The sequence below is a fragment of the Callithrix jacchus genome, chromosome 18, assembly GCF_049354715.1.
Source record: "Callithrix jacchus isolate 240 chromosome 18, calJac240_pri, whole genome shotgun sequence".
In the NCBI taxonomy this organism is placed as follows: Eukaryota; Metazoa; Chordata; class Mammalia; order Primates; family Cebidae; genus Callithrix; species Callithrix jacchus.
In genome coordinates, this window is record NC_133519.1 from 36,753,812 (window position 1) to 36,897,990 (window position 144,179).

At 40.7% G+C, this 144,179-nt stretch overlaps 1 long non-coding RNA gene, 1 other non-coding gene and 1 pseudogene across 2 annotated transcripts; 2 read left to right on the plus strand and 1 right to left on the minus strand.

Moving 5' to 3' along the window:
- Positions 1–27,906: 27,906 nt before the first annotated feature.
- LOC144580082 (uncharacterized) lies at positions 27,907–119,230 on the minus strand. Its single transcript, XR_013528957.1, has 3 exons — positions 119,108–119,230; positions 116,461–116,589; positions 27,907–33,759 (listed from the first exon to the last, which is right to left on the minus strand). It is a non-coding gene; the product is annotated as an uncharacterized LOC144580082 (long non-coding RNA).
- LOC118149324 (U6 spliceosomal RNA) lies at positions 57,633–57,735 on the plus strand. The gene has a single exon (XR_004736712.1). It is a non-coding gene; the product is annotated as a U6 spliceosomal RNA (small nuclear RNA).
- On the plus strand, positions 112,056–112,460 carry LOC108588960 (large ribosomal subunit protein eL33 pseudogene; annotated as a pseudogene).
- Positions 119,231–144,179: the final 24,949 nt, after the last annotated feature.

Genomic DNA, 144,179 nt, shown 5'->3' on the forward strand with positions numbered 1-144,179 from the left:
CAAGAAAAAAAAAAAAAGAAATGGAGGTGTGGAATGGGAAGCTAGATGATCTGACAAAAAGGCACTGGTGCAGGTGGACAAGTTGGACTTTGCAAGGGAATCTAAAAAATCGAGTGTGTGAGGTGGTCAAAGTGGGACCACAGAGGAAAACGTAAGGAGAGGTGATTGGAAAGCCTCTGTGTTTCTGTGCCAAGAGGCTGGAGGTAGTCTGGGCTGTTGCTGGACAATAGGACTGAGAGTTAAAAGAGCTAGACATGGGAAGAAGAAGAGTAAGGACAAGCTAGAGCGTGCTAGGCATCTCTGCTTGTTTGTTAATGTATCAAACTGCAAAAGTCTTCAGAGAGTAATGGTGCTTCCCTTCTAGTTCCCAAATCTCAAATCTCATGCAAATTCCTCTCTTAACAACTCTGGCTCACAGTGGTGCATAAGGGGACTCTGGGAAATTTAGTGCTCACAGTAGAACAAACCAGGGTGCATATCCTGAGTACCACTTACTTTTCTCTTCCAAAAATTATTTCTAAAATCAATAATGGTGATAGCAAACCTACTGGTATAGATCTCGATCATAATTTTTTATGTGTTAAGTAAACACTTCTGGATCATTCCAGGTGAATATTCAAATTAAATTATACAAACATCACATTGTCTATACTGAAGAATTTCAAAGTTTATTATCTCAAGACAGTATAATGTGCATACATATGCCAATCAGAACATGGTTGAAGATATGTAGATGTAAAACATACAGAGATGTCAATAAATATATTTACATACACACAAATACTCATCAATATATATAATACATAGGAAAGGTATTGAATGAGAGACAAAATTTTTGTAGTGATCATCCTAGAGTGGCACATTACATGCAATTTTACCTTTTGATTTTTTTTCAGTTATTTTATGTTGAATACATACTATTTTGTAATCAGAAATTTTATAAATAAAAACCAAATTAATACATCCTTTTTTCTTTATTTGGGACTAAACGTTAAATGGTATATTGCATACAGTCAGTAATAAATTGAATCAATCAAAACTTATGATCTGGAACTTCTAGTATACCAGGCATTACAGCTGAGTTCTTAGTATTGAATTCTACAAATAAAACAGTGACCATTTTTCTGTACTTCTTTTTTTCTAGACCTCTGCCTTTCATGATTTACAATGAAAAAGGCTTATTTATTTTCATTTCACTGCAATCCCTCCCCCCACCCGATTCTCCTTTACATAAGTGAAAACATCAACCTTCTCATTTAATGAAAAGCACTACCCCCACGCTTTGGCACTGAGTAAAGGCGCAGACAGCATTAGGAAGAGACAGGTTGGGATTGGCTGCCCCTGGCAGCACCTGTAGACTCTAAATCTTCACAAATCAGAGCGCGAGTGTCTGGCCTCATGAAATGTTATTTGAATTTGGCTACTGGGAAAGAAGGATAGAAATCTAACAACTGTGTCTTGGTTTCATCTTTGGGTTGGAGGCTAGGGATATGGGTTTCTGTGCCTCTTAGGGAACAAAGGAGCTGGGCTGGCATTTAATTTCATCATGGGAATCATCCACTATGACCACCCAGAGGCCCGTGCCCGCCAGTCCCATTCTTCTTACTATATTTAGTCCATTATGAATATGGAATAACACTGAAAATGATTCACATCGACATCTCTCTGTCTAGCCTAATAACGTCAAAGTCATTAACAACAAACATTAGGTTCACCCTGACAGTGTGATTTGGAAATCTCAGCCCTCCCTGGTGCCCTCCTCTGCCTGTCTTGATAGATAACCTGGGCACAGTACATGCATGCTTTTCCACTCCCCAATCACCTCCCCCTCCACAAGGGAAAAGATATGTGAAGACCAGTGAGAGCAAAGGTTGCTGTTGGCCGAATGGATGGTTGATGAAATGCCGAGCTAGTGAGAGTCAGGCTCTCCTCAAGGAGAGTGAGAGAGGAGGGGAAGGTGAGAGGCAGAGAGACCTCTTCTCTCCTTCTCTTGCTCTCTCTCTCTCCCTCCTCTCTCTGCACCTCTGCCTCTTTCTCTCTCTGCCTTTCATTCTCTCCAGTTGAATGGCTGATGCTCTACAACCTCAACAGCCCTTCTCTCTTCTGGCAAGTTTAATGTCTTCATCATTATTATTCCTACTCAAGCTTTTCCCACAGAGGGCCTCTCCACATATTACTGCAAGTTACTCCACTAAGAGGTGAGTCACCTGTTCTTTGCCTTTATAGAATTTATCAGAATTACTTATTTAAATAAACATCTGTTTTCCTCACTAGCCTATATGCTCTGTGAGGGCAAGGCCCATTTTATAGGACCTTAAGCAGTGACTTGCATTCATGGTATTAAAGAAATAGCAGTTTTAAATAAATAAATACAAAAAAGGAAGACAAAAGGAAGAGAGAGAGAGAGAAAGAACAGAATTCAATATTGCCTCTAATTTATACATGGAAGAACAGAGGTATGGAGCTGGTGAGCCATAGGCCCTTTGGTGAAACAATGAAAAAGTCTCTATGAGTTACTGCATTTTTTTTTTTTACATTCTGGCTTTGATGTTCCCACTCCTACCCCACTGTAAAACTGTTCCCCTAAAATTAACTCGTATTGTACATGCTGAACCCTGCTTTACCCCTCTCTGGTCTGTGACAGATATGGTAGGCAATTAAATCCAGGATAACTGACTGTGTGGTCAAGGTACAGTGCAACACAGGACAGAGTGACCTGAAACCGTCTCCCTTGCTTTGTTTTTAGTGTAGACCAGTCTTGGTGAACAGTTTATCTAACCACTCTACAACTATCTTCACAACCAAACTATCTAGTCCAGTGCTGGTAACCCAGGGCTAAAATCAGTCTCCTGTCTTCAGTTGTATTGCTTACTTAGCCCATGACAGAGGGAAAATCATAGTGCACCATCATCTACTTGCGTTTGTATTTTTCTCCTCTCAAACTTCTCTTCCTGCATCCCATCCAGTATTTGTGCGCTAGAGGAAGTCTACTCCCTGGGCTCCTTTGGCAGGGGCTGAGAGGAACTCTCCATCTTTTCAGTATCTTCACCTTTTCCATCTTTTTCAACAAGAAATGGCTCAAGGAGAGGTGAGATCCATTGGTCCAACAGTTGCCTGCCTTTCTGTGAAAGCGTAGGCACAGAATTTTCTCCAGCAGCCAAAGACTGAGGGAGACAGACTCCTGTAATTTCCATCTTCCTTGCTCCCAAATAAGGAAATGAAGCTGTGAGAAATTCCACCCTACTGCTTGGTTTTGAAGGGAAAGGAACTTGTCTGTACTTTCCTTCTACTTCATAAAGGTAAAGTGAAGAATGAATTAATGTTGTCAACTTAACTTACTAAGAGATATTCTGTTCAAAGTTAATTTGACAAATTGGATTATGAAACAAATGTGTTGTGAATGGTTGGATAAAAGTGTGCTGTTCCCTAGGAACTGGTATGGAATCAGCATGAAAAAGTCACGCCAGACCCTTCTTTTGGGAACTACATTGGAAGTGTAGGGAAATACCTTAGTCAGGATGTACATTCTTCTCATATATGCATTGTCATATGAAGCCCAGATAGAACAGCCAAGATGATGAATTAAAGAAATAAGACTGAAAATTATGTCAACAAATTCCAAGTTTTTTTTCTGTTCCTGCATTAATTTACATATATATATTTATATTTTTATTGTACTTTAGGTTCTAGGGTACATGTGCAGATCATGCAGGATTGTTGCATAGTTATATATATATGGCAATGTGGTTTGCTGCCTCCATCCCCCTGTCACCTATATCTGGCATTTCTCCCCATGTTATCCCTTCCCAACCTCCCTACCCCCCCACTGTCCCTCCCCTAGTCCCCCCCAACATACCAGAGTGTGTGATGCTCCCCTGCCTGTGTCCATATGTTCTCATTGTTCAACACCTGCCTACGAGTGAGAACATGAGGTGTTTTAGTTTCTTTATTATCAATAATGTTAACTAGTTTTTTGTTTCCAGGCCTGGTTCTCCATCCACATTTTCAATGTTGTCTTAAAAATCAACTTTGTTGGCTGGGCACCGTGGCTCACGCCTATAATCCCAGCACTTTGGGAGGCTGAGGCGGGTGGATCACAAGGTCAAAAGATCGAGACCATTCTGGTCCACAAGGTGAAACCCTGTCTCTCTACTAAAAATACAAAAATTAGCTGGGCATGGTGGTGCGCACCTGTAGTCCCAGCTACTCAGGAGGCTGAGGCAGGAGAATTGCTTGAACCCAGGAGGCGGTGGTTGTGGTGAGCTGAGATTGTGCCATTGCACTCCAGCCTGGGTAACAAGAGCAAAACTCCATCTCAAAAAAAAAAAAAAAATCAACTTTGTTGTGATGGCTCAGGCATGTAATCCCAGCATTTTGGTTGGCCAAGATGGGAGGATTGCTTGGGGCCAGGATTTCAAGACCAGCTTGCATAACATAGTGAGACCTCCATTTCTACTAAAAATTCAAGAAATTCACTGGGTGTGGTGGTGTGCCCCTGTAGTCTCATTTACTTGGGAGACTGAGTGGGAGAACTGCTTGAGCCTGGGAGGTCAACGCTGCAGTGAGCTGTGATTGTACCACTCATCACTACACTCCAGCTTGGGTGACAGAATGAGAGTGAGAGATACAATTCACATACAGCAAATGCTCTCATTTTAAGTTTGCAGTTTGTTGAGTTTTGACAAGTATTGTATATCTACCACCCCAGTCAAGGTATGGAACTTAAAGCTTTTTGATATTGTGATTTAAAATACTAACGTCAACTTCCTCCCTCTGCTAATAACTTCTACCATGGCTCACATACAGAAAGTAAATTACATACTTGAGGTGTTAATATTTTATGTCTATTTATTTATTTGTGTATGTTGAGACAAGGCCTCGCTCTGTCACCCAGGCTGGAGTGCAGTGGCACAATCACTGCTCACTGCAGCCTCAACCTCCCAGGCTTAAGTGATTCTCCCACCTCAGTCTCCCAAGCAGTCGAGACTACAGGGGTACACCACCATGCCCAGCTATTTTTCAACATTTTCAGTAGTGATAGGGTCTTTCTGTGTTGCCCAAGCTAGTCTCAAACTCAAGCATTCTTCCCACCTCAGCCTCCCAGAGTGCTGGAATTTTAGGTATGAGCCACTGTACCTGACCAAATATTTTATTTACATATTTATTTTTATTTTTAATTGTGGCAATATGTATAGATCATAAAATTTACCATCTTAACCATTTTAAAGTGTAGAGTTCAGTAATGTTAAGTATATTCACATTGTTGTGTAACAAATTGCCAGAACTTTTCTAGAGATGGAAATTAGTTTGAGTAAGTTTGATTCACGTTACCATATAAAATTGATTGGGCATTTCCGAAGCACTCCCAATAAACCCAGTCATCTAGGGAGCACTTTGTGTAGTGATTAAGAGCACAAACTCTGGAATCATGTCACCCAGCTTCAAATCGCAGCCCTATCACTTAACATATTTTATCTCTAAGACATCAATTATAAGATACACTATGATTCTATTGAACACTAACTAAGAAGGAAAACAGTGCCACTAATTACACGAGGAAGCAATGCCTTACGGTGTTTCTCTGTGATGCATGCATTAGTTGCAACAATCTCACATGGCTTTAAAATTTCCTTCTTCTTCTTCAAGGAATTTGGCCATTTATTACAGTGTCTTACTTGGCACGTGAAAGGCAATCCTTTTGCGCGTCTCTCAGGAATAAAGAGAAACAGCTTCAGCTGTTTGTATCATCCTTTCTTAGATATCATAAAGGATTCCATTATTGTTCTGCAAGAAAATATGAACTTGCTGTTATTCCTCCGGTGATAAATATTTGTTTCTCAAGTAAAAAATTTATGATCTGCTGCTCTATTTTGTCTCTTTGTGTACACAATAACTTTTAATTTTAATGCCAAGTCATAGTGTCCCTCTTTGAAGATATTTTAAACAGCAATTCAACCCAATGTTTATAATGTAATTGAAACAATAACAATATGAACAGCTATGACCAAGGCCACACATGTGCATGAAATGGCAATTATATCGAACTGCTGCCTGGTTGCCAGCAATTGTGGGACATTATTGATTATAAGGGGCGTTCTGATTTCAGAGATGTTAAGAATGAAAAACTGTGCATCTTACAACTTTTGAAGTACAGTGCAGGTTATGTGTCCTTAGATGGGATATTTAACTTCCTTGTGCCTCAGGCTTCTAATCTATAAAATGAAGCTAATAATAGTACATGCTTCATAGAATATGAGTGAAGATTAAATGAAACACTCAGCATAGTAACTCATGTACAATAAGCATCCAATAAATATTAACCATGGTTATTATTCATGCTCATCTTAGCTGTAGCCAAGTCCATCAGATGTCTATTGTTGCATAACAAATCACTTCAAACTTACTGGCTCGAAACAGTAAACATTTATTATCTCACAGTTTCTGCAAGTCAGGAATTTAGAAGTGGCTTGCCTGGGTGGTTCACACGTAGATGAGGTCAGGAGATAGGCAGGGACCACAGTCATTTGCAGACTTGACTGAGGTTGAGGATCCTCTTCCTAGATGATTAACTCATATGGTTATTGGCTGGGGCCTCAGTTCCTTGCCACGTGTACCTCTCCAGAGTTTCTTCCATGTCTTCATGATATGGTAACCGGCTTTCCCCAGAGCAGGTGATCCAAGAGAGGAAGGAAGAATTCACCGTACTTTTTATGACATAGTCTTTGAAATTGTATACTGTCACTTCCACTTTTATTCTATCCATTAGAGGCAAATCGCTAGGTCTTACCAACACTCAGGGATGGGGGATTAAGCTCCACTTCTTGAAGGAAAGAATACCATAGAGTTTGTAGACATATTTTAAAACCACCACACCACAATAACTTTAGGTCAAAATAACGATGATCAGTATCTCATCTTTTCAATTATCTGTTACCCAAAACCTATGCTCTCATTTTCCTTACCATTCATATTAGTTAAGTTCTCAATAAGAAATAGGTAGCACATTCAAATTAGGATACTTTGAGAAAGCCTTATTGCAAGTGAGTGGGCAGGTGGTAGGTAGTACAGGAACCTAGGGCAAGCAGCAACAGGGCAATTACCCCCAGAGATCTGAAGGAATAAAGGCAGAGAGTGAATCAGAACCAACAAGAAAAGAAAGTCTTACAGAGTAGGCTATATTGAGAGGAAGATCTTGGTCGGGGGACTCTGCCAGCTTTTGGCAACTTAATAGGGAGGAAGCCAGGGAAATAAGCATCCTGACCTCATTCTCCTCTACCTAAATGGGAAAAAACAGTTTTTCTCTCTACTCGCTCTACTCCTGCACTTACTCTCAATCTTCCACTTCTGACATCAAGCAATTCCTTACTTTTTGGTGGACACCAAGTGGGTGTCCTGAAATTTAACTCACTTCTGACTATATTTACCTGGTGATAGCATCAGTTCCCATGTGTCAAGGGCTCAGTCCTACAAGACTGTCCCCAGTTCAGATCCATGGCAAGTCCAGGTTGTCACCTGTGCTCTGACCAACAGCTATACATCACAGGTTCCCACAATTCCCTCCTTGGGTTTGATCACTTGCCAGAACAAATCACAGAACTCAGGAAAAGAGGGTTCTTTTTCTAGACTATGAACTTGTTATAAAAGAATACAACTCAGGAATAGTCAGATGGAAGAGATGCACAGGGCCGGATGTGGGGAAGGGACATGGGACTTCCATGGCCTCTCTAGGCATGCTGCCTTTATAGTAGATACATGTGCAGAAAATCTCTGAACTGTGTCCTTTTGAGTTTTTATAAGGCATGATTGATTAATCATTGGCCATTGGTGACATCAATTTCTAGCCCGTCTTCCTTTCCTGGAAGTAGGTGGATGGAGTGAGGCTGAAAGTTTTAACCCTCTTATCCCAAAGTTGGTTCCCTTGGCAACCAGCCCCCATCCTGTGGGCTTTACAAAAATCACCTAATTAACAGAACTCAGGATTGGTGAAAGGGGCTTATTATGAATAATAAAAGTTGCTCCATTCATCTTTATTTTACTTATAACCTACACAATTCCAAGAGTTTTAGGAACCCTGTTCCAGAAACAGAGACAAAGACCAAACATATATTTTTATTGCAAATCAAAATATCACACATCCTCTAATTATTTTTTGCTGGAGATCCCAAATTAGCTGAAGCCAAAGTCATGAAAGCCCTGTTGGAGGTGGGACACAGAGATCATGCTGCTGTGGGAGAGGGTAGGGTAGAGAAGGGGGAGTGCTCAATCTGGACAAGCAGAGAGATGATAACTAACACAATCTGTCCACTTTTCCCCTTAGAATCCTAAACAGAGGACTCAGAAAGTCTCATTAGCAGCTTTATCATCATGGGGAAATGTCAGAGTAGTCACCTTTCTCTTGATACCTGAAACGCTAGTCACTTTCTTCATTTGAGTTGGTAACAAAAAATGAGGAGAAAGAAAACTGTCTTAAGAAACATAAAGCACTGTAATAATCTGCCTCTGTAGCAATCTGAGGTTTAAGCAGGCATTGATAGCAGCCTTTTTCCATCACAGATTCCTTATTCCCTTTGACTTTTGCCAGCATCTCAGCTGAACGGGGTCCTTTACTTTGCAAGGATAATGAAACTTCAATTTCTGCAGAGTCGGAGTCCTTGGTGGTTAAGTCTTTATTTGGTCATCACAGATTTTCATTAACCAGGGTTATGGGTCAAAGGGGTATTAAGAGGCAATTCAGTAAATTCCTTCTATGGATAGAGGCAGACTTAGCACCCAGTTCATTTGGATGATGACTTACTGCCTTGATGGAAGTTTTCTTCATGGGACAGTAGAACCTCCAAATACATGTAAATCAAATTCAAAGGAAAAAGAAGAAAAAAATACTTCCAGTAGGTTATTAGAAAGCTAAGGGTTAGGGGGGCGTCTCCCGTGTCCAGCTTTTGACTCCTGAACCCAGCATCACCACAGGGAGGTGATGTTGATCTAAGGCAGGGCGTTGGCTCTCAAGTGGGATTATATCTGAACCTTTGGTGGGATGGGTCACTACTTTATTAAGCTAGCTACGTCTGAAAGTTGGGGCATCTGATAAAGTTACTGAATTCTGTGGTCATAAAAGATATTGTTCTTTCATAACATATGTCTACTGTTAAGACTTATTTTTATGTCTTAACAGTATTTTTATGTCTTAACTGTTGTGTGAGATACCACAGTGATAGATGAGGCGTTTTTAAGTCTACAAATAATGATGCTGAGTGAAACACCTCAGGTAAGAAAACAAATATGTGTTTCCCCCTGTGAGGACAAGATGCTGCCCACTTTAAGAAGCATGGCCCAGTGAAAGCCCCCTGCAAGCTGACAGAGCTCTCTGGGAAATGATGCCATATAGAGGGCTCAGCTTGGGCCTTTCCTATTGGCAATTCGCTCAGCTATCTTGGTAGTCAAACTTGCTTTGGTGGAGAAAGATCATGCTGTGAGTCTTCATCTGTGCCCCCATGGCCACTGTGTACGTGGGTACACTGAATAAGCACTGGGATGGCTGGGGAAAGAGGCTGTTTGGCATCTATAAGATGAATCATCTTATCCATTTGTTTATTTAGTTTTCTCAACCTTTAGTGGGCATTTATCAGAATAATTTCTTTAGTTTCAGAGCTCCACTGATGACTTGTTATCAATTTTCCAATTTTGTCCTTTCCAAATTCCTGATCAGCTGGTCAATCATTAGTCATTGCTCATAAATCAGAATACATAGGTAATTCAGGCAATCATACAAAGTGTGCAACAGAATAGGCTGCAGAAAAGTCTGCCTTATTGCAGGATTTTTTCTTACCATTGATAGTGCAGCATCTGCAGACATTTTGCTGAGTGGGGTATAGATCTATAAACGAGCCAGGCCAATGCTTTTCTTCTTCTAATTGGTCATAGAGATATCACATGAGGCCATATGTATAGGCTCAGGAAGAGGCAATGGAACACAGCATGGGCAGGTACTGTCATAATATGGTCTCTTTGTACAATTAACCTGTGCCTCCTTGACTGTTTCGGGTTTAGTCATTTTAATTCTATTTAATTTAATTTATTTTTGAGATAGGGTCTTGCTTTGTCACCCAGGCTGGAGTGCAGTGGTATGACCATGGCTCACTGAAACCTTGACCTCCCAGGCTCAAGCGATCCTCTCATCTCAGCCTCCCAAGTAGCTGGGACTACAGGTGCACACCACCATACCTGGCTAATTTTAAAATTTTTTGTGCAGACGAGATCTCCCTGTGTTGCCATGGCTGATCTCAAACTCCTGGGCTTAAGCAATCCCCCTGCCTCAGCCTTTCAAAGTGTTGGGATTACAGGCATGAGCCACCACCCCTGCTGGGTTCAGTCTTTTATATACCATTTTACTTTTATAAGGTTATGTTTCTCTGTATGTCCAATTTTATGGTTCTGTAGATAATACCTGGTTCATTATGGAAAGTTCAAGTCACATAGTAACTTGGTAACCCATTGTCAAGTACTCAGTTTCAACCAGTGTCAAGTCATAAGTTAGGCTGAAATGCAGGATAGACGTTGGCAGAAGATGCATTCATAGCCTTATCAACCCTAGCAAACTTATGGTATGGTTTTCCATAACTTCTGGAGGCTCTATACTGCACATGTGCCTAACATAAATGCTTTTCATATGAATGGATCTTTTGGGTCATAAAAGCCCAGGCAGAAGGGCATCTTGCATTGTAGCTTTCATCTGCCACAGATCTACTTGTTCTAGGCTTTATTAAAAACTGACAGACATGGGTTACTTGGTAAATGGGTCAGAATAAAATTCCAAAAAAATATTTTGGTCTTAATACACCAAAACAAACAAACAGTCTATGAAGCTGTGTGCTTTGGCTTCATGGTCGGTGATAGAAATATGGCAAATGAGTATGTTACTTTCTAAGGAATATCTAACGTAGTCTGGACCATTCCTGGAGCCTGAGAAATGCATCCAGTGTGCAGGAACTTGAACTTTTGCAGGGTTTCACTCCTATGCTCTGGAATGCCCATGTTTTACTAAGGCATCTAACAGGATTATTATTCCATGACAGCCAGGTCTAAATAGCATAATGTCATTAATTTACCAGTATGATGTTCCACTGGAGGACAATTGTGAGGATCAAGAAAGGTTTTATAGCTCTGAGAAAGACTGTAAAAGTGTATTGTTGAGACTGTCATGTAAAGGTAAATCTGCTACTGCTTTTTCTTACTGATTAAAATAGAAAAGACTCCACAAACAGAAGATCATAAAAATAAAATAAAAATAAAGTAGTAAAAAATAGAAAAGAAAGGAACCAAAGCATTTGCCAAGTCAGTAACTGTGTATCTGATGTCAGGGATAATGTTTATTTGCTGTAATAATTATACTTCATCTAAAGTTGTAGTTGTGATTATAATAAAGACATGGTTAAATTTTTAATAATTCACTATCATTCTTTACAACTCATATGGCTTTTGCACAAGACAAACAGGCAATTTATTGAGAGTTTAGAAAGAATTTCTATTTCTGCATCTCTCAAGTCTTTAATGGCCATCCTATTCTCTGCCATTTCTTAAGATTACAGTATTGATTTTGTTTTGCTGTCTTAGTGGATGTATAGAGAAGTAGGTTCCATGTTTTTTTTGTTTTGTTTTTGTTTTTTTAACAGAGTCTCACCCTGTTGCTAGGCTGGAGTTCAGTGGCACGATCTTGGCTCACTGCAACCTCCAGCTTGCTGGTTCTCCTGCCTCAGTCTCCTGATTAGCTGGGATTACAGGCACACGCTACCACGCCCAGCCAATTTTTGCATATTTAATAGAAATGGGTTTTCACCATGTTGTCCAGGATGGTTTCTATCTCCTGACCTCATGATCCGTGTGCCTCAGCCTCCCAAAGTGCAGGGATTACAGGTGTGAGCCACTATTTCTGGCCAGAGAAGTCAGTTTTAAAGACTTCCTCTTGTCTCTTCCTAACTTAATAGCCTTACTTCATGGAAAAGAAATAAAGAATCTGCCTTTTAACAAATACAGGCATACCGTATTTTATTGCATTTTGCTTCACTGCATTTCACAGATATTGCATCTATTACAAATTGAAGTCTTATGTCAAGCAAGACTATTGGCACCATCTTTTCCAACAGCATATGCTCATACTGTGTCTCTGTGTCACAGTTTGGTAATTATCACAATATTTCAAACTTTTTCATTATATTTGTTATGGTGATACATGATCAGTGATCTTTGATGTTGCCATTTTAATTATTTTGGGGTACAATTAATCATGCCCAAAGATAATAGTGAACTAAATTTATAAATCAAGGTCTATCTGTTGTGATTGCTCCACTGACCATCTATTCTCTTATCTCTTTCCCTGTCCTTAGATCTCCCTATTCCCTAAGATACAATATATATTAAAATTAGGTCAATTAATAACCTTACAATGGCCTCTAAGTGTTCAAGTGAAAGACTTACATTCTCTCAAATTAAGTAAAAAGCTAGAAGCAATATTAGTGAAGAAGGCATGTTGAAACCCAAGATAGGCTGGAAGCTAGGCCTCTTGTGCCAAACAATTAACCAAGTTGTGAATAGAAAGAAAAAGTTCATGAAAAAAATTAAAAGTGCTACTTCAGTGAACACAGAAGTCCTAAGAAAGTGGAACAGTCTTACTGTTGAAATGGAAAAAGCTTTAGTGATCTAAATAGAAGATAAAACCAGCCACAACTTTCCCTTAAGCCATGGACTAATCCAGAGCAAACCCTAACTCTCTTTAATTCTATAAAGGTTGAGAACAGTTAAGAAGCTGCAGAAGAAAACTTGAAGCTAGCAGAGGCTAGTTCATTGGGTTTAAGGTAAGAAGCTGTCTCCATAACATAAAAGTGCAAGGCAAAGGAGCAAGTGCTAATGTAGAATCTTTGCAAGTTCTGCAGAAGATATAGCTAAGATAATTAATCAAGGTAGCTACACTAAACAACAGCTCTTTAGTGTAAACAAAATAGCTTTATATTGGAAGAAGATGCCATCTAGAACTTTTATAGCTAGAAAGGAGTCAATGCCTGGCTTTAGAGCTTCAAAGGACAGGCTAACACTCTTGGTAGGGGCTCAGGTAGCTGGTGACTTTAAGTTGAAGCCAGTGTTCAAGATTCATGCAGAAAATCCAAGAGCCCTTTAGAATTATGCTAAATCCACTCTCCTTGTTCTCGATCACTGGCATAGCAAAGCCTTAATGACAGCACATCTGTTTACAGCGTGGTTTGCTGAATATTTTATTTCCGCAGTTGAAACCTATTGCTCAGAATAAAAGAGTCCTTTCAAAATATTATTGCTCATTGACAATGCACCTGGTCATCCAAGAGTTCTGCTGGAGATATACAAAGAAATGAATGCTGTGTGGTCTATAACTAAATTCACAGTATCTCTGAGGTATGTCTGCATTTCCAATTCTGTGATACCGTCAAGGACCAAGGAGTCTGCATTCGCCCATTTTAAGATAAGCTTGGGTCAAAACTTCATCTATTATCTGGTCTCCACTATAATATGGAGATTTTGGATCAAGACTCTACCTATTATCTCATCTCCATAGTCCCCTACTTGACAAGTAGACCACAGTGACATTTTGAGTCTCTAAGGGATCAGCATTAGTTCAAAACCAGTATCTGATAACCTCAGGGAAATATGATTATTTCTTCTTTTCCACAATCACTGTGGTAAGTGGCCTTAGATTCTTATGATGAGAGCTTTATAAAATTTCACGGTATAGAAACTTCATGGTAAATACTTATGGGTATATTGTGGGGTCTAAACTCAAAATAATTTGGCCTCCTCCTCAGTCAGAGGGCTCTTAGCCTGGGAACAGGCTTAATTCTTGGAACTGGTTAAGAGTATGAGAATGGTCATGGTAGCAATGTAAGTCAGGTTTCTGTACATCAAACCTAACATTTTTCATACACATGTCAAGCAACTTTAGTAGACAGTCTATATATTTCTAGGTATTCTGTGACTCATTAGTCATCAACACATATTAAAACACTCTTTCATTTTGTCATTGTGGCCTATGATAATAATTGTGCTCCTATTCTCTGATGGTTCAATGATACCACCTGGGCCCTACAAGAACCGAATCTTATTAGTGCAGTAGAGGTCAGGGAACCCCAATCTATGGCATCATCCCCACCATCCTCTATAACCTACAGAAGGTAACAAATGTAAGAGCCTTTAGCTGTGCTGGTGCCCAACTCATCAGTGCATTTCCTAATTTCCTGGTGAAGGGAGTGCGCCTTGGGTCTTCCTTTGGAAGGTGTATTTAGGGAGTATCTAAGTAGAGTGCTGTAATGGATCCCTTTCAGCATTCACATTTACTGATCCTTCAGACCTATTCTTACACAGAGTGTTGACGCAGTTCTGGCAGTTTGATGTCATTCATTCAAGGCCATCATTGATTATAGGTTTTGATTCACCAAAGCATTAAGCCCCAAATTTTGAGTTCGTGCATCCATGTCACTGAAATCAGCTTGAGTGTAATCCTTATCCTCCCTAGTCTAATACTCTTAAAATTCAGCCTCATGCTTCCCTTGCTCCTGTCTGGGGTGATCTTGTCATTCTCCTTGTGTATAGTCTGTCTTCTCATGAGCAGCGCTCATGTCTTTCTAACTGGGCTAATTCTTGTTATTGGCCTGGAGGCTAGGAGAGGTGGTGAGTACAGGGCCTGAGAACTGGTGTCAGCTTGTGAGGCGAATGCCCCCAGTATACTTCTGCCCTTTTGAAAGCCTTTTAAATTCAGATAAAGGTGAGTTGAGGGAGAAGATGAGGGGAGAGGGTAAGGAAAGAAGTTGCCTCCTCTGACAAATTCAGGGATTTTGGAGGTTCAAAGTTCTCAGCCTCATTTATGTCTGTGCAAAGATCCATATTCCACACCTCATGGCTTCCCTTCTTCCTCATAGGACTCTTAACATAAGAAGCACAGAGAACAATTAATTGGCACTGCAGTATTTACAACTCTGTAATACAGATTTGGGTCTTGGTACTCAGCCATACTTACCTCGCAACTATTGGCGATGAAGAGCCTCCAAAGCTGTCATGATTCCATACACTATTTTTTACTCCATATTCATAATTTTAATTGGTTTTCCTAAGATTTGTATTCTAGGGCATCACACAAGAAAATGTCAACTTGGCCCAAATAGAATTCTTTATTCCCTTCTTTAAACCATACATTTTCTCCAGCTTTCCCTATCTCATTAATTATTACTTGTGTCCACTTAATTGCTTAAACCTAAAGCTAGGATTTCTCTCCTTTCCTCACTCTGCATGTCCAATGTTTTAGAAAATACTGTGACTCCACCTATCTTTAAAATGTGCTCATATCAGTTAGAGGCCATTTTTCTAAGTGAAGTAACTCAAGAATGGAAAACCAAACGTCATACGTTCTCACTCATAAGTGGGAGCTAAGCTATGAGGGTGCAAAGGATGATACAATGGATGATAGATAAGAATAATACGATGGATTTTGGGAACTCAGGGGAAAGGGTGGAAGTGGGGTGAAGGATAAAAGAATACACATTGGGTACAGTGTACACTGTTCAAGTAATGGGTGCACTAAAATCTCAGGAATCACTGCTATAGAACATATTCATCTAACCAAACACCACCCGTTCCCCTAAAACCTATTGAAATTTAAAACAAAACTTTAATGTGCTCCTATTCACTTTGCATCAGTTGCTATAACTGCAGACTAAGCCAATCCCATCTCTTGCCAGTCTACTAATGGTCCTCTTGACACTCTACAATTTATTCTCCATCAGAATTTTGAGTGATCCTTAAAAAGCTAAAAAATTGCATCCCTTTGCTGTTTAAAAACACTTCGTGCCTTTCTATCATATTTAGAATTAAGAAAATAATGTTTCCATCTTGTTGAAAAGCCACACATCCTCTCATCCCTGCTTATTTCTCTGTTTTCCTCTCCTGCTGAGCTCCCCGGCTCACTCTGGTACAGTCACGCAGGCCTTTCAAGTCCTTGAGAATGCCAGCTTATTCCCATCTTTGGACTTTTGCCCTCTCTGGTCCGTCTACCTGGAATGTTCTTCCTTCCGATCTTTGATGAGCTGGCTCCTTGTCTTGCAGATTTCAGCAGAAATGTCATTCCTTAGAGACCTTAGCATAGCACTTTTCATTACTTAACTGGTCTTTTTTGGTTAGTTATCCCTTTATCTATTTGTCTGTCTATTTATTGTCTTTATCTCCCTTCAGAATATAAGCACAAATCTTTTTTTGCTTGTTCGCCGATACATCTCTACATCTAAAAAATAACACGTAATAGTTTCTCAGCAAGTGTTTATTGAATGAATAAATGAAGCCTCCAACTGTGAGGGAACTACTTTGGCTCACATGATGTCACTAAAGCAAAGCCAAGAAATAAATGAACCATTAACTAAATCGGGGGCAAAAAATAAATGAGAAGTCGGGAATAAGAAGACAGATTAAGTCCATTGAAACTGATATTTTTAAAATACACAGGTTGGCCTGGTGAGGTGGCTCACACCTGTAATCCCAGCACTTTGGGAAGCCAAGGCGGGTGGATCATGAGGTTAGGAGTTCGAGACTAGCCTGGCCAACATGGTGAAACCCCGTCTCTATTAAAAATACAAAAATTAGCTGGACATGGTAGCGGGCACCTGTAATTCCAGCTACGTGGGAGGCTGAGGCAGGAGAATCACTTAAAACCTGGGAGGCAGAGGTTGCAGTGAGCCAAGATCATACCACTGCACTCCGGCCTAGGCGACAAGAGCAAGACTCCATGTCAAACACACACACACACACACACACACACACACACACACACACACACACACACACACCAGGTTATTCATTAAAAAGGAAAACCAAAAGCAGACCTATAGGAAATTAACTGACAAGAGACTGGATATACAAATGGAAAATGACCAGACTGTCTGCAAAAACGGAACTTTAATTTACAATCTGCAGTAACTAGTCCAGGAAATCAACTTAGTATGTACAATAAACCAATACAGGAAACCAAACAATAAACCTTGTAGCAATTGGCCCCAAAGGGCCAGGACTTGATTAACAGCTTCCCTATTGTTTGCCTCCATTTCCAACTTGGGATCAACTGGAGAGCCAAATATGCAACCCTCTCCGATCACAGAAGGTGTCCTAATTTTAGTTAACCTGATTATAATTTTCCCAGGCCAATAGCCTCCAGTCAGGGCATACTTGAAGATCTTTCTTTCTTCCACTATAAAGCTTTCCCACTCTTCAGTCTAAGTTTGAATCTCTTTCTAATGTGTGTGATGGTGGCTGACTCCCTTGCTATAGCAAGCTCAGGATAAATAACCTTCGTTTTTTTCTCATTTGGGTGGTCTTTGTTTATTTCAACAAATTATACCAACATATCTAATACTTAGAGAATTCAGGATAATGAAGGCATTCAGCATGAATTTTCCAGATAATTGTGTATGTGAAGCAGACCTCTGGGATTTGAAATGGACTTGTGCAGTGAATTGCTGTGTATAAAGCCCCACGTAATGCTAGAATAGTCTAATGAGGTTGCATTGAATTGTGTGATATATATCCCCAGGAGTGTTGACTTGATAGATCATTATGCAGTCACATTTCCTTCTCTCTTTAAAAAAAGAACAGGAGAAATGGGGAAAACAGGTTGCATTTGAATATAGTATAAAGTTTCGTTTCTTTAAGAAATGTCTACCAAATTAAATATATATAATTATGTATGGTTATTTATCTTTAAAGGATGTTTCAGAGGCAGAATTATGAGGGAAACTACCTTTCTGTTGTGGTTGCCTGTTTAGTACTGTGAGCAAGAAAGAAATTGCTTTATTCAAACCATTAATGAAATGTCACTGTCAATCCACCTCTAACTGCATCATGTGCTTTTTATTCTTTGTGTTAAAAATAAAGAAATAAAGACAGAATATTTCCAGATACCATCTTTTGCCTGTAGAAGCAAGCTGTGTTTTAACCCCAAGCTTTATGCTGATTTCTTATTTATAAAGTTCACTATAAAAAATCAAACATCTACATTTAAGTGCATAAGAAAATATTACCATGAGGAAATCTTTTCGTTGTCAATCATTATTTCCAGTAACATCTTGATTTTCTCAATGATGTGTGAATGTTTTCTCTCCCTACCTCCTTTCTTAATCCTTCTGTTTTTACTTTTGTTATTACAAAGAGAGTTCCTGATAAAAGGATGAGCTAACCCCTCCTCTCTCTCTCTTTCCCCACTTCATGTGTGTGCACGTGAGCTTCCTTACCCTTTTACCTTCTGCCATAGGATGATGGAGCAAGAAGGCCCTCACAAGATGCCACTCTTTGGCCTTCCCACTCTGTTCATTATGAATTAGTCAGTCTCAGGTCTTCTATGACAGCAGCACAAACAGACTAAGACAGTAGATATGCCCTCACACATGTCTCAGTTCTTAGATTTTGGACCAAATTATATTTTTCTTCAAGATCAAATGATAAAAATGCCTGGCCTACTATTCACTTTATGTTCCTTACCTTTTCCCAATCCCCAATTCATTTTGCCTGATAATTTCTAACTGTACCGTCATGTGGTGATGCATTTGCTTCCATTTTTATTTATTTTCCTAATATATTATGTGCTGCCTGCTTCATGTTCACTCTTCACCAGCCCTTGTCTTCATAGCTCTTTATCCCCAATCCCAATTTTGGAATAATCATCTATAGCCATTAACTAACTTAACAAATCTTTCTGTCAGTAGGGTACTTTATGGAAATTGAAAAGTAATTAACGTTTATCTCAGCAGCTAATCACATAAAATCTACTGCCTTCCTATCTCAGGTTCTAAAACAATGATTGCCCATGAATTGAGCAAGGAAGATCTTGATAAGTCCTGACAGGACACAAGCTGAGATGAGAGGGAACGGTTAAGCTTCAGCCTCTTCTGCTAATGAGATCCACGGGGGTATAACAGCTGAAAATTTCTAAGAAAAGATGGCCTCACCACTTGACCAGTTAGTTACCAAGACACGAGGGCTATATCTACACACACAGACATACACACTCAAGAGAGAATTATTAGACACCAGAAAGCTGTTGGCTTCAGTGTTTAAAAATAGTCCTCTTGTTTAAAAAAAAAACCAAACTTAAGCATTTGTTTTATCATCTATTTATTCATTCATTCAGTAAACATTTATTTATTAATCATCATATGCAATTTTTGTTTGTTAGGTACTAGAGAAACTAAGGTGCCTAAGATGTGGTCCCCGTGTCATTTAATTTAAGGTATAAGCAATAAACACTCACTGGATGGGAAAAAAGGAAGATGTCCAGGAACATATCTGAAGCAGGAAAAGATTAATTGGCTGTAATACATAAACACAAAGAAGGAAATACACTTTTTTTTGGATTTGGGAAAATGTTGAGCCATGTTTTCTGAGTCTGCCAGATTTCCTTGCTGCAGGGCTTTTCAGAGACTTTGATGTGCTAATCTGTGCTGTTAATGTCCAAGAGGGAAATAGAATATGCTGCTTTTCTCAGACGTATGTGATGGCCTTGTACAGATGTGCATGTGCACGTGTGATATTTATCACATAGGATAAAAGTTCCCAGAATATATTTTGGGAAATTCTAGCCTTAAGTTCTTTAAGAAAAAAAAAAAAAAAAGAAGAAGAAATAAAGATTAGAAAATAGGTATGAAGAAATTTTCATGTGGTGGTTGGGTTGGGTTGGGAAGGATGCTCTGTGGAAAGGATAAGGATGTCAGCAGATGCCGAGCTGTCTTGGATATTGTGTGGCACAGGGGCTGAAATCACACAGCTGTCTCCAGTTGTAGGGTTGCAGCTGGACCATCAATGCCTTAGAGCAAATCTGAAACAGGCACCCGTTCCTCTTGGTGGATGCAGTCCTGTGGCAGGCATGTGGCAGATGAGTGAGGTCAGGGCTGGGTTAGCCCTCACTGCCTCCCAGCAGGTGCTCTTGGGCAGTACACAATGTACACAGCTGAGTGTGGCACCCTGCCCTGGAAATGAGTGCTCTCCTTGCTAACCTTTCTCAATGCAACACTTCAGTCTTCTAAACAGTAGATCAGCTAGTCACATGAAAATAAGCCAGGAAGTTGTTGAAAATACAGATTTCAGAGCTATCTCCAGGTCCGATTAATCGGAAACACCTACTGTATCCCAGAAAGTAGTATTTTTTCAAGCATTCCAAGTTATTTTGATGGGCCACCACTTTAGGGAACATATGTGAGAACTCCTCAATTACATATCGAAATGAGAGGGAAAATTTGACAATTTTGACTCGAAACCAAGGAATGTTTGTTTTTCCCCAATAACAAAAGGTAGATAGAAAGTGTGGATAAGAAATAAATAGAACCACTAAAATTAAAACTTATTATCTAAAATTAATTGAATTAAATATATTAATTAAACTCTGGACATATACATTCTCTATTAGAATTTAGTTTATCTCACAGGCATACCTTCTATTACAGTGTATATTAAAGAGATAAGAGCTTCTAAAAGATAATCTTAGGGGGCTTACCATGGTCTTGAGTTCAAGACTCAAGCAATTTCATTCCCCACATTGTTGTAGAAGAAAGGGCCAAAGACAGATGCAAATGAACTGAGTAGATTAACTCTAGCAGAGTGGGATGAAACCAACACAACTTGTAGAAACGCAAAACAAAGACTGATGTAAAAGAGTTACTTGACTTTATTTATTCAAAGGCAAATGCATTGAAATTTAACTTTTATTAATACTAAATCCATAAAGTCATGGTAATAATCTTAAAGCATATACAGTTAGCACTCTATAAATGTAAGCTTCTTGGGGATAAGAATGGTTTCTCATTTATTTTTGCATCTCCCAGAACCTGGTATTAATTGAAAAAAATGTGCTCCGATTGTCTATTACATGACACATAATAGGTGATTCATAAGTATTTGTTAAATTAATAAATGTTGTAGTTTAAATATTAAAACAAATTTTCAGCATTAAATTGGTTGATGTAAAAGCCCAGACATGCATAGGCATTGTAAGTTCTATTTGAAACAAGGTTTTGTTTAGTTATAGGGAACTTATGCAAGCCTAGCTGAAATAAACCCAGGGTGGCTTGATCGGGAAGCATGTTGGGATCTCAGGAGATCTGGACGCAGAAATTCCCCAGGTGCTCTGGTTTTCTTGCTTCTCTCCCTCTCTTTCCCTCTCTCTCTCCCTTGTGTCTCCATCTCTTTCCCTGGACATCTATATGTGCCTTGCTCTATGATCTTTTTTATATGTCCTCAGTTTAGTTAAAGACCATTGGAGCAAATAAGCGGCCTTGCCATTCCAACTCCAGATTCTCAGGGGAGAGAATCTGATCGGTTCATCTTCGATCAGTCCACTCACAGTCAAATCATCTTCCACTCATGGTCAAATCATCCATAGCTGCAGATGGGGAAAGAGCGGGTGTGTAGTTTAAACCTGACCAACTGGACTCACACCTGTTAGATGTATGACATTCTCAAAGAGGAGGCATAGAGCCTGGCGGAGCCCTGTAAATCTACTACAAGATCCCTCTACAATGTCCCTTGGAATTTGTACCTGTTGCCACCCTACTCCAACTTTACAGAATCTTCATGGCTTTCCCTTGTAGGGGATTTTGTTAGATACAATAATGTGAATTAAATTTTAGTAACTTGCACATGAGATTTGGATTCTGCAGGGAGGGACTTATTTAAAGGGTTGTGTGGTGAATACTTTGAATCTAAAAACAACATTCCTTTTTATGTTCTCTACGTGAAGGCTTTTTGCTGTTTAGATTTTCTTACAGCAAGACCACTAATACTGTTTCCATACCACTCCATTTTCTGCACCTTTTCCCCTGACATAAGCAAATACAGAATTTCAATGGATTACTTAGGAGAAATAACACTAGTGGTAGCTAGTGTTTCCACTCAATAGGAAATATTTTTACAAACTCATAGAGCCAGGTGAGACCTTATGGACCATGGAATTCCAAACCTTTCACTTTACACATGAAAAACAAGAGGGTTAGAACACAAAAATACTTTGCCCAAGATCACAAAGATACATAATGGGCCTTACTTAAAAGACACACATTTTTGTATGTGTTTTGATTATTTCTAAGTAATTTCTTTGTAACCTAAGGGGCATTTTTGTGATAAAAGTGTTAATGCAGAGAATTTTGTATAGCTTTTTTTTAAATAAAAAAAAAAAAAAGAAAAACATTATAATCCCAGGACTTGGAGACTGTTTTGCCTTAAGTTTCTCTCAGAAACAATGCATGTTGACAGTAATTCTTCCAGCAAAGAGGCAGGGAGAGCCAGCATCTGGTTTTAAATATTGTTAGCACAATGGAATGAAGGCCCTGGTGAATTTACCCTGACCTTCACTGTTACACAATCCAAAGGGGCCTTTGGAATATATATATTTTTTCCATTTCTTTTGGTGGCTGATCAAGAGACAGACATTTTCTAAGAAACCATCTTGGGTTTGAACAATGGTTTTTAAATTTGCAAGGAACTCAAAGGCTATTTGGCAAGGGAAATTCAGCTTTGGGCTGTCTGTGAAATTACTGATTGTTGTTTTTCATATTTTTGTGTGAATGTGATTCCTGAGTTCAACGTCTTTTTCCTTTTTTGGTCAGCAAATTTTACTTTCTTCCTCATGCTCTAGCAGAGTGTGCATTTCCAGATAATGTCAAGGAAAATGGCCAGAAAGCAAATATCACGAGTGTAACAACTTAGAGGTAGAAGTTTTATTACATTTTCCTTAACATGGCCCAGATGAAGAGCAACATCAAGATGCTTCAGATTTTCTTTGGCTCAAAATCCCTGTCTTCCTAGAATATAGCAGCAAAAAGAAGAATCATGGGCTCAGGTTATATGCAGAAAAATGTTTGATTCCCAGCCTACACTTAGCTTTGTTCGTCTGCACCTGCAGATGCTTTAGTTCTCTGACTCCTCCACCAACAGGAACCAATCTCCCACTTCTGCTGCCAGTGCTTAAAGCTGTCTGATGCTGCTGTCACCACCAGGACACTACTTGTCTGCTGATGGCGCTCCCGTAGCTGCCATTATTACTCTAGGAGCCATTTCTACAACAGACAGAGAATTTTCCTCTAAGGACATCTCCTCTCTCAGCTCCAACATCAACACTTTGTTTATTTGCTCATGTATAGGATGCTTCTTTCCTTCATCAATTAAAGCATAGTACTAAGTTTTCTTTTGTGGGGGGGATATACACCCTTGTCTCATTGTCTCACTCAACATATCTTTTTTTTTCAACTCCGAAGACGGAGTTTCGCTCTTGTTACCCAGGCTGAGTGCAATGGTGTGATCTCGGCTCACCGCAACCTCTGCCTCCTGGGTTCAAGCAATTCTCCTGCCTCAGCTTCCCGAGTAGCTGGGATTACAGGCGTGTGCCACCAAGCCCAGTTAATTTTATATTTTTAGTAGAGACGGGGTTTCATCTTGTTGACCAGGATGGTCTCCAACTCTTGACCTCGTGATCCACCCGCCTTGGCCTCCCAATCAACATATCTTTTAGTGACCTTGAATCAGCAGCCTGATTCATTTATCTTGCAACATTCTCATACCTCAGGGCTAATGCTTTGATTTCCAAGGCACCCTCCTCTTTCCACATCTGGCAATGAGGTAAGCATCACCTGCTCTCTTTTTGTTGAGAAGTCCTTAAGCCCAGATGTAATTTTTGTGTTTTTAGGTGGGCCAGGAAACCACACACATGCACGCGCGCGCGCACACACACACACGAACAAGACTTTGCTATTCTGGTGTGATACCTAAAACTTTCCATACTAGGTAAGCAGATTAGACCCTGTCCACACATTTCTGGAGGTTCTGTGACTTCAGTAGGTTTGGAAAGGCCATTGTAGAAGAGAGAGCTGTAGGATGTGGGTTATAAGAAGTTTACCATTCCTAACTCATTTTCCACTTTAAATTGAATGTAAACTAATTTTTATGTAAGCAATGTTTGCTTTGGGTACCTCCTGCCTCCTTTTTTTTGGATTTTGCCCATCTCCTGCTGTCCAATGTTTTGTTTAAATGATGCCAAACATTTGGATGGTTAGCTGGATTGTTCAGTTTTTTACCCAGATGTTTGCAATCCTGTGGACATTGTCAAAGATTTGTTTATTATCCTCCAGCATGTAATCACGCTGTGTCTGCATAATCTTCATCTTCCAGATGAAAACTGAAAAAGTCAGTCAGTCATCCAGATGTCTCCAAATGTCTGGGTGTTTGTCATTGCCAAAGAACATCTGGATGGCTGCTTTTTTAATAGTTTTTATTCATGTCTCTGGCATAGATACAGTCTTGGGTTGAGTTGCTCTGGATACAGCACAATAAATAGCAGGAATGGTGATGGGTAGATATTTAAGAGAGATACATTCGCAGGGTTCCAGTGGTTAAAATTCCAGTTATTGGCTTGTGCAATTGGAAAATCATCACCACCTGAGAAAGTCTCCAAGAGTAATGAGATGGTGACCCCTCAGGGCTCTCTGTAGAGGGCTGTCAGCATCAGGGGAGTTAGGAAGTTGTGTGCCGTCAACATTTATGTAGAGTGCCTCCGGGGCTGAAAATACAACTCAGAGAAAAAGAAGTAAAAACTCTTGGCACCATTTACAGCCTCAAACATAAAACATGAAAATAACTACCCATCATAAATATAAGCTGATATCTAAATAAATCTCAGGAAAATTATTTGTTGTTTTGGACAACTGTAAAATGAAAGAGCTGAATTGGATGATCACTAAGTTTTCTTCCAGTTTTGGTAGTTTGTCATTCTATAAAACCTACATGCCCATTCAACAAAGGAAGCAGAATGACCTGGTGGTTAAAAGCACACAGACTTCAGAGTCAGAAACACCTGCTTCACATCCTGGTGCTGTTCCTCACCAGCTCCATGAATCCAAGCAAGCTCCCAGCCTTTTTAAACCATGCTTTCCTTGCCTGAAAAGTGTAACGATTTGGATCATTTTGGTGAGGATTAAATGAGATAATGTATTTAAAGAATTTATACAAGATGTTTTATCAGGTGTCATTTGTGTTCTTTATAACAAAAGCTTTCTAGTGAACACACTTAAGATACTTCTATTTGTTCTATTATTAACAAAAACCGAGCAGCAACCTTCCCCTGTGGAAACATTGTCAACCAGATCCCTTATGACTTATTTTCAGACTGAAAGTGAATTCGAAAGCATCTGCTTTTGACAAATGAACAAAAATGAACAATTGCTTTAACGAAGTATTTGTCATTTTTGGAAGAGAGCTAAAATTTAAAGTGTATACGCACAACTGGGAAATAATTCTTTGTCTTTCAGAATTTATCTCTGCCTTTTTAGACAGAAGGTGAATCCAAACTATAGTTTTCACTTTATTTGGGGTGGGGATGGGACAAAAATAGGTCAAAAGCAAACTTTCTCCCAGTTTTAAAAAAAGATTTTAATATTTGTTGGAATAGTACATAGGAACAGAGAATGATGGATAAATTCTCATTTAGTCATCTCCCCTTCCCCATGATGTTTGCAGGGACAAGGGCTTTCAGACATTTTAGGGTTATGGGCCTGTAAAAACAGAGTTGCATTGACGTTTTCTCAAAGAAGTGTCTCTATTCAGCCTGGATATAGCTTTGATTTAATTTACCTTTCCAAGACTTGTGAAAGCTGAGCACTTCTGTTTGCAGCCACATAGAAGGCATAGATGCAGGTATCAACTGTGTCTAGTGAAGAGAATGTATGTGTGATAGCATGAGAGAGGTAGAAAGCTTTTCCAAAGAAAATTCATGTAAATAATTCAATAAGAAAATGAAAACAGAGTAAGAAATTCTATTTCATTCATACATCCATCATTATTCTAGCAATATACTGCTTTGATTACTGTAGCTTTGTAGTAAGTTTGAACTCAAAGAAAGTGTAAGTCATCTGTTTTTCTTTTCCAAGACTGTTTTGGTTATTTGAGGTCCCTTGAAATTCTGAATGAATTTTAAGATCTCCCCTCTTCCATTTGTGCAAAAAGGATCTTTGGAGTTGTAATAAGAGTTGCAGTGAATCGGCAATTTGGAAAGTATTGTCATTTTAATAATATTGTCATTTTAATAATATTAAGTTTTGCAATCCACAAACACAGAATGTTTTTAAATTTATTTAGATTTTCTTTGCCTTATTTCAATGATATTTTATAGTTTTCATTACACTTCTTTTGTTAAATGGATTTCTATAAATTTTATTATTTTTGATACTATTGTAAAGGTAATCGTTTTCTTTTTTCTTTTTGAGATGGAGTCTTGCTCTGTCACCCAGATTAGAGTGCAGTGGTGTGATCTCAGCTCTGCCTCCAGGGTTCAAGGAATTCACTTGCCACAGTGGCTGGGATTACAATCATGCACCATGCCGTCTGGCTAATTTTTCTATTTTTAGTAGAGATGGGGTTTCACCATGCTGGCCAGGCTGGTCTTGAACTCCTGACCTCAAGTGATCTGCCTGCCTTGGCCTCCTAAAGTGCTGGAATTACAGCCAGCCTTGTTTTCTTAATTCTATTTGTGAATTGTTCACTGTCATTGTATGGAAAAACAATAAATTTTCGTGTTTTAATCTTGTATCTTGCAATCTTCCTGAATTTGTTTACTAGCAATAATAATTTTTTTATGGATTCCTTACTATTTTCTATTTACAAAATTATGTCATTGCAAATAGAGAGTTTTACTTCTTCCCTTTCAATCAGTATGCCTTTTTTTTTTTTTAAATTTTCTTGCCTAATTGCTCTGGTTATAATATCCAGTGCAATGTTGAATGAAACTGTCAAGAGTAAACATCCTTATCTTGTTCCCAATCTTAGGGGGAAAACAGTCCATTTTTGCCATTACAGTACGATGCAAGTTGCATTTTTCATTGATGTCCATTATCAGATAATAAAGTTCTCTTCTATTCCTACTTTGAGTGTTTTTTAAATTATAAAGTGTGTTGAATTTTGTTAAGTACTTTTTCTGCATCAATTGATGTAATCATGTGATTTATGTTTCCTTATTTAGTAGTATGGTGCATTATTGGTTTCTGTATTTAAAACCTAACATTGCTAGAATAAATTCCACCTAGTCATCATGTGTAATTCCTTTAATATGCTGTCAGTTTTAGTTTGCTAATATTTAGTTAACTATTTTTATGTTTCTATTCATAAGGAATGTTGTTTTATAAGTTTTTTGTGATGGCCTGTTCTGATTTTGGCATCAGGACAATACTGCTCTGTAGAATAAGATGGAAAGTTTTTCCTTTTCTATTTTTTGGAAGGATAGATGTTAGCCTTTTTAAATGTTTGATCGAATTCACCAGTGAAGCCATCTTTCCTGAGACTCTTTTTCCTTTTCTTTTTAAAGATGAGATCTCACTACAGCCTGGCCTCAAACTCCTCGGACTCGGCAATTCTCCCATCTCAGCCTCCTGAGTAGCAGAGATTACAAGTGCATGCCACTATGCCCAGCTTTCGTCTTGGCTTTTCTTTGTGGTAAGTTATTGTTAAATTACTAATTGTAATTTCTTGTTATAAATCCATTTAGATTTTCTATTTCTTCTTGAGTTTGTTTTGGTAGTTTGTATGTTTCTAGGCTTGTATCCACTTCATCTGAGTTACCTATTTTGTTAGAGTGGGATTATCCATACTAGTCCCTTATAGTTATTTTTTGTTTCTGTATGATCAGTAGTAATGTCTCACCATTCTTGATTTTAGTAATTTGAATCTTCTTTTTCCCTGGTCAGGCTAGCTAAAAGATAGTTAATTTTCTTGGTATTTTTAAAGAACATTTTGAAATGTCTTGTTGATTTTCTCTTTTATTGGTTTTGTTGATTTTCTCTACTGTTTTTCGATTCTCTATTTCATTTATTTCTCCTCTGATTGTTATTTTTTTCCTTCTGTTTGCTTTGGATTTCATTTGTTCTCCTTTCACTTGTGTTTTATGGTGAAAGTTAGGTTATTGATTTGAGATCTTTCTTCTTTTAAATATAGGTGTTTACAGCTATAAATTTCCTTTTAAGCTGTATTTTAGCTGTGTTCTACAAGTTTTAGTATGTTGTTTCCATTTTCATTCATCTCAAAGCATTTTCTAGTTTTCTTTATAATTTCTTCTTTGATTATTTATATTATTACTGATTACTTAGAAATATTTTAATTTCCACATATCTGTGTATTACTCAAACTTCCTTTGGTTATTGATCTCTAATTTTATTCCATTGTGTTCAGTGAACTTACTTTGTATATTTCAGTGTTTTAAAACTTATTGAGACTTATTTTATGGGCCAAATCATATATTTTGGAGAGTGTTCCACAGGCACTTGAGAAGAATGTGTATTCTGCTGTTGTTGAGTGGGATATTTTATAGATGGCTGTTAGCTCTAGTTGGTTCATGGTATTGTTCAAGAATTCTATTTGTTATATCTATTATTGTTATTAATCTGTTTTTAATATTTGTTATATCTATTATTGAAAGTGGGGTACTGATGTCTCAAATCATTATGTTTGAATTGTCTATTTCTCCCTTCAAGTCTGTCAGTTTGCTTCAGGTATTTTTGATCTCCATTGCTAGGTGCTGTAAAATTTTAATTTCATGGTTCTAAAAAAGTTAATTCTGACAATCAATTGCCAGTGTTCTCATTGCTTTTATGGAGGACAGAATTTTCAGAGGTCCTTAGTTTCTATTTTTGCAGACATCATCCTTAGATCACAGGTTTTGCTGGTGAGTTACACATGGCCTGGGCAGGAAAGAGGGTAAGCAAAGATGCTGCCAAGATTTTTTTATCTGAACAATTATTAGTGTGAAGTTGACATTTTCTGATATGGAGAGAACTCCAGGAAGATCATGTTTTAAAGGGGGGAAATCAGTTTTAGGCATGTTGCCTTTAACTATTAGCTATTCAAGGGGAGATGCCAAGTCTCACTCAATGTACAAGTTTGGAACTGAGTGAAGTCCAGGCTGCAGGTGTAAATCACAGGCAAAGACCATAAGACTGCCTCTCTGGGCTTATCCCCATGATCCCACTTAACAGCCCTCTGGACTAGTAAAACTTTTCTAGGTACTATCCCTCAAACATGCCAAACACTGTCTTACTCCTCACTTTTGCTCACTTTGCTCTCTCTGCCTAACAGACTTTTTTATTCCTTGCTTAAAATTGACCCTTCTTTTAAAACCTACTTAGCTTTATCACGAGTCTTCTCACCAGCAGAGCCCTCTGCTGTCTGCTTCTCCTCTACCTGTTACTTACTGCTTGAGAAATTTCATTTAGTATACTTTTTACCGTGAATACGTTTGTTTTCTATAACATTCCTCACCTTGGCTATATTATAAAATTATTTGTTTCCATATCTGATGTCTCATGAAACTCTGAGATCCTTAAGACAAGGACTGCTGAAATGTATTCATTTTTATATTTCTAGGTTTTGGCACAGTGTTTAGCACATAGTAGGTGTTCAACAAGTATTTCTGAATGACTGTGGATATATTATGTGTTGGTTTCTGTGTTAGGCAATCTTCTGCTTCACCAAAACAGTGTATCCAAAACTGAATTTGTTTTTTAATTCTAACAAAATGCAGCCAGTGGCACTGTTATTTGCCCATTACCAAAAATCAAAACCTGGTACTCTCTTTTCGCTAGTGTTTCCCCCATCCCTACCCACCCATGTCTAGGCAGTATTAGGTCTTTTTAGTTCTTCATCACAAACCTTTCTTCAATTCACCTACTTCTCTCCTCCTCACTGTCACTTTCTTCTTCTAGACTATCATCTAACCTGAATTACTTTCAGAGACTTCCTGTGCTTCCTTGAAATCTCTCCACTCTGTTTCGTTTCCTTGATGATATTTCTGATGTTGGAACCATATTGTGATGTCTGCTGCATGATATCCTTTGCTGATCCCCAGGATCATAAGTTAAAATCCAAACTCTTACTATGGCTTCAAAAATAATTTTTATCTCCAGTATCAGCTCTTCTATCAGTCCATATATTTTACTATGTATCATCTCCTCTATTAATCTACATATTCCATCCGTCTATCTTCTCTATGATACTGAACTAGAACACTTTGCATTTGTCAAAGGCATTGCGCCCTTTCCTTCTACCAGGTCTTTGCACATGCTGCAAAAACAAAACTAAAAAATACAAAAATAATTACTCTATATATTCTATTCCTCTTTACCTAGACATGGTCTTCTCTTTATGTCTCATCTTAGATGTCAATTTCCTCTAAGAAGCCCTTCCCTGATCACGGAGAAGAGGTTAGGTGCCTCTTCTCTGTGTTCACAGAGCTCTTGGTGCTTAAACCTTGGTAGTACTCATTATACTGACGTAATTGCTTGAATTTTTTTTTTTAATGGTTCTTGTGGTTGTGGTTGTGATTGTGGATGTTTTACCCACTGGATTTTAAACTCCTTGAGAACAGAACTTCATCATCTGCATTTTCTAAACTTTGCATAGGATTTAGTGCAGGTAAGTTTTCAAGATTTATGCAAGAGTGTACTAGGTGCTTTACTTAATTGAATGAAATACACTTAATAGTCTTATGGGGTGGGTATTACTAACTTCCTATTATCAATGAGGAACTTGATGCTCAGTAAGCATAAGTTGATTTCTCAAGTTCGCAGACCCAGTAGGTGGTACAACTCAGTTTTTTACCAAATCTTTCTGACCTTAAATTTAGTGTTCTTTTTAATCAACCAGAGCTATCACCATTATGGCACTTAGCCTACGGATTATTGCATTGTTCTTCATCTCTTCCTACGATTAGTCTATAATGTCCTTAAGAGTATCATTGAAGCCTGAAATTTCTGTCTGCCTCCCTCTTTTCTGAGACCAAGCAATTGCACAACATGCATTGATTATTTCATGTGAAAATATTAATGAAATTTAATTAAGCTATAAATACTAGGGGCTACTTGTAGTTTTTATTAGCAGCCTTAACCCTCAGACCTTCTATCCAGAATTTCTCTTCTGCTGAAAACCAAGACCAGATAAGAGAGAAAATACATGGAATATTGATATACATACAAATTTAGACATGGAAAGAACTTCTGGAGACTCTATCAAGTCCTACATTCTCATTTTACAAATGTGAAAGCTGAAGCCTAAAAAGTTTTAGCAACTTATCACGTGCTACTGAAGAGATATTTAGCAGAACAGAGAGGGACACATTGATCTCCTTTTGGTATCACTAGCTGACCACACTGCTATATAGCGTCTTTGTGCCAGTCATGGGAACACTAGTCATCAAGGCAGACTAATGAGGTTGACCTACTGACTCACTGTTGAGGAACAAGACCTTGGGTGATTTGGGAGAATTGGAAAACTGAATTGTGTCTTTCTTTGTAGGTAACAATTTCTCCCCTGGGGAAGGCAATACTAGCATCCCCACTGCAGCATCCTGGTAAGCTATCTGGACTACCATAGAGGGTGTTCAGGAAGCACATGAGCCGGGCGTGCTCCAGGACATGCCCTAGATACTGTGCGTGGGGCTACATTTGCATTATCTTCAGGATTTTTCCAAAGCTGAGCTCTCTCTTCCATGAATTACAACAGAGGAGGTATATCAGGCTCTATACAAAATCAGATTATTGAAAAGAAATTATTGGAAATAGAAGCTCATTTTCAGGCATTTTGTGTATCCCAGGAGGTTGTTTTTCAAAGAAATTCTCCAGTACTTTATTTAGTGAATAAAAGTAGTGGTTAGACTAGAAGTCTTTTAATTTTTTTTCACCTCTGAGATTGTATGAGTATGTTGATAGCATAAATGATCAGACTTCAATTTCTCTGCTTTTAGTAAGCCTCAATTCTTGCTGGAAAATCTGGAAGGAAATGGGACCAGGATAAATGGAGCATTTGCTCTCTGCCAAGCATTTCCTGCGCATTAACTAGTTTAATCCCCCTCGTATTTTTTGTGAGATTCAAGCCTCAGTTTATAGATGAAGCTGCTGAGGTGCAGGGAGATTTTAAGTGGCTTCCGAGGCAGCAGTCAGGCTTGGAAAACCTTGAGTTTAAACCTTAGTCTGTGTGATGTCCAAGCACAGGAAGCTGACTTCGAGGTTCTTCAGCTCATTTTTATCTCCTTCATAGTTTACTCAAAACAAAATACAGTTCCACTTTACTGAGATCTATTGTCCTGGCACAAAAGTAGAGATGCTGTTATCCTGAATGGAAATTTAAGTAGAATTTTAAAAATCACGTTCGAGGGGCTCCTTTGTGCCTTTTAGAACAACTGCCTCTTGACCGTCAGTGTTGTTTTTACTTAGGACATCGTGTGGAGCTGCAGTAACTCACTTGCTCAGGTCTCTAACGCAAGGTTCCGAAGGTAAATAGGCTTACCTCAGCAATATTTACATAGATAGAGGGACAAATATAGACAGTTTCTTGAAGATGCCACCCAAGATTGAGAAGTGGACAAAGCCAGCCAATCAGCTGGCCACAAACGGATCCCTTTAAAAGCTTCCGTTCTCTCACTGACTTGGCTAATTACATTTTATGAGCTGGCCTGATTGTGAGCCTCCCAGATCAGCAGAGCCTTAGGAGCAGGCATGTGGGTTACTTCTCCAGAGTTATAGTCAGCCAGTTAGTCAACAAGAATCGATTGGGACTTATATATCAGACCTTGCTTTAGAGACTGGAGACAGAGCAATGACAAAATACCTGACAATGAATTGACATTCTAGAGGCTAAAGACAGACAACATGAACACATAATACTTTTGGATAGAGATAATTGTGAAGAAAAGAAATGGAACAAGGCAGCATGGAGTGACCAATGAGGAGGGAGGTGGGAAGGAAGGACTGTGTTACTTAGGGTGGCTGGGGATGTCCTCTTGGAGAAGATGATACTTGACTGAGGAGGAGGAGGCAGCTGTGCCAACATCTGTGGAAAAGCACTTCAAGGAGAAAAATAACTAGTGCAGAGGCCCTGAGAAGGATATAAGCGTGGCAAATTTGAGGGACATAAAGAGAATCAGTGTGATGGGAGGGTGGTGAATGAGGGAGCACAAGTAACAATGAGGTGGGAAAGTAAGCAGGTACTGTAGGCACAGAAAGTGGAACAAACACTGCTGTCTTTTTCCCCTCTTTCTGATCCCCTGCCCATTCAGAAATGAGACCACAACATCCTCTGGGAAGGAATACTTTTTCCCCTTCTCCAAGAAATGAACTGTGATTGGCTTGGACATTTCTCTTTAGCATTGATTAATTTAGGGCTAGCTAATGACTGTGACTCAGTTCTGGGATCTTAGGAAGAGTCTGCTTAGTACGTTTGAGAAAGATTCTCCTCCCCTCTAATAAAATGAAGCGCGTTCTTTCCTGCCTCCCTTTGGACATGTGGATGTAGTACTTGGAGCTGCAGCAGCCATCTTATACTCATGGGGTGCATCATCACTGCTGCACTGAAGATGATACATCAAACAGATCAAAGAGATTAGGTTTTCAATGATACTGTCAAGCTCTTGAACCAACATTAGAGCCACCACCTTTGGCATTATTGAGTTGTAAAATATAATCACTTTCTGCTGGGTATTTGTAACCTGCAGCCAGAAGTATTCTAATATAGCTAGAATAGTGGACTTCAATGCTATTACAATGGGAAGACATTGGAGGGTTTTAGGCAGAAGAGCACTATACTTTGATTTCTGGTTCAAACCATTTCTCTGGATGCTGTTTGAAGAATGGATCGGAGTGGAAGCAGGAACACGGTGAGAAACACCTTGCAGTGGTCCATGATTGAATAGGGCTGTAAAATGGAGACAAAATGAAATTTTCAGATTTCGGGTTTACTATGGAGATAATTTTCGTAAGACTTGCTGATAGATTGGTTTGGAAGTGGAGTATAAGGAAAAGCAAAGACTAGAGGATGCCTCCTGGATTTGTGGCCTGAGCAAATGGACTTGGAGAGGTGGGGTGTCGGATCCATGGTTCTATTTAATAAAGTTAATTTTGAGGTGTTTATTAGATATCTGAGTAGATATATCCAGTAGGCAAATGTATAGACCAGTCTCGAGCTCAGGCCAGAGGTTTAGATAGAGATACAGTATAAAGTTTGGAGTCATCAGTGTTATAACAGACTAGATAAAATCACCTGGGAAGAGGATAGATGAAGAAGAGGATGAAAGACAAAACCTGGAGCACTTGTAGAGGAGGCAGAGAGCGTAAAGGAGAAGGCAAGGAAAGGAATCTGAGGAGAGGCCAGTGAGGGAGGAAGTAAACCAGGAAAGGCTGATGGCACCAAAGCCCAGAACGAAATGTTGCACGAATGAAAGTGGTCAACCATGCCACGTGTGGCTAAGAACAATGAGGGAGGAAAATTGATCATTTGCTTTAGGAAGACCTAGTCAATGTTTCTTGATCTTTTTTTTTTTTTTTTGAGACAGTGTTTCACTCTTGTTACCCAGGGTGGAGTGCAATGGTGCGATCTTGGCTCACCGCAACCTCCACCTCCTGGGTTCAGGCAATTCTCCTGCCTCAGCCTCCTGAGTAGCTGGGACTACAGGCACGCACCACCATGCCCAGCTAATTTTTTGTATTTTTAGTAGAGACAGGGTTTCACCATGTTGACCAGGATGGTCTTGATCTCTTGACCTCGTGATCCACCCTCCTCGGCCTCCCAAAGTGCTGGGATTACAGGCTTGAGCCACCGTGTTTCTCAATCTTTAATAAGCATAGAGATCACCTGGGAATTATTAAAATCATATTCTGGAGCTGGGGCAGGGACTCTGCAATTCTCTACTCTTTATTATTTATTTATTTATTTTGAGACAGGCTCTCACTCTGTCACCCAGGCTGGAGTGCATTGGCATGATCTTGGCTCACTGCAGTCTTCACCTTGCAGGCTCAAGCCATCCTCTCACCTCAGCCTCCCAAGTAGCTGGGACAACAGGCATATACCACCACGCCTAGCTAGTTTATTATTTTTTTTTGGTAGAGATAGGGTCTCACCATGTTGCCCAGGCTGATCTTGAACACTTGAGCTCAAGCAATCTGCCTGTCTCGTCCTCCCAAAGTGTTTGGATTACAGGCATGAGCCACTGCACCCAGGCTTCTCTGCTTTTTTAACAAGCTGCCAGGTAATGCTGAAGCTACTGGCCCTTTGACCACACTTTGAATATCAAAGATCTAGCTTGTTGGTGCCCTTGACAAGAAGTCAAGTTCCAGTGGAGAAGTGAAGGATGAGTCACACTGGAGTGGGTTGGAGAGGGAATGAGAGTTTAGGGAGTGCAGACTGAAAATGAAAATGTGGACAGTTGTCGAGGGATCATAGTTTCTCTCTCTCCCCTGCCACTTTAATGTGCTTGTCGGATTTGCATCTATGTGTACCTGCACAAATTAATTCTCCTGGTCATGATCCCATGAGATGATTACCGTGATTCTTGAGAGAAGATCAGGTTTTCCCTGTGTACCCCAGTGCACCAGCCCTGGGGCTAAATCCTGGAGCAACCCTGGCATTAGAGAGGCAGAGCATAGAGCATATAACCTTCAACCTGCCGTGACTTTGTGTGTTTGTCACACAGCTGAAGGCATCACAGAGCCACTCAGTAGACTGCTAACGATGACATTCCTTTCCAGAGCCCCTCCAAGCACAGTTATTTTTTGTAATAGGATATTTTATGAAAAATGCTACATATAAATGTGATATGCACAAACTCTCTATTGTTTATAAGACTATCTTACAGACTTTTAAAACTAAAGCATATTATACCACTCACATTTCCTTGACCAAGACTCCGGTGTCAGACTGCTTCACTTAACAATCCAGCTCTAAATATTTATTAGCTGTGTAACCTTGAGCACATCGCTTAATTCTCCTAAATTTCAGTTTCATCACCTTCCAGGGATAAAAGTACATAATATCTTTGTTGGGAGGATTAAGCAAGCTAATAAATACAAATGCTTTGCACAGTAGCTGGCACATAGCAAAAGCTTTAATTATTTGTCTGTTATTACATAATCTAATGCATTAAGTATGAAACAGTCCAGGAATTGGACCTCTAATATGTTATCGAATTTGGTTGAATTTATAATGGTTTTATGGAATGATCAGAAAAGAAATGTTAGTGATGGATAAATCATCATTTTTAGCCACAAATTGGCAAATGTAAAAACCAAGTATAATGGCCAAAATAGCAAGATAATTTCCGGTGCTGCTTTGTTATGCTTTTCTAAAGGTGTTCATTCCTGCTTTTCGGCATCCAGAGTCAAGTTTCTCCCTTGGTCCCAACCTTTCCACCTCAGAATCATAAAACTTTAAAGACAAACGATCTTAGAGATCAACTTGTCTGACTACTGCTATATAAACATAGGACCAAGGCTGGTAAATTTGGGCTGCTCTCACAAGGTCATATTAGCCATAAAGAAACACAGGTTTGGAATTTAAATATAGGTCTCTGGATTCTTAACATTCCTGGATCATATGAGTGATGAGATTAGCAGGGGAAATGGTTTAGGTTAAATCATACAAAATGTCTTTGTGGCATCAGCCTGAGGTGTAAAGAGGCAGCTGGCCCCACAGCAAGTACACACAGAGCAGTGTGGGTGAGACTGCAAACTCTTGACATCTGACCTCCTCATCCTTGCCCACATTATGCTGTTCCTGTAGGTTCTGATCTGATGCCCTGCTTGTCTCTCCAAGTTTTGTGGTTCCTCCTCCTGGTTTACAAAACATCTCCTTTCAACCACAGTGATTACATGGGCTGGCTGCCTGCTTGTCTGTTGCTTTAGCATGATTTCAAGACTTTTTCTTTCTTCAAACTCTCTTTTTTTAATTTAAAAGTTTTATTAAATCATTTAGACTTGAAAGAAGTCACAATAGTTAACGTGCTTACGTGTGTTCTGTATACTACCAACCCAAATGGATTGATTTCACAATTTTTATTAATATAAACAGATTTATAGTGAAAAATAAAAACATGCTAGCAAGTTTGATAAACTGCTATCTATAATTAGTTTGGGGGAAGTGACAGTCTACAGAATTACATATAAGACATGATGTCATTAAGTTTAGAAAGTTCATAATTGGAAAACTTAGTTGTAATATATGTGATCCATTTCTTACTATGGGTTTTTTCCTCCCCAAACTAAAAGTTTTAAACAATTTATGCAAAAAGCTCCACTTTCCCTTTATTGGAGGTAAAAGTAGAAAAAGCTCTAAACTCTCCCTAGAACCTTCTAAGTAATAGAGCTATTTAATGCTACAAAAAGACTATAAAATTACAGAAATAAACCATTCTACAATTTGTGCTCCTTGTCCTCCAAAATAGTGAAGATTCCTAATGACACCTGCTCCATGGGGAGCAGAGTGGAGTGTCCAGGGTCCCACAAATGTTTTCTGACCTCAGAAGGTTGAGCCTGGACACATGTGACTCACTTAAACCTGTTAAAGACCAAATTACCTGGATAAAAATTGTTGAGTAAGTTCAACCTAGAACTGCTAGGTTGGGGTTCATTTGAGTATTTATACTGATAAACTTCAGCAGGCAGGGAAAATAGCTTTCATTTCATGTGCTAGCTCCAAATGATTGCTAGTGGCTGCCTAACCTATTCTGAGTAGGGTAGTGGTCTGCACTGCACCTTATCAGAAAGGAAAGAGCATAGAGGGAAAAAAGAGTGGATGCTGTTGAATTAAAAATGCCTACCACAGGCCACTAAGTAGGGAGTGGTGGCTCCTGATGGCTTACTTTTAATTTCTAAATGGCTAAATGGAGCATTTTCTGGGACTTGCTTTGTAGATGTGCTCTTGGAGAGCTGAATTTTTTTCCCTAATATCCAACTGATAAACTTTATACTTCTCTACCTTTAAGGAGATAAAACCATATTTAGAGAATTTGAGAAGATCCAAGGAAGAGAAGAGGAAGGATATTAAAATTGTTGAGGGCTTGCTGAGTCCTATATACTTTTTGTGCATATGATTTTTTTTAAGTATTAAAAGATGTCCAAACAGGAGAGAATGATTTGCCCTGACTCTGAAGCAGAGACTTTGGCAGGGGTCCAATGTCCCAGCTGTTGGAAGAAGATAAGCTAGGGGTCAGGGAGCCTGCAGGCACTGATATTTTTGGGTCACATTGTCACAGTTAAGTGTCAGAGAACCAGAAAGGCAACACTGAATAATGAGAGGAAATAGTGGGAAGCTTATTAACATATTTTATAAAAATTAATAACTAGGCCATTTCCCCAGTGTTGCACAGTGCCTCAAGATCTCAGGCTTTGCTTTGTGCAAAAAAAATGTTCCCCAAATCACCCAGCTCCTTGCTCTGGTGGACAACTCTGGAATCCCTATGAGTAGAGGCATCATCCCATGAGAGAACATTCGACAGTATTAAAACGCGGGGTCTAGGACTAGTGACTTGGGTGTAGCTTTTTGTTCTATAGCTTTCTGATTTTAAGATAACAGGTAAACTGTAAAACCTCTAACTCCATTTTGTTTTCTCAAAAATGAAAAACTCCATTATATACTTTACAGCTCCATTGCATAGTTTAAAGCTTGCAGTTACTCTGTACTAAAAGTGCTAAGAGCATCTTCAAAATATGCTTATGGCTGGAGGATGAAACTTAGCTTTACTGACCAGTTAACTCATGGCTTATTCTCTCGTGGATACCAATGAGGCTTTCAACTTTATAAATTTCACTGGCACCTGTTTGTGGAGGACTTTATGCAAAGTAACCACACAAGCATATACGCACATGCACGTGCACCCATGCACACACATACACATATTTCTGGCAGCCCCCTAGAGAGAGCTCACGTGGATCCAGGTGTAAATCCTTAGCTACTGTGTGGGGATCCTGGATATCGCCGTTCTCTCTGCCTCCAGCAAGTGTCACTGGCTTCCCCAGGCAGTGCTGATGTTCTCTCCACACCCAGAAATTGCTGCCACCTCTTCTGGCACTGCCGCCATCACCAGTGAGGCCACTGAATCCTTGCTGGATGCTACCATCTCTTGCCATTGATTCTGCTGTGTCCTAGAAGGTACTGCAAGCTCCTGCCAGCCACTGCTGTCTCCCATGTGTTACCACTGTGGTTTCTCCCGTCTCTAAAAAGACCCTGAAATCTGCTAGGAATGACAACTGAGCTCTTAAGATAACATATCTGCACTTTGTTTCTTGGTTAAACAGGGGATATTATCTCCCCACCTTTTTTTTGGCCTTCCAATATGTGAGAGGAACCCTAAAGTAGTTAGCTTATGCCCCCAAGACTTCCCACCATTTCATTAAACATGCTTGATCATTTGGTTTTTATTTATAGCACTCTCTCTGACTGGGTCCTAGACATGAGTCCACGTGGCTGGCCTAAGGATAAATTTGATTTACAGGGACCAGAATCACTCTTCTCCAACAACCTTTGCCTTGATACTGGGTTTAGTAGAAATTGCTAACAGTTCTCCAGAACTTATTACCTCTCTGTTTCCTCTAGTAACATATCCCCTCTTCCTGTGCCCAATAAGGTAGCTGGGCATATGTCATTCAGCTAGAAACTGCATTTCCTGAGCATTCTTGTAATGAAATTTGACAATATGACCGAGTTTAGGTCAAAGGTTTCAAGCAGGACTGAAATATATTTTAATGGTTCTGTTGAGGACCTAGGAGAAAGATCATCTCCTAAGGGAAGGGAGCTGCAGTGTTTTAGTTTAAATACAGACTGTGCTGATGTAACAAAGAGACTCAAAAATACGCTTATGTTGGCTTGAAATGGTGGCTGAATCCTAAAGAATTAGATGCGGGCTTCTCCATATTTTTTGCCCTTTGTGTAGGTTGGAGAAAAAACATGGCCGTTATCCTTTGACTATGCAAGCAAAGATAATACACTACAGGGTGGCAGAGATCCTCAATGGAAGAGAACTGGATGTTTCAGTGACCTCATGGAGCATGGCTACCTTGTTACCTTGGGACTGCTTCTCTTTAATTCACACTATTGTATTTCTTGTCTTTTTTTGTTACAGCAGCATAGCCTGTACTTTGGTTGGTCTTATGTGTGGTTCTTTACCTCCTTAGGATGAGCTTTCTTCTAGGAGGGTTCTTAGGAAACATGAAAATGATCTAATGGACCATTTTACTACCTCACTCAACATACCCAGGCATGTTTCTAAATGGAGCAGGGATTCCCTGCTCCATTTTTGGAGTAAACCTCTTCCAATTACTATCACACAATTTATTGTGGCTGCTGTTCACTAAGCTTGAGAAAAATTTCCTATCTATATTTGCAAATCTATTTTTCAAGAGACAGTAAAATATGTACCTTTAGGAATTACTTTATGTACTCTCTGACCTGTTGCTTAGGGCAGCAGTCAAGAAAATACTTGTATTTTACGGAAATTACAAAAAGGTGACTTTGTGCAGAGAATAACTGTGCTGCTTTTAAGGCAGGATCTTTTGGTGCCAGCTTTTACTGAAGGCACTAAGGCTATGAAATGCGCAAAAGAGCCTAGATGACCTCGTTCTCTGAGCTGCAGCCCTCCCAGGTGTTATGTAGGTGACTGCAGGGAAGGGGAGCCTTGTTGACGTGGAGAAAGATATAACACAATCCACCATGTTCAATCTGTGTATGCATGTTACTTAAGCAACTTCCAGCCCACATGTTCTGGAAAGCAGAACTTTCCATGAAATTCTCTGGGGGTGAGGCAGAAAAGACTACATATTGGGTAAAGTGTACACTACTCAGGTGACAGATACACCAAAATCTCAGAAGTCACCACTAAAAAACGTATTCTTGTAACCAAACATCACCTGCTCTCCCATAAACCTTTGGAATGAAATAAGAAAAAAATTTTAAGAAGACAAACCAAAATGACCATTAATATTTGAGTACAGCTTATTAGTTGATGAAATAATTTTATATTCCTCACTGATAAACCTTACTATGTTTTCACTGTCACCACGCTTTGAAGTATATACTATGATTGGCACCAACTTAAGGATGCAGAATCAAAAACACACAGGAGAGGTCATATACCTTTCCCAAGTCACAGACAGAGTATATGGCCTGAAAAAAAACCACATGCAAATTTCATTTCAAATTCTCTGCCCCTACCAGTACTCAACATGATCTCATTCTTGTTGCACCCAACTCATCTTCCTCCTTAATCTTAAAAATGATTTGAAATCAGTTTAATTTACAAAGTTTAATTTATAAGTTAGGTATGGCAAGATATTAATAACAACTAATAAAAACAACTAAGGAAAATCAGGGTTATTTGAACACAGCACTATGTACTGTGACAGTCAATCTACTGGCAGCTAGTAGTGATTGAGGGTAGCATAGACAGCATGGATGTGCTAGATTATTGCTGATGCTGAAAAAGAAAGCAACTGCAAATAAATGCTTTTAAGTTGTGTTATATAGAGAGTGGAAGAGTAAAATGTAGTGAGTTCATCTAAGGAAAAGGCAGCAGTTAAACAATTAATGCAGCAACATAGCAAGATCTGAACCATGCAGTTGCGTGAAAAAAAAATGAGAGACAAAAGGTGACTTCTATAGCATGATACCATATATAGAAGAAAACATGTACAAAAAACAATGTCTGTACCATATTCCTACTGGAGCATATCTAGATTAAGCATAATAGAGGAGGTACCTGGGGAGGGGAGCAGGAGGAGAATGGAGATGTTGACAAGTGTCTGTCATGAACTAATGAGTATGGCTAAATCTCTTTGCACTTCAAGTACTGAAGGGAAAAAATGCGTGACAACATTGTTTCGAGATCAAGGATGGATCAACAGAATAAGGGAGTCAGGAAGCCACTGACTTGGCCAGATAAACCTCAGAGTCCCTTTTAATGTTAACGTTTTGTGTCCAGTGATTTTAATTCACTAGTTCATCCAATATTTATGGAATGCTTACCATATACCTGGCAATATTCTTGGTGCCTGAGTACATAAAAAGCGTATCAGAATGAGCCCCTGCCATTGTGGAGATTATATTCTAGTAAGAGGATACAGGTAACAAGCAATAAACATAAAATTATGATATATGGAAAAAGGTGAGAGATACTAAAGGCAAAAAAACAACAACAACAAAAATCCAGGCAGAGGAAGATATCAGGAGTGCAGAGGAAGAGTGCCAGGGTGCAGTTTACAATGAGGTGCTCAGGAGAGGACTTATTTTTAAAGGTGATATTTGAGAAAATACTTGAAAAAGTAGGACACTCTATATGAATAATTGGGAGAATAATATTTCAGGAAGAGATGTCAGCCCATACAAAGTTCCAAGGCAAGGACATGCCTGATATGTTCAAGGTATATACTGATTGCCACCAACTTAAGGACACAGGATCAGAAACACACAGGAGCAAGTTCAAATACCTTTCCCAAGTCACAGAGCGAATATATGGCCTGAAGAAGCACCACATCTAAGTTTCATTTCAAAGCAGGTCTGGGAAGGGGATCTGGGAATTTGGGATTTTGTCTGTGTCAGTTATGAGCCATCAGAGGGTTTTGAACATGACATAATTTACATTTTAAAAGGATCATTCTGACTGCTGTATGAAACACAGACTGAAGGGAAGGCAGAAGTGAAAGCAGGAAGACCAGCAGGTGGCAACTGAAGTATCCAGGTGAGAGATGGTTTAGACAAGAGTAGCAGTGGAGATGTTAAAGGGTGGTTGAATTCTGAATAGTTTTTGAAGGTACAGTAGACCCCCCCCTTGTCCATGGGGATATATATTCAAGATCCCCTAGTTGATGGCAGAAACCACAGATAGCACTGAACCCTAGGTACACTATGTTTTTTCCCACTCATACATACCTATGGTAAAGTTTAACTTATAAGTTAGGTATGGCAAGATATTAATAATAACAACTAATAGTAAAATAGAACAACTAAGGAAAATCAGGGTTATTTGAACACAGCAGTTGATACTGTGATGGTTAATCTATTGGCAGCTACTAAGTGACTAAGGGTAGCATAGACAGCATGGATGTGCTGGACAAAGGGATGATTCAAGTCTCTGGTGGGGTAGAATGGGCTGGTGCAAGATTTCATTATACTCAGGATAGTCCACAAACAAAAACTTATGAATTGTTTATTTCTAAAATTTTTTATTTAATATTTTTGGGTCAAGGTTGACACAGGTAACTGAAACCACAGAAAACCAAACCATAGCTAAGAGGGGACTGTGGTAAAGACAACATGAGGTCCTGATGACTGGATGTGGGTGTCAGAGAAGAGAAGAGCCAGGAATGGTGTTTTCAGTTGAACAACTGTAAGGAGGGAGTTGCCATAAGAAGACTGCAGGTTGCATAGATTTGTCTGGGGAGTTGATAGGGGCTGGGGTGGAGCTCACAGGTTAAGCTTTGGATGTGTTAATTTGAGATGTCTGTTACACATTCAAGTAGAGATATCAAATAGGCAATAGATTTATGAATCTGGAGTTCAAGGAAGAGGTATGAAGAGAGTTTGAAGATAAAACATTTCCAAGTCTTGCTCTAAGAATGCCATTCATGATATATATTAAGGATTTTCTGTCTTATTCCTGAGGATTTTATATCTAGAGTGTGTACAGTCATCACTAATGTCATTGTCACCACCACGACTAAACCCCTGCTGTGTAAAGGTATTTTGGAAAGTTTTCAGAGCATTTGAGTGTATGTCTGTATTTTGGGCCTGCTCGGATGGACAACAGAGACCTATCTGGATTGCTCTCAGCAGACTGAGTAAGTTTGGGCAGCACGGATGATGGCTGTCCCAGTGGCCGTCACATACTGGCATTCCAAGAGAAAAAGAAAAGGTCATAGTAGGAAGTAATTTAAAGTCAATTCCTCAGGTGTGCAGAAGTACAATTCACATTTTGGAACATTCAGTTGTATTTTTAGCTCCCAATTCACCTGAGGCCTAAAAAGCAATCTCAGTCCATTTAGAGTTGATTTAGACACTTTTGGTTTAAAGTCAGTAAACTCCAGGCTCTCTCTTGTGCCTCCTCCTTTCTGGGGCAGCATATACGTTCTGGAGTGCAGTCACACTGGGGTGGAGACAAGTATCTGGCGTGGATCTGTAACTGTCCAAGTGCAGAGATGTGCATGGCTACATCTCCTTCTTGATTGTCATCATATTTTCTCATAGGCCCCTGCTGAGATCTCTGCATCCACACCTGGTCTTCTGTCCACAAGCTTTTCCACTGTGGGATTTTTTTTTGTCAAGACTGTGATACTCTTTCAGGTATGCTGGTTCTCTCTCTCCACCCCACCTCACTCCCTCCATCCCTCTCTTCTCTCTACTGGTTCCTCAACTCTTACCTCTTGGCTTATTTGGGGGTGATGAAGGGGAGTAGACAGAGGAAAGCTTCACTGCTCTTTCAGATACTCTTTTAGGGACCCAGGAAACATGTGGTGGGCTGTCCCCTTTTTCCCCAACTTCCTTTGTGGCCTGCTTGCTTTGTGTCTGCTGCTTGACACCTTGAAAGTGTAAGGAGCCACTGTGGGTGAGGCCCTACTCCTCCCTCCCTGCTTTATGGGAAGCAGACCATGGTTTCTATCATCTCCTTCAGTTTAACAGGGTATCATGCATTTCCCAGCAATGTCAATGCCCACGACATAATCCAAGATTAGTAGGTGGTATGGCCCATTCCCAGAAACTCAAACTAGAATCTTGGTTGTTTCCATTCCTATTGTCTTTCAACTTGTCAGTTCAGAGATTTTATTTTTCATTTACTTCTATATGGTGGGAAATGGGCTAGACAATTATTTTTCTAAACCTCTAATTTATGCCAGGACTGTAATGTCTTTTGTTTCTTTTCTTTCTTGCTGTGGCTATACTTCCTGGGTAGGGTAGAAACCATGGTGTAAATCAAATGGATAAGATAGAAAAGGGCAATACAAAGAAAAAGAAAGCAAAGAGATTTTGGAGACAAATTTATATATCTCCCCAACATCATTCAGCTACATAATCTCTGGAGATCTGTGCTAAAATTTCACCTTAACTGCTTTACTTCCAGGCTCCAGCTCGACCCTGCTCCAGACCTGGGCTTCTGATATAAGAGAAGCAAAGTACAAGATGCCTCAGACAGTGCACCCAGCTGCAGGTCATCACCAGTCCCCAGGGAACCCAGATAGAAAAACTAAAATTTTGAAGGAGGTGCCCTATTTGTCAGACAGGCATGTGTATCTCAAACATAAACACATATGTCAGGAGCGTGTGAGATGATGAGGCTGTGAGGAAGGAGGTGGTGATCAGAGATAATTAAAAGAGCTCTGGACTCCGAATCACAGGCTCTGAGTCCAAATCATGATGTATGACTTTTTTCCACTTAACCCTTCTTTTCCTTCAGTACCCTTTTCTGAATTATGAAGGGGAATAATAGGCTCACTTATTCACTTACTTGTTCAGTCATAAATTCAACATTTACTAGGCCTCCCCTGTATTCTATGCATTGTGCTAAGTGCTAAGTCACTATTGCAACTACTGCAATCTCTTATAGTATCACCTCTGACAACTGCAATGATGACCAACATGAACTGGGCTCCTACAGGATGCCAGGCACTGTGCTGAGTGCTTCATCTATGTTACGGCATCCAATCCTTGGGAAGAGGTTAATTCCATCTCTATTTAGCTGTTGAGAAAGAGAAAGTTTATGAGACTGAGGTACATATTCAAGGTTTTCCAAGTAGGAATAGGCATCAGTCAGGGTTTGGACTCCAGCCTCTCTGTTTCTGAAGCAAATGGATAAAAAAGATTAACTATCACAATATCATGTCCTTTGCAGCACCATGGGTGGAGCCGGAAGCCCTGATTCTAAGCAAATTAACACAGGAACCGAAAACCAAGTACCGCATGTTCTCACTTATAAGTGGGTGCTAAACACTGAGTACACATGGACACAAAAAAGGAAACAGGGAAGGATCCAAGATGGCCAATTAGGAGCAGCTCAGGATTGCAGCTCCCAGCGAAAGCACAGACGGTGAGTGGATGCTGCATTTCCAGATGGATTCTTTCTGCCCACAGACCAGGAGATTCCCAGGTGGAGGAGCCCCATGGGTCGCCAGTACAGCTGTTTTGGCCGGTGAGGCTGTTTGGCTGGCGCCCTGGCGCGGCGGTTCTTGGTACAAAATACATAGGTCCAGGTGCCATTTTAGCTGGCAATTAGAGCTCCTGGCAGACAGAGTTGCCCATTCAACTGATTGAAAAGGGGACTGAAACAGGGAGCCTGGCCAGGAGATTCCTGGGCAAAAAAGCACCACAAATCTCAGCCCGGCTGTTTCAGCTGGCGCAGTGGGTCGCCACACAGGAAATCACACAAATCCCGGCACCTTTTCAACAGGTGACCGGAACACCTGGGAGATAGAGTGGACAGTTCAAATGAAAAAAAAACAAAGGGCTCTGAGGCAGGGAGCCAGGTGATCAGGCTCAGCTGGTCCCACCCCCACACACACACACAAAAAAAGCAATCGGAAACATTCTGGATTGAGAGTTTCACAGCAAGCACAGCTGAACCCAGGACGGTCCAGCTCTGTGGGCGAGGGGTGTCCATCATTACCGAGGCAGTCCACCACTACAGAGGTAGTTTGCCATTGCTGAGGCAGCCCGCCACTGCTGAGGCAGCTCTAACTATACCCGTATAAACAGGACTGCAGGGAAGTTCACACGGCAGCTGGGTGGAGCCCAAAGCAGCTCAGCAAAGCCTCTGCAGGCAGTGACTAGGCTGCCTCCTCACTGAGCAGGGCAGCCCTGAAAAAAGGCAAGAGCACAACAGAAACTCATAAATAAAGCCCTAACTCTCTGGGACAGAGCACCTGGGGGGAAAAAGGTGGAGGGTTATGAGTTCTGCTGCAACAGACTTAAACGTACCTGCCCAGCAGCTCTGAATGAACAATGGAGTTCACAGCTCAGCACTTGAGCTTCTATAAAGGACAGACTGTCTCCTCAAGCAGGTCCCTGACCCATGTATATCCAAAGAGTCACCTCATAAAGGAGAGCTCAGACATCTGGCGGGTATCCTTCTGGGACAAAGATAACAAGAAGAAGAAACTGGGAGTAGCCCTTACTGTTCTGCAGCTGCTGCAGGTAATCCCCAGGCAAGCAGGGCCTGGAGTGTACCTCAGCAGTCCTACAGCAGAGGGCCCAGACTGTTCGAAGGAAAACTAAGAAACAGAAAGAAATAACTTCATCATCAACAAACAGGTTGTCCACAGAGAGACCCAATCTGAAAGTCAACAACTACAAAGATGACAGGTGGATAAATCCACAAAGATGGGAAGAAACCAGTGCAAAATGGATGAAAACACCCGAAACCAGAACACCTCTCCTCCTACAAGGGATCACAACTCCTCACCAGCAAGGAAACAAGGCTGGATGGAGAATGAGTGTGATGAATTGACAGAATCAGGCTTCAGAAGGTGGGTAATAAGAAACATCATTGAGCTAAAAGAACATGTTCTAACCCAATGCAAAGAAACTAAGAACCTTGAAAAAAGATTTGATGAAATGCTAACGAAAATATACAACTAGAGAGGAATATAAGTGAATTGATGGAGCTGAAAAACACAACATGAGAACTTCACAAAGCATACACAAGTTTCAACAGCCGAATTGACCAAGCAGAAGAAAGGATATCAGAGGTCAAAAAAACTCAATGAAATAAAATGAGAAGGCAAGATTAGAGAAAAAAGGGTAAAAAGGAATGAACAAAGTCTCCAAGAAATATGGGACTATGTGAAAAGACCTAATCTACATTTGATAGGTGTACCTGAATGTGATGGAGAGAATGAATCCAAGCTGGAAAACACACTTCAGGATATTATCCAGGAAAACTTCCCCAACCTAGAAAGGCAGGCCACCATTCAAGTCCAGGAAATACAGAGAACACCACAAAGAGATTCCACAAGAAGAGCAACCCCAAGGCACATAATCATCAGATTCACCAGGGTTGAAATGAAGGAGAAAATGCTAAGGGCAGCCAGAGAGAAAGGTCGGGTTACCCACAAAGGGAAGCCCATCAGGCTCACAGCAGATCTCTCAGCAGAAACCCTGCAAGACAGAAGAGAGTGGGGGCCAATATTCAACATCCAACATCCTTAAAGAAAAGAACTTTCAACCCAGAATTTCATCTCCAGCCAAACTAAGCTTCATAAGTGAAGGATAAATAAAAATCCTTTGCGAACAAGCAAATACTCAGATTTCATCACCACCAAGCCTGCTTTACAAGAGCTCCTGAAAGAGGCACTAAACACAGAAAGGAACAACCAGTACCAGCCACTCCAAAAACATACCAAATGGTAAAGACCATCAACACAATGAAGAAACTGTATCAATGGGCAAAACAGCCAGCTAGCATCAAAATGGCAGGATCAAATTCACATGTAACAATATTAACCCTAAAATGTAGATGGGCTAAATGCCCAATCAAAAGACACAGACTGGCAAATTGGATAAAAAGCCAAACCCCTTTGGTGTGCTGTATCTAAGAAACCCATCTCACATGCAAGGATACACAAAGGCTCAAAATAAAGGGATGGAGGAAGATTTACCAAGCAAATGGAGAGCAAAAAAAAAAGCAGGAGTTGCAATTCTCATCTCTGATAAAATAGACATTAAACCAGCAAAGATCAAAAGAGACAAAGAAGGACATTACATAATGGTAAAAGGATCAATGTACAAGAAGAGCTAATGATCCTAAATATATACGCACCCAATACAGAAGCACCCAGATATATAAGGCAAGTTCTTAATGACTTACAAAGAGATTTAGACTCCCACACAATAATAGTGGGAGACTTTAACATGCCATTGTTAATATTACACAGATCAACCAGACAGAAAATTAACAAGGATATCCAGGACTTGAACTCAGACCTGGAACAAGCAAACCTAATAGACATATACAGAACTCTTCCCCCGAAATCCACAGCGTATACATTCTTCTCAGCACCACATCACACCTACTCTAAAATTGACCACATAATTGGAAGTACATCACCCCTCAGCAAATGCAAAAGAATGGAAATCATAACAAACAGTCTCTCAGACCACAGTGCAATCAAGTTAGAACTCAGAATTCAGAAACTAACTCATAACCACACAGCTTCATGGAAACTAAACTACTGGCTCTCAAATGTTGACTGGATAAACAATGAAATGAAGACAGAAATAAAAATATTCTTTGAAACCAGTGAGAACAAAGACACAACATACCAGAATCTCTGGGACACATTTAAAGCAGTCTCTAGGGGAAAATATATAGCAATAAATGCCCACATGAGAAGCAAGCAGAGATCTAAAATCGACACCCTGTTGTCGAAATTGAAAGAGCTTAAGGGGCAAGATCAAAAAAACTCAAAACCTAGCAGAAGACAAGAAATAACTGAGATCAAAGCAGAACTGAAGGAGAAAGAGACACAAAAATTCCTTCAAAAAATCAATGAATCCAGGAGGTGGTTTTTCAAAAAGATCAACAAATAGACCACTAGCCAGATTAATAAAAAAGAAAAGAGGGAATAATCAAATAGATGCAATAAAAAAACCATAAAGGGGATATCACCACAGATTCCACAGAAATACAAACCATCATCAGAGATTATTACAAGCAACTCTATGCAATAAACTAGTAAACCTGGAAGAAATGAATAAATTCCTGGACACTTGCACCCTCCCAAGCCTAAACTAGGAAAAAGTTGAAGCCCTGAATAGAGCAATAACAAGGTCTGAAGTTGAGGCAGCAATGAAGAACCTACCACCCAAAAAAAGCCCAGGTTCAGAAGGGTTCACAGCCAAATTCTACCAGACATACAAAGAGGAGCTGGTACCATTCCTTCTGAAACTATTCCAAACAATCCAAAAAGAGGGAATCCTTCCCAAATCATTTTATGAGACCAACATCATCCTGATACCAAAACCTGGCAGAGACTCAGCAAGAAAAGAAAACTTCAGGCCAATATCCATGATGAACACGGATGTAAAAATCTTCAATAAAATACTGGCAAGCCAACTGCAACAGCACATCAAAAAGCTTATCTACCATGATCAAGTAGGATTCATCCCAGGGATGAATCCTTGCATTCAACATACGCAAGTCTATAAACGTAATTCACCACATAAACAGAACCAAAGACAAAAACCACATGATTATCTCAATTGATGCAGAGAAGGCCTTTGACAAAATTCAACAGCACTTTATGCTAAAAACTCTCAATAAACTAGGTATTGACGGAACGTATCTCAAAATGATAAAAACTATTTACGACAAACCAACAGCCAATATCATACTGAATGGGCAAAAACTGGAAGCATTCCCTTTGAAATCTGGCACTAGACAAGGATATCCTCTCTCACCACTCCTATTCAATATAGTATTGGAAGTTCTAGTCAGAGCAATCAGGCAAGAAAAAGAAATAAAATGTACTGAAATAGGAAAGGAGGAAGTCAAATTGCCTCTATTTGCAGATGCCATGATTGTGTATCTAGAAGACCCCATCGTCTCAGCCCAGAATCTCCTGAAACTGATAAGCAACTTCAGCAAAGTCTCAGGATACAAAATCAATGTGCAATAATCACAACCATACCTATACACCAATAACAGACTGAAAGAGCCAAATCAAGAATGAACTGCCATTCACTGTTGCTACAAAGAGAACAAAATACCTAGGAATACAACAAGGAACATAAGGGACCTCTTCAAGGAGAACTACAAACCACTGCTCAACGAAGTAAGAGAGGACACAGACAGATGGAGAAACATTCCATGTTCATGGTTAGGAAGAATCAGTATCATGAAAATGGCCATACTGCCCAAAGCAATTTACAGATTCAACACTATTCCCAGCAAGCTACCTTCTTCACAGAAATGGAAAAAAACCACCTCAAACTTCATATGGAACCAAAAGAGAGCCCGCATAGCCAAGTCAATTCCAAACAAAAAGAGCAAAGCTGGAGGCATCACACTACCAGACTTCAAACAATACTATAAGCCTACAGTAATCAAAACAGCCATGGTAGTAATCAAAACAGCCATGGTACTGGTACCAAAACAGATATAGACCAATGGAACAAAACAGAGGCATCGGAGGCAACACAACACATCTACAACCATCTGATCTTTGACAAACCTGACAAAAACAAGCAATGGGGAAAGGATTCCCTGTTTAATAAATGGGAAAACTGGCTAGCCATGTGCAGAAAGCAGAAACTGGACCCCTTCCTGACACCTTACACTAAAATTAACTCCAGATAGATTAAAGACTTAAACATAAGACCTAACACCATAAAAACCCTGGAAGAAAATCTAGGCAAAACCATTCAGGACATAGGAATAGGCAAGGACTTCACGACCAAAACACTAAAAGCATTGGCAACAAAAGCCAAAATAGACAAATGGGACCTAATCAAACTCCACAGCTTCTGCACGGCAAAAGAAACAGTCATTAGAGTGAATCGGCAACCAACAGAATGGGAAAAAATTTTTGCAATCTACCCATCTGACAAAGGGCTGATATCCAGAATCTACAAAGAACCAAAACAGATTTACAAGAAAAAAACAAACAAACCCATTCAAAAGTGGGCAGAGATGAACAGACACTTTACAAAAGAAAACACATATGAGGCCAACAAACATGAAAAAATGCTCATCATCACTGGTCATTAGAGAAATGCAAATCAAAACTACACTGAGATACCGTCTCATGCCAGTTAGAATGGTGATCATTAAAAAATCTGGAGACAACAGATGCTGGAGAGGATGTGGAGAAATAGGAACACTTTTACCCTGCTGGTGGGAGTGTAAATTAGTTCAACCATTGTGGAAGACAGTGTGGCGATTCTGCAACAACCTAGAAATAGAAATTCCATTTGACCCAGAAATCCCATTACTGGGTATATATCCAAAGGACTATAAATTGTTCTACTATAAGGAGGCATGCACACGAATGTTCATTGCAGCACTGTTTTTTTTTTTGCCAATCAGTTTGAGCTTATGAGGTTGCTCAGGTTAGCCTTGAACTGATGACCTCGCCTTCGCGAGCACCATGACCTCTGGCGGGAGCCACTTTGGACCCCCAGCAGCACTGTTTACCATAGCAAAGACCTGGAACCAACCCAAATGCCCATCGATGATAGACTGGACAGGAAAAATGTGGCAAATATACACCATGGAATATTATGCAGCCATCAAAAAGGATGAGTTCGTGTCCTTTGTAGGAACATGGATGAACCTGGAAACCATTGTTCTGAGCAAACCGACACAAGAACAGAAAATCAAACACCGCATGTTCTCACTCACAGGTGGGTGTTGAACAATGAGAACACATGGACATAGGGAGGGGAGCATCACAAACTGGGGTCTGTCAGGGGGAAAAAGGGAGGGACAGTGGGGGGTGGGGAGTTGGGAAGAGATAGCATGGGGAGAAATGCCAGATATAGGTGATGGGGAGGAAGGCAGCAAATCACACTGCCATGTGTGTACCTATGCAACAATCTTGCAATCTTGCATGTTCTTCACATGTACCCCAAAATCTAAAATGCAATAAAAATAAATAAATAAAAATTAGATAAGGAAAAAAAAAGGAAACAACAGACCCGAGGCCTACTTGAGAGTGGAGCGTAAGAGGAGAGTGAGAATCAAAAACTACCTATTAAGTACTATGCTTATGACTTGAGTGGCCAAATAATCTCTACACCAAGCCCCTGCAACATGCAATTTACCTATATGACAAACCTGCACATGTACCCCTGAGCCTAAGATAAAAATGTGAACAGTCATTGTCTTTTAATGTCTCACAGTCTTCTTTCTTCTGCTTTAAACATGCTATGATTCTGTGTAGATACGAATGTATTATGTGCACATCCAAACAGGCACACAGAATATTTCATGAAGTTATTTATCGTTGTAATTTCAGAAATCAGTGAAATACTTAGGACAGTAGACCCACTGATGTGTCCTGTGAGTAAAGATGACTCTGTGCGTTCTTTGATCCAACAGCTTATTCTCTGTAGTGTTCCCAACCCCATTTCAGGGCTGTGTTCCCACAGATGGGCAAATATCTAGCCCAGCCTTTGTTGCAACTGCACAGCTACCTATAGAGAAGGAAGAGTTGCCCTTTCTTTTCTCCTCTCACAATTGAGTGTCTCCTTCCTGAGCTCATCTGGGGCACAATGGGAATGCTGCCGGAAGTGCTACCCGGCTGCACCTTTGGGGGCTAAGAGTAGTTTCCCGCATATGGTGGAAACTGGAGATGATAGGGCATTGACTGCACTGGACTGGGTGGCAATAAGGAGGACTTCTCCAATTCTCCTATTTGGTGAATTAATCCTTTTTCTTCAAAAGATGCCTCAAACAGGAGCTGTCATTTTGGAACACAGGAATTCAGGTAACACTTGGGAAAGTACTTGCCAGAAATTGCTCTTGAGTGACTTTACCTCAATGAATCCATGCTCCCAATAACCCACATTTAGTACCTTGCAAAAGTGACATTTTCTTTGACAGTGAAGTAGCTTAGTTCTAAAGAAATAATTTTCCATAACATTGTTAGTCACTGGAATACAAAGTCTCTGGCATCAAACTCACATGATGTCTTTGATGATGAGTATCATCACAAAAAGATGGACTGGGCTTTGATATTATGGAGCAGGTTGAAGAAAGGGGAAGGAGGAAAAAAGGCATTCTCTGCCATCCTTCTATTACAGGAACTGAGATGGGAATCTGAACGGAAGGCCACACTGTATGGAGACTTACTCCAAGCATTCATCCCCGTTCTATCCAATTCAAATGAATAGCAGGGAATGCTCCCCTTCCCCTGGGGGAAGGAATGAACCTTAGATTACCTTTACTAAGGGGAATTGGAATGGGAAAAACATTTACAACAAGTATTAGGTTGGTTGCAAAAGTAATTGCACTTTTTAACATTGAAAGTAATGGCAAACATTGCAATTGCTTTTGCACCAACCTAATATAAATTTAGCTGCACAGACAATGTACGTTTCTATTATCCTGTCATCTCCCAGAAGATGCACAAGGGTAAGAAAGTCTGTACTACTTAACATTGTGTAGCAGTTGAAATTTACAGTGTCTTCTCACATGAATTAACCCATTTACGTCTCCCAATAGCCCTGTGAGTTAGAAATTATCATTCACTTTTTATAGACAAGGAAACTGAGGCTCAGAGAAGGGAGTTAAATTCAGCATTTTATAAAATCAGGGGCTTGTGGAATCTTAAGTTTGGAAGGCACTTTAGAAGTGATCTAGTTAACAACAAAAAAAAGTGATCTAGTTAAAACTCTAGTTCAAATCAGCTTAATTTAACTCGATTCCACTGGATGCAAATAAACATTCGTTTAGTACCTGGTTGTGCCTAGCATTGTGTCAGATCCTGGTATAAAAGTAGGAATTAGTTCTGGTTACTGTCCTGGAAAAGCACAGTGGCAAGAGGAACAGCCTGGTAAACAACTGATGCTCATACTGTGAAGGAGATGATACCTGAAAGAGGTATGTGTGGCACAATCTGGGCAGGAGCCATTATTCACCTGGAAGGGCAGGTGTCAGGGAACAGTGGTCTAGAGAGGTCCTGGGAGCTGAGCTCCTAAGAAGGAGGAGCCTTTCTGTGGGACTGGGAAGGGAGGGCCACTGGTCAGCAGAGCAGAATGGTGCAGGCAGAGGGAGTGGCATGAGCCCAGGACAAAGGGATGCTCCGAGGCTGGCAGCTTGTGGAGCTAGCGTGTGGCTTTACAGGAGAAGAAGTAACAAGGAAGCTGGAAAAGGAAATCAAGATGAGAATCTGAAGGATGTTGAGGACCATGTTAAGTAATTCAGGTTCTCTCCTCTAGGAAATAGGGACCCATCAAAGGCTCTTAGGCACAAGAGTGCAGGAATAGTGATAATAATGTTAATAATCCCAGGTAACATTTACTGAGCACTTACCACAGGCCAGACACTTTGCTAGACACTTTACATGCACATTTAATCTTCCCAAAAACACTTTGAGGAAAGAACTGCTATGATCTCTATCTTACAAATGTGAAACCAGGGGTTAGGGAGCTGATGTAACCTGCTGTGGCAGAGCCAGGCTCTCCAGCTGCGACAGGCTTAGATGGCTGTGTCTATCAAAATGATCACTAAAAGCACTGTGAAAAGTCAGCTTCAGTGGAGAAGGGCTTTATCCTGGCCCCAAATGTGTGACTCAGGACTCATCGGGAGGCCCTCAGTTTCTGATCTGGGGAGGGAAATGCCCCTGTCCTTCCACACTTGCTCCCTTCCCCAGGAAGCTCAGGAGAGGAATGTAGCCTTAGCTACCCAAGCCATTCCACTGCCTTCTGCCTGCCCCCGTCGTGTCTTTCCCCTCTCCCTGACACATTTGCACTCTTCAAGAGTGACAGCTCTGAAATCCGTCACTGTTGATTCAGTGGACTTTAGTGAAATCAAGGCTGTTCATCCTAGAAAGTGGACAACAAGCATGGTGGGGGCTACCTGTGGTCCAAGATAGGTTTAGAAAGGCAGGATGAGCAGAGAACATACCATTAGCACCTTGCAGCGTGGGCCCCAGAAATATTCTGATTCCATGCTAATTAAATCTGGGTAATTGTGAATATATGAGTTAAGGAAATGAAAATGGCTGAACTGTAAATCAGTTTATTTCAATGCATTTTTTGATAGCAGAGTATAGGCATATCATTAGCTTGTAAATGTGTCTAATAAGCTTGTCTTCAGTAATATGCCAAAAAGAGTCTAATTAACTCTTTTTTTCCTCCAGTTAGACAGTAGTGTGAGAATCCCTGATCACATTTCCACACTGTCTTTTTAGCATCAGCAAAGCGGCACTAAAACAGCCCCTGTGACATCTATAAAAATGCTAGTTTATAATTAGGACGATCTTGGCTTGAACAATAATGTTGCAATTTGCAGTGATGGCTTCTGTTTCCCTTTAATTTTAATGTATTAGTCTACAATGCTCTGGAGATTTCTGGACAGACTAGCCTGTTTCCATTTCCAAAATTCCTAGCATTATATGCTTTAGGTTAAGGAAGAAGAAGCTGTGATTTGGTGGGAGTTTTTGGGGGGCAGTGGAGAGAATGGAAGGGCAGAAGAAACACTAATGAGAAAAGCCAAATATAACATCACCCATTCTTCATAACCCATCATCTGCTGTAAGAGCCATGTCTTGGAGCCATAGGAATCCCAGAACAACAGAACCCTTATGCTTCTCAGTGTTCTCCAGTACAGGGATGGGTAACCTCTTTCCATCAGACTCCCAGTGGCCTGCACAAATCTGCCATGAATTCCACCAAGGAGATACAAAAAGGCTGACCTTTTTGCTCTTTTAAGCTTATAATTCTTGTACAATCAATTTGGATATTGAGATGAAATGCCCACATCACTATCAGAACCACATCACTGAGCCTGCCATGTCTCTTTTGTCATTCCTGGAACACAACTGCCCTTGTTGACTAGAGCTAGAGTTCTTAACATTGGGAAAGAACAGCCCACGGATAGGCTTCAGGAAATGTGTGGATACCCTGAAATAGAATGTAATGCTAAGTGAACATCAGAATTGTCTGCAGAAGATTTTATCTACATCAAAACATGGGTTTCACCATTGAATCTTTTTTTTTTTTTAAAGAACCTCCCTGATAATTTTGATAATATATCTTTAACTGGGGAGAATGTTCATGACTCTTATCAGAGCCTCAAAAAAATTTGTGACCCTAAGAAATTGAAGAACCCCTGGCATGAAGTTTGGCATGCTAGCTGCTTTTTAAGCTGACCTCATCTTTCCCTTTCAACACTGTTCTCCTATTGGGGGATTGAGGGACCTAACAAATAGCACCATTATTTCTTGGCTGAGTTCTAAGACAATTAAGAAATGAAATAAATGAGTAAGGTAGAAAGGAGATGAACATATTACCTTTGTTTTCTGAGTGGCTAATTGCACTGGACTATACAATTTCAACAAATTCATATGTTGAAATCCTAACCCCCAATGTGATAATATTAGGAGGTAAGGCCTTTGGGAGGTAGTCAGATCATAAGGGTGGACACTTTACAAATGGGATTAATGCCCTTATAAAAGGGACCCTAGAGAGCTCTTTCACCCTCTTTCTGCCATGTGAGGATACAAGAAGTCAGCAGGATGCAACCTAGTAGAGAACCCTCGGTAGAACCAATTGTGTTAAAACCCTGATCTCAGATTTCCAGCCTGCAGAACTCTGAGAAATAAAGATCTGTTGTTTACAAGCCATTCAGTCTATGTAACTTTGTTATAGCAGCTTGAACTAAGACATTAATACTGAAGAATGTAGCATGTAACTTCAGGCTAGTGAAGTAATTAATACTGAAACCTCAAGTTTCTACCCACCCAGCCTCAGGTAGTGTTGGATGCAGGAGCGGAACCTCCTCCTGAAAGCTAAGACATGGAGGACGGGGGAGCTCCTGTGTTGCCCACAAGCAGCTGACTCCCAAAGAGGAGGAAGGGCAGGTGCTGGAAAGCACAGGCTCAGCTTCTTCCCTAAACTGCACTGGGGTAGAATGAATGAAGGGATAAAGAAAGGCCAGGACTGTTACTCTAACAGAACTCTGTGTACATGGAGGGAAGCATCAGGAACAGTTATTACTCCTTGACTAACATTTCCCATTATTTCCTAATAGGTCATGTGTCTCCCTGCCTCTGTATCCTGTTTATACCATCTATCCTGTCTGAAATGCCCTTTCAGGGCTCGCATCAGCAGCACATATATTAAAATTGGAACGATACAGGGAAGATTAGCATGGCCCCTGTCCAAGGACGAAATGCCCTCTCAATCATGATCATTTATCTGAATTTCATGTGTCCTTAAAAAGCAGGTGGAGTTTGACTTCCTCACTGACCACTGCTGTGAGTAAACTGGGTAAACTTTCCCTGTATCAGGAGCAATCTGCTCGGAGTCCCCACAGCCATTCTCCAAAGCATGATTGACACCAGCATTACAATCCGCAGGAGAGTTTACCCACACCAAAACCCTGGCCTCACTATTGGAGAATGTGATCAGATTTTAAGTGGGGTTTAAGAATCTGTATTTTTAAAAAGACTCCCAGGATAATCCTAATAATCTGCCTGGTCCAGAAACCACTGTCCAGTCATTATTTGCATGACCCTTTTGGCACTCACAGCCCTGGTTGCAAGAGGGGAGAAATGCATCTCACAAAGTGAAAGGGTTACGAGAAGGTATGTAGGATAGAGAGCACAGAGGAGCTTAGTTAGGATGGGAATCATGGAAAAGAGGCTTAAACCTGGGTGAGACAATAGTGCCGAATGTGGGGGAAGTAGTGGGAACAACCTCCAGCAGTTTCTCTGTAGCCAAAAATGACCTCAGCTGTCAAGAGGACATAAGAGAATTATATGCCCATTATCTGTAAAGGAGTATAATAACAATACCTTTGAAGAGTTGTTGGTGAATGAAGGAAACAAAGTATACAAAGTATATAACGCATCTAGCATAGTTTCCAAAATATAGAAGATACAGTAGTCCCTCTTTATTCATGGTTTCATGCTCTGTGGTTTTAGTTACCTGTGGTCAACTGCAGGCTAAAGATATTAAATGGAAAATTCCAGAAACAAACTATTTGTAAGTTTAAAATTGCCTAATATTCTGAGTACCATGATGAAATATTGCTCCATCTCACCTGGGACATGGGTGATCCCCTTTTCCAGTGTATATATGTCCGGTGTGCTACCTGCCCATTATGAGACAGGAATAAACAGTGTATATAGGGTTCAGTACAATCTGCCCCTAGATTCCACTAGGGGTCTTTGAACTTATCCTTTGCTGATAATGGGGGATTACTGTACAGTGAATACAACTTAGAATGTCATTGTAATCCAGATTCAATTTTGTGCCTATAATACAAAATCACATATGGATAGAAGGAACACTGATACTCTCATTTTGTTTGTGTATTGATTTTTGCTGACTTCCATTAGTTCTTTGTGCTTTCTTTTAGCTTTTTGAGCATATTTAAAATAGTTAAAGTCTAAATAGAGCAAGACTCCTGTTCTCTCTCCCCCTTTTCTTTCAAAATAAATAAATAAATAAATAAATAAAGTCTTTGTCTATAAGTCAAATGTCTGTGCTTTTTCAGAGATTATTTCTGCAGATTTATTTTCTTCCTTTGAACAACCTATGCTTTCCTGTTTCTTTGTACACCCTGTGCTTTTTGTTGGAAATTGGTTATTTGGAAAAACAGCTCTATGGGTGTATGGTCTGTAGTCTCTTGCAGCTTTCACGAGCAGCCCTGCCACTTCTCACTTAAGTTCCAAGTTGGGTGAGACACAGAATCATCTTTCATGGAGCTCCCAGACATGTTGGAACATTGCAATTTTGGTCTTCTCTGCTTTTCTGATTCAAAGGCGGGAATGGGGAACTGGACTGCCCCTCCTCCAGACCCACTGTACCATGCTGCGGAGAGTGTAGGAGAAGGGCAAGTGAATCACCATGAATTTGCCTCCTTTTTTATATGTAGCTTTTCCTTGATTAAATGTTTGCTTAGTTGCTGGAAACTTTTGACTGTTTTCAGAGCTCCTGTAGGTTATTTCAGCCAGTTTCTGTGTGTTTTCTGATGCTTCCCTGGGGAAATGAGGGATTGACTATCCCAGTTCACATTTTTATATCAGTCCTTGCTCATCCCTTTTAGTTATCTTTCAAGATGCCACTATTATTTTTCTAAAAAAATTAGAATTACAGACATAATATTTTAAAGAATAGTACCATTATGGAATTGTTGGAATACAAATGGACTTTAAAAACTATTTTGCCCAAATTCTTTTTTTGGTGAGGAAGTGAAGGCCTTTTTCTGGAAAGGGAAAGAGACTTTTCTGAAGTCACACAACCCTAAGTGGAAGATAGATGCCTCAAACCTAGATTTTCTAACTGAATGTCTGGTAGGATCAACTTAAGAAATATGTGTGACCCTGGAGAGTGTCCAGCAGGCAGGATTTAGCGATGTCATCCTGGGTGCCTTGTGCCCTTCCCCACCCTGCACGCCCTTTTCCTCTTCTGGGACAGTAGTGATCATTTCCAGTTCTTCATGTTAATTAAAGCAGTGCTGATGTGACTGCTCAGATAGGAAGTGTTTTTCTCTTCTCTTCTTACAGGTATTGCCTTTGGAAGTTCCCCAACAATTGCCTGAGAGTGCTGTTGACATCAGGGAAGATGCGTGGAGAGTGATCCTGCACCATTATCTCAGGACATGCAGAGTTTTATTAGGTGACCGCTGTAGCTATCAGGCCCAAAGACTTTAGAGCTTCAAAGAACTTGAGACAGGGATTAGACAGGTCCTTTTAGAAAGCTGTTCAAGTGACCTCAAAAGTTGATTTAAGGACATTTTCATAGCAACTATTTTCCTCCAAAATGATATGTTCCATATCTTGCTTTTGCACTCATTTTGTCATCAAAAGTAGTATTAGTGAGAGTGGCGGCAGCAGTAGTAATAGTAGTCATGCTTCTTGGCTGTGCATACATGTTTTGAGGACCAGTAGTCCTAGGGAATCTTACAAAACTAAGGAACTGTTCTTCCAAAAAGTATAGATACAAATAAACATACAATTATGAGATTGTAAGAATTTTCAAGCCTCCTACAGTCTAGAGCTCAGATTAAGACCCCTTGTGGACAGATGGTACCATTAGCTTATTTGTCATGCTGTTCTAGATAAGCCAGTTTTTCTGGTTTCTGTTTTCTTGCATCTTAAAATGGGAATAGACAGTGCATTCATAGTTGGAAAGAACAAGGTTAATAGCAGAGGACTAGGCCTGGGGTAGCATCAGCCTGGGGTAAGCAGGTGTGGGGCACAGAAAAAAAGAAGAAACAGAATCTGAATGTTAGGGGATCCTGCAAGAAGCCAGGTGACAGGCAGCAGGCTGGCATGGGAGAGGCCTATCCTCAGGAATCAGCAGGGCGTGGGGAGATTAGCAGATTCCAGTAGGCAGCCTATTTGAGAAGTAGACAATTTTTTGGATTTGAATACCTGATAGTCAATGAGTAGCAGGAAGTGAGTCCCCAGGCCAGGAATCAGGGACAGACCCGCCATCCCTGGGGAGGTAAGCCAGGGTCGTAGTGCAAGAGGAAGTGAAATGTAGGCAAGGTCTGGAAGAAATAGGCATCAAGAATCATCTAGCCACGAGAATTGGGGCTCATATTGGGGCTGAGACATGGGACAAAGTGGCCCACCCATAGGAACCAGACAGATGAAAGACACGCACCAACAGCTTACAAAAGAAGGATACAATACGTCAGTAGAGATATTAAAATGTCAGACCTCAACATTAATCAAATAACTGCAAATTAAAACAAGACACCATAGGTTGCTTGTCAAACTAGTAGTAATTTTTTTTTAAGCTAAAAGCCATTCATGTTAGTTAGGGAGTAAGAAATGGGTACACACTCAATGCTGAGCACTTTGATGGGTGCAGTCTTTCCTAATTTGAAAAAAAAAGTCAAAAGTTTGAAAGATATGCAGATTTTCTCTCAATTTTTTTACTTTGAGAAATTTATACAAACATGTATAAGAATGTGCACATACATTTAGCTACAAAAATGCTAATTGCAGAGAATCAGATGTCCAACAATAAGCAACTGGCTAATGAATTATACAATATCCATATATTGGCAGATAATGAATAAGTGTGGCTGATGTTCTATAATTATATTTACTGGCATGGAAAGATATTCATGATATATTGCTAAAGAAAAGAATCTGGTTACAAATAGGAACATTTAGTATGTTCCTGACACATAGCATATTCTTAATAAAAATGTGATTTATCGATACAGTACAATACTAATATGCCAAAATGTCAATAATTATTACCTCTGGTTAGTGGATAATGGATTTTTTTTCTTCTCTCTTCTTTTGCCTATTTTCTTACTTTTCCACTAATGAGCAAGCATTAGTCATATAACACAGAAAAAGTAAAAGTTACTTTAAAAAAGTACAGATTATTAACTGGATGCCTCCTTTATCAGAGGTCTAGGGAATATTAACTGGCATGTCCTGATCTGAAAGTCAGGCTTAGATGACCTCCACGAAGCCTAGGCTGCATGAGGCAGGCATGGCAGGTCTGTGCTCCTCCCATCCTGCTCCCCTCTCCAGGCTCCACCACTCAGCTAAAAGCAAAGTCAGTATCAGGCCAGTGGTCAGATCCCAAACGCCAGGCCTCATTGAAAGGAGCCTTTTCTCAAGCACCTTCTATTTGCTATTACATAAGTATCAAATATTGAAAGGTCCACAAGGAAAGAGTAGTTCTGTCTTGTTTGCTGTATTATCTTCAGTACCTATAGCACAGTGCTTGGCACATAACAGAAGCTGGATAAATAGTTGAGTAACTGATACAGTATAAATGTTATGAAATAAGGTGAAGAGGAAAAGAAATAAAATTAGATTCCATGAGGAAATACCCTATATGTGCCAGGCACTATTTTAGGAATTTCTAAGTAACTAACTTTTGTGGTCAAAGGTGTAAGCTCTGATACTCAGGATGCCTCGGATTGAATCTTGGTTCTATTTACTAGGTCTGTGACTCTGAGAAAACTACTTGACTCTCTAATCCTACTTTTTTTCATGAGTAAAATGAAAACATCAGGCCCAGACTCCAGGAGACATGGCCTCTCATAAGCCATGCCTCCTGATATTACTGCTCTGGTGCAGTTCCCTCCACTTTCCAACTCTGCTGGCCTGTGACCCGATTGAATAAACAGAAGAAAACTGAAAGTGATCTTCTGGGAATTCAGAACCTAGACTTTAAAAGGCTTGGTAGACACGGCTTTTGTGCTTTTGGGGGCCCTGAGCTGCCTCGTAAGAAGTTTATCCCGGAGACACCATATGAAGAGGCCACAAGGAGAGGTGAAGCCCTGAGACCATGTGGAGAGAGGGACCCAGACATTCCAGCATTTCCACTGAGCCCACGTGACTTCAGTCCTACTTGCCTCTGACTCTACCATGTAAGAGATCCCAAGCAAGGCCAGCAGAAGAACCGCAGCTGAGCCCCATCAACTCACAGAACTATACGAGATCAAAAAATTGTTATTTTAAGTCATCAAATTTTGGAATGGATTATAACACAAGAACAATAGCTTTTACTTTGTAGATAAAATAGAATCATGCACATAAAGCACCTGCGTCCTTTAATTATTTGATCTTTGCAAACAATTCTGCAAGGTAGGAAGTGACACACCCATTTTCACAATGAAGAGCCTGAAACAGAGGGAGAGGTAGAGGCTGAGTATGGTGGCTCACACTTGTAACCCAAGCGCTTTTGGTTTCAGCTATGCAGGAGGCTGAGGCCAGGGGAATGACCTGGGAGGTTCAGGCTTCAGTGAGCTATGCTCGCACCACTGCACTCCAGCCTGGACAAAAGAGCGAGACTCCATCTCAAAAAAAAAAAAGTGCTGGGGGAGGATTAGTGACAGCATTCAAGGGACCATGTCAATCTCAGTCTGAAAACATATTTTCCTTACTTGATAGCCATCTCTCTTGAAAAACAAAAGTAGCAATTTACCCCAAAGCCTTAGGAACCCAAATCTATTTTTCCATATCAAATCATTTTAGTAATAAATAACCAGGGGAATGAAGGCTATATGAGCTGACGAGTGTGCTCTCAGGATGGAGCTGGTTGCTGTGAAGATGGCTGTGATGTCTTAAGCTGATGATGATTTCATCTGGGGCAATGAGCCGCAGGAGTGGATGCACCAGGAAGCAATGACACTCTTTTTCCTAATGCAATATAATGAGGGAAGTTAAAGCACAAATGAATGAAAATAGGGACGAGTATTTTCTAAATATAATGCTTCCCAGCATCTCCACAGCACTCTAAAGAACACCATCAACTGGCAGAATGAGAACAGCAGTAAGTGCCATTCAGTGTTAATTACATTTAAATGTAAATCTAAAAACATCAGGCTCAGACAAGTCATTTTTAATAGCATTTCATCCTGGGCTATTAAAATTTTTATTTGTCATCATCTAATTGATTTGTGTCCATTTCAATTATTTGTTTTCTTTATGCTCATCACTTCCCTGGACCAGTGGGAACAGGCAGCCAGCAACTTTCACGTCCTCTCTCCACTGTGTTCATTCTCATCAACACCTGCCATCCCGAATATCTGATAATGGACCTTTTCAAAGTAATTCACCTCTTGCCTACTCCTTGACCAGTGAAACTAGCTTTGTGTGATGCTAAGCAATCCCTCAGCCCTTCTCAACTCAGCTGAAAAGCCATCCTAGGAAGGCTACCTGGAGGAACTCCACAGAACCCTGTCACAACACTCATCACTCAACAGAGTCACTGGGGAACATTTGTCAATTTCCTTTTTGAGTATATTTTACCTAACTGGTGAACATGTCTATTTTGTCTGATATCTACAAGCTCTTTAGGAAAAGGTGTACTACTGCCTTTTATCTCAGCTATTTTTCATAGTGAACCCATCCCCACAACACACATACAGCACTGCTGTCAACTTGGTTCTAGCTCCTCTCATCAAAAGTTGCCCATCATGTGTCGTGTCCCATTCTCTCAAGTCTCCTACAAGGGGCCAAGGGTAATAATGGATTAGTTAATGAAATAAAGCACTTCTAATGTGTTAGTTTTCTCATGTATGACCCTGGCCAGGTAACAATATACTGTAAATTAAATAAAAATGCACATGCACATATTGGCCAAGGTGGGCGGATCATCTGAGGTCAGGAGTTCGACACCAGCCTGGTTAACATGGCAAAATCCCATCTGTACTAAAAATACAAAAATTAGCAGGGTGTGGGCACCTACAATCCCAGCTACTCAGGAGGCTGAGGCAGGAGAATCGCTTGAACTTGGGGGACGGAGGTTGCAGTGAGCTGAGACCAAGCCACTTCACTCTAGCCTGGGCAAAGGAGCAAAACTCCATCAAAAACAAAAACAAAAAACCACATATCTCCTTAAGATGAAAACTGAGTTAATGGAGAAAGTAAGGAACAATATATCCAACTAGACGGGTAGATAATTTGAAATAGGGACACTTTTCTGGACCCTTACATCATATTAGGAAGTCAGTTGCCTATTGTACACAGGCCTTTGAATATCAGGTTTGAAATAAGTTTGTTTTGTAGATTTGATGGTGGAGAATGTTGTAAGTGGGCTCTCTAGGGTCCCCAACCCACTGTCCATATAATAAAAAGCAGGTGGGAGATGCTACTCAGTTGACATGGGGCTTTGGGACAAGTACAGGGTAGAGGCAGCGGCAGAGGCAGAAGGGAGGGAAGTTTTCCCTCCCATATTTGAGTGTGATTGCATTTAACCCCCACACTCCCCCACACCATCCTTCATTTGCAGACAACGTGCTCATGCCTTTGAATGCCTCTGTCTCTAGGCATGCTGCTTTTTCCACAGCAGTATGAATCAGAACAGACATGGCTTCCAAAGAGCCAAAGGGAATGGCATTCACCCATCACTGCAGGGACAGGCACTGGAGGCTCCAGCAGTTGACAATATGTTTGTAACAGATCACTGGGCAATTTTCCAGTCTGATACTTCCACTCTGCCTGTGTCCTCCAAAGCACAAGGTATCAGGAAAGTTGGCAGTCTAGTGTGACGAAGGCTTTGAAACACAACCCCCATTACACACCACAGGCTGGAAGGCATCCAAGCCGCAGTACCCCGTTGAATTCATTTGCAAGTCTCTGAGTCCCAGGTTAATTGTACCAAACAATGGCCCTGACCCATCAGTACAAAAAGACAACTGGCAGGCTCACAAGCGTCTGCTCATTTAACTCAACCCACTAAGTGTCAAGGTACTTACACAGGCATGTGTGCAGGTGGTGAGGCACAGGAATACATACGGCCGATGCATATTACCACACATGTACTTTCATAAATAGCTACCTGCACATGTTCACATACATTTGCACACACACACACGCACATACATGAATCAAACTAAATAAATCATCCAGCAGACTGGCTCTTAAGTCAAGCCAACTGGGGTTGGCCTTAGTCTGCTCCCAGAGCCAGAGAGTGCAGCTCTGCAATGCTCTGAGAAGGAAACACTTTCTAGCTATTCATAGTTATCTGAGCCTAAATTTCATTCCCAAGCACAGCCTGGCCACTTAGCTTTGAAAGTCAGCAAGTCCATGTCCCAGCCGTGAAACAAAGGCTTTTCACAGCTGCCTGATCTGGCACATGCCTGACCTTTCCGTGAGGCTTTGGATGCTCCTCCCCAACTTCAGGGAGAGGCCAGAGGTCCCACCCCAGCTCCCTCTGCCCTGCAGCTTTGTTTCCTTTGTCCCTTAGCTCTCCTATCCCCTGACTCCCATTGGTCACTTGGCTAATGAGCATCTGTCCACTCTTGCATCCCCTCCTGTTATTCCAGGTATAAGTCCAGCTGGCAAAGCTGCCATACACAAACTTGATGAGGCTGCCAAATGCCTATTCACATATACCCGAAGGCTTCTGGCTGTACCACCACCTAATGTAGCAGGAGAGCAAGGAGCTTAAGAACAAGGACATTAGGGAGAATCTGATCTGGGTTTGAATTGCCACTATTTAGCTATGTGTCCTTGGACAGGCTCTCTCTGATCTTCAGTTTCCTTAGCTATAAAATGGGGATGAATAATGCTTCTCTTCAGTTTCCTTAACTTCCTCAAGGGTGATTGTAAGGCTTAAGTATGTCATGAGCTTAGCCCTATTCCAGGTATGAAGGGGTCAATACAGGCTGAGCATCATCAACATCTTCGTCATCATCGTGCTCATCATCACTTCATGCTCTTCAGCAGGAGGAAGTACTGGGTCCTCATAATGACCCTTGACACCTACCACTTGCTCATTTTTGTCCTGCAACCTCAGCTCTCCCAAGTAGGAACCCAAAAATTAAGAACTTTTTGCCAAGTATTATTTCTTTATTTTTCCTTTGCTCTGTTGGTTTAGGGGAAAGGGAAAAAAAATTTAGTAAGCAGCAGCTACATCCCAGGTACCTTATATAGAGTTAAAAGCTTGGAAATGTCCCCGTAAAATCTAGGTTGCATCTGCAGGTGTAACTTTGAGAGAAAGGGTTGTCTAAGTGAGAGGATGGGACGTTCACCTCTGAGGGGAGAAGGAATTCAACCCATGTGTATGTTGGAGGCGGTGGGAGCACTAAAGCTCATTGCAGAGGAGAACCCAGCCCCAAGCCTGGTTAGGAAGGTGGAAGGTAGGGCTCTAAGGACCCCAGCATTCCCCACAGTATGCTAATTCTGTGTCAGCATGCAGCCTGTCTAGGGGCCCCAAGACACATGTTAACTTACGGAGGGGTATCTGGTTCAGGGTGAGAAGAAGGATGATATGGGGGAAAACAATTTCCCTTCTTAGAAGATGAATTTATCTCTTCAGACTCAGTGTCTAGCACAGAGAATGCTGCCCAAGAGAATAATAATACTGGATTTATTGTGCAATTATGATGTGCCAGGCATTGTTCTAAATACACGTACTAACTTAATCCTCACAATGGTCCTGTGAAGCAGAGACTTATTATTACCATTCTATAGATGAGGAAACTAAATACAGTAAAGTTATTTCTAGCACAAAGACCCACAACTAGCAAATGGCAGAGCTAGGATTTCAGCCCTGGAGTCTGGTTCAGGGGCCTTTACTAAAAACCGTCATGGAGCCGGGAGCAATGTCTCATGCTTGTAATCCCAGCACTTTGGGAGGCAGAGGCCAGTGGATGATGAGGTCAGGAGTTCGAGACCAGCCTGGCCAACATGGTGAAACCTTGTCTCTACTAAAAATACAAAAATTAGTCAAGTGTGGTGGCATGCGCCTGTAGTCCCAGCTACTTGGGAGGCTGAGGCAGGAGAACTGCTTGAACCCGGGAGGCAGAGGTTGCAGTGAGCCGAAATCACGCCACTGCACCCCAGCCTGGGCAACAGATTGAGATTCTGTCTCAGGGGGAAAAACCCATCATGGAAGCAAGCTGCTGCAGAAAAATAGCTAGAGCTACTCAACGGCAGGCCTAGGCAATAGCAGTTGGTGTGGGACCAACTTTCTGTGCAGAAGCAATAGCACCTTCTCAACCATAGTGACCAAGTGATGACCCACTTGGAACATGGATAACTAAACAGTTTGTGGAATCTGAGATGAACTTTTCCCTCACCCTCACCTAGAAGGGCAGACCTGAATGGGAGCCTGACATGAGCAACCAGTTGAGGGTGAGAGGAGGAGGGCATCTTGAATAGGAAGTAACAGGGTGATCTGATTGTGCCTTGAAGGTGACCCCAGGCAGGTTTGGTCTAGCACAGGGGCCAGAAACTATTGCCTGTCTGCAGTTAAATCTGGTCTGACACCTATTTTTGTAAATAAAAATGGGACACAGCTATGCCCATTTAGTTACCTATTCTCTATGCCTGCTTTTGTACTACAATGTTGAAGCTGAGTAATTGGGACAGAGTCTGTGTGGTCTGCAATATCCAAAATACCTATAAGCTGGCTCTTTATAGAAAAAAAGAATGCTGACTTCTAGTTCAGATAAATACTTGCTCTTTAACATTTTATCATCCAACTCTCCCAAGCCAGGGCATTATATGTTATATTCCTTGTTTTTCAGATGGAAAAATCTGGAGGCATGAGAACTGAGGCAATTTACATTGTGTCAAAGTTCTACGCATCAGATTTAGGGCCCAGATTTCTTTTTCCAAAGGCCGTTTTCCTTCAATCTCATCATTTCACAAAAGGTTTTTTTCCATGTCAGTAGACAGCATGGAAGCCTCTATTTCTCCTCCAAAACTTACAAAGTCCTGAGGAACAGGAAAGGTAGTAAGTTACAAATGCATGCATACAGATACACAGTTCTGTCTTTCACTTTCTGTTCCCAAAAACTCAAGGACACTGGGCCAGGCGCAGTGGCTAACACCTATAATCCCAGCGCTTTGGGAGGCCAAGGTGGGTGGATCACTTGAGGTCAGGAGTTTGAGACCAGCCTGGTTAACACCGTGAAATCCCGCCTCTACTAAAAATACAAAAATCAGCCAGATCTGGTGGCGGGCACCAGTAATCCCAGCTACTTGGGAGGCTGAGGCAGGAGAATTGTTTGAACCCAGGAGACAGAAGTTGCAGTGAACTGAGGTCGCGTCACTGTACTCCAGCTTGGATGACAGAGTGAGACTCTGCCTGAAAAAAAAATTACCTGTACTTTTTACATATATGTGTATATGAAGACCTCAGGCTTCTAACTTCAAATTCATGACTTTTTTTGAACACATAGAAGAGTTGGGATCACAAAGAAATCAACTGGCCCAAAATCTACAGAAAGACAGTGTCTGCAGGGAGGGAGGAAATACAGGCACATGCTCATCTTGGGATGGACATATGGTAAGAAGAAGTCTGCTGCAGTAGCTGACAAATTAGTGAGGGCTGAATGCTGGCTGGTGACACAGTTGATCAGCAGGGCTTGCAGAAATTAGAAGAGCCTTCACTGTTCACTCTATTGCAATCTTGTTCTCCATGAACCCTATCAGGCACTCACAGAATTGATCAGATGAGTGCTAAGAAGTGTCCATTGGGGTGCAGACTTCAGGAAGAGGAAGAGTAGTCATGGAGAGCAGCAAGATAGTCCCCTAGATCTTTTTCCTTTATCTCTCCTACAAAGCAAAAGTCTTCATCTGCAGAGAAGAGCAATAAGTACTTCTGGCCTTAGGACATTAGTGAATACTCATTTCAGCTGGGAAAAGGAAACAAGGAAGAAAGTTCTACTCCTGGGGAGAATTTTGACAGACACTACCTTAGTAAAATGATCGAGGTTAACACTACCAGTACATACATATTGCCATCAAGTACCCCTAATATGATATACTGAGAAGAGGACATCACGTCTGTGGAACCTTCCAATAATGCTTAACCTCAATTTAATCACAAGAAAGTATCAGACAATCCCAACTGAAGAACATTCTAAACAGTCACTGACCAGTAACCTTCAAGAGTCTCAAAGTCATGGAAAAAAGGTAAACCTGAGCTACCTTTATAGACTGGAGGAGACTGTAAGATATAATAATTAAATGCAATGTAGAGTCCTAAATAGGACCCTAGACCAGCTAAAAGGACGTTGAATACATTCTGTGCTTTTACTTAATAGTATTACACTAAGGTTAATTTTATAAATATTTAAAATATTAGCATTAGGGAAAGCTGGGTGAAGGACATATGAGAACTTTCCATATTATATTTTACAATTCTGTTGTAACTCTAAAATATTATATTTTCAATTAAAACATAGCTATCAAAAAAGTATATCAGTTGGTTTTTCCTTTATCACTGATTTCCATTAGAATATCAGAAACCTGTTATTTAATTCTGATTGCTCTTTAAGATACCGACTATAGCATGTTCGTTTCCCACATCTCTACTCCTCTATCACTCCGGCAATTATGTCATTATCTGTAAACAAACACATAATTTTAGTAGTACAACATGTTTGAAAGAGTCTTGCATTGGTATTTTTCAAATAAATGATACCTTTTGCAAACTTGAGTCTCCTCCAATGAATACAGTTTATAAATTTAATTATTTCATATCAGATCACATGAGTTAGTGAGTAGCTACCAAACTGAACATACTATGCACTCTCACACCTAGGTATGAAAGTGTGAGTAGGCAATTTATATGATGTCAAATTCTATGCATCAGATTTAGGGCCCAGATTTCTTGACTCCAAAGGCCATTTTCCTTCATCATCATCATTTCACAAAAGGTTTTCTTCCATGTGCGTAGACAGCACAGAAGCCTTCTGTAAGCAATGAGACCAGCTATTTAGTTCATCCCTAAAAAAGTGAGCATCCTAGAAATTTAACTCCTATGCTCTCAAATCCCATACTGTTTGTACTGTGTCTCTCATCTATCTTGTGCCAGTTAGGATGTGTTCACTCCAAGGTCAACAGTGGCTTTGACAATAAAGAACTGTGTGATCTCACATCACAACAATGTGATCCATATCCAAACCTGGATATGGGTAATACCAGGTTTACTGTTGAAGATCAACATTATCATCAAGAACCCAGGTTCATCTCTGCCATTCTCAACATTCTCAATGTGTTGGCTTTTTTGAATTTTTTTTCTTTTTTTTGAGACAGAGTCTTGCTCTGTCACACAGGCTGGAGTGCAGTGGCACTATCTCAGCTCACTACAACCTCTACCTCTCGGGTTCTGGCTATTCTCATAACTCAGCCTCCTGAGTAGCTGGAATTACAGGCATGTACCACCACTCTGGCTAATTTTTGTGTGTGTTTAATATATACATTAGAAGAGACAGGGTTTCTCCATGTTGGCCAGGCTGGTCTCAAACTCCTGGCCCACCTCAACCTCCCAAAGTATGGGGATTACAGGAGTGAGCCACCACGCCCAGCCTGGCTTTTGTCCTTAGGTTTACTGCCAAATAGTTGCAAAATGGATCCAAAGCACACAGTTATCCATAATAGCATCTTGCACAAGAAACAAAGGTACACAGAAAAGAATCTTTGCAACCCATGAGACTTTCCTTTATGTTTCACTCTCCAGAAGGGGCTCATATGCCCAACCCTAGACCAACCACTGGCAGTAAGAAATGAAATGTCTGTGATTAACTTAGTTCAGTCACAGCTCCTCCCCTGGAGCTGGGGTAGAGGCCTACATTCCCAGAGCATGTTTTGTCTGTGTTATACCTGAGCAAACTTGGGATTCTACTAGCAAGGAGAAGAAAAGAATGACTTGTGGAAAGGCAACTAACATCTGCCACATGTGCTGTCCTGAATTATTCTTTATTTATATATATATTTATATTGTCCCTTTATATTAATTATTATCCTGATAGCAGGAGTCAAGTCTTAGACTTTCTTAGCATTCTTCACAGAGCTTGGTCCACAGATGAGCACAGGAAGCACAAGAAATATTTGTTGTTTCGGTTGGAGAAAAAAAAATCACAATCTAATGTCAAAAAGTTGAAGACCCTGTCATTCACATTGCTTCCATATTTCCATGCCAGCCTGAGATGGGTCCCTTTGGTGCACTTGCAGACGATGCCAAGTTGGAAGAAGGGCACCAGGAATTGTGTGTGGCAATATTCAGTTCATTGGCTGGGCATGCACATGTGCCAAATTATACACCAGGCAGGCATTGGGACACCTGCTTTGACAAAGCATGTCTATTATGGGAATTGTGTAGCTACTAATGCCAGCAGCAGAGTTCTCCACATTCATCATGCTGTGTCTCATCTCCATAGTTCTGCTCATGTGACCCCCTTTTCCTGGAATACCTTTCCCTCTCCCACCACTCTTTCACCTGGTTAAACCTGCTTGTAATTTAAAATCCTTCCAAGGAGTCTTTCCTCTCAGATTCTTCCCTGTAGGCTGGGTTTAGGGGTTCATTTTCTGTAGTTCTGGGTGGGTATCCTAATGATTATACTTAATAATATTATATTTCACATATAAGGAGACTTTAATAAAGTCATCTAAACATTTAATTGCAAGGTAAAAATAGTAAATATAAACTTTATTTCTCAGCATAAGCTCCCAACCAAGGTCAAGACACTTTTGTAAGCAATGAGACCAGCTATTTACTTCATCCCTAAAGAAGTGAGCATCCTAGGAATTTTACAACATCAATGAAGGATATTTTTTACACTATTAACTGAAGAAAAATAAATGGTCTTTAAAGATTATTTAACATTAGGAAACAATAGGAAGTCAATAATCCAAATCAGGACTGTAATGTGAATGCCTAATGATTTTCCCTCAAAACTCCCATAAAATTGGCCATGTTTGATAAGAAGAATGAACAGGAGCATTATCATGGTGGAGAAGGACTCGAGTTAAGTTTTTCTGGGCACTTTTCTTTAAAAAATTTTCTTGGGAAGCCAAGGTGGGCAGATCATGAGGTCAAGAGATCGAGACCATCCAGGCCAACATGGTGAAACCCTGTCTCTACTAAAAAATACAAAAAATTAGCTGGGGGTGGTGGCATGTGCCTATAGTTCAGCTACTTGGGAGGCTGAGGCAGAACTGCTTGAACCCAGGAAGCAAAGGTTGCAGTGAGCCGAGATCGCCCATTGCACTCTAGCCTGGCACCTGGTGACAGAGTGAGACTCTGCCTCAAAAAAAAAAAAAAAAAAAATTCCCTAAAATTTTTTTTGAGAAAGGATCTCACTCTATCACCAAGGCTGGAGTGCAGTGGCACAATCTCAGTTCACTGCAGCCTCAACCTCCCAGGTTCAAGCAATCCTCCTGCTTCAGCCTCCCAAGTGGCTGAGACTACAGGCATGCACTACCACTCAGACTAACATTTTTCTGCTAAAGCTTTGGCTAACTTTCTCAAAACACTCTCATAATAATCAGATGTTATGGTTCTTGGGTGCTCCAGAAACTCAACAAGCAAAATGTTTTGAGTATCCCAAAACTCTATTGCCATGACCTTCTTTGCTAACCTGACTACTTTTGCTGACTGGACCACTTCCACATGTAGGCAGCCATTGCTTTGTGCTTCGCCTTCAGGATCACAGGAGTAAAGCCATGTTTCATCTGCTGTTACAACTCTTGGAAGAAATGCTTCGGGGTCTTGATCCCACTTGTTTAAAATTTTTACCGAAACCTCTGCTCTTGTCTGCCACTGATCTGGGCACAATGGTGTGGGTACACATCAGATGGCCAGTTTGCTCCACTTTAATTTTTCAGTTAGACTTGTGTGAGTGGAACTAGTTGAGATGTCTATGGTGTTGGCTCTTGTTTGTGCTGTTAATCATTGGTCCTCTTCCATTAAGGCACAAACAAGGCGACTTTCTTTCTCAAAAATTGGTTTGAATGATCTGCCACTGCAGGCTTCATCTTCAACATCATCTTGTTCCCTCTTAAAACGAGTTATCCATTTGTAAACTGCTGATTTCTTTGCGGGCATCATCCTCATAAACTTTTCATGAAGCATCAGTCATTTCACGATTCTTCTACCCAAGCTTCACCGTAAATTTAATGTTTATTCTTGCTTCTATTTTAGCAGAATTCATATTGCTCTAGTAGGGGCTGTTTTCAAACTGATGCCTTATCTTTCTTAGTGTCTCCCCTCAAACTAGACTCCATTCAGACATGGTATAAAAAGTTAGAGTTTATTTATATCCATGCATAATTTTTCTGAACTTTTTGAAAGCCTTTCCTATATATGATAGTATTTGCTATTTGGGTGCTTATTTTCTTTTAGGCTTGTGATGAGTGTTTTAAATATATTATCTCAAAGAAAAGTCCTATGATACATTACGGGGCTTAATTCCCACTGGGGAGCAAAATCAAATAAAGCTAGAATTAAAGGTATAGTTACAAGCTCTCAAAAGTGCCGCGAAGGAAAACATACAGGACCATGAAAGCATCTAAGAGGGCAAGCAGAACTAGTCCACCATGAGGAAGCAACATTTAAACTGAGAATGACAGAGTGAATATCTGCTGGGTGAGGGGAGAGGAAGTGAAGGCTCCAAGCACAGGGCAGAGCATTGTGAGGCACTGTGATGGGAGGGAGCATGACAGAGAGAAGGAGAAACAGAAGGTCAGTGCGAGAACAGCAGAGTGAGGGGAGGGTGGTCAAGATGAAGCCAGGATGGTGGGTGGCGGTGTCCATGAGACCTCACAGGCCACATAAAGGGTATTATGTTGTTTGTCTAAGGGCTACTAGAAGATGCTGAAGGGTTTTAAGGTATCTTAGGGTATGTGTGAGTGACATGTGGGGCAGAAAGTACATAATCAGGTTTCTGTTTTGAAAAAAAATCATGTGGACTACAGAGTAAAGACTTCACAGAAGATGAGTGAGAATGACCATGGAGAAAGGAATTCACAGCCTGTTTCAGTGCTCCAGGAAGGAGAAGGTGGCAGCTTAGACTGGGGAGGTGGTCATGAGGATGGAGCAGGATAGATGGACTCAGGCTGTATTCATTTTCTATTGCTGCTATCACAAATTAACACAAACTTAGTAACCCAAATCTACATGTGTTTATTATCTCATGGTCCTGGCACAGAATGGCTCAGATGGTTTCTCTGCTTATGGCCTCCAAAGCTGAAGTCAAGGTGTCAGCCAGCTTGCACTCTTCTCCAGAGTCTCTGAGACAGTCTCTGCTTCCAAACTCATTCAGGTTGTTGGCAGAATTCAGCTTTTTGAGGTTGTAGGACTGCAGTTTCCATTTTCTTGACATGTGACCTCCTTTACCTTCAAGTCAATGATGGCATATTCAATCCTTCTCTTTCCTTGGAATCTTAACTTCCTCTTATGCTGCAGCTCTCTGGTTTCCTTTTTTGTCTTCCTCTTCTGCAATTAAGGGCTCATTGATTACACTGGGAACACCTGGATAACACAGGATAATCTCTCTACCTTAAGGTCAGCAGATCAATAGCTTTAATTATATCTTCAATGTCCCTTTTGCCATGTAATATAACATAACAATGGGCATGACTTCAGAAGGCAAAAGCCATGGGGACCAAAATTGTCCCTATCATACAAGCTTTATTAAGGAGATAAAATCAACAGTTCTTAAAAATGGGATGAAGGGATGGTAATTATATTCTTATTCCTTGAATTCCAGATGCAAGTGAAGAGAAGTTAAGGCCCAATATCAGGTAACAGGCTACTGCTATTTATCAGCTATTCTCATCAGATATTTTGCAGGCCTGGTACATCTAGGTGACTTAATAAGCACTGAGTCAGAGGAGGACTGGCCTGAGCTCTAGTCCTGGCTCCATTGGCACTTAAGCAAATCAGACCACCTTTTGGAGCCTTGGTTTTCCGGTTTGTAAAAGGACAGAATTGAACCAGATAGTTTCTTTCACCTGCAAATTTCTAACACTGAGTTAATCATATTCATTTGTCTTTTCTTGCTGCTACTTGATGGGGAACAGGCCAGGTGTGAGGAGGAGGGACTAGAGAACTGCCGGCAAATGCCGAATTCATCATGTCTTTTCCTAGCGTGTAATGCCAAGAGATGTTTCTGAGTCATAATAAAAGGTTAAATATTTTAATAAAAAAGACACATGTTGAAGGTGATTTGGGTTTCTATTAAACTCCCCCATACCCACAATTTTTCCTCTCATGCAAATGAACTGGAAGCTTATTAATGAGATGAGTGGCTGGAGCCTAATTAGCAGCAGGACTGGGGAAGCTTATATTGGCTGATTCAGCAAACTAACTGGATAATTACTGTAGCTGGACTTTGGCAGCTTCTAGAAAACCTTATTAATGGAACCCTCAGAAATTGCCTTGATTATAGCCTCTCAACCTAGGGGCTTAATCCAGGCCATAGATGTTTTACGGTTATTCTGCACAGGGAATCACTCTCTTCCATCATTGTTAGTGGGCAGGCAGAATACAAACCATCTCTTGCTGGGTCAAAGCTTTATCAACTTGGAGACCCAAGGGAGCTTCTATGTAGACTGCTGACCCAATCTTTTTTTAAGCCCAGTCTTCACTTGTTCCTTGGCTTGGAAAGATAGACCTGATGGTACTTTTCACATTCATTGCCTATTTAATTACAGGAGGTCTAGTATTTTAGATGTTAATTTTTAATTTAACAAACATTTATAAGGTGTTTAGCCTGCTAGATGCAGTTGTAAGTGATATATACTTATGAAATCTCATTTAATCCTCCCAGCAATCCTGTGAGGTAGATGTCAGTATCCTCAATTTATAGAAGACATTGAGGCACTAAGTAACTTACCTGATGTCAGAAGTCAGGAGCAGAGCCAGTATTTAAACTCAAGAAGTTGGCTTGGTGCAATGGCCCAAGCACATAATCCCAGCACTTTGGGAGGCCAAGGTAGGAGGATCACTGGAGACCAGGAGTTTGAGACCAGCCTGAGCAACATAGCAAGACCACATCTCTATCTTTTTAAATAAAATACCTTAAAAAATAAACTCAAGAAGTTTGGCTCCTGAATTCACACTCTCAGCAACATAATTATGATGCCTCTATAGCCTGACATGATAATAGTTGAGAGGAAAAAATGGATAAGCAAAATGCCAGGCTCCAAACTGAGGCTGGTTATCTAAAATAGTAGTTGTAAAAACAGAACATTAACTTTGTTTTGTGAGAAATATTTGATGCTATTTGGTTTTTCCCAGCTGTTGTTTTGTTATTGAACAATCATTCCTTCTCTATGTTAACAACTTAAAACTTTTGTGGCCAAATTGCCTTCAAACTGCAATTATTTGGCCTGGCTTTTGAAGTTCCTCATTAACTGGCTCCAGCTTATTAGTCCTGTCTTAGTTCATGTTACCTTAACATTTTCTTTAAGCCACTGCCACAGGGAATCAAACAGGAAGGCCAAGGTTCTCATCCTATTCACAACCTTTGTCCTGCACTACTTACTTCAACTTTTGTTTTACTCTGAAATCTTTGTCTCGATTGTTCTGCTTTCCACTGAGCTTAATTTATTGATTTTCTACTCAGTTCTATGTGTGGCTGGGCTGAAGTCTGCAAGTATGGAAAAAAAGGAAAATCAGGTTTCTTGAGAAACCTATAGTCTAGTGGAGGAAATAGATCCCTGCCTTTAAAAACGTCAACATAATATGATTTATGGAGACAGATGTAAACTTGCAGTTCTCTAAAAGATTAGAGAAGAAAATAATTTTTGGAGAAAATGATGCCTGAGCATCAAGCATATATCTTGCAAGATAAGTGTTAGCCAGGTAAAGAGATGTGGGTAAATAAATATGGGAGTTGGTGCCATCGGAGAATGGAAGAGCCTGGTGTATGTGGGGAACTACAAGGGTGAGAGTGAAAAGTATAAGGCACGGAACTGTGAACTGAGTCTGGAGAGATGGCAGGCATGTGTCATGGGGGACCTCCTACCTATGCCCTGATAAGGGGCTTGGGCTTATTCCCCTGGAAAGGAATTGATCATGGTTATAAGCAGGCCAAATGTAGATTCTAAAGAGAGTAGTCCTACTGCAACGGGAGGAATGGATTTAATGAGTCAAGACTGGAGGTAGGAAGACCAGTTGAGCCGCTTCTGCAGAGGTACTGCTTGCAAACAGCATCTGGTTTGCAGCCCCCATGCCTTTGGATGACAACATTCAACTAAAATAGCTACAAGCTCACCAAAATCAAAGCCGGATGGACCACACAATGACAGGACTTTTAAGTAATCTTTATTGACAAAAAGTAAAAGGAGTTGGATGGAGAAGTACCTACACGAACTTCACTTCATGTAAAAGGCAGACCTAAGAAAAGAGGGAAATGCTTTATCTCGCTGAGTCAGAGGCTTACTTGAGTCCTGCAGTCCTCTTCATGGTTTTCTTTTTTTTCTTCTTGCTTTTGGAGCCAGACTCTTTGGAAGAGTTGTATTCATGTGCTGTTTTCTTTCTTCAACTCCCCATTCTTCAAACCATCAAAATATGGCCTCTGCCCAAACCATTCTTGTCAAGATCACTAGTGACGTTGTCCTTGTTACCAAATCTCCTCTGTTCTCATCTTAAACTCTTAGCAACATGTGACCAGTCAAAAACACCCTCTGTCTTGAAAAACATCCTCCCTGGTAACTTACATGGCACCTTTTTCTCTCTCAAATTTTCTCCTACCTCACTGGTTGTTATTCCTCAGTCTCCTCTCTATGATCTCCCCCTTTATTCGGAAAATGTTAGCATTCCAAAGGTCTAAATCCAGGGCTCCCTTCTTTCCAATCACTTCCTGCATAAGCTCATGCTTTACCCTGAGGGAAATAACATTTTTTATGAACATGGTTTCCAAATGTATCTCTTTAGCGCAGATATCTCTGAGCTTCAGTCTCACATTTCCAACTCTATATTCAACATCCATACTTGAAGATCTCTCACACAGTTTAAATATTACATAACCAAAATGGAACTCATGATGTATGCCTTCGACCCACAAGGTGCACATGCCTGCTGAGAACTGGAACACTCTGCTAAGTATTCCCCTGGGAAAGAAGCCAGACTACCCCCCAAATCCACCTCTCCCCAATCTGTTGGGGGGCCACCTCAGGCCGGAGAAAGAATTCCCCAAAACGATGAGAGGAGATGATCCCTGGTGCTCAAGCAGGGGTGGAAATTGTGGTCCGTTCCCGCCAGAGTGGAAAAGTTCATAACTCAAGTGCAATGAGTAGAGTGCTCAAAGGTCTTTGCCTCAATAGTCAGGAAAGTTAATGTTACACAAAAATTCTAGGCTCTGGTACTGAGAAACCAAATAATAGAAGAAGTGAAACAGCTTAAAAGCAAAACCTGGAAAAAACAAACTTTTTCCAAGTAAGTTACACAGTATCCCAAAACAATGCTCAAGAACAATTATCAAAATTAAAAAATATCCAGCCCCTAACAAAGTAAAAATCACATTTGACGTCCAATAAAAAAATCACAGGCATGCAAAGAAGCAGAAAATACCATGTGCAATGAGGAAGAAAATCAACCTACTAATACAGACCCAAAGATGACCGAATTTGTAGATAAAACCACTTAAAAATATAACTGTACTCCATATGTTCAAAAACCTAGAGAAAAAATTAAACATGTTAAGTAGAGATGAAAATATATCTATCCATGTATATCTCTATACTATCTATATATTTCTATAGATCTCAATAACTCTCCAGCTATGTATAGCTTTCACTCTCTTTGTACATATATAGGGAGGTTTTGTATATATATCTATATATTACTTATTGACATAAAAACATGGTTGAGATGTAAAATACACTAGATGGGATTAATGACAGATTAGACATTGCAGAATAAAAGAATAACAAACTTGAAGACAAAGAGATAAAAACTATCTAAAATGAAACGCCAACAGAAAAAAATTTTTTTAAAGATTAAGACAGCCATGGGACAATTTAAAGCGTCTTAATATACAGGAAATTGGAGTCTGAAAGAGAGTAGAGCAGGGAACAGAAAAAAAAATTGAAAGAAACAATGGCTAAAATTTCTCTAAATTTGATAAAAGTCATGAACCTGGAGATCTATAGAATGGAATACTACATATATAAAAAGTAATGGACTATAGATCCATATAGTCATATAGAAGAATCTCAACATAATCATGCTGAGTGAAAGAAACCAGACTACCCCCCAAATCCAGAAAAGAGAGACAGTCTGGTGCAGTGGCTCATATCTGTAATCTCAACACTAGGAGGCCAAAGCATGAGGATTACTTGAGTCCAGGAGTTCAAGACCAGCCTGAGTAACATAGTAAGACACTGTCCCTAAACGAAAAAAAAAAAAGAAAAGAAAAGAAAGAAAAAGTAGCTAGTGTGGTGTTGCCCACCTGTAGTTCTAGCTCCTGGAGGGGGCTGGTGGTGGGGGTGAGGACTGAGATGGGAGGACTGCTTGAGCCCAGGAGGTCAAGGCTACAGTGAGCTATGATTGTACCACTGCACTGCAGCATGGGAGACAGAGTGACATTCTGTATCAAAAAGAAAGAGAGAGACAGAGAGAAAATATACTGTATGATTACACTTATATATAAAGTTCTAGCAAAGTATAACCTAATCTAAAATGACAGAAAGCAGAGTGGTAGTTGCCAGGGGAATCCAGGGTGGGTTTAGAGGACAGGAGCAAGGGGTTACTCAGGGGAATGGGGAAACTTTTGGGGATGATGATATATCATCCTGGCCATAGGTAGTGATAGTTTCACAGGTGTATATAAATTATAAAACTTAGAATATCACATGCTTGAAATCGTGTAAAGTTTCACAGGTGTATATACATTATAAAACTTAGAATATCACATGCTTGAAATCGTGTAATTTAGGTTGTGTCAATTATAACACAAAGCTGTTTTAAGAAATTAACCACCACTGGAGAAATCTTATAAACCACTAATTATTTTTAAAATTAATAAATGAAGATAAATAAAGGGAAATAAAATCAATACTTTGTCCTTCCTTTCCTATATGAGCTGTTCTACTAAGGATCCAAAAAAATAGGTCAAGAAAAATTTCTCTTATATATGTGTTCCAATTTTTAAAAAATAATAGTGGAATGATAGAATGTGAGTTTATCATTTTCTTTTTCTTTCTTTCTTTTTCTTTTTTTTTTTTTTTTGAGACAGAATCTTGCTCTTGCTCAGGCTGGAGTGCTGTGGTATGATCTTTGCTTACTGCAATCTCCACCTCCTGGGTTTAAGCAATTCTCCTGCCTCAGCCTCCTGAATAGCTGGGACTACTAATTTTTATTTTGTTTTTTATTTTTATTTTTTTTGAGATGGAGTTTCACTCTACTGCCCAGGCTGGAGTGCAGTGGCACAATCTCAACTCACTGCAACCTCCACCTCCTGGGTTCAAGTGATTCTCCTGTCTTAGCGTCCCAAGTAGCTGGGACTACAGGTGCACGCCATCATGCTGGCTAATTTTTGTATTTTTTAGTAGAGACAGAGTTTCGCCATGTTGGCCAGGCTAGTCTCAAACTTCTGACCTCAAGTGATCTGCCTGCCTTGGCCTCTCAAAGTACTGGAATTACAGGCATGAGCTACTGCACCCTGATGAATTTATTATTTTCTAATTCCTAATGGTTAATGAATCTAGGCATTGATAATCAGTGGCTGCTAAGATTACAAAATCGTGGGAACCAGCCCTTATGTGTTCCCTGATGTTAGAACACAATACTGCCTATGAAACAGTCTTGCCCCGAAAACCTGAATGTATATATCCAACAATTAAATCATGAGCAATATACAGAACAAGAAAACATGGTAAAGGATACCATGGAGGTACAAGAGGCAAAACCTAGTTTGTGGGAAACCCTACAGGTCAAACCACCCAGACCCTTCAGTAGATCATCACAAGAGGGGCAAAAAAAAAAAAAAACGGAATTTATAAATTAAAAGAAAATTTGGACATTTTAACTAATTACAATGTATGCAACTCATTTGGATCTTGATTTAGCCAAAATGTAAAAAGTTTATTTAATTGCTATAAATTTGATAACTGGTAGTTGGGACACTGGGTCTTGGTATTGAGCAATTATCATAAATATTTTATTATGTTAAAGAGTTCATATATCTTATTTTAGAGTTATATATTTAAATATTTGTGGATGAAATAATATGATGTCTGAAATTTGCTTCACAAGAATATTGTGGAGGATAGTAGGCAAGTACATTGGTGAAACAAGATTTGCCATGAGTTGATTGTTGTTAAAGCTAGATGGAACATACAATAGAGTTTATTCTACTATTCAGTGCATAGAATTGAAAGTTTCCACAATAATTTTTTAAAGAATTTTACCTTGTTTGAAACCTGAATTTTATTCTGTTTCACAAAGCTAAGGGGAATTACCTTAAATAATGTGAAACGACATAGAGCCAATTGAAGGTTAAATAACATTTTGTTTTTTTATTGGATAGGCAACTAGTACCATGAGTAGAAATGGCATCTGGATACAAGACTAAAACCCGCTTGTTTATACCCTAGGACTGAAATTATGGTATTTGTTTAAACCCAAACTGAACAAATCTGACACTGCTAGAAACCACAGATTTCCTTACCCTCGTCATTGGCAGAAACGCCTGCCTCAGCGGGGTGCTCACATCCAGATTCTTGGATGTTCATCAAGACCAGATTGAGTCTTTAGGGCTTCACCCATCACCAAGCAAAAGGATGTCTCATTGCTTTTCCCCATCGCATATGTCACTGAAGATTGGGATTTCCTGGTTAAAATCTTACCCTTAGGTAGTTGCTTGAAGCACATCTCATTTACTTAAGGCCAACAAGTGTATCAGCCTCAGATCTGTAACAAGTTTCCCTTCCAACAAAGAAAATGCCAGTCTTCCATGTGGTATTGGTCCCTGGCTTTAGAAACCAGTACATCCTTATACTAATAACTTCTTTCTGCAGGGTCACTAACCTGTTTTCTTGGCTAGCACTGAGTTTGAACTCTTTCCTGGGATGTCACATAGCTGAGTGGGTGACTGCTCTGTAAAGGAATTGATCTCAGAGTCCCACAGGAGAGTAAAGGAGAAAAGAGGGCTAATTTTTCAACTCAATTTAATTTTTGTCTCTCTCAATGTCATTCTGCTACAGTCAAGAAAAGACAATGGGCTGGGCACGGTGGCTCACACCTGTAATCCCAGCACTTTGGGAGGCAGAGGCAGGTAGATCACGAGTTCAAGAGATCCAGACCATCCTGGTCAACATGGTGAAACCCCATCTCTATGAAAAATATAAAAATTAGCTGGGTGTGGTGGCACGTGCCTGTAATCCCGGCTACTGGGGAGGCTGAGGCAAGAGAATCACTTGAACCCAAGAGGCAGAGGTTGCAGTGGGCCGAGACCGCACCATTGCACTCCAGCCTGGGGATAGAGCAAGACTCTGTCTCCAAAAAAAAAAAAAGAAAGACAAGACAGTGATACTCAACCTTAGAGTTACACTAGAATCATCTGAGGAACTTGGAACTTGGAAGTATATTCTTGTTATTGGCATAAAATAGCCCCAGGTATTACTATTTTTTTTTTCCAGGTGATTCCAACATTCAGTCAAGGCCAAGTAGCCATGCTCGGGAGGCCTGACAAACAAGGATGATGATATGAATGAAGCTCAGTCTGTGACCATGGCTCCTGAGCACTTAACACACACTGAAGCTCAGTCTGTGACCATGGCTCCTGAGCACTTAACACACACTGAAGCTCAGTCTGTGACCATGGCTCCTGAGCACTTAACACACACCCACTCATGGACATTCATGGAAGACAAAGGAAGAGAATGCACAGTGCTATAAAAACATCAAATGTTTAAACTGAACTAAGCTTGATCAATATCTTCCACTTTTGTGCCCTTCGATAACTTCAACAAGCTAAATGCTCTGGGGTCCAGCTGGTTCACTCACTTTTGTCTGTTGCTGTCCAACGCTAGAGTTAACAGGTGGTCAAAACAAGCATGAATAAAGCACAGAAACAAGAGTTAAGGGAGACAGGCTATAGTCCCAGTTTAACAATTGACTTGCTAGCCTGATGAGCAGAAACCACACCCCTAGCCACCCTCTATGGTCATGGAAGCATGGTGACAGTCTCCTCCATAGTCAGCAGTGCTAATTCATCTCAATGAGTTGGTGACCTGTGCTTGGGACTTATTTTCTTTGCTTTGGTGTGTCCCTGCCCCCAGTTTCATCCTATTGCCATAAACCTAACCTCAGTTTCTTTGCCTAGCCCATGTGGACTTGTGTTTTAGTTCTAATTACAGTTTTGCTCCAGATTCTGCCTTTCAGGTTTCCCCGGGCTCCACAACTCACAGCAATACAATCCCATTCACCCCACAGCCCAGCCTTTTAGAATCCCTCCCATCCCCATTTCATGCTCCTCATATCCAGGCCCTCCCTGAGTTTGTCCCACTAGGCCACCACTTTTCCAAGACATCTAGGCATCATTGGAGAAAACAGTACAGAAAGACAATGGATTGGCTTGGTGTTAAATTTGAATCTTTGCTCTGATGCTTACTAGCTCAGTGACCTTTTTTTTTTTTTTTAAACGCTGGGCCCTCTCTATCTTGTGTATTATATTTACTTTTTTAGGTATATCGTAGAGAATAAATTTGGTAATGTATGCAAAATATGTGTCCATATAATATAGGCACTGTCCCATTATCAGTATATTGCTTTTTAGTTTTAAATCTAAACTTTATTGCCTGCTCTGTAAAAAATGGAGATGGGTCCTTTAAATATTTCTCCTTTGCTGGCAGGCACAATGTCAAACTTTGTCAGCAGAGGATGCTAGAAGGACACTGATAGAGGATGGAGTTTTCTTTCCTGGTTCCTTTGTGCTTTCTTGCCAATGTCCTGCAGCGTTTACAACTTCCACAGCGCTCCGCTCCTGCAGTGAAAGTGTATTCCCCAGGGCAGGGTTCCTGCTGCATGCACAGCTTCCCCAGCACCTTAGCTTCCACAGGGTGCACAGTCCCTGGAGCCTGCAGCCCAGTCAGCTTCTCTGGTGCCTGGCTCCTGCAGTGTCAGTGACCCAAATACCTGGCTTCTGCAGCAGGTCTAGAGTCCAGCAGCTTACCCGCTTCACCCCCTTAGGTGTCTCTGCAATGAGTACACTGGCAAGGAACCTCCTCATCATAACATTCCCTGGCTGATCCTTTATGGGGTTGTTCAACAAGTTCTTAGGTACAGTACTTAACTAGTGACAACTTCCCCTAGCACCCCAGGGGATGAATTCCTAGCAAAGTCCACCTGTTTGACACCTTAGTGAACTTTTTATTAACTAGTGAGCCACAGCTGTACCTCTCTGGATCTCAGCTTGGAGGGAAGGGAGAAGGGAGTCTTTCTGGAATACTATATCAGTTCTGAAGGTAGTGACTGCTCTTTTCATCTGCTACCCTATATTCTTCAGACATCTCTTTACCTCTTATTCGCCAATCCCATCTTCTGTTATAGTAATTCTTTATATTATATTTTCTTTGTTTGTATCATTGTGTGGTTTTTATCTTCTGGTTGGACCCTGACTGATACAGACATCTAATTCATATTAAGTGAGCCTAAGACTAAAGAGATTGGCTTAGATAATCTATTATATATTATTTCTCGTCCAGTTCTAAGTCTTTTTTTTTTTTTTTGAGACGGAGTCTCACTCTATTGCCCAGGCTGGAGTGCAGTGGCCCAATCTCGGCTCACTGCAACCTCTGCCTTTCGAGTTCAAGCTATTCTCCTGCCTCAGTCTCCGGAGTAGCTGGGACTACAGACGCGTACAACCAAACCTGGATAATTTTTGCATTTTTAGTAGAGATGAGGTTGCGCCACATTGGCTAGGTTGGTCTCAAACTCCTGACCTTGTCATCCGCCTGCCTTGGTCTCCCAAAGTGCTGGGATTACAGGTACGAGACACCGTGCCCAGCCTCAAGTTTTAAGTCTTTAAAAAAATTCAATTTCACAACTCATGTTACTTCTCATGATAATAAAAAGTATAATGCATAAGTTATAAATTAATACCTGAAGACAAAACAACACAGGCCCTGACATATGATATGCATTCATAGTAACACATGGCCAGACCCAGGCCTAGCAAGAATCCTTGGTAGTCTACCTCTCCTGTCCGAGGGCCTTCATTCTGCAGTACCTTTCTCTCCTATCTTGCCTTCTAAAGTATTCTTTTAGCGTCTCAAGAAGATTGTTGTTTTCTGGAACGAACCTCAATATGGTTTCATCGGAAGGAGTGGATTAGTTCAGGGATGAAGTTGCTAATCACTGAAAAACAAAATGTTCTTAGGACTTCTGAAAAATTCAGTGGAAAATGGTCTACATTAGTGTTGCTAAAGAAACAGAAAAACAAGAATGGGTAAAATTTGGATAACAAGGGTTGTAGTGTTAAATGTTCTACTAAGCTGGTAGTCATTTTAATTTCCTGCCAATGCGATATTGTTGAGAAATTTATTTTAAAATTAAAGTCAGTCCCTTTCCCAATGAGTCACTGGTAATTGCTGCCTTTGAAAAGACTGAACAGGACTTATGACTTGAGGTTTCTTTCTTAATTTGCATTTTTAATTAGATGGGATCTCAAAGGGTTTCTGAGACTTTTTTCTTTTTGCCTTTGCATTGCCTTTTTTGGGTTGTTGTTCTGCAATTAGAATTTGTAACAAATGAGTTGCTGCCATATAAATGTCAACTCTGGGGTAAAATATGGTTGCTGAAGAACTGAGCAGGATTCTGACCATTACTTTTTAAACGAAAGCTCTCTTTAGCACATTCCTCTGATGAGACAGAATTAGTTCCACTGGAAGAAGGAATGCACAGATTTAACTCTGGTTCAAGTTCTTTCTGTAAACTTTCTTTTTCCACGTGCATCTGAATAAATTTTTGAAGGATATAACCACCACTTCAGAGAACATTTAATTTTTATTCAAGAGCTAGTATAGAATCAAGTGAACAAAGTCAACAACTTAGAAGGGAGCTGGATTCAATGAACTTCTTCAATGAGAGTTCCAACCAAATAGTGTCATCTGGTTGAATTTTGTTTTATTAAAATGACTGTAGGACAATAACCATAGGGCCAATATTTAGCCACAAGCTGTTAGGCTATAATTGATCATTGCTAAATTATTGTATCCAAACTCTCAGCTTCACTCATTCCTTCACATTTCCAGAGCCCATGACATATGTCCAGTACTGGTGGGACAAGAGGCCTTCTCAATAGCTTTGCTTTCAGAGTCTAAAGAGTATATTAAATGTGCAGTGGACACCAGTGGACACAGGCAAAGCAGAACATACATCTGCCATTCCACGAATAGATTATCTAAGCTATTTTTAAAGGTCTCTAAAGAAGAGGATTCTGTAAACTCCCATGACAACCTATCCAGCATGCTGCCAGGAACCGCTTCCTCATATCTAGCTTAAGCCCCTCATTCTATGGTTAAGCCATTATTCCCTTGTTCTGTTCTCAGATGAGAGTGAAAACAGCTGCTCCCCATCCCGCTTAGGTGAGCCTTTTATAGACGTCAAGACAGTGTCTGCCTTCTGTCTACTTGTGACAGGAAAGAAACTGGCGCTGCCAACGAAGATAACAATAATAATTTTCACTTGGAGATGGAATTATTATTGCTATGGTTACTGGTAAGATTTCTTTCCAAAGAGAAAAATGCATTTATTCAACACTCTGCCTCAAAGAAGAATACAGTGCTAATAAACCCTTCTGGTTTGTCTGCTTTGTTGATTACTCAGAAATGTCAAATGGGAACTGGTCAAAACATGTCCCTCTGCCATTTGGACTAGGGTGAAGAACTTGATGAAAACCAGTTCTTCCCTCAGTTTCTGAGCTGCAAATATTTCATGCTTAAACCAAATAGAATCTCCAGTTTATTAAATCAGGGTAATTTCAAGAAGGGGCTTTGAAGAAATAAACAAGAATATGATTTAGAAATTGTAATCATCATTAAGACAAAAGGGATCTAATAACCTTTTTTAAACCGTGAAGGGAGCCCTAGAGAATTCACTTCACAAAACGGTCAAGTCAGTCTTATGTATGATTAGTTGCTTGGGTCTTACGATTCGAAGAATGCCAGCCATAGCTGCCTTTCTAAAAACATATCCCCTAGTGGCCAGCCAACAATTCTCCATGTTCCCATTTTTCTTTTCTAAAGTTGAAGACAGAAAAGTTCAAAATTAAAATTTTCTTCTGGTGGAAAAAAAATGATGCATTTCACATTTAGTCGTTATCAGTTCTTAACTCTTGAACTCTAAGTAGTTTGTTAGATTAGTGGTAGCCAAGAGGAGTATTTGAGAGAATGGACACAAGACAAATGTTTGCTGTCTGGCCTGAGCAGAAGCAGGATAAGAGGAAGACCTGTAGTAACGCCATTGGGACACTGGGCTTAGGATGGAACATTTATGGCAGGAAGGGGTGGACAGGGAGAGCCACCAAATGAAATGCATACATAGAATAGAGCTAGATAAGTTTTTATAAACTAAATACATCATGTGACCAACATCTAGATCAACAAACAGAACATTACTAGCACCTCAAAAAATCTCCTCTGTTCCCTTTTATTTACTACCTTACCCCAAGTGCAACCACTCTCCTGATGTCTAACACTAGAGAGCAATGTTTTCATTATATTTTATGTAACTGGCATAATACTATTTGTATTCTGTTTTTTTGTTTCTGGCCTTTGTGTTCTCAATATTATATTTGTAATATTCATCAATATGTTATATATAATTATAAATTATTTGGCATTAGCATGTTGTATGAATATACAACAACGTATTTTCTCATTCTGTTAACAGGCACTTAAGTAGTGTCTAGAGTACAGTATTAAAAATAGTAATGGAAGTGATGACACCAAGATGGTGAAATAGGAGATCCCAGACCTCATCTCCTCACAGAAACACTGACTTAACAATTAGTCATGGACCAAAAATATGATCATGAGAGTTCTGGAACCCAGGTAAAAGGTTGTAACACTGAAGTAAAGCCCAGAAACTACAAAAAATGCACTGGAGAAAGTGAGAAGAACCGTGTTACTTTATCCACTTTGCCTTCCCCAAAGCCTGCATGTATAGCATAGCACCACGAAAGAGGTCCCCTCAGCCCTCAAGTTCTCCTGTGGAGAAAGAAGGAACAAAGGGAATGTCAGACTATGCTGAAGACTCCAGCACCAGGCCCACTCTAGTGGATCTCAACACCAGGTCTACCTTCATAGACCTTAGCACCATGCCTGCCTACCCGTGGACACTGGCAGAATACCTACTTGCCTGTAGACCCCAACACCAGGCCCACCTACCCACAGATCCCACCAGTTGGCCCATCTAGAACTCCTGGATATGCTAACTGATAAAGACCTTTCTGTGTTAAAATTAGTATGCAAGGACTGAAAAAGGTTGACTACTTCTTCAAATGCACAGACACCAACCCAGGGCTATAACGATCAGGAAAACATGGTACCACTAAAGGAACAAAAGGACCAAAACTCACTAAAGGAACAAAATAAAACTTTAGTAACTAACCCTAAAGAAATAAACAGCTACAAACCATTAAAAGAACCAAACAGAAATTCTGGAGCTGAACACAATGACTGAACTAAAAAATTCAGCAGAGACTTCAATAGCAGACTTGATCAAGCAGAAGAAAGGATCCGTTATTTCAAAGACAGGTCATTTGAAATTTTCAGTCAGAGGAACAACATCAACAGCAAAGAATGAAAAAGAGTGAAAAAGGCCTATGAGACCTACTGAACACCATCAAGCAAACCAAAATATGTATTATGAGATCTGCAAAGGGACAGGAGAAAAAGAAAGGCAGAGAAAGCTTATTTAAAGAAACAATGGCTGAGTGATCGATCAGTAGCGAGAGTGGCAAGTGGACCCCAGAGAGCCCTGGCTGCTGGCCTAGTTACCATTACACCCCAGGAAGAGTCGCAGCTGCTGCAGCCGGCCCCAGTCACCGTCACCGCAACCGTGAGCAGCAGCTGCCCACCACCGCCACCCTCAGCACCGCTGACACCAAGCCCAGCACTATGGGCAGCGGCACGGGGGGGGGGAGAGAGAGAGAGAGAGAGAGAGAGGCAGAAAGACAGAGAAAGAGAGAGAGAAAGAAAGAGAGAGAGAGAGACAGAGACACAGAGGCTAAATTCCTAGGAACATATGTACCAAAACTGAATCAAGAAGAAATAGAAAGCCTGAAGAGACCCATAGCAAATAAAAAGATTGAATCAGTAATCAGAAATATTTCAGTAAAGGAAAATACAGAACCAAATAGCTTCACAGGTGAATTCTGCCAAACATTTAAAGGAAAACCAATACCATTCCTTCTGAAGTTCTTCCAAAAAATAGAAAAATGAACATTTACATTTTTGTGAGGCCACCATTACCCTGATACCAATGTCAGACAAATACATCACAAGAAAATGACAAGCCAATATCCCTGATGAACGTGCATGCAGACATCCTCATCAAAATATTAGTAAACAGAATTAAACAGCCCATTGAAAGAATCATATACCATAACCAAGTGGTATTATCTCTGGGATTCAAGGATGGTATCACATACACAAATCAATCATTGTGATATACCACACTAACAGAATAAAAGATAAAAATCACATAATCATCTCAACAGATGCAGGAAAAAGCTTTCGAAAAAGTTCAGCATCCTTTCATGACAAAAACTGTCAACAAATTAGGTACAGAAGGAATTAACTTAGACACAGATAAAGCCTGTATATGAAAAGCCCACAGCTGACATCACACTCTGTGGTGAAAAACTGAAAGCTTTTATTCTAAGATTTGGAACTAGGCAATGATGCCTACTCTCATCACTTCTACCCAACAAAACACTCGAGGTCCTAATCAGAGAAATCAGGTAAGAAAAAGAAATAAAAGTCATCTAGATTGAAAAACAAGAAGCAAAATTATATCTGTTTGCAGATAACATAATCTTATATGTAGAAAATACCAAAGAGTAAACAAAAAGCTGTTAGAACTCATGAACTGTTCACTCACTAGTTCAGTAAAGTTTCAGGATACACAATTGAGCAAAATTATAAGATAAAAAAGTAATGTCCATTTATCAATTATGTTTCTAGACACTAATAATGAATTATCTGAAAAGGAAATTAAGAAAACAATCTCGCTTACAATAGTTCCAGAAAGAATAAAGCTAATTAAGGGGTGAAAGACTTATACACTGATAACTATAAAACATTGACAAAAGAAATTAAAGCAGATGCAAATAATTGCAAAGACATGCCAGGTTCAGGGATTGAAAGAATTAATATTGTTAAAATGTTCATATTACCCAAAGTGATTTACAGATTCAATGCAATCCCTATGAAAAGCCCAGTAATACTTTTCACAGAAATAGAAAAAAACAATTCTAAAATTCACATGGAACCATAAAGACCCTGAATAGCCAAAGTCATTTTGAGCAAGAACCACCAATCTGGAGACATCATACTTCATGATTTCAAAATAGATTATAAAACTACAGTAATCAAAACATTATGGTACTATAAGGAGACATATAGAGCAATCAAAATAGAATGGAGAATCCAGAAATAAACTCATGTGTGTATGATCAATTGGCCTTTCACATGGATGACAAGAATATGCAATGAAGAGATGACAGTTTTCTCAACAAATGGTCTATGGAAAACTGGATATCCACATGCAAAATAATGAAATTGGATCCTTATTTTATACTTTACACAAAAATCAACCAAAGTAGATTAAAGACTTAAATGTCAGATCTGAAACTGTAAAATGTGTAGAAGAAAACATAGGGAAAATGCTTCCTGACATTGGCCTTGGCAATGATTTCCTAGGATATCATACCAAAATCAAAGGCAGCAAAAGCAAAAAGACAAACTAAAAGAAAAAGAAACATCTGCCCAGCAAAGGAAATAATCAACAAAATGGAAACTACAGAAAAGGTGAAAATATTTGCAAACCATATATCTGGTAAAGAGTTAATGTTCAAAATAAATGGAACTCCTATAACTCAATAAACATCAAAAACAAAAACAAATAACCTGATTGAAAAATGGAAAAAGGAACTGAATAAGCATTTTTCCAAAGAATACATACAAATGGCCAGACAGTATATGAAAAGGTGCTCAACATCACTAATCAGCAGGAAAATGCAAATCAAAACCACAAAGTGGTATCACTTCATACCTGTTAGAATGACTACTATAAAACAAAAAAAGATAAATGTTGATGAGGATATGGAGATAAGGGAACATTTGTACATCATTGGTGGGAATATAAACTGGTGCAGCCACTATAAAAAACAGTATAGAGGTTGCTAAAACACTTAAAAATAAAACTACCATATGATCCAGCAATCTCATTTCTGGGTGTATATCCAAAGGAATTGAAATCAGAATCTTGGAGAGATATCTACACTCCCATACCCATTGCATCATTATTAACAATAGCCAATCTAACAATTAACATAGGGATTGCATTGAATCTGTAAATCACTTTGGGTAATATGAACATTTTAACAATATTAATTCTTTCAATTAACAATAGCCAATCAATGCAAATGTTCACGGATGGATGAAGGGCTAAAGAATATGTAGCTATGACAAAGCTACAGCCAACATCATACTGATGGGCTGTAAAAACGAGAACATGACAAGGATACCCATTTTCACCACTTCTATTTAACATAGTACTGGAAGTCCTAGCCAGAACAATCAAGCAAGAGAAAGAAATAAAGGACATCCAAATTGAAAAAAGAGGAAAACAAATTATGTGTTTGTCGATGATATAATCGTATACCTAGAAAGCCCAAAAATCTCCTCCAAAATACTCCGAGATTTGATAAGTAAATTCGGTAAAGTATCAGGTTACAAATCAGTGTACACAAACAAGCACCACTATTATACACCAACAACAATCAAGCCAAGAATCAAATCACGAACTCAATCCCTTCACAATAGCTGCAAAACAAAACAATACAACCCAACTAGGAATATATTTAACCAAGGAGGTGAAAGCTCTCTCCAAGAAAAACTATAAAATACTGCTGAAAGAAATCATAAATGACACAAACAAATGTCAAATACATTCCATATTCATGGATTGAAAGAATCAATATCATGAACCTGAACATACTGCCCAAAGCAAACTAGAGATTCAATGCAATTCTTATGAAAATACCCATCCTAAAATTCATATGGAATAATAATTTTTAAAAAGCCCAAATAGCCAAAACAATTATAAGCAAAAAGAACAAGTCTGGAAGCATCACATTACTCAACTTCAAATTATACTATCAGGCTAGAGTAAAAACCAAAACCAAAACAAAACAAAACAAAAAACAGCATGACACTGGTATAAAAGTAGATACAAAGACCAGTGAAACATAATAGAGAACCGAGAAATTATCTTCGACAAAACATACAAAATATAACACACATTCAACTTCTCTTCAACAAAACATACAAAAATAGAAACCGGGGAAAGGATACCCTATTCAATTAATGTTGCTGGGAAAATCGGGTAGCCACATGTAGAAAAATGAACCTTGAGCCTAATCTCTCACTATATACTAAAATGTATATGGATCGCAAGATGGATCAAAGACGTAAATCTGTGACCTGAAAACATAAAATTTCTAGAAGAAAACCTAGGAAGAACTATTCGGGACATTAGCCTAGGAAAAGAATTTATAACTAAGACCCCAAAACAAATGCAACAACAACAAAAAATAAATGAGACCTAATTAAACTAAAAGACTTCTGCATGGCAAAATAAATCATCATCAGAGTAAACAGACAATCCACAGAATGGGAGAAAATAGTTGTCAATTGTGCATCAAACAAAGGACTAATATCCAGAATCGACAAGGAACTCAAACAATCAGCAAGAAAAAAAAAATCTCATAAAAAAGTGGGCAAATGACATGAACACTTCTCAAAAGGAGATACACAAATGGCGAAGAAATATATGAAAAAAGCACTCAATGTCATTAATCATAGGGGAAATGAATGTTAAAACCACAATGAGGTACCATCTTACCCCAACCAGAATTGCTGTTATTAAAAAGTCAATAAAACAATAAATATTGACATTACTGTGGTGAAAAGGGAACACTTATACACTGTTGATGGAAATGTAAATTAGTATAACCTCTATACTATGGAGAACAGTATGATGATTTCTCCAAGAACTAAATGTACATCTACATTTGATCCAGCAATGTCAACTACGGGGTATCTACCCAAAGGAAAATAAGTCGTTATATCAAAAAGATACCTGCACACTTACGTTTATCACAGCACAATTCACAATGGCAAAGATATGGAACCAACCTAAATGTCCATCAACCAATAAGTGGATAAGAAAAATGTAATATATATATGCCACAGAATACTACATAGCCAAGAAGAAGAATAAAATAATGTCTTTTGCAGCAACTTGGATGAAGCTGGAGGGCATCATGCTAAGAAATGTAACTCAGGAATGGAAAATCAAATACCATGTGTTCTCCTATAAGTGGGAGTTATGCTATGGATAGGCAGAGGTGTGTAGAGTTGTCTAATGGACATAGGAGACTCTGAAGGGAGGAGGGAGGGCGGAAGAGGTTGAGAGAAAGGTGGGAGGAGCATAAGGGATAAAAAATTGCATATTGGGTTCAGTGTTCATGGCTTAGGTGATGTGTGCATTAAAATCTTGGACTTCACCACTATATAATTCATCATGTAACCAAAAACCACTTGTACCTCAAAAGCTTTTCTATATATATGTGTGCATATAAATATATATGTGTATATATTATATACATATGTGTACCTATATATAGAATATGTATATATATTCTATATATGTGTACACATTCTGTACATATATACAGAATATTCAGCATGGATTGAAATATTAATTGGTCTTAGAGAAAATCTTCCATTTGCAACGTCATCACAGATGAACCCAGAGGACATACTATATGCCATACACATAAGGACAAATACTCATGGGACCATCTATATGATGAATATAAAATAGTCCAACTCCTAGAAGCAGAGTGAAATGGTGGGGCTGAAATAGAGAAAAAAAATGGCACATCCATACTTCATAATACATTTCCGTTTTCTAGTTTTCTAATGCTAGTTGGCTTTTGCCACCTAAAGAACATTAACATAGTGATCATTAATAAATATACCTGATCAGTCTGTTAGGAGAAAGCATCAATAATGCTTTAAATAAAAAGAAGATACCTGAAGATAAAGATATCTTCTTTAATAAAAAGAAGATACCAGATCACACAGCTAATATATTAGTTAGGGTTAGGTATTGCTGCATAGAATAGAAAAATAAAACAAACTTAGCTAAAATGAGTTGGAACTTTTTTTCCTGTTGGATAAAATAAGGCCGAAGGTAGGCAACTCAGGGCTGATACAATAGTTCTTTAGTTAACAGAAAACTAGGATCCTTACGTCTTTTTTTTTTTTCTTTGCCACTCATAGCTAAAAATTTGTCCCTTAAGATTGCTTCATGGTCCAAGCTGTCGACTAAAGGTCCAGCCTTCACATTTAAGTTGCAGATCCAAAGGAGGAGGAAAGGCAGAAGGGCAGAAAGAAGCTCCCAGGCAGTCTCTTTTATGCTGCTTTCATAGAAGTTCCTCTCAAAAGCTCCTATTTATGCCTCATTGGGTAGTAATGAGTCAACTGGCTACTCCTAACTCCTAGAGGGCATGGAAAAATGTCTTTTTTTCTGGACACATGGTAGGGTTCCCTTAGAAAGAAAAATGAGAAAATGGAGAGTGAATAGAAAACTAACAGTCCCTGAAAGTCACACAGGACACTGAACTGTATCTACAAGAAGGAGTGCCAGGGCTTTCTATTTAAAAGCACACAAATTGACTCAAGTTAACTGAAATGATGGTTTATCAAAATTCCCCCCAGCAAGTGCCATTTGGAGGGAGAGGTGGAGAGACCATTGGATCCATGTCAACTCTCTCTCAGGAAGGGGATGAAGGAAGGCACAGGCATGTGGTAATAAAAATGTGCTGCCTGGGTTCACAAACCAGCAATTGTTTTAAGGGTCTTAAATTTCCCATCAGCATCATAAAATTTTTTGAGATGTTTACATGGATATTTACTTCTGCTTCCTCCTGTGGAGATGGTGTGCATTGTTTCTTCTCAGGAAGCGTGCAAAATGGGTTAGCTGGCAAAGAGCTAAAACTAAGTTCTCTGGAGGCTCTTTTTGTCTTAGACAGACGCTGCATCTCTATGAGGCAATCTGTAGATAAAAATGCATCCTTTCCCAATTGAGCAAGAAGTCAGAGGACCAGGGGGTCTCCAAAGCCCCCATGTGTGTTAACCAGAATCACAGAGGTGAAAAGAGCAAAGGGAATTGGAAGAAGATTAGGAAGGAGTTGGGAAAGAGGGTCACACTCTCAAAAGTGAGTGCTGTATTTTTTTAATGTCAGATCCATTGCCTGCAAACTGCTGGCAATAAAAAGAAGATACCAGCTCACCTTGGGACGTGCAGATAGTTCTGAATTTATGAGAAAGGACATCTGTGGAGCATGAAAAAAGTACATTAAGAGCAGACAAGATTTTCTTTTGGAAGCTTTCTGGACAAGGAACTGAGATTTTTTCCCCCTGGTTCATAGTGGGAATATGACAGTTAAAAGCATGCTTTGGACTCAGTGGGGGCTCTCTGCACTTGGTTCAGTCTCTTAAAACCCCCACCCCCATCCCAACTTCACCAGTGCTGTTTGTTCACTGTGCAAAAAGCATCCAGGCCTAGAGGAACACTGTGGGCTGATTTAGAGAAAAGAACTGTTTCTTAATTCACCTGAGATGCCCGCTAGTCCCCAAGATGTTGTCTGACGTGTTGCTATCTCACCCAAGTGGCACATATGGTCAATTCATGACCTTGCTACTATTCAGAGATTTAAGTTGGTGGGGGAAGAGTCATTTCCCTTTTATCACAATTCCAGCAGTTGCGTCATTTTTCAGAGGCTATGCTGCTTGAATATTATTTGGGAAATATGTGCATTCTTAATTACATTTTAAGAAAACCTCAAGACATATCAGAAGCAAACATGAATTCTGGAAAAGAGCAGTAATTGCAATTTTATTTTCTAGCAAAAAGTCAAAGATCAATGTAAGGGCTAAGCATATGCTTTCGTGTCACAGAGTTGAATCTTGGTTAACCCACTTAATTGCAGTGTGCTAGTGGGCAAGATACTTGGCTTCTCTGGGCCTCATTTGCCACGTAGTATATTAATGCAAGAGTTCATTAACTGCATTAGTGAATTAAAAGAGTGCCTAGCACATTGTAATACGTAATGACCAGAATATCACTTGCTACTGAATGAAATCTCTTTCTCAGTTTTCTCTGATTTCAAGAAAGCTGAACACGTAAAGGAAATCTTTTCCCAACTTGTTTGGACAATGATACAGGTTTAACCCACATATTCTTCACTTATTGTTAAGAGTTCTTGGGTAAAACTTTGTTCTCAATAAATATCTACACGACTAGACATCATTCTCCTGAGGAGATGTGAAACTAAGTCTTTACTTAAAAGATTGTGACAGTTATCCTCCTGCCCCATCGGATCCTCTTCGCCTCTTCCAACTCTGAGAGCCTTGGACATGGTGGTGACCAGTTCCGTGTAGACAACGTAGACTTCATGCCTGACATGTGGCTCCTCTCCTCACGCTTCTTCACACACATACTGCTCTATACTGCTCTCTTTGCCTCCTGCCCAGGAAAGTCCCTGTGTCGCTAAAGCATAAACAACCAGGAAGAACAGGGGAGTTAACTTCCCCTGAGTTGAACCTTTCCCTAATGTGAGAAGGGGCCAGCTGATGAATTCTTCTGTCTTCCTCGTCCTGAATGAACTGTCCTGACGAGCAACTATCCATGAGGTGCCTCAGAAGATGACCCTGCGAGATTCAGCAGTCACTTGCGCTTGACACCAGGGACTGGACAGCTTAGAAACATATCATCTCTCCCTTTTTCCCTGCCCATGGCCCATCTTCCCACACTTCTGCTCCCCTGGGATTGCACTCCTGAATAAAGTGGCAATAAGGCTTTTGCCTCGGGCTCTGCTTCCTGGGGAACTCAGTCTACGGCAAAATCTATAGCTTTCAATTTTAAGAAAGATGAGCTTCTTTTCAAACTATCATCATTTATTTTGCATATTTGTATATCAGAAGCTCCTATCTTGTTTGATGAACTGTTTCTTTACAGGGGTTTGAATCTTGATACCAACAGAATTATTTATAAACATTTGATTTAATTATTCAAAAACTTCTTCAATATTTTTTCTCTGTGGGATCTTAGATCCAGGGCAAACTTGTTGAGATATAGATACAAACTGAGAATCTGAGAATGGTCATCTCCATCCTCAGCTGACAGCCATCAGTCCCAACCCCACCTAAAATAATACCTTCAAGATGATTTGTTATTGAGACCTCATCACTCTACTCCACCGATTCTTTAAGAGTTTCAGATATGCTTTTGCAAATGTTATTAAGTATTCTGATCTTCTTGAATCCCCTTTATGTCAACAGGATGACCTACCTTTCTTTAATCTCTTCATAATGGCATTCTTCTACCCCCACCCCACTTCTTGCAAATAATTCCAGGAACACCCCACCATTTACTGTCACATAAAGGCTTGAATATTTACTATTATTTATACACACTGAGTGTCACATGTAACAAGATACGATATGAATTTGACTCAGGTGTATTGGGGCTTTCTAAATAAGCCTTAGCTCAATATTATTCACCAGGAAGCCATTTATTATTGAGTTATGTTTATGACTGTATGCCTATATGGAAAAATAATACCTGCTAAAAGACCCAGCATGTTTTAATGGTGCTTTACTTTCTCCTCTGGCTGACTTGAGCTCTTTTCCCATTTTTTCCTCTGATTGAGTGGCTAATTCTTGAGAAAGAGGGCACTCCTATTTCTACTCTGTCTGGGTTTGTTCTGCCTCTTCTTTAATGATGGAAACAAAACTGTAATGTAAGAGAATAGTTTGAAGTATTATCCTCAGCCACCTTCCTTGGTAAATCTTCCCACCACCTCCTTCCCTCTCCAACTCAGAGAGTAGTGAAGTGTTCTTTTATCACTACCTAGGATATAGAGATGCAAGGAGAAAACCAAAGAAACCAAAGTTTAGCTTCTGTGTTCTTAAAATAGAATTCCCAAACTCAACATTTTGGGAGAAAAGAAAAAAGGAGGGAGGTGGGATGTTTTGAACTCCCTATACGCAACTATTGAATAATGAAAAATAAGATTCTTAAGGGCACAGAGAATAAAATTTACGTCATATAAATTGTCTTGGAGGAAGACATGCTGAGCCCTTTTTTCCCCGTACAGGAGAAAAACCTGGGTCAGCTGCAATGGCTCATGCCTGTAATTCCAGCACTTTGGGAAGCTGATAGATTAAGCCTCTGTCTCAAAAAAAGAAAAGAAAAGAAAAGAAAAAAATCTGAATTTCTTCAGAGACAGAGGAGGGGTGGAGAGGAGATGGATAGAATTAGATATTGTTGTGGGTCTTTAAGAATGATCTATGCATCCCATACACCCAGCTCCACTCCCACTTCCCAGATTTAAAGTCATATAATGCTGAGAAGTTTCCTCGAAGCATCTTAGTGCTCTATCAGGATAGTAGAAAGAGGAGATTGTCTTTTCTAAGCAGAGAGGGTCTGCAGCACTCAAATTCTTTTTTCGTGATCCTGCAATGGTGCTAAAGAATAGGGTCTTGGGTGTCCCTTGGGAGGGGCTCTGCAGTAGCTGTAAGGGGGTAAGCAGACCTGAAACGGCTTTGCATTTGGGCAGTGAGGGGAGCTATGAACTAATGACCAAGATCAAATATCATGGATACCAGAAGAGGCTATGGTGCTGTGGACTAGGAACGTGGCCTGAGAAATCATCACAACTATGTGTATTAACTGGGACTATTAGATAAGAGAGTTCTTCAAAGGCTTGTGATGGATTGAAGACCGACCACCTGTTCAAGCTTCCTTGGGACCTACTCAGTCACTTGATACTGGGATTTCTGCAGTTCTGTCTTGGAAGCTGGAGGTGAAGTCCTCTTTTCTTACTTGTTGAAGTCCTCTAAACCACCTGATTTGTCACCCCACATCCACCATTTCTAATGAACACCATTATAAAAGTAAGTGGATAAGTCACTGGGCTCAGCGGATTTGGCATCTCATGTTCTGCTGCTCATCTTTCCCTTGCTAGAAGACTTGGCGCTGTCCCTTCATGGTGCCTTTCTTTAGTAAAAGGAGACAATAATATTTACATCCTATTCATAGGAAGATGGAAATTCATTACATGAACATATGAACTCTGATGGACTTTAAGTTCTAAGGACAAAGTTGCTGAACAAGGATAATGCACTTTTTAAAAACTGACCATTGCACACAGCGCCAGATACTTTAACACCACTGCCTTCTTTCTCTCTTTTTTTTTTCCTACAAGATGTCATATTGTGTCTTTGCAAGGCTTCCAGCAAACAGGAGGGCTCATCAATTTCAACCCAAAGCTATTAAAATGTTACTTTGTTAGCAATAATTAAGGTGTGCAGCCAGGGCTCCCTATAGATCACACTCAGTCAGGGTCATATTTTTCTCCTATAGCACCTCAGGTGTCTTAAATTACCAAGTAGTCAGGGGAGGAGGGGCAAGCTGGGGACTGGGCAGGAAAGCAGAAAGGAAGATGCCTGCCTTACATAAAAGTAGAAATAATAAATGACTCTTTTCCTATGAGAAAAGAGGGGACTGGCATAGGACCCTTTTTCTATGCCAGGCCCTCATAAAAGTTTTTAACAATATTTTCTCTCAATCTGTTGAAATATTTAAAAACAAATGTTAGTCTGATTCAAAAAACAGTTTTTTAATTTGATTTTTTAAGTCATCAGAGGCACTAAAATTTCCCTTCAGCTTTGGCTGATAAAATAACTGCATTCTATGCCACAGCACCAGGAAACATATGTCCTCTATGTCATGTTTTCTTCTTCCTTTTATTTTCCTTCTTAATCTTATTTCCCTCTCCGGATTATGTCTTCAGCTGCACAAGGAAACTGCACTTATTTGCTCCTTTTTGTTCTTCTGTTTTTCTGTTCACCCCGCCTCCCTCCTGACACTCTCATGAAATCAGAGTCACTTGAAAATTAGTCAAAGAAAGCTTCCTATTGAAAAATTCCTTGTATGAAAATTTGACGTTGCAGGGTATTCAAAGGCAGGCTCATGAAACCTTGGAATTCAAGTTTATAAGGAAACACTAGAAGCAAAAAAGGCTGGGACTGTGAAACCTGGAAACAGAGCCAACTGTTTAATGTGAGACTGATAATAGGTAAAAATATTTTCCTGTTTCTGATTCTCATTCTCCCTGTGTGGATAAGGACTCTAGGGCACAGGAAATATACTGCACTGTACATTGTAGATGTTTTTGATCATGAAAGAAATCCAGGATCTTTATGAACCTATGGGCTAGAAGTTTGATGCAATGGAAATAGTTCCAAATGTGGAGATGGGAGACCTGGGTCTTATTAGCTATGTGACCTTGACCTCAATATCTAAGAATCCCCTTTTTTCATCCATTAGACAGAGATACCTCTTACCTCACAGTGTTCTTATGAGAATTCTATCGAACAACGTATGTGAAAGAACGTCAAAGACTGTGAAGTAGTATCCCAACATTATTTTTGTTAAGTCCAGTGGTAAATTGAGTTCTCTGTCTCAATTCTTTATCCCTGGTCACATGACTGCTTTGACAATGAAATTTGGCCAGTGTATCAGCTGCCAATCCCTCGCCTAAGCCTGAGAGGTGCCACACATTGATGCTCTCCCTCCTGCACCTCCGCCATTGTCATAAGAAAATTGTGCCCTGGCTAGCTGACTGGCCCTGGAAAGATGAAGGATCTAATCTGTACCTTAGGACAATGGTTCTTGAATGTTAGTATCAGAATGACCTGGAAAGCTCATGAAAACACAGATTGCTGGGACCAGCCCCAGAGATCCTGATGCAGTCGGTCTGGGGTGAGGGCTGATGATTTGCATTTTAAACAAGTCTCCATGTGTTGCTGATGCTGCTGGTCCAGTTCTTTTCGAAACTTGCTCCCCTCCTTCTTTCTTTCCTCCCATTCTTCATTCCTCCCTTCCTCCCTTCCATTCTTGCTTTCAGTGTGTATGTCACCCCTCTATCATAGGTCATTTGTGTTCTAAAATCAACTAATAGGTAAAATTTTATCCTATCAATGACTGGTGTGGCTGAAATTTAAATTCAGTTTCAAATTTGCTTCTGAAGAACATTTAAAAGATCTTCTAGGAATGACCAGAGTGAGAGCAGAGAAAGAGAGAAGGGAGAAGAATGAGGCCTGAAACCCACAGGCTTAGAGATGCCCAGGGAAGCCCAGGGAAGCCCAGACCGTAGCAGCCAACTCCCAAAGAGCTTGAGGACATGTGAGCTAAATCAATGCTGGCTGTTGCACAACACTGAGAACCTGTGGTCGTTGCCCAGCAATAACTGACCAACATTAGGAATTGCTCAAACAAGTTACAGATGAAAGAACAGATGCTTGTCTTTGCAGTAACCAGCCTTCTGAAGGTGAGGCAAGAGGTAACCCCCAGATTCTAAAGACACTGTTGGGCAGTTCTGAAAGTCTTTAAAATGCCATGGGACATTCATTTTTCCTGGGGAACAATCTCTCGCCTCTCCTATTTATCAAGTTTCCTCTGTTCCATCCTGTTCCCTTTTCTATCTCTCTGTTCTCACTATAAATGTTCCTAGAAATGTATCAAATATTTTTCAGAAGTGGATTTGAAGGCATATTCTAAATTCAGCTACACTAGTGACTGATGGAATGAACTTACTTCTACCTGTAATATAAAAATGATATACCCAGTGGAGGGAAGAAAAGAGGGAAGAAAGAGAAGGAGGGAGGGAAGGAGGAAGGATGGATTTGCAGAGCCCCATAGAGACCAAGGAGCTCTCTGTTCAATGATTCACAGCATCAATTTTTGTCAACCTCCCTGAGTGTCCACTGGAGGGACAAGAGAACCGGTGGGAAGGCAGGACCTCTGCTACTCTAGGTCCCATTCTGTGTTTGAGGAACTGGTTATCTGGTGTGGATGTGCTGCAGACAACTTCCTCTTCTAGACTGTAAACTCCTCAAGGGCAGAGATTTTTGTTCTATTCACCAATGAATCTCAAAAATCTACAGTAGTGCCTGGCACACTAGGCATTCAACAAGTATTTGTTGAATTGAAAATGAACTGAATTGCCCTGAGACCAGGCCATGGACAGTTTCTGGAAGTAGCAGGTTACCAGGCAGATGAACTGTCCCCCTGGCCTCACAGAGCCGGCCTACTCTAGTATGATCACCAACTCACAGCTCCCAGCACTGCCCATCCCTGTAACTGCAGTGACACTGATTTCAAGAGCCAGATATTCCACTTATTATATTCAACTGCTTCTTTTTCTCTTGAATCCTTTTTATCAGTGCTCTCATTTTCTACTTGGCTTCATTTCCTCTAAGCCTTTACCCCTCCATTATTCCTTACCGTGACAGCATTATCACATGGCAATTTTGACATTTTTTGCTGTTATAAAGTATTTAATCTGTTCTTAATGTCAACACTGAGATGGAGATGGCATAGTATTTCACACCTTTGGAAACTGAGGCATAGGGGAGGTGAGTAATTTGCCCAATATCACCTGGCAAGCAGGTGGTGGAGCTGAGACTTGAGCTTGCTAACAGGAGTGTTCTGGCTACTGCTCCACACTGCATAAAAGGTGTTTGGTTACTTTCTGGGCCAGCGTTAAGCCTGTGACTCTGATAAACCCTATTTAGGTCGCTGGGACTATAAAGCAGAACATTAACTGCCATGCTTCATCAGGGTGACAAAAAAGTCTCCCACTTCTAGAAGACTCTCTATCTTGAGAATCACCTTCAAGCACAGACCCATTTGATAATGAAGGACCCTCCCTGGTGAAAGTGATGGCTTTCTTGGCTGACTCCCTCCAATTCTGCAAGCCAAAAAAAAAGTACCCAAAATGTCACAGTGATAAATAATGCTACATTGGTTCTGCCGCTTTCCAAGTCCCACTAGTCCCTGGATTGAGCTGGGCTGCAGCCTTAAAAAAGCAAAGATGATTCTGTCTGTCTCAGACTGGAGTCTGAAAGTGAGATCATTGAAAATGGAGCAAGAGTAGGGAGCAAGAGGCAGCAGGAACGGGAAGTCTCTGCACCACTGAGGTAAATGCTGACAGGAGTATGCACAGTAAAATATTTTACTACGAAGCAGAATTACTCAAAGACTGATGGAGTTGCTTGCGAGACCCACTCACATTTATGAAGGTCATAAGTTACGGGCGTCCAGCTCACTCACAGGAGCACAGCCATCACCTTTTATGGGTGAAACTTCCTGCAATATATTAAACTCTCCAGAAAACAGACAAGGGGTTTATGGCAAATGATAACTTTAATGCCCAGAAACCATTCGGTGATTTTGGGAGGATTATTAGTAACAAGGGCAAGATGCTGAGTTGTTTCCAAGCACCAGGCTCTCTCTCTCTTGCCTGCTCAAGCCAATCCTCTTTTCTCCTCTGAATCCTGGCCAGTAATATGGACCCCTGAACCCCACCTACAGTAAGAGGGGATGTAAGGAAGCAATAGGTGGAAGAGGGCTGACCTTTATTGGCTAAAGAGTAGACACGCCCTGAAGAGAACAGGGGCCTCATGGGAATCTTTAGGCTGGAGCCAAGACTATCGCTGAGAACACTCTAAGGACAGGTGGTCACAGAGACACCAAATATCACTGAAACTTGTTGCTGGGAATAAGGAGCTGTTCCTGTATGAGTCCCACCACCATCCCTCATTTGGAGGAGGTTATAAAAAGGACAAGGCTGGGGTCACCTTAAGAAATTCTTTGCTCTACATAATTTAGAAGAATCCTGGAAGGTCTCTTCTATTAAAATCTGCGCACTTTTGAGTTGGTTTATTCCAAGTCCTCCTTAGAAATGCCTTCTAACCTCCACTGTCACCGCTGTATGCAGATGGCTCTCGGCTGGCAGAGGGGTTGTTGGAAGGCAGGCAAAAATGTGGGTGTGGAAGAGTCTGCAAAATGTCCCATCAAGGAGGCTCAGACTCGGTGGCTCCACAGCACATGGCATCTCATTTCCTAGTGTCGGGAAGGGACAGAACACTGGACTCGGAGTCAGGAGTTGTACATTAAAGTCACAATCTTGGGCCATATGCACATCAATCACTACAACTCTCAGGGGCTTGGTTTCCTGGCTCATAAAAGAGATGGCCAAGATTCTCCTATGGAGTCCTTCATTGCTGTACTTTCTGATCGTGACTTCTTGCCTGGGTTCTGACCAAGCATATGCTGGTCAGAACTGGTCTCCAAATGGTATTTAACCTTGTTTTCCCTATGGAACTGTTTTTAAAAAGCATGTTCAGATCATTCTTAGTGATTGAGCATCAAATTTCAGAATCTCCTTGAAGAGAAAAGGGAAGAGGCTGGGCACAGTGGCTCACACCTGTAATCCCAGCACTCTGGGAGACCGAGGTGGGCAGATTACCTGAGGTCAGGAGTTCGAGACCAGCCAGGCAAACATGGTGAAAACCCTGTCTAAACAAAAAATACAAAAATTAGCTGGGCATGGTAGTGCATGCCTGTAGTTCCACCTGCTCAGGAGGCTGAGGGAGGGGAATCACTTGAATCCAGGAGGTAGAGTTGCAGTGTGCTGAGATCATGCCACTGCATTCCAGCCTGGGTAACAGAGCAAGACTCAGTCTCAAAAAAAAAAAAAAAAAAAAAGAGAGAGAGAGAGAGAGAGGAAAGAGAAGAAACAAAAGCAGAAAGTCTCCCGCCAGGAAAGTACAAAGACCTGGTTTCTAGTTCTCATGGAGTCATCGACTGTGCATTGCTTCTTGAGTTGCACTTCTACTTTTTCCTCCACACACTGGGCAGGATCAGATAATAACTGCTCACACTTAATGATGCTTTACTGTGTGCTGGACAGTGTTCTAAGTGCATGTGTTCTTTGAATATTCATTTAATCCTCACAACTCTTCAAGGTAGAGATTATTATTATCCCCATTTTACAGATGGGGAAATCAAGGTGTAGAAAGATTTGGTAACTTGCCCAAGGTCTTACAGTGAGTAAGAGGCAGGGATTTAAAAGTTAGGCTGTCTGGCTCAGAATCCATCATTGTACAGTCTAGATTTTTAAGTCCTCTAGCACACTAGTTCATAAACTCGTGTTTATCTTCATCTTCTGTGAAGTATCACAAACTCTTGTGTTTGTCTGTATCATCTGTGAAGCATCTAAAATATGCAGGTTCTGAACTCTCTTCCAGGGGTTCTGATTTAGCAGTTACGTGACTGGTTCTAGGATGTTGTATCTGTATCAGATGGCTAAAGTAGGTGACCGGAAAGCCACAGCACTCTGAGACACAGTGTTCTAGAGGAGCTCTGTATGTTCTAGGAGCCTTTGCGGGGAGTTAGGGACAGATTTAGTGCGTGAACCACATCTCCCTGTCTTTGAAGACTTTTCCGTCTAGTTAGAGAGAAACCTCATAGATAGAATATTAAATCACAAGGTGGACTAGAACACCTGCCCTTCCCATCAGGTGGCTGATCCTTTCATCCCATCCAGGTACGACTCAAGCAGTAGCAGCCTCGCCACTAATACAGTGGGACAAGGACCCATCTCTCTGGAGTCCCTCACCTGGCTGCTGCTTCTCTGCTCCCATGACCTTTGGCTCTCAGCATTGTCCAGGGCTGTGGGGCAGCTCCAGGACTGGGATCAGTGGAGGGGTGAACTCAGGCAGATTCTGTCTTCCCTTCCTGCATGTGAGTGTGAGAGGAAAGGGCAAAGCCATTTGTGCCCCAAGGGGCGAGCTTTATCCAGGGAGGGTGCTCTCTGGTAACTGCTTGAGGAAGGAGCCAGGCAGTATGACAAACTATTTGTTTCTCCTCTTTATGAAGGAGAGGCTGTCCTTCTAGTTGCTCACAGAAACTTTCATATTCCTTCTGCTTTCCCCAGTGCACATATGGGAGAAAATGCACACATGAACTGCACACTCTACCCTGTGATACAGCCCTCTCTCCTCCCACCTGCATCTGTGCATCTGATCCAGCCACCTGCACCCACTGTAATCCATCACTCTCGTTCATGCGTCTGGCTGTGGCTGTGTGTTTGGTTGTCTACTGGGGTGTCTCTATCGCCCATCATACCTTCCTACCTTTCTTTGTTATTAGTTTTAGGTCATCTGTTCCTTGAGGCCAGGAGCTGATTTCTGCAAACTTCCTTGTGTTATGTTCACATTCAAGTACAGACATTGCTCCTGGGTGAGACTCATTTGATGCTTCTAAAGTCCAAAGAACTCTCCTTTTGTATGCTTACAACTATCTGTATTTCCAAAATTTTCTAAAGGAAAAGCTTCTGATGCTATTACCAAAGTCTGAAAATCACTTGAATTTTCCAACAATATATCTGTTAAATAATTCAGCATAGTGTTGTACCCCCAGTTTTCTGACAACCCAAACTGGCATGATATTCACCGAATAATTGCTGAAAATATTTAACAAGACTGCACTAAGTTTACCAATGGGACTTAATGAACATGAATTTTTTTAAAGAGTGAAAGTACATGTAAAACACTGTCAGGAGATAAATATTAGTTATCATTAATACCATAATTATTATTTTTTCCATTAATATCAGTCTAAAATGTGAGTTTTTATGAGTTTTCCAATAAATTCATAACTGAATTTCCATCCAGTTCACACTTCTTTATCTTGTTCATAAGGATACCATTTAAAATACTGTCAAATGTTTTGCTGAAATAGACGTGTGGCATTTTCCTGATATGTCAGTTTAAGAATCACAGCAAAATAAGAACATGTATCGGAGGTGTATGAATTGTTCAAAGTAAATCTATGCTAATCCTTGAGACTACTCCTTTCATTTATAAATACTCATTATTCATTAACTTTCTATTTGAGAATTTTCCTAAACAATACACATCTATTTTATTAGTTTGCAGTTTCCTGCTTCAATCATTTTCTCTTTCTTGATAACTTTGAGTTTTATTCTTCTTATCTTTGATTTGGTTTCTCAAAGATCATGGTTGTTTAGTCCTGTCTGAAAGCTGCTTGTTTACTAACAAGGTGAGAACAAAGTCCTTTAATCCGCACCTAGGCACTAGGACTCCTGCAAAGAGCTGAGGTCTTTTCCTACCATTTCCACAGCTAATGGGCTGTAATTCCTTTCTGTTGTGAGGGTCTTATCTTTGAATAAAAATATAGAAGTAAATGAAGAGTTAGAAACTGTCCTCCATTTTGGATAAAGGGTAAGTGGAGGTTAAGCACATGCTGAATGCCCTGAAAAGTGCCCGTGCCACACAGAATGAGGCCGGCGAAACATGTTTCTCCCTGAGCATCAGTAGGATGACTTCATCATCCTCAGAACAGCCTGCATGGGAGAAAGTGCTCCTTAAGTTCTGATCTGCGGTCCTTCCCAGAATACCTCGGTTCACAAAAGTGTGATTCTTTCATTTCATCTAAAATTTCACTTATTCCTTGAAGAAGCAGAGGCAGAAACAATTTCTGGATGTTTTTCCTATATATATATGTGGAACAATCTTTTTCAGGAAAGACATTCCACTATCTAAACCTCAATTCCTGATGCTAGAGGTTTTAGTTTATGGCTTTGTGTTCTTTCTTCGGTGAGTTGGAGGACATCTCACAAAAACTGACATTCACTCTTAGGTGATGAATATGCTTCCCATAAATAAAGAGTAACTACAAGTTATCTACTGAATGGTAAGTCTAACACCAAACACTATGCCATGGATTCAACTGTGCCTCTTACAAATTCATATGCTGAAGCCCTAAGCGCCAGCATAACTGTATTTGGAGATTGAGTTTTAAGGAGGTAATTAAGGTCAAAGGAGTTCATAAGGGTAGGGCCCTGATCTGATATTGATATTCTTATAAGAAGAGACATTAGGCCAGGTGCGGTGGCTCACACCTGTAATCCCAGCACTTTGGGAGACCAAGGCAGGTGGATCACTTGAGGTCAGGAGTTCAAGACCAGCCTGGCCAAAATGGTGAAATCCCTTCTCTATTAAAAATACAAAAATTATCTAGGCATCATGACAGGTCTGGCATCAGGCAATTCTGCCTGTCCCAGGAGGCTGAGGCAGAATTGCTTGAACCTGGGAAGGGGAGGTGCGGTGAGAGATCACGCCATTGCACTCCAGCCTGGGTGACAGAGCAAGACTCCATTTCAAAAAAGAAAAAAGACACCAGAGAGCTAATATCTTCTCTCTTCTTCTTCCCCCTGCTGCTTGTCCTCCCCTCCTCCTTCCCCTGCCCCTACCTTTTATGAAGACACAGCAGGAAGGTGGCCATCTGCAATCTAGGAAGAGAGCCCCCACCAGAAACCCATCCTGCTGGGCCTTAATCTAGGACTTCTGGCTTCCAGACCCATAAGAAAATAAATTCCTCGGCTGGGCGCGGTGGCTCACGCCTGTAATCCCAGCACTTTGGGACGCTGAGGCGGGCAGATCATGAGGTCAAGAGTTCGAGACCATCCTGGCCAACATGGTGAAACCCCATCTCTACTAAAAATACAAAAATTAGCTGGGTGTGGTGGCGCACGCCTGTAATCCCAGCTACTGGGGAGGCTGAGGCAGGAGAATTGCTTGAACCCAGGAGGCAGAGGTTGCAGTGAGCCGAAATCGTGCCACTGCACTCCAGTCTGGCGCCTGGCGATGGAGTGAGACTCTTTCTCAAAAAAAAAAAAAAAAGAAAATTTCTGCTGTTTAAACCACCAGGTCTGTGGCATTTTATTATGGCAACTTGATCAGCTGTATATGTTGTTAAATGAGTACAGCCATTGGATCAGACAGTGCTGTAGTTAAATGTTAAACCTAACCAAAGTCAGGTTCTTAATTGCTGGTTGACCTTGGATAAGTGATTATCTTCTTATCATCTTTCTTCATACGTAAGACAGGGCTAACTTTATGGGACCTGTCTCACAGGATTACTTTTTAGATTAAAAGAACAATGTGTGAAACCAGTTGTTTTCATACTTTGCTGTAGATTGGAATCAACTGAGAATCTTTTAGAACATGCTGATGCCTAGCTCTCACCCCCAGACATTGGGGATTAATCGGTATAGGACACTGAGAGTTTTAAAATCTTCCCAGGTGATTGAAATGTGCAACGAAGTTTGGAAACCAAGGCATTAAAATATTAAATACAAAGCAGGCATCTGTTAAATAGTGGCTTTTCCCCCTTTGCTTTTCCTTCCCCGATAATACACGAGCAATGTGCTTTATTTTTTATATCTGACTTGAACAAGATGCGTTATTTTGGTAAGAATTGACGGCTTGAACAAGATAAAGCTCTTGCTGTCATGGGACTGACATTCTCACGGAGCATCTTTTCATATAAATATTGCTTCTATAGTAATCTCCCATGTTTAGACTGTCCAGGTTCCTGAAGATCTGCAGTCTTTGCTAATTTCTCAAATCAGGATGCACACTTGTCTTCATGTTCCCTCTTCTCTTCTCCCCCACCACCCCAGCCTCCAGTAAACACACCTCTGGCTAGCACCTATTTCCAGCTCCCAAGCCTCTCAGATCCAGGATAGCTGCTGTGAGAAGTAAGTGGATGCACCTCCCAGCTGGTCTGTCACTTGGTGGAGAGGCTGCACCTGCCTTCTGCCCCTTGGGGTTATTATCTCACAGCTGGGTACTCTCAAGGGACACTCTGCCTCCTTAACTCCTACATTTCAATATGAAATTATTCACTTGCCTAAATTCTCATTCTTTGGAGGCAACTCATCTCCAGGACTTGAAAATTAATCAAGAACTATGTATTTGTTTTACGGCTGGGAATTGCAAAATGCCCAGTGCCTTTTACTCCCTAGTTCTGATTGTCATTGACTTGTAACATCTCATGAATCAGTTTCTGGGGCAAATCTACCCTGAGTGGTTTCTTCTCCCAACACCTTATTGTTTTCTGGGAGGTCTGTTTGGCATAGGCTTAAATTGAATTCAAGTTATGAATGTGGAATTCTAAAATCATAAGGCACATGGATGGTGCCAGAGAAGATGAACGCTGACATCCCACTGGGGTTGAGCTCCAAGACTATGCCTTAGAAGAGTTTCCAATAGAAATGAGAGAAAAGGGCCAGGTGCAGTGGCTCTCGCCTGTAATCCCAGAACTTTGGGAGGCAGAGGTGGGTGGATCACGAAGTCAGGAGTTTGAGACCAGCCTGGACAATATGGGGAAAACACATCTCTACTAAAAAAAAAAAATACAAAAATTAGCCAGGTGTGGTGGTGCATGCCTGTAGTCAAGCTACTCAGGAGGCTGAGGCGAGACAATCGCATGAACCCAGGAGGCAGAGGTTGCAGTGAGCCAAGATCATGCCACTTCACTCCAGCCTGAGTGACAGAGCAAGACTCCATCTCAAATAAAAAAAGAAGAAGAAGAAGAAAAGAGAAAGAAATGAGAGAAGAGGCAATAAAGCAAGACTACCTACAAACTTTTAAAAAATATATACACATCCTCTCCTCTGGTTCTACTATATCCTGATTGGCTGAAGAGAGATACTCAATGTGTTTATTTGGGAAAAAAAATCTTCATCAACCACTGCATCAGCAACTTTGTTATTACCATGCCCTTAAGAAATGCACTTGGCTGTAAAGCAGTTCCTTCCAACCTCTGCTTGAGTGTTAGAGTCATTCCCACGGCTTTTACAAAATACAGATTCCCAGTCCCACCCCAAATTGCTAACTCAAGAGTCTTTTAAAGTTTAGTCTATCCTCTGTATTTGTGGGTTCTACATGCACAGATTCAACCAACTTTGAATAAAAAAAAATTTTGAAAGCAAAGAAAATCACAATAAAACAAAAAATGGAAAAATTTCAAAGTATAATAACTATAGCATTTACATAGTATTAGTTATTATAAGTAATGTGGAGATGATTTAAAGTGTATAGGAGAATGTACATAGGTTGTATACAAATACTAAGCCATTTTATATGAAGAACTTGAACATCTGAGGATTTTGGTATCCAAGGGAGTCCTGGAACCAATTCCCCCAGGATACCGAGGGACAACTGTGATATCAGAAGTCTGTAATTAGAGAAATGACCCAGGGTGATTATGGAATTAGCCAGGGCTGAGAAGCACTGACATGGTAAGCAAGAGCCTGGATGTTGTTTTTCTCTTCCTGCCATCTTGGCTTCTGTGGAGGACTGCTGGGAACAGGACTTCTAAAAGGAAATACGTCTGGAAGGCTGTGGTCCAAGGCCATTTTTGCTGGCTATAAGTGGAGTCTCTGGAACCAAAGAGAGCACACACCTCTTCTTAAAATTGAAGGTGTTTATGCCCGAGATGAAACAGAATTCTATTTGGGCAATAGTTAACGCTTATGCATACAAAGCAAAGACCAACACAGTCACTCCTGGCACAAACCAAACAAAACCAGAGTGATCTGGGGAAAGGTAACTGGGGCCCACGGGAACAGTGGCATGGTTCTTGCCAAATTCCGAAGCAATCTTCCTGCTAAGGCTATTGGACACATAATCCAAGTGATGCTGCATGCCTCAAGGATTTAAACTAAGGAAAAGTCAATAAATAAAGGTGGATTTGTGCTCCTGTTAAAAAAAAAAAAAACAACAGGGTGGGGAGAGAGAGAGAGAGAGAGAGCAAGCGCGCGCCTGGATGTTGCACCCACACCTGGAATAAATCTTCATAGGTGTTGCAACACCTAACACCTTACATCTGAGGGATGCTCATAAATCACAATCAAAAGTTGTCATTATTGAACACCGGTCATATGTATGTAATGTACCGGGTGCTTTATACACATTATTTCACTCAATTCTCACAATAATCAACTTCGTGGGTAAAGTTCAGAGAGATTAAGGCTGTATGTGTCAGAATCAAGGTTGTGACCCAGGCCTGGTTCCATAGCTCATGCCTACTTCACACCACATTCTCCCCACTCCATGAGTGTTGAATGCAGCATAAATCATCAAAACCAGCAGCCCCTCCTAAAAACCAGACCCCTTAGTCTCAAATGAACAGTCATTCACTGCCTCACTCACACCTAAAATTAAGACCCACTTAAGCATGTAAAGGCGGATGAAAACTGCACAATTTCAGGAAAATGTGTGCATGGGAGCTTTTAGGTGGCCAAATATAGGTGACTTCCAAATTTAAAACTGTAAGCATTCATTGTCCCTTGGCCATCTACAGCACCTCAGAACAGGACCAGCTAGGAAGGGCTGGCAACCAGAGTTTGAGGACCCAGCAGAAAGTACACTGGTGATTTAAGGGGCAAGATTTGAACTGAGAAGAAAGGAAAAGACATTTGGAAGGATTCTAGTATGAAGCAAACTCCTAGACAGGGTTTCATAAAGTACCATCTTTAACGCCCTTGAGTGGCATTTTACAGTTAACCACAGGTCCCACATGTTGGTTCACATGTGAACGTAGACATGTGATATTAAGATCCCTAGAACAGACATATGCAATAAGGTAGGCAGATGCTGAATTCAGAGAGGTCAACTAAGGGAGACTGGGTAGATGCAGGCAAGGTCCAGAGTCCTGAAAGTTAAGGAAGCTGCTCCAACCAGGAAATGACGCTGGGCTTGGTTGGGTGTGATGGGCTCTGGGCTGACAGGCCATGGATGGAGACGGAGGGCTGTCAAAGGTCATTGAAGAATTGAAGGAAAATCAGGAGACCTCCCAGTTTTTGTAAATCATTAGTACTATATATAGATTCATTTTGTAAATCTCTAAGTACTATAATCAGGCCACCTCTCAGAGAATTCTGTAAATTACAGTCAGAGAATCTTCCAGTTTCCAGATGGAAGCAGATGAAGATGATGTGAAACCACAGCTTAACCTGTCTTTGCCATGTGCACATGTGTAGACATATACATATGTGTGCACACACTCACCAGATCCCTCCCCTCAGATGCACATCACTCTGTCACCCAGCCCTTCTTTCAGGACACCCCCTTATCTTCTCATTTTAAGTGCCCTAAGGGACCCCAGTGTGAGTGAAGATTCAGGACGCCCTCAGCTGAGTCTGAGGCTGGAGGTGTTTGCCATGCCGGGTGGCTTCATCATGGTGTCCAGGAGCAAACGAATGAGAGTCCAAGGGTAAGGAACACGTCTTGAGGAAGGCAGCTGTCTGTTCAGAGATGCAGGGAGGCAGTGAATCCTTCCAACAAAGGCTATTCCTCCCTTTTAGTTCATTCCTAGTGCTGCCACTGATCCAGAAACTGAGCCTAAACGCCTCATTTGTCCAGAAGTACATCTCCCCTTGATTGGGTAAATGGTGCCCAGTGACACAGTGAGACCTTCACAAGGAAGTTTTTTGCCTCTCATTGCTTTCCATGTTAAAAGGCTCTTAGTTCATCTTAATTAAAAGATAATGGGCACCGCACATACTATCTGGGAACACATCACAGCTTCCTTAAGAGAGGGCTTACACACTTAACAGGTTGGCAGAAATAGTGGGATGAAAAAGAGGTTAAGGGTGATACCCAGATTTCTGAGGTGAGGGTGTGTGGTGACCAAGGTAGTATTTTCATAAATAGAAACTGAGTTTTCAGGAGGAACTTAACCATCTACTGACCCGCTTCCTCTGCACGGGATTCCTCTAGATCTTTCATCCTCCTGCCTTCCACTGCTTTCCTCTCATTCCTACTGGCCTCTGAGCAATCTGACCCTTTCTCCCACTCCTAGTCTCCCTGTCTTGTGATAGTGCCCAATGTTAATCCCCTAATAAATACCTTACACTTAGGTGTATGACCCAGTGAGTTCTTCCAAACACTTTCGTATGTATCCTTTTGTTCTCTGCAAAACAACCTTCTTCTTTAACCAACAAGACACCTTCAGAGGACTGCTTTTCCCCAAATAGTAAAACGCGAAGACTGCTGTTTTTTGGCTGCTTTTCTTATGTGTTTCTTTCTGTTCATTTTCTCAGTCTATCTGACTTATTGTTGCTTTATTTTAGGTTCCGCATTACTCCCTGGCAAAGGCTAGCATATACCATACTCAAAGCAGCAAGCACTGAGAATGCTGGAAATTCGGGATCATGTTAGTCAGGAGTAAAGTTTACTGTACTAGACCCACGCACTTAGAGCTGTCTGACGATGGAACTTTAGGAGGTGGTGAGACTCGCCCATCAGTGGAGGTGTGCAAACAGCAACAGGATGGCTTTTCCATATATTGTAGAGGAAATGACGGATAGAGAAGATTAGATTGAAACCCCCTCTACTTCCTATGAATTTATCTGATTTTCTCATTACGTGAAAATATTGGCCAAAATTTTGCAGCAAAGAATATCTGATGGTTGGGATTACATGCCTGTAATCCCAGCACTTTGAGAGGTCAAGGAGGGTGGATCACGACGTCAGGAGTTCAAGACCAGCCTGGCCAAGATGGTGAAACCCTATCTCTACAAAAAATATACAAATTAGCCAGGCACAGTGGCAGGTGCCTGTAATCTCAGCTACTCGGGAGGCTAAGGCAGGAGAATTGCTTGAACCCGGGGGATGGGGGGTGGGCAGAGGTTGCGATGAGCTGAGATTGTGCCACTGCACTTCAGCCTGGGTGACATAGTGAGACTCCGTCTCAAAAAAACAAACAAACAAACAATAACAAGGATTGTGTTTTAAGAGAAGCCTTTTGTATATCTAAATTTTGATAGGCCTTCCCTCTTAAAAGTAGCCTTGGGGTGAAATTTTTTGTCTTCTTTTAGTTTTTCCTTCTTTTAACACTGCATAGTGCCACCCAGGTCTTAAAGCAAATGCCTGTTTGTAACTTCTGAAGGCAAACACTTCCATTAGAGCCAGATCCCTCAGCCAGAAGCTAGTGAGTCAGCAGAGGCCAGGCATGAGACTCAAGGGCCCCCTCTTGCCCCAGGAATGATTAGTTCTCTCTGCTTTTCCTTTCTTTTCAAATCTCCTGGCACTTTAAAGATCCAGTCCTCGGCATGCTCCTGGGCCCTTTCCCCAAGCGACACTTAGTTTCAGAGAATGAAAACTCTTTTCATGTTAGTAGCCTAAGGAAGCATTTCCCAAAGTGTGATAAGGGGAAGGCTTGCCTTAATAGGTGCTTCTGGTAAACAGGCCCTTCTGCTCAAATATTGCTGCCCATGTTCTTTCCCTTTGGAAAGTTGCAGTGTGTATTAATGTATTAAAAGTTTTGAGAAATCCTGCACAAAGAAATCTACTGTACTTTGTTAACCCAGAATTTACCAAATGTATTTGCTGATAGAAATATCTTTCTAGAACATTTATTTTGGAAGTGGAGGAGTGGGAGGGGAACAGGACTATGGCAAATCAGTTAGTACCTGAAATATCTGCAAAGTGCAGCCCGAACAAGACAAAAAGATCAGTATATCATTCACAATGGAGGGAAATGATTTCGGTTTCTGGATTATGCATTGTTTGGAGCAACTATGCCATGGTGCACATCTCCACCTCCAGGCACATTGACATAAATAACGGAGAGCTGGCAATATTGTCATCTTTCAGTAACAATGAGTCCTAGGTGCCTCCCTCTGGCATTAGTCTTGGATGAGTGTCATTGACTTACCTCCAAGTTGTTGGCTATTCAGGGCAGGATAACCTTCATCCTCACAACTGTGCCCAGTTCGTGCCTGCAGCTTCCTCTAGGAGCAAGGATATTTCATCTTCCAACTCCAGGGCATTTGTCCTGCAGCACCTGGAGAAGAACGATAACTCCTGCCATGGGATGCTCCTGGCAATTCACTTGGCAGGAGTGAGGGGCTCAGAGGCTCTCTTCACAAATCTCTAAATCAACTGGCCCATGCAGATGCAGGAGCAGCAGCAGCTGTTTCAGAGGCAAAGGCCATTCATCTTCTGCCTTTTTTTTCTCTTGTTTCTGGGGAACCTGGACGAGTGAAGGTGTCTGCCACCAAGCATTGCCTACCTGGGAGCTCACTAAGGTTCATGCAGGACTATGGTATATGCTGGGTGCTTTCAGAAAGCTTCCACGTGGAGGGCCGAGTTCTTTTATGAAAAGGCCTTAGAAGCACAAAGGTTCTATTTTAAAAGAGCTCATGAAACCCAAAGTTCCTGCTCTACAGTTTCTACTGTCATGAGTCAATACAAATCAAGAATTTATCGTGCCCAGTCCTATTCTAAGAACTGAGGGAGATTCAGAAAAACAGTATAAGATGGCGAATCTTAGCTTCTGGTTAAGTAGTAGTGATAATACCTAGGGGAGGTTTCAAGGAAGGGCTTTAGTTATCCCCCACCAATCTCTACTCTCCTCTTGAACTACTAAGTCTGAAATTTATATATATATATAAATATTTTTTATTTTTATATAAATATATATATATATATATATATATATATATTTTTTTTTTTTTTTAAGGAAGACTTGTCTGGTTAACATGGTTCAGTAAGTGCACGTGGGTGTTTAAAAGAAAAATCACACACTTAACATCACCAGAGCTAAACTCTTTTCCAGCCTGCATGTGCCCAGTCTTCATCTCAGTTCACACCTTTGTTAGGTCTTTGCTGAAGGCTCTCTCTCCCCACCTTAAATAAAGCCCTCACTATCTCCCTTTGCTGCTTTATTTTTCTAGCATTTATCACTATCTGTCACAGTTTATGTCTCCCCCACTCCCCATTAGTATCTAAGCTCTTTGAGGGTATTTTTCTAAAAATCTGTTTGATACTATTTCATGGAACAGGGTCTAGGATACAGAAGGCACTCAACAAATACCCACGAAATAAAGGAACCAAAGAATAGTAACATTGTATATATGAATATACCACATGAGGCAGGTGCTACATATATGATTTCATTTCACCTTGGCAACCTCCCAAAAAGCTAGGTATTATAATTGCATGCCCCCACCACAATTAACAACAAGACCCAGGCCTAGAGAGGCTAACTAACTTGCATTCAATTAGCAATTATCTCAATCACATTTCAGACTCACACCTGGCTACCTCCTAAATTCATGTTCTCAACCACTCTACTCAATTCCTCCCCCTTACAGTCCTCCAGACAACCAAAGCTACCAGGATCTCAAAGGAAAGAGAAATGGGTCGGCGCAGTGGAAGATCTGCAAAAGCTTCCTCCAGGAAATAGAATTTGATGTGGACCAAATTCTAACAGGTAGACAAAATAACGGGTGGCACTCCAAGCTGGGGAGAAGCATGTGAGGTATGGAAGCAGAGCAATTCCAATGTGTTCATCCAGGAGTGGCTTAGATAGGCAACCTCCTCATCCCAGTTTGCCTTGGACTTCCTGGTTCTAGCACCAACAATCCTGGGTTCTGGGAAAACTGGGAGAGAGGGTCCCCTAAGTGACGAATAGATCAGGTGTAATAGGGTAGAGTGTTTGTCATGCACATTGTTGAGGAAATACTGCAAGTAAAAGCGGAAAAGAGTTTGGAGGCTGAGGAAATGAGTTTGGAGCTCACTGTAAGGGGAAACGTTTGGAGGTTTTGAGAAGGGGACGATGTGTGGAAACGCAGAGTTACATGAAACAGAAAAAGTCAATACAAACCTGATTGTAATGACGTACTGCCTTGTATGGGGCCGACCATGGATGCCAGAGGGGCTGACCGTAGAGGGAGATCAACCAAGTCTGGACTCAGCTATCCCAGGTGCTTTCAAGGAGCCGTTGCCTCTCGAAATGGGCATTTCCCCCCTCTCCTTACAGTTCTCCAATCTTTTTACATCTGTTGCCAACATTATCTCCTGGGCACGGATAGATGTATGTCATCTTCCATGACTTTGCATCCAAAAGTATTTCTAAATCTTGGAAACCCAGGGAAAGCCCCTGTCTGGGACTCCATTTCACATTTTCTCATCACCTCAAGCTTCTTTTTGCTCGGGCATGGACCTACGAGCTGCTTCTTTCTAGAGTGACAGGCCCTGTGGCCAAGGTCCTCTCAGATTCTATGCACCTGACTGCTTCCATTTTAGCACTTTTTATTCTCTTTTGGGAGCTCTACACTTACTAATTCAATGGAAAGCCCTTATTTAAAGAAAAGCGTGAGTGCAGTGTCCATGCGTATTTAAATAGATGAGAAAGAAGTACTAGGCAGCTTGTGAGTGTCCTTCACCACTGGAAAGGTCTATGTTCATCTCTATAAACTGCACACAGGGCAGTGGTGCCGGATAAAAACAACCAAAATAAATACATCCGACAGTTTTTCTCAGCGTGGCATACGTAATATCAAATACAACAGTCTTACCATCAGAGGTCCTCAGCACTTCATGAACTGCATAGCAAGGGAAGTAAGGCCCCAAACGAACTGCTGTTCAACTGTGATAAGCAAACGCGATACTGACAGAGCGAAAGCCTGTCGTCTGCTCTCACAGAGAGCTTACATACACATATATATATACACGTACGGACGCAGGCACGCACGCACGCACGGACGCAGGCACGCACGCACGCACGCACCAGGCACGCAGGCACGCACGCAGGCACGCACGCACGCACCAGGCACGCAGGCACGCACGCACAGTCGTCGCCCGCACAGACGTCGCACACTCGATGCACGCACAGACGCAGACACACACACCCCACCTGCTTCTTTTTTAAATCTTTAGGACATACAAATAAACTTTGCCTTAAAAATTGCCTGGACACAGTTGCTTATGCCTGTAATGCCAGCACTTTGGGAGGCTGAAGTGAGTGGATCATTTCAGACCACGAGTTCGAGACTAGCCTGGCCAACAGTCCTTGAACTTCGGGGTCGTCTGCCAGAGCAGGGTTTGGGAGGACCCACTGCAGTTCCCGCTGCTGTGGAGGGAAACGCCTTGCTCTGGTCTCTAAGCCCCACCATCTCCCCTCCCCTCATTTATAAGAATAGCCACACACTAACATTTTGGGAAGGAAAGGCACAGAACTTCTTTTGAATATCTGGTAACTAAAACAGGTTATGGGCTCTACATTGTCTGGTAATTGGGGTATATATTTATTTTTCTTAAATTCCCTTTAAAGAAACTTTATTTTATGGTTTTGATTTCAGATTGCAACCGTATAAAATCTGCACAGCAGCAAGTTCTCGGTTTTGCCAGTTGCTTTACCATTACCGTCATATAATCAACTAACTTTGTATGTGGATTTTGATGTAAAGTATGCATGTTACTTTTATGTGCATTTAATCATGAAGTTTAATTTTGCACATTTATTTGTAATGTTTCTTTTAAATAAAAGTGACTAATTTTGTTGTAAAAAAAAAAACCTCGTTTCTACTAAAAATATTAAAAAAAAAAAAAAAATAGCTGGGCATGGTGGCTTAGACTTGTGATTCCAGCTAGTCCGGAGGCTGAGGCAGGAGAATCACTTGAATTTGGGAGGCAGAGGCTCACCATTGTACTCCAGTGTGGGTGACACAGTGAGACTCTGTCTCTAAATAAATAAATAAATAATAAACAACAAAAAGATAAATACAAGGCCCATAGAAATAACTGACTTCAGTGCCTAGGAGATCATTTCTCTCCTGTTTCCTTCAGAAGTAAAGTCAGTTCTTCACTCAGAGGTGAAGATGTCAGAGCTCAATTCTTCCTTGCTGTATCTCAAGCTTAATCTGCTAGGTGTGTAGGAGATGATGCCCCACAGTTGCGATGAAAGGAAGCTCTTTAAATAAAGCAGCTGTAGTCTGCACAATAGGATGTCTTGGAATCAACCAGACTTGCCCCCATCCCACCATGCTTTCTGAGGTGATGAGGATGGAAACAGAAAAAGAGGCTCTGGCGTTATAGAACCCTGATGGGCAGTGGCAAAGGATGGGACCCAGAACTGGCGGTCCTTCTTCTTCTTTCCTCCATTTCCCTCACTCATTGCAATGTAGCTGATGTGCATGTAGAAGGAGCTGTATTAGGTATGGATGCATCAGTTACTAGCTGCGTGAATTGTATAATTTACTTAATTTCTAAACTTAAGTTTATTCATGTATAAAACAAGGAAACTTCTTTCTTGATAATCTGAAAATTGCTACAGTGTGGTTGTAGGAACTCAGCATAGTACCTAGTAGACAGTAAGAGGTCAGAAGTGATAGCTGAAATTATTTATGCCTTTGGCTACTCTATTTTCTTCCTTCATCTATTCTTACCTTTCCTGCTCACCCATCTCACACCCTAACTTCAACCCAACCCAGAGAGGGTAAACTGATACTTGCTTTCACCTGCCAATGATTGATTTGTGAGATGGGCTGCCTCACAAAACCACTCTTAGGAATTTAACTGGATTTGAAATTTAAAACCAACTCTTATTCATTTGTGACTCAGACATCGCTTTGAACCTGGTTAGTTTAAGATTTTTTTTTAAAGATGGATATATGTTTAAAAAGCTCACAAGTCCTCTTGGGCACCAAATGGCTCTTTGTAAAGAATCCTGTGACAAGTTAAGTATAAATGAACCAGAAACATAGAGATTAAATTCCTCCTGAAATACTCCTGGGTGTGGAAATTAAGAAAAAAGCAATTGCAAGATGTCTCCAGTTTTGCAGACCTGCATGCAGCTGGCTTCCCTTAAGGCTGCCTGCTGAGCTGTGGGAAGAGCTTCGCTGTCTTGGCCAGGCCTCCGGGGTACCCCTGCAGCGTGGGGTTACTTATTCCTGAGATAGGGCAGCAGAGGCAATTTGATGGAGGCAACTTTCATTCTAACTGTTCTTCCGACAAAGCTCCTCTCTGGGGACCTCAGACTGGCACCTTTCACCATTGTTAAATTCACTTAAGATAAAAGCGACACCAGGCAAATGACAAGGGAAGAGCCATTAAGGGATAAGCGTAAGCAGTGACTGACAGGCAGGCTCTGCGAAGCGCTCAGCTGCCAGCCCCAGCCTTGGCAGGAATCATCACCCCGAGTGCCTCCCCTAGCCAGTGCTTGACAAATGGGCAAGATTCAGTCCAAGCCTACAGGCTCAGTCCTTTGTTTCCCAGAGCCTCAGCCTCCATGCCCATCCACCCGAATCCTACCAGCCCCTCAATCCAGGAACAGCACCAGCAACAACGCAGAGAGGAGCCCATTGGTGCTGAAGGTGAGAGGCTGTCCTCTGCCTGCTTTCAGGTGTGTGCTTGCGGGTGGTGAGCCATGGAGCGTGGACTACGAATTCATTTATTGCATAGTTAGTAGAGACAATATGAAGATTGAACTCAGCAAACCATAGAAAATACACACCCTGCCAAGTCTGTCTTTTATACTGTTGTTTTTCGGTCCAAGTATAAAATTATGTTGGCCATCTTGGTCTTTTCTCGGGACTGTGCACAAGGACATGCAATGGCACTCTTTGCTGCGATGTATTCACCAGGCAAGCGGGCTCATATAGGTGTCCTGCAACACTGGATCTTAGTAAATTACTTGCTAAATCATGTTTTTCTTATTATTAAGGTAACCTCTTTTACTGGAAAAAAATTGAAACATACAAAAATAAAAACCTACAAAGAACAATGGCAATCACATAGAAAGTCCACAGTTGTTAACATATTGCATTTCTTAAGTGCAGGGTCTCCATAGAGAGATTGCATAGGGCCCTATTCTACACAGCTGCCACCTGTCAGCTGTGTGAGCATGAGAGAGTTACTTTACTTCTCCGTGCTTTCATTTCTGCATCTGTAAAATGAAGGTAAGTATAGAACCCACCTCATGAAGTTATTGTAAGCCTTAAATGAGTTAAAAACATAAAGCCCAGAACCCTACAAAGACTCAATAAATGTTAGCTGTTATCATGCATCAATTTTCACTAACCTGTCATTGTGGTTGTGATTCCATCATATCAGTGGTTCTCTGCCTGGGGAGATTTTTACCCCAGGGGACATTTGACAATATCTGAAGGCGTTTTCGGTTGTCTCAACTAGATGAGTTGGGACTGCTGTCATCTAGTGGGTAGAAGCCAGAAATGCAACTAATCTTCCTACAACGCACAGGATAGCCCTCAATGACAAAGAATTGGCCACACAAAAATGTCAACAAGTGCAGCGGTTGAAAACCCTACATTAGATTAGTACACACATTGTGACAGATCCCAGGTCCCACTTGCTCCGTGTGGATTTCAGCTGTCCCTCGGGGCATGTCTTGCAGAATCCTGGAGTCTCTTACATGCTTGAGAACACAACTCTCTCCTGTTCCAGCCTGCTTGCCATCCATGCTGCTGCTATTCTCCATAAGATGACTCCTTTGGTGGGCACAGTACCCTGTGCTGGAGAGAGGATGACCAGTGATCCTCTCCCAAATCTAAGACCCATTTTGTTCTTTAGATTCTGAAGTGGCATAATAGGTGCCCAGAGGCTAGCAGACTTTTACCCACATAGTTCTTCAGCTTTTCTCCCTAACTTCTCCCTCAGTTGAGACTCGAAACCTGACTCTGGCTGGGTTTTGAAACAGAGTCCATGCCATTGAAATCATTCCCTCCTTTTTCCCTCCATCACTTTGGCTATCTTCATCCCCAATATGTCTTTCTCTTTCTTGAGCCAAAAAACATAAAGATCTCATGAATATCAGTCTTAACAACTCATACAAATAGATTCTGAGGGGCAGCAAGCCAAACATATCCGTATCCCAGCAATATTCTTTCTTGTACACAAAAACTTAAAGATACATAACTTTTTAAAACAAAATCGTGATTTTACCACACACCCTGACACCTTACTCTTTCACTAAAGAAAATGGCATTAACACATTCAGATGTCATTAAATTATCTTCCATATCACCATTTATTGACTATATAGAATTCCATTTTGTCAGTATATAATATTTTGGGTTCATTCCCCTTTTATTAGACATTGAGGTTATTCCTCATAAGAAAAGCCACATTGAACATCACTGTAAAGCAGCTTTTCACATTTGTTTAGTACTTTTCTAGGATCAATTTCTAGAATATAATTTAAGGTTTCTTGATACATACTGTAGAAAAAAAAGGGTGACAGTTAGTTTTATGTATCAACTTGACTGGACCACAGGATGCCTAGATAGCTATTTAAACATGTCTTCTGGGTATGTATCTTCTTCCAGAAGATATTAGAATTTGAATTGTTGGACTGAGTAAAACAGTTGTCTCTCTCCAGTGTGGAAAAGCATCATTCAGTCTGCTGAGGGTCTGAACAGAACAAAGGGATGAGCGAAGGATGAACTTGCTCTCTGCCTGACTGTTTGAGCTGGGACATTCATTTCGTTAGGACTCCTGGTTCTCAGGCTTTTAGACCTGAGCTGGAATCTACACCCACTGGCTTTCTGGCTTTCGGGTCTTCAAACCACATCACCATCTTTCCTGGGCCTGCAGTTTGCCGATGACAGATTGCAGGGTTTCTCAGCCTCCACAATCACGTGAGCCCGTATCTTATCATCAGTATTTTTATCTATATCTATGTACCTATATCTATATCTCCTACTGGGTCTCTTTTACTGGAGAACCCTGACTAATACAAAAAGACTTAGAAACTTTATTTTAGCCAACAGCATCTGCCCACTGGAAGCACATTGGCATAGCAATCCAATATGAAAAATGGCTGGGAAAGTGAAGTACTTCAGTGATTGGAACGTATGTAGTTAGCTGAGAATTTCCATCTGCCAATATCATAAGTGGGAGGACTCTTTCTAAACACTTAACACTAAATTATACTAAACAAAATTCCATCTTCTTTGGACAATTCAAACGTCATTTTGATATGGCTGCTGCATGGCCAGCAGACTGAGGTGGGAGAAATTGGAAGCTGTAGGGAATCCTTACTAATGCAGGCAGCCCTTTCCTTTCTTGGCATTTGCTGGATCTAGGAAAGATTAACTGAAACTGACACCTTTAAGGGTCTGAAAAGATATTTACCGTCTATTCTCTCTGAGCACTGCTCTCTCTGCGGCTTCATCTACATAACAAGGCTACCTTTGCTAGCTAGGCTGGCCTCTTCCTTTTTCCTTCTCCCTTTCTCCCTCTCATAACCTGTCTTGCCACTAAACCTGATTTACCAAAATAACAAGTTTTGGGCTATACTCTGAGCTCACATTGTTTCTATAACCCCAAGATGGAGTAGAAGATTCTGTATCTTATCGTTGGCTTGAGTCTTTATTCTGAAGGTTCTTGTGTGTGCACATTAAATAAATTTAATTATATGCCTTTTCTTCTATTAAAAACAAGAGTCATTTGCAGTGGTTCAGGGTAATTATTATAAACTGATTTCTCAATGCAGAGTTTTAATAGTAGCCTGAGCAACACGGTGAGACCCCCACATCTACAAAAAATTTAAGAATTAGCTGGGCATGGTGGCATGCACCTGTAGTCCCAGCTACTTGAGAGGCTGAGGTAGAAAGATTGCTTGAACCCAGGAGTTCAAGACTGTAGTGAGTTGTGATAGTGCCACTGCACTCCAGCCTAGGTGACAGAGTGAGATCCTATCTGGAAAAAGAAAAAAAAAAAAGGAAGAGCTCTAAGTGGCAACGAATTATGGAAATGTAAAGGTTTGTTATTTCAGTTTTCAAATAGGGAGAAGCTGTATTGACCCGATTCATCAAGAAATGACATATCTTAAAAGCTTCTATTTTGGGTAAGTTTGTAATAGCAACTTGTTTACATGTCACTTACCTGTTCCTCATAAAAGCAAAATAAAGAATATGTAAAAATTCCTGTGTCAGCTTTTGATGGTGTTCCAGATGAATGTGTTTAACTATAATTTTAATATCTCAAAACTCTGTTCAGTCATAAATTTTTTCAGAATGTGTCAGTGATGAAAATAAGGTTGATAATAATAGGAAAACATCACAATGAAGGAAAAAGGTATTTCCCACTACCCTGTGGATGTATCAAGTGAGGACTGTATCGGCAGACCCAGCACTGCTCATAACTAGCCCTATACTCATGACCTTGGGCAAGTCAATTTTGGAACATGATTTTTTCATAGATATTGAAAAGGTGGGAGGTTGGAAGGAGGGAAAGGAGCAGAAAAGATAACTATTAGGTACTGAGCTTAATACCTGGGTGATGGAATAATATGTACAACAAACCACTGTGACACATGTTCACCTATGTAACAAACTTTCACATGTACCCCTGAACCTAAAATAAAAGTTTTAAAAAAAGAGAAGGTGGTGATTTCTGAGATCGTTTAAGCTCTATGAATTTATGACTTGGCTCACATCTTTACGGGGTTTTGAAATTCTGTTCTCTCATCCTCTTGAAGAATTTTCAAGCTAACAAAAACCATTTTTCTTAGGTAACAAAATATTGAGTGAGATATTTTCCCCAGTGTCCTGGAATATTGACTAAAGCCCCAAGCGGAGAACAATGGGTGAGAAGTGTATCTGTCAGAGGCATTTGAACCAAAGTGACTCCATCTTGAATATAGGGGCTGGGTAAAATGAGGCTGAGACCTACTGGGCTGTATTCCCAGGAAGTCAGGGCATTCTAAGTCACAGGATGAGATAAGAGGTCAGCACAAGATACAGGCAACAAAGACTTGGCTGATAAAACAGGTTGCAATAAAGAAGCTGGCCAAAACCCACCAAAACCAAGATGGGGACAAAAGTGACCTCTAGTCATCCTCACTGCTCATTATAAGCTAATTATAATGCATCAGCATGCTAAAAGACCCTCCCAACAGTGCCATGACAGTTTACAAATGCTATGACAATGTCTGTCAGTTACCCTATATGGTCTAAAAAGGGGAGAAACCCTCATTTCTGGGAATTGCCAAACCCTTTCCTAGAAAACTCATGAATAATCTCCCCCTTGTTTACCATATAATCAAGAAATAGCCAACCATCAGCCCTCGGGGCTGCTCTGCCTATGGAGTAGCTATTATTTTATGCCTTTACTTTCTTAATAAACATGCTCTCACTTTATGGATTTGCCTCTAATTATTTCTTGCATGAAATCCAAGAACCCTCACTTGGGGTCTGGATCTAGACTTCTTTCCCATAACATCTCCTCATTTTAAAGAGAGGAATTAAAACATTCTGCTGAACATACTCAAAGAAAGCAGAACCTGTCCAGCAAGCATCAACCCACGTCAATGCCCAGTAGTGAACAGAACGCAAGTCCGGAGATTCAGTGCGTGACTGAAGAGTTGCACTGAAAGGTTTTAGACTAGTAGTGAGATCTCTTCTTCATTTCCCTTTTTAGGGTTGTCCTTCCCCAAATCAAGTGATGGGGATTCAAGAGAAGTACACATAGAAGTTGGGGGTGCCTGTGAGAAGGGAGAGAAAGGCCTCACTTCGCCACTGGATGTTTACAGGGTGTGGAGTTGAAGGAGGGAGAAGGGGTGAAAGGGGCCTTGGAAGGATTCTTTGAGATTGTATGTGAAACTCATGAACTCATGACTGCTGCCTCTTCTCCGCTAGAACTAGGCCTGAAGGCCAGCTGTGGCCAGGCACAATGGTGGAGTAAGGAGAGACAGCAGCAGGAGACAGCCATCTCCACTACCACGTTTTGGTCTGGCAGGGATGAATGAGTTTCCTAAGGCCAAGTAGGTCCTGTGGGACGTTTCTGGGCTTGAGTCACCATACAAGAAGGCAGCCTGTTGGGGCAAAAGTACTTTAGGAGTAACAGCTGTGGGGTGAGCAACACAGACAGCCAGGATTAGCCAAGAGAGGATTAGTTGGCACCAGTGACATGAAAATCTTCCCTTCTTCATCTATAAACCTCCTTCCCTCTACCTGGACCCCAGGATATGCAGAAGACAAAGTGGAGAGGAGCAAAGAATGAGAAGCCACATTTGCCCCCTCCCTCACTGTAGGTGCTTGAACCACAAGAAAGGCAAGGAATAAAGAAGAAAAAGAAGTTGTGGATTGCATCTGAGATCCAAGTTTTTGTTGTGGTGGTGCTGGTGTTGGTTTTTGGAGACAGGCTTTTGTTGTTACCCAGGCTGGAGTGCAGTTGTTCAATGATAACTGGCTTCAACCTCCAAGTCCAGGGCTCAAGTGGTCCTGTTGCCTCAGCCACCCAAGTGGCTGAAACTACAGGAATGGACCACCACACCTAGCTAATTCTTTTTTTTTCTTTCTTTCTTGTAGAGACAAGGTTTCACTTTGTTGCCCAGGCTGGTCTCAAACTCCTGGCTTTAAGCAACCTGGTCTCGGCCTCCCAAAGGCATGAGTCACCTCTCCCAGCCTTGAGATCAAAGTCATGTTAGACTAGATCTGACCTTTTAATACCTGAAATGGAGTAATAATTAAATAAATGACCGTATTTATGACCAAAAGTGAACAAACCCTTGAGGAACTGCCTGAGATTCCACAAAGATACAGGAAAGGGGAATATAGCTGGGCAAGTTTCCCGAGTGGCAGACCCCACCCAAGTCGACAGGAAAATCACTTCAACATGTCTAGAATTCATTATGTGTTTAAAATAGTTGGGGTTTTTTTTTTCAATGTGATTTTATAGCTGAAAAAACTGAGGCCTGAACTCTGATCTTTTAACCAAATACCTGCCTTGCCTATCACATATCCTAACAGTGCCGGATTACTTTTCTTTCCAAAGACAGTTTGTGTGTGTGTGTTTTCTCTTCTATGGCCTTCTTCACTTTCACAGCCATAACATTATTCTAAAATACTAACTCCATAGTAACAACAAAAATCAGTAAATGTCCTTTCTTCAATAGATACATAGATGAGGTTTATGACAAAGTAGTAAGAAAAATCTGTCCATAAAAAAGTAATGTTGTATTTTAACCATAGAATTGTTACTTTCAGTGAATTCCTTCTTCAGGCATACAAGGAATTTACTGAACAAGAAATGAATATTCTTTACTTACTTATATTTGTATAAGACGTGTAGAAGAAAAATCTATATTTTTCAGAGAATTTATTTTATAAATAAATAAATTTTGTTTGTTTGTTTGTTTGTGGAAAGCTATGCCTTTTGAAGGCAGACTTGGGTTAAATTCCTGACTCTTCTGCTATCTCTGTGACCTCGGGCAAATCATTTAGTCTCCCTAAACTTCGGTTTCCTCATCTATGAAATGGAACTATTAGTATTTATTTCATCAAATTGTGAATCTGTGAGGATTAAATGAAATCATTTATGTCACAGACTGACTCAAAGTAATCAATACATTTAAGCTTCCTGTCTTCCTCCCTCTGCTATTTGGTTCTAGACGCAAGTTTGCCTAATCTTTGTTTAATATATATATATATATATATATATATATATATATATAATATATGTGTGTGTATGTGTGTGTGTGTGTGTGTGTGTGTGTGTGTGTGTGTAGATGTATATATACTTTATTATACCTATTTTATTTGGTGTTTTTTTGTTTTTGCTTTTTTTTGTTCCTTACAGACAGGTTCTCACTGCTGCCCAGGCTGGAGTGCAGTGGCACCATCATAGCCCACTACAACCTCAAAGTGATCCTCCCACCTCAGCCTCCGAAGTAGCTGGGACTATAGGTGCAGGCTACCATGCCTGGCTAATTTTTAAATTTTTTATAGAGAGATTCTCTTTATGTTTCCCAGGCTGACCTTGAACTCCTGGCCTTGAGTGATCCTCCTGCTTTGGCCTCCCAAAGTGCTGGGATTATAGCCATGATGTAATCCTGCCTTATCTGGGATTTAACAATTATAAACATAATCTATAATACTTGTTACAAAATCAAGAATAATAATAAAATGTTTAATTACCTCACCTTCTCTGATCCTAAACTCCTAAAATACCCAATATTCACAGTTTTGGTAGAGGGACACTTTTTCATACTTTTCTTTTTTGCTCCTACAAACGTGTTTTACACATTACTCTGAAGACTGCTTTTTCTTCCATTGAGACGACTTTCCATGTCAGAATGGGTGTGGTCAATGACTCAAGGGGAGTATTGCCAATTTAGATTCCAGAGTAGAGTTCTGGTCCTCTGAATAATTACTTGCCTCTGGGCTTTTACCTTTGTGCAAGGGATATGAACTACTTGGTGGGTTGGAAACTGTTCCTGATGTCACCTTGCAAGCTCTTTCTGTTTAGAACAAATCCAGTCTCTGGGTCGCTAGAAAGTCACATGTCACATGTCACAAACTGTCAGCCTTTCTCTCCCATCACTCCTTATTACTTAAGGCATTGGCTGAGATCCCAACATCTTTATCTCTCAGGGGTTGGAAACCTAGGCAGATTCTGTTTCTCTCTCTCTCTCTCGCCTTTCTTTCTCATATCCCTCCAACACCGTCATTGTCTTTAAGGAAGGTGTTGCTCATGAATCTCAGAATTATCTGCCTTAGCAAAACCCTTTAGAGACCTTGATTCCAGTACTGATGACATCAGTACCACCTGAATCAATGGAAAAATAAAAACAAAAATATCTCGAATTGTATGTGACTCTGAGCAGAGTGTGGCCTTAGTCATGGAAGTTGAGGTGTTGTGTTCAAAGGACCATCAAAAATCATTGTACTAGGCAAGGTACAGTGGCTCACACCCATAATCCTGGCACTTTGGAAGGCCTAGGTGGGCAGATCCCTTGAGGTCAGGAGTTCCAGACCAGCCTGGCCAACATGGTAAAACCCCGTCTCTACTAAAAATGGCAATTCTATCGCTGGATAATCAGTGTCAAAGGTGTGTTAGTCCTTTCTCACATTGCTAATAAAGACATACCCGAGACTGGGTAATTTATAAAGAAAAGAGGTTTAATGGACTCACAGGTCCACATGGCTGGGGAGGCCTCACAATCATACTAGAAGGTGAAGGAGGAACAAAAGCATGTCTTACATGGTGGCAGGCAAGAGAGCATGTGCAGGGGAACTCCCATTTATAAAACCATCAGATCTCATGAGACTTACAATCCCAAGAACAGCATGAGAAAATCCCGCCCCCATGATGCAATTACCTCCCACTGGGTCCCTCCCACAATATGTGGGGATTATGGGAGCTACAATTCAAGATGAGATTTGGGTGAGGACATAGCCAAATCATATCAAAAGGCAATAAAAAATAGAAGTGTTTTCTGCAATAAAACTGTGATAACATTATTTGCCTGATTATTTTCAAGGAAGAGCAGCGTCTTTGAGGATCTTGGAGTTAGAGAAGTTCAGATACCAAAAAGTGGAAGAGACTTAAGACGTCTTTTCTACCTTTTTGTCTGACTCTTAGTTCTCCTATTTCATCTCCTTGAAGTGTGTCATTGATCATCTGCTTGGAACCCACTAACAATGGAGAGCTAATTCAACATGAGAGAGAAGGAAGAAGACACATAAACAAACAATTATGATAAAATGTGATTAATGCTATAAAAGAGCTGCACAAGTTACTATGGGAGTGGCCATCAGGCATGGCCTGGTTTGGAAGGCTAGGGAATGAACTAAGGCTTCTGAGGGAAAATGACACTTTGCTGGCTCTTGAAAGAAAGAAGCAAGTTTGGCAGAAAGGGAGAATAGTGAGGGAGTGAGTGGTGATCATTCAGAAGTGGGCAAAAATATCAAATATTTAGCAAGCATGTGAATCGTGTGACAGGTGTCTCACTGAGGCTGGAGCATGGACTATGAGTGGAGGGATGTTGACAGATAAAGCATAGCCCAAACTGAAACTACCCCATGCTGAGGAGTTTGGATTTTATCCTGAAGTTGAAAGGGAGTCATTTAAGGGTTTGAAGGGATTGACAGACTCGAATCTGCATTTAAAATTAACTGGAATAAGAATGAAATCTGTGACACCCCAGGAAGTTAGTGCAGGGCCTGACAAAGAGGAATCAAAGAAGGAGAAGAGACAGCAGTAAAAGTTAACAAAACGTTATGAGAATGCGGGTGTGGTATGGATAGGAAGTGGGAGAAGTAGAGGGTGGTGCCCAGGTTTCTAGCTTGGGTACTTTGGTACCTGAAGTATGTGAGGGGAAGCAGAGCAAGTTCTGTGCCACCAGTGGCAAACACTAGGTATAAAGTGAGTCTTCTTGTATTGACCTGAAAGTGACTACAACCCTTTCACCTTCTCAGGGCTGGTCTTAGTCTCTCCTCCTTTACAAACAGTAATGAACATTATTTTGTGAATGTACTAAGTTGCAAAAAAAATATTGTACTGACAGACTGCCTAATTAGCCAGATTTTATCACGTTTTTCTCTCTCTCTCTATATATATATACACACACACATATATAAAATTCTATATAAAATATATATAATACTTGTTTTTCTAGTTCAAAGACTGCATATGCGTGTGTGTGTGTGTGTGTGTGTGTATATATATATATATACAGAGAGAGAGAGAGAGAGAGAGCTCCCAGAGAAACAAGAGTTATAAAACTCCAAAGTTTCACTCCCATGATTATACTTAATATCTGAAAACAAGCTGACCTTATGAAATTTTAAGGCCAGGTGTGGTGGCTCACACCTGTAATCCCAGCTCTTTAGGAGGCTGAGGTAGGCGAGCCTAGGAGTTCGAGAGCAGCCTGGGCAACATGGCAAGATGCCATCTCTACAAAAAAATACAAAAATTAGTCAGGAGTGGTGATGTGCACCTGTTGTCTCAGCTACTTGGGAGGCTGAGGTGGGAGAATCAATTGAGCCCTGGAAGTTGAGATTGCAGTTAATTGTGACTGTGCCACTGCACTTCAGCTTGGGTAACAGAGCAAGACAGAAATTTTTAAAGAAATAAGCAAATAAACATTCAGCAAATGCAAACACTGGGAAGCAATGGGTAAACTGTGAAAAAAGTAATGGTGCCCATCCTTCCTCTCCTCTCCCAGCCTCTTCATTGCTGTGCGTTACATGTCTTACCGTTAATTCTACTAACCACAGCTCTGTTCCTGATACAACACTTCTTGTTTCGCAAAAGCCCTTGGGATGAAGGAATCAAATATAGAATTTGCTGAAGGGCACAAATATCAGCAGTATTCAACTCTCCAACCTAATGACATTCAGCTAAATCTGGGATGTCAAAGATGCTATTCACCCTCTGTGACAACTGTTACTGCTTTTTCCTTTTCCCATCCAAACTTTTTTCAAAGAAAGGGTATCTTTTGACTAAGCTAGTTACTAAACTTCACTGAAGAAGCAACATGAAGAATGAAGTGATTTCATATAGACCCCGTTTGCGGAGGTCATGCCAATTCCTGCTCAGGCCAACATGTTTCTTGCTTGAGAAGTCAGCTAAACTCAAACTGCACAGCCTTTTCTTCCTTCCCAGCCTGTCTTTACTCTTATGGCAAAGTTGCAACATGTCTTATTTTAATAGGAATAAATATAGATATATCTCATTCTTGTGTTAAGCCAGTAAGTATCACTTTTTAAATATATGGGGAAAAACTGTCTTTAATACAGTCCCATTAAGTTAAAAAAATGCAGTAAACCATCATCTGAAGAGGCAGATGTAAAGCTGATTGAATAATGGTATTTTCATTTCACTCCCCTCCCTTGAAATTCACTAAACCATTGAAATTAATTTTTAGGAAACAAAAGAATAAAAAGAAGAGAAATCTCTCTCTAAAGAAAAAAGAAAATCTCACAAACCCAAACTGCAACCTATAAAACACATCCACTTGATTATGTTAAGTCTGGGCTAAGATGGTAGGCCACAGGCAGCGGAATACATGACTTGTCAGAACATAAGTACTTTACATATGTCCCCAAGCCTCCTTGCCAACAAAGCCTCCCTGTGGACTTTGGGTGAAGGAGAGAAGGCAGAAAATGGACAGACTGCAACATGGAATGTCTGTGAATTAAAGCAGAGAATTATCTCCCGTTTTCTTTTAAGATGGCCAAGTTTTTTATGGATTTATAAACATTGCTATGCAAAAGATCTTTTTTTTTTTTTTTTTTTGAGACGGAGTTTCGCTCTTGTTACCCAGGCTGGAGTGCAATGGTGTGATCTCGGCTCACCGCAACCTCCGCCACCTAGGTTCAAGCAATTCTCCTGCCTCAGCCTCCCGAGTAGTTGGGACTACAGGCGTGCGCCACCATGCCCAGCTAATTTTTGTATTTTTAGTAGAGACGGGGTTTCACCATGTTGACCAGGATGGTCTCGAGCTCTTGATCTCGTGATCCATCCGCCTGGGCCTCCCAAAGTGCTGGGATTACAGGCGTGAGCCATCTCACCTGGCAACTGTGCAAAAGATCTTAACCCTTTGTCTTTCACACAGGTTGAATATTTTCTTCTGACTTTTATATTTTAATTTAAATTTTGCATAGAATTTATTTTGTTTTTGCATTGCTTTTGTTTTGTTTGGGGATAGGGTGCTCCTTAGGTAGCCAAGTATATTATTTTCCTATATTTGGTGCTGTAGAAAAAATCTGTAAAATGCTTTATAGCACTTTTTAAAACTTAATAAGACTATTGAAAACAGTGTTTCCCCATATATTTAAAAAGTGATACTGGAATATAAGAATGAGAAATATCTGCATTTACTCCTATTAAAATAAGACAGTTGCAACTTTGCCAAAAGATGAATTAGAGAGTATTTATCCTAAACTAACATTTATACTAAATGTTAGTTCATCTAAAATAGATCTTGAAATTTAACTTTTCCAACGAATTAATTAACCCAGCATTGAATAAACTAAACTTTTTGCTTTCATCTTTATTACATATTAACTTCTCATATATATACTAGATTCCTGTTTTGAACATTTTTGCTTTAGCTTTTTTAAGTGATGTTGCAAGACGGTATTTTTTTTTTTTAACTTTTATTTTGGGTTCGGGTATACACATGCAGGTTTGCTATATGGGTAAACTCCTGTCATGGGGGTTTATTGTACAAATTGTTTTGTCACTCAGGTACTAAACCTAGTACCCAATAGTTATTTTTTCTGCTCCTCTCCCTCCTCCCATCCTCCACCCTCCAGGAGGTCCCAGTTGTGTCTTTCTTTTTTTATTTTTTTATTTTTATTTTTATTTTTGAGACGGAGTTTCGCTCTTGTTACCCAGGCTGGAGTGCAATGGTGCAATCTCGGCTCACCGCAACCTCCGCCTCCTGGGTTCAGGCAATTCTCCTGCCTCAGCCTCCCAAGTAGCTGGGATTACAGGCACGCGCCACCATGTCCAGCTAATTTTTTGTATTTTTAGTAGAGATGGGGTTTCACCATGTTGACCAGGATGGTCTCTATCTCTTGACATCGTGATCCACCCGCCTTGGCCTCCCAAAGTGCTGGGATTACAGGCCAGTTGTGTCTTTCTTTGCGTTCATGAGTTAACGTCATTTAGCTCCCACTCGTAAGTGAGAACATACAGTATTTGGTTTTCTGTTCCTATGTTAGTTTGCTAAGAATAATGGCCTCCAGCTCCATTCATGTTATTGCAAAAGACACGATCACATTCTTTTTATGGCTACATAGTATTCCCTGGTGTATATCTACCATGCTTTCTTTTTTCAATCTGTCATTGATGAGCACTTAGGTTGTCCATGTCTTTGCTATCGTGAATAGTGCTGCAATGAACGTATACATGCATATGTCTTTACAATAGAATGATTTATATTCCTCTGGGTATATACCCAATAATGGGGTTGCTGGATCAAAGAATAGTTCTGTTTTTAACTCTTTGAGGAGTCACCATACTTCTTTCCACAATGGTTGAACTAATTTACACTCCCACCAACAGTGTATAAGTGTTCCCTTTTCTCTGCAACCTCATTAGCGTCTGTTATTCCTTGACGTTTTAAAAATAGTCATTCTGATTGGTGTGAGATGGTGCTCATTGTGGTTTTGATTTGCAGTTCTCTAATGATCAGTGATGTTGACCTTTTTCATATATACTTGTTGACTGCATATATGTCTTCTTTAGAAAAGTGTTCATGTCCTTTGCCCACTTTTTAATGTGGTTGTTTTTTCTTGTAAATTTGTTTAAGTTCCTTATAGATTTTGGATATTAGACCTTTGTTAGATGCATAGTTTGCAAATATTTTCGCCCATTCTATAGATTGCCTGTTTACTCTGTTGATAGTTTCTTTTGCTGTGTAGAAGCTTTTAAAGTTTAATTAGATCTCATTTGTCAACTTTTACTTTTGTTGCATTGCTTTTGGAGTCTTTGTCATGAAATCTTTGCCTATTCCTATGTCCAGGATGGTATTGCCTACATTGTCTTCCAGGGTTTTTATAGTTTTGAGTTTTACAGGTAAGTCATTAATTCATTTTGGTTGATTTTTATATATGGTGTAAGAAAGGGGTCCAGTTTCACTTTTCTGCATATGGCTAGCCAGTTCTCTCAGCACCGTTTATTGAATAGGGAATCCTGTCCCCATTGCTTGTTTTTGTTAGCCTTGTCAAAGAACAGTTGGTTGTAGGTGTGGTGACCTTATTCCTGGGCTCTCTATTCTGTTCCATTGGTCTATATGTCTCTCTTTGTACCAGTATCATGCTGTTTTGACTACTGTAGCTTTGTAGTATAGTTTTAAGTTGGGTAACATGATGCCTCCAGCTTGGTTCTTTTTGCTTAGGATTGTCTTGAGTATTTAGGCTCTTTTTTGTTTTCACATACATTTTAAAATAGTTTGTTCTAATCCTGTAAAGAATGTCATTGGTAGTTTGATAGGCATAGCATTGAATCTGTAAATTGCTTTAGGTAGTATGGCCATTTTAATGATATTAATTCTTCTTATCTGTGAGTCTGGAATGTTTTCCATTTGTTTGCATCATATCTGATTTCTTTGATCAGAGTTTTGCAATTTTCATTGTGGAAATCTTTCACTTCCCTGGTTAGCTGTATGCCTAAGTATTTAAATAGGATTGTATTTCTTATCTGGCGCTCAGCTTGATTGTTTTTGATGTATAGGAATTCTAGTGACTTTTGTACATTGTTTCTTTTTTATCCTAAAACTTTGCTGAAGTTGTTGATTAGCTGAAGAAGTTTTTGGAGTTTTTGATTAGCTAAAGGAGCTTTTGGAATTTTCTAGATCTAGAATTATCTCATCTGCAAACAGGGATAGTCTGACTTCCTTGCTTCCTATTTAGATGCCCTTCATTTCTTTCTCTTGCCTGATTTCCCGGGCCAGCACTTCCAATACTGTGTTGAATAGGAGTAGTGAGAGAGGGCAACCTTGCAAAGTGGTATTGTTAATAAATAATTGTTAAATTTAGTAGAGAAGTTGAAATTGGCATTGTGATTATGTTAAAAAATAAAGTGCATACTGAGGTATTTAGGAATATCTGCAATCTACTTTAGCAAAAAGTGGGTAAAAAAAGAAGCAAGAATGGAGAAAAGTTGATAGCCATGAAAGCTCGGTGATGGGCAATGTCATACTCTGTACTTGTGAGCATGTTTGGGAATGTTCGTAATGAAAACTTAAAAAAAAAAAAGCTTAAGTTGACATCACATTGCAACCATCTTGGATTCACTGTTCTCTAATACTTGCAACTCTGTTGTCTTATCTCAGTCTACACTATAACCTCTCACCTGAATTTGCCCTTTTTCTCAGCTTTGGTACCCAAGGATCCTCTAGTTTTATTTTTCTGGCCTTCTCCTCTTGGCACACTGCTGGTGCTGCCCCCTTCATTGACTTGGAGCAGCTTGCATGAGGTCAGCTCCTACCCTGATAAACTGTCCTCTTGAGAGAAAGAAGGGGAAATTTCTGGTGGCTGCTGATTGGCTTCTTTCCCCAATTGCCTTCCACCCATCTCTGTTCCATGGTCCAACAAAGACAAAGTTAACCTTTCAGTCAAACATTTCTTATCATTTTTCTACACTTATTTGAAGAATGCAAGCAATTGATTGTCTTTTCTTTTTCTTTTTTTTTTTTTTAACAGACTCTCACTTTGTTGCCCAGGCTAAGAAACCATCATAGCTCACTGCATCCTCAACCTCCCAGGCAATTCTACATCAGCCTCCCAAGTAGCTGGGACTACGGGCATGCACCACCACATCCAATTAATTTCTGCATTTTCTGTAGAGACAGAGTCTCAGTATGTTGCCTAGACTGGTCCCAAAATCTTGGCCTTAAGTGATCCTCTCACCTCTAGTTCCCAAAGTGTACAGGTGTAAACAACCACACCTGGCGTGATTTTCTATTAATAATAATTATATGCACTATTATTAATATATGTAGTTATCCTCCTGCCACCTCTTTCAAGTTTCTATAAAACAAAATTATGCCTCTGTATGCCTTGTATTATTTTCTAAAGAAGTTCCTGGGATAGAACATTCCACTGGAAATATCCACAAGAGAATAAATTGCTTCTCCCAGGTGTTTCTTCTAGCCTGCCAACCACTGGGTCTCCTCTTTCTTTCTTCCTTTTGATACCTTCTTATTATCCTAAATGCAGAAAGCAAAATGAAGAATCATCATAAAGTGGTAAAACTCAAGTGTCAGAAGATCAGAATCCCCCTGTAGTAATACCACAAAATTCTCTAATCTTTCTAAAGAGAGCTGCTTTGCACCCATTTTCACTTAATCCTCAAAATACTTCCATATAGTGTTATATTATTACATCACCATTTTACAGATTTAGAAACTGAGGACCAGTGATATTAAATAAAGTTGCCCAGGCCCATCAAGCTAATAAGTGTAAGTGCAGAGATTCAGATTCAGGCCCGTCTGAATTCAAAGCCTGTGCTGTTGAATGCCATCTAACACTGCCTCACAAATCCTCATTTATTCAGAACTCACATCAATATTAAACACTCTTCCTCCTCAGTCAGGCCTCTTCCTTGTTGCTGGGTGAGTGAACTGTGCTGTTAGTCACTACTGTGGAAAGAAACCTTTGTGACAGTTAATGGTCTACATGCATGTAGGAGACTCAAAATAAAGCAAAATAGCCTATTTGCATAAATAGAATCTGCTCAGATGTCAGCAGGCACAAGCTGGCAACAAATGTGAAGACAAGGCAAAGAGGAGGAAGCACCACCACTTGCCTCACACCCTCTCTTGTCCCTGCAACCTCTCTCTTGGACCCTGGGACCCTCCAGGGAGCACGTCCTGTCAGATAAGCCCCAGCCAGACAGACGTTGTCATTTGACTTCAGCAAATCACTCTGATCCAGTTCAGTTCCAGGCTGAAGCTTGACACCCAATCATGAGTGGAATTTGGTTTGACATGTACCTGGCTGTGAAAGCCACGTTCTTGCCCCCACCCTTGCCCACTTGACCCCTACAACCTCATATGTCAGAATGTGACATCCCAGGTGTCAGCTGGAACACCAAGTGCACAGAGCAAGAGAAAGATGGGCAATGACAGCAGAGGTTCCGGTGCCCAGCCCAAGCCTGGCACCAGGACTGGCCTCCTGCCTGGGAGGAGAGAGCGAGGCCCACAGCTGTGGGTCAGGGAGGCTGGGACTGCAAAGCCCCTTCAGCTGGGTACCATGGGGTCTGAAATACCAGCTCCAGAATGGCCAGAATTTTTCCTTTGCTTCAGCATTGTCCTCTCCTCATAAGCTCTGAGCCATTTGGGATGAATTTGGATATTAAACAGCATTTCCCTGGCTGGAAGTACCCAGAGATGCAAGAGTGTAAACACGAAGTCACCAATACAAGATAACTCAGTTTTGCCTAGGACTGACTCTTGAGGCGAAGTAGGAAAATAACATATGCCCAAAGGAGGTAGAAATGAATGCTTACTGAGCATTTAGTAAGTACCAGTCCTGCGCAGGTGCTTTGTCTACAATATATTTTAATGTTGGAGCAACATAGCAAAGCTTATAAAGGAAATCAAGATCACACACTTATTCAGTAATGGCCCTAGAATCATGGCTAGTACACTCCACAGCATTCCTTTCTTCCTATTAAGCTTATTTACCTGGAGCCAAGAGAGCAGTGTTGGGCACACCAGGTAAGCTCTCAGTTCTTTGCATTATCCCTCATGTCTGACACCCCAAACAGAGATGAGAAAGAATGGTCAAATATGGAATCTCATCAATTTCTGAAGCCCCCAGGCTCCTGTGACAGCTAAGAGGCTCCCCTCCCTCACAGACATCCTATGGAACACTTGGGACTGTGCAGCTTCCTGACTAATCAGGTGGGAGCTTTGAGCCCTATGAAGGCAGAGTCTTTGCCCCATGGTGCTGAGCCGTTGGTGATGACTTCTTGACATGATGACGAGTCAAGTGTTTGTAGCAATCTCAAGCTTGTCTTGGCGGATGTACAGGTAACAACATACACAGCCACAGAGTACTGTGTTCCCAGACTTCAGGATTTTTAATTCTTAAGAGCATTGAGGACTGTCATGTAGTTGACAGCGTTCCATTTTGTCAAGCAAATATATAAACCTCCACTATTTATCATAAGTTTGTAAAGAAGAGAACTTCAAATACCAAAAGTGTAGGAAGGGCATCATCTCATAATAGACAGACTTTCCCAAGACAGAAAGTTTGCAAGGTTACGTTGATATATACATATTTCATATTTGTCATAGATGTATGAAAATATTATCAATAACCTGCATAAGTCTTTAGATGAACATTAAGGGATCCTTGATTCAGATGCAAAGGTCTTAGACTGAGTGTCAGGCTACCAGGGGTCAATCTCAGAGTCCACTGCTAACCACCTATGTGGCCTTGGGCAAGTCACATCATCTTCATTGAGATGAGGAATCATATCAATTTCCTCATCTGTTGAATAAGGGAATTAGATGAAATGAGTGTTGAGATCCCTCTCAACTTTATGATTTCAGGAAAGCAGCCTAAGCCTCTTTGCCATAAAGCATAGGCCTCAGAGAGGAAATACTTTCTCAGAGAGAGAGATTGACTCTCAAAGAGAAAGTGTCTCATATAACTTGGGATGGATCCAATTTTGGGTCAACCTTAGCAAATTCTCAACCCTTCTTTCACCTATGCCTATGTCCTTTTCCTGGTCATCTTCATACACAAAAGCATTTACAGCTTTTATGTATGAAGCAAAGGTGGGATCCCAGAGATAGCCATGGTGTTTTGGCAAAGGTGGGATCCCAGAAATAGCCATGGTGGGTGGCCCACCCTGGGAAGCTGAGATAAGGTTCAAATAAGTAAAACACAAGGACATAAAGAGTTAAATAACACAGTGTCAACCTAGGTCACGTAACTGGCTTTGAGTTCACTGGGACCCTGAATCCCATTTCATTTCTTCCACTCTCTCAGGAAAGAGAATCAAATCCCAGGAAAGGCAGGGAAAGAAGCTGGGCACAGGGCATGTGGCGTATGCAGTGTTCACACACGCAGGTGAAGGATGAGGCAATGGGACCTCTTCATTTCTCCCTCCATCGTTCTTCCATTTCTGCCTCCCAGGTCCTCATCCACCTGGGATGCAGAAGGAATGAAAGGCCCCACACTGCTTAAGTTTGTCAGTGGGGCAGGAATCATTAACTTACGCTCGCTTGCTCTGCCTTTCATGCAGAGAGATTTACATGTTAGGTGTATGAGGCCAGAGATAGCTTAGGCAGGAGGAACATTTTGCAAAGCTCCAGGAATGATTTAAAAGCACCACAGGCTTAATGCATGGAGCACTGGGCTGGATGCAGGTGCATTGGTGGCACCTGTCTTTGCCTAACTATTGGATTTCATCCCGTCTCTAGACCCCATTGTCACAAACCTGGACTAAGCCCAGCCCCTTCCATGAAGAGCATAGATAGTCCTGCTAGTGCCAAGAGGTTCTGGAAAGCTGACGACCATGTGAAGAAGGCTGTGTGTATGTGTATGTGTATGTGTATGTGTATGTGTATGTGTATGTGTATGTGCATGTGCATGCATGTGTGTATGTGTATGAGTTCGTGCGTGTGTGTGTATTTATATTACCTATCAGGAAAGATGAGGGCAATCCAGATGCAGTTTGCTAAGGATCCTAAGTATTGGCATGTTATCAGATAAAGCTGTGTCATGCTTCCAATGTCAAAGTGCAGCTGAAGGTCAGCATGCCCAAGGTAAGTGGCTTTAGAAGTTCTTACTAGGAGAGGAAGATTGAGCCAAACACACTTCATAGCCTCTCCAACTTACCCAAAGCCCATTAACTAGCCTGAGTGAGCTGCATCCAGCCCTACAGATTCCAGTACTTGGAAATACGTAATAAGAAGTTCAACGATGCATGAGTCTATGGGAGCTGAGAGTGGGCAGTGGTGGAGGTTTGAAACAGGTAACAGAACTAGAGAATGCTTCGTAGCTGCCAATGCCAGGTTTCCCATCTGTTCTTTTAAGGTCAAGCTTGAGGTACATCCAAGGTAGGCAGGAGTCAATTTTCTGAGCTCTTGCCTTACGCAGGGTCTCTTTTTAAAAATTAGTTGTACATGTGAACCAGAAGCTTTCAGACAAAACCCTGCAAATTCTATTGCCTTTTCCTGAACAGGAGAGAGAGTTTCTGAAAGAGCCATCACAATTAAAATGGCATCAAAAGAGGCATCTGTACAGAAACAGAATATAATTAAAAAGATGAAATAGTTCAAGGGGTGCACAAACCATTCATCCTCTCCCTCACTTCATGCTCCTACGTTTTTCCCCCAGGAGGAACTGACTTTTAAAATATTGCAGGTATCAACAGGAAATCTGCTGAAGACGCAAGAGTGAAGTTTAATAGGGTCTGCTCTGTGCTTGATCACCTTACTGCCAGTGGAGACACCTACTGTTGGGAAAATGACAGGTCATGTAAAAAGAGAAAGGAACAGCCAACAGGATAAGCATCCTGGGACAGACAGCACTTCAGCAAGTAATCTGCCAGAGCAAGGGAGAAAGATGCCAGAACCTGCCAGAGCTGGACTGCAGCAGAGAACTTTACCTCTTCTAAGATGGATGTAGGGGACAGGCCTGGAAGTGGCTTTATGCAGGTTTTCCACAAGCCCCAAGCTCAGAAAAAAACGTGTTTTACACAGACATTGAACTGGGGCTGATCTATTAGGCATTGGCTAGGACACTGCATTAGGAAGTATTTTCTAGAAAAACAGAACCAATAAGATATAAGATTTATTAAATAAAGTTTATTTATTATGATAAATTGGCTCACACAATCATGGAGACTGAGTAGTCCCACAGTCTGTGTCTGTAGGCTGGAGTCCTAGGAAAGTCGAGGTGTAGTTCCAACCTAAGTCCAATGGCCTGAGAACCAGAAGAACCAATGGTTTCAGTTCTGATCAAAGGCCTAAGAACGAGAGTGCCAGAGGTGTGAGTTCCAATTCAAGTCTGAACCCTAAGATGCAGGCGTGCTGATGGTGTAAGTTCCAGTTCAAGGGCAGGAGAAGCAATTGCTTCTCCTCAAGCAATAAGGCATGGAGAGCACATTCTCTCTTATTCAGACTTTGTTCTGTTTATACCTTGTGGTGTGGATGAAGCTCATCCACACCGGGGAGGTCCATCCACTCTACTCAGCTCACCAATTCAAGTGTTAAGCTCTTCCAGAAACACCCTCACAGACACACCCCAAAATAATGTTTAACCAAATATGTGGACACTCTGTGGCCTGGTCAAGTTGATACCTTGAATTGATCATTACAAGCATCCTTCTGTGAGTGGGTCCTAAGGGACCTGGAAAATGGTATCAGTTAACTTACAGTCTATGTGTAAAATCCTACACACTGCAAAGTGTGCTCTGGGACCGCTTCCCAGCGTGCGGTGGTTATTGCCATTCCTCCTCACCACAAAGCAAGTGTAATGCACTGGAGCATTACTTGGTAATCTCCTGCTGTCTTCTGAGAGTGAATGGACAAGTGCAGCAACTGTATTTGAGAAGGACATAGTGACAATAACCATCTGGCTCCCAAATGTATTCCGTTCTGCCCCAACTGGTAACCGCAGCACTACCTCCTAAGGGGAGTGAATTGGCCTTTCCTTACCTCCTGGTGGTCTCTATCGGTTAGCGCTCACAGTGCTGAGACAGCAGCCATAGATGGTAGTCCCATGTGGCTTGCTGTGTCTCCTGGAGAAAGCATTTCTTCTTTGTGAAGTCGACTTCCAGACCCGCAGAGACTGGAGTTATGGGAAAAGGATGTGCAAGTCCCCTAAGTAGATCTTTGGGAGTGATGGAAGTGGGTCACTCTCACTTCTAACCCTTGGCTCCAGAGTCATATACTCTACATATCGGGGACACACCACCATACAATGGTCACTGATCTAGAGGTACACTATGTTCTGGAAGATGGTGCCCTATCATTGCAAGCTATCATCTCTAAGCTTATGCTGTCTTAAAAAAATTATTTTATAATTCTGTCAAGATAGTAGCATCTGGATGGTGCTGGATATGAAACTGGGTTCCTTGGTACAATGTGATATGATGTAGAATCCCGTGTCACTATGTGTATGCTTTAGAAACCCTCAAAAACTAGTACCAGACAAGGCCTTGAGGCAGGAAAGCCAAACCCAAATGTCAAGTATCTGTTGATTTCTGACAAGATGAATTGTCACCCTTTATAGGGTGGAAGAGATCCTGTGTTCTCAAGTTACTATCCAATGGCTAGTTTGTCTCCTTGAGGAATGGGGTGCCATATTCACAAAGGAGCTTAGTTTGGTCTATGTTGCTAGCATAGACTTTGTAAATGACAATGACTAG